This window comes from Phalangium opilio, unplaced genomic scaffold (genome assembly GCF_054372755.1).
Source record: "Phalangium opilio isolate 3A_F unplaced genomic scaffold, DU_Popi_V2 ptg000009l_1, whole genome shotgun sequence".
Classification (NCBI taxonomy): domain Eukaryota; kingdom Metazoa; phylum Arthropoda; class Arachnida; order Opiliones; family Phalangiidae; genus Phalangium; species Phalangium opilio.
The window spans coordinates 3968002-4108826 of NW_028324146.1; the positions used below are offsets into that span (position 1 = coordinate 3968002).

Consider the following 140825-nt stretch of genomic DNA (forward strand, 5'->3'; position numbering starts at 1 on the left):
GGAAAAAGAAAGCAAGGTCTAACACCTCAGGAAAAAGAATACGCGACGTATTACAGCAACGTCATGAAACTGAACCAAACTGAACTCAAAATCGTTGGCCACAAACCTAGGAACCTCATTAGGACCGCAAACTATTACTTTCAGGAAGTCAACATAGAGTAATTTGCCCAATAATTAATAATAATATTATCATACTTACAATAATTTTACCACTAAAGTTTTAAAAATTAGTTCAAGTATGAACTTTGAAACATTAAAGAGGTCGAAATAATTTTTTACATCTTGAACACAGTGAGCTCTCTCATTCACCTTTTATGCAATTTTCGAATGACATTGATATAACAGAAAAGACATAGGTCTTCCCTCGCGCTTAGCTTTAAACAGTCAGTGAGTGCTTTAAGAATGGCTTAAACGTCAAGTAACGCACTTGTTGGTAATACAGTATCTGTAGAACGAATAGCGTCATTAGGCGAAAATTACGTCAAAGCCCTATTTTTGGGGAAAAAATGGGAAACGCCTCATGTTTCCGCTTATTGGCAATAGATGGTGCTTTTTTAAACGGTTTATGTTCCCATATTCATCTTTTTCATAGAACCAGGGAGAAAAGAGATAAGATAGAGTGGGAATGATGATAGGCGACCTGAGAAACTGAAACTCTCCCAATGTACCTCGCGCACTCCCCTACCCTTCGGTAAGCGATTGTTGCCGCGTAGCGCCATTTTATTTGTATGAGAACTAGCCTCTATTTTTAAGACAGAGGGAAGTTCTTTATGATTTCGTACTGTACGACCCTAACTAAACGCCGAGGATGCTGGGAGGAGTTCGGTGAAGAAGGTGGGGGTAACAGAGGCAACGTTATAGGTATGGGGTTACAACTCCATTCCTTTCTCCTTCAAGTTAGAACCTGATTCATGGCTGAGTTGGAGATACTATTAGCGCTACCTATGGACAATAAGCGGAAATATAATGCGTTTCACATTTCTTTCACAAAACAAATAGGACCTTGACGTCATCTTTGGCCTGTTGACGCTTCTCGGTCAGTTGGTAAAATTTATGTCTAAAAATACATAAAAACTTCGATGTGGATCTTGGATTTCGGTTGCTATTTTTTAGAAAATTCGTACTAATGAACAGCGTAGAAACGGGAAATTGCTACAAGTTTAAACCTGATAAATCAATCAAACCGTCTAGTGGATTAAATTCAGGTATTAATTCAAATAATTAAACAAATTAATTTATGATTCCACGAGCTGTTCCAAAAAATGTTGTGGGACCGAAGTACTGTACGTTCTTTGTGCGATTTTTAATTAAAAAATGCTGTATGTTGATTTGCCCTAAAGACCTCCCTTATGATTGGAGTGTTTTAAGGATGTTATTCATAAAATACTCTACTCATACGGAAAAGTGTCATAGAACATTTTCGACTCAAAATCGCCTATGGACTTCACTGTACTTCGGTCCTACCTTATCTTTTAAACACTCTGTATATTTAACTTCTTTCAGGTCTAACAATCTTATTTGAATTGGAAAAAGACAAATATTTCCTGACAAGCTATATCAACAACGCTTATGGGATTCGCGTCTCACTGGGACCAAGCCACGATGAATTAGACATTGAAAAAGAGAACAGTTTCTTCCTGTCAGAAAAAATATATAGTATTATAGCCATTAAACAAGTAAGTCTAATAAAAATTGTTCCATATTTTTATCGTCATGTCGTTTGATTTGTTATTGACAGGTGACAATTAAAAGGTTGAAGGCTCCTTACGCCGACAACTGCAAAGATTACTTTGGTTCAACAAGAACGGTAAGAATTATCTTAATGGCACCAGAACGGAACGAAATAATAAAATAATTAAAGCAACTCGTGGCTCCAGTGGATCCGTGACTTCCTCCTTAACTCCGGGTTTAGGTTTCCGAAGGGTAGTGGGCGGGATTTGTAAGTGTACTTATAAATCCCACCCACAAATGCCTCCTGCCTTTGCCTAGGCAAAACTATTCTTCGTATAGTGTAGGAGCTCCACAGGATTCGCGCTTTGGTTTAAGCAGGGCGGTAACGTGAGTCCTACAAACCTAATAAATATCCTGAAAAAGCACGCAATTAAACACAGCGTAAAGACTGGTTTAGCGAAAAAAAGTCCCTAGATTAAGCCACTTTCACATGACATAATGAATGAATTGTGAACATCTAGATTCCGTTTCACATTAACGCTAACGCAAACTTCCACAATTTTCATTTCAAAAAGGCAGATTACACTTTGAACTATTATTTTATCTAGGGAGCCTTGATTTTATTCTCAACGCGCCCCCTTACGCCATTAAGCGTAGCTATGACGCCAGAAACTCGTTAGCCAATCAGGGAAGGGAAAGAAATGTAAGGCCTGTAAGAGTCTGGTTACAGCCGCAAAGCAATGGATATATCAAGTGCCATCCCTTCTGAGATCAATTACCAAGAGAGTGAATAACGTTGAATTTCAATTCTTTAGAACTGCACTAATCTGTGTGTTCAACGTTCCGCCACTCGTCTTTGTTCGTGTTACAATCCAATAATCGGTGAATTCCCGGGATATCCCGCCTGTGACTTTACTAATCTAACACAAAGCAAGTACCAGAACTTTATTGATTTTTTTTCAAGTAGTAAATAGAATTATTAAAACGAATTATTTCAGTTTGTTGTTTAAGAAAAGCCGAATCTGACTTGGTTAATAATGCTAAAAGCTGTTTCTGTCCTTTGCCCTGTTTGTAAGCGCATTAACTATTTGCCGACAGTTAGAAAAACAATAAAAAAATTTAATATAATTTTTTAGAGAAATTAAACACGAAACATCAATTTCCTACAATACAGCGCCTAGTTTTGTTTTGGTAAGTGTTAAATTTCGCTTCATTATCACATAATATCAACAAGTATGACACGCAAAAAATATAAGTTAGTGAAGTCAATTAAAGTGTCGTGGCGTAGCGGTTATCGTTTTCGTCTCATAGCAACGGTTTCTCCTTTCCACCAAATAGTTGTTGAGGTAAAAACCGTTCTGGGAAAATAACCGTTCTAGTGAAATTTGGCATTAAAGCAAAAGAAAGTGTCATAATTGTTTTCATTACGTTACATTTTGCACTAGTAAACATATTATTAAGCCTTGTTTCAATGTTAAAACCCAAAGGTCGAAGGTCAAGGAAAGTACGTGAGAATACTAGCAAACAATGAATTTTAAACTTTATTTTAAATTTTGTATAATTTAATACAGATTTAAAATATATTTTTCAAATTTGGAGCAAGTTGTATACTCAACTCACGGAAAATACACGGTAAATGCGTGTAACTCAAATCTAGTGGTTTTTGTTATTTGATAAAATATATTTTAATGGTTGCAGATGCAAGATTTGTTGGGAGGAATCGGAGGTCATTTGGGTTTATGGCTCGGATTATCGTTGCTATCATCGCTCGAAAGCTTTCAAATCATGTTACTCAAATATTTTAGCGGATAAACGAATTTAAAATCAACCAGACCAGTTAAAGTCAAAAGTGTAAAATAATGCTGTTGCGCAATATTTTGGGGGAATATACAGTTCATGGGCTTGCAAATACTAAAGTGGACCAGCAAGGTCGTAATTTTTGCTGGCCGAGGACTGTGAGCTAAGGGGAATGCATTTCATTTTCTTCCTCCTCCCACGCGCCTACTTTAATACAGTATTTTCAAATTTGGACTAAATTCAAAACACCGGGAAAATACAGATCCTCATTTACAGTTCCACCGCGACTAGCTTTAAACAGCGAGTTCTGTGAAATTAAGAATGACCGTTGAGTTACTAGAATTTTAATTTCTAAATGTACGTGCATGAGTATATATTGCTTAATCTCGACATAGAACAAAATAAATATTTAACACCTATTTCACATTTGGTTTAGTAATGTGACATACGTGGTGCAATTTAACTAAGTAGTAATATTAAAATTATAACAAATTGGCTTAAAAAGATGTTAAAAAGCAATTTAAATGGTACATAAAAGCCTAATACTTCCTTAATACTTGCGAATAATATTGTAAATGCCGTGAATTGACAATAAAAATGGTGCACGCCATTTTTCGCAACGAAATAATACTAATAATAATAATACACATACGCATATGTATGGGAAATTCGATTAAGATCATAAGTACCCGATCATTTCCTTTAAGAACACCAATTACCGTGATTTAACCAATACGTATATCCAGTTCCATAATATCTCTGCGAGCTTGCTTAACTTTTATATTCTTCGAAGCGTACCATATTTCGGCGACCAAGACCAAACTGCACAGCATGGTCGACCCAGCGAATAGTAGAAATGAGATGCCTACGTCACTGAAGGTCGTTTTCGAGAATGCCATACTTTGTTTTTTGTGCAGATAGTGCGAACATGATTTCATATGGTACTGGCTCCGGATTTGATGTCCAGTTTCCCAAAAATGCATAAGTCTGAAAATAAAATAAATCTTAGACTCAAAAACAACAGTAAAATTTTGACCAAAATAAGACAAAGCCTCAGAAACCCGACTTAACCACAAGATATTATCAGGGATAGATTTAATTTTAGATGTAGGAATGGAGAACAGAGTAATCTGGGCGCGCGTCAAAGTCCCGGACCCCTTCCACGGGACGGAGGGGTGTGAAAGAAGAGGTGGGTCATGGCGACAGAGGTAAAATGGAATTGCGTATTTTTCGCCATCCCCGTCAGTAACGTCATCAAAACGTAGTTTAAGTGAGCCAATGAGATAATTTAATCTCTTCGTTACTTGTTAGAGGGAGGGGCTCTATACTGGGCTTTGAGTCGGACTGAAGTAAATACTAACCGTTCCCCATTCCTACTTCTAAACTTAAATCTATCCCTGATAATATCAATGATTTGGCTTTGCTTTCCATAATTAAGTTTTACAGAGATATAATATTGTCGCGCCTAACGATATTCAAATATCGAACGCTATCTCACGAAGGAAGACCCGAAAAGGGCAACTGGAAACCGAGGGATATAAAAAACCTGTAAGAGAAATCAACATTTTAAGTAGAACTGCAAAGCTTATCCCGTTGGGTTGGCGAACCTGCGATGGAATTAACTGTCAAAGCTTTTTAAGGAAAGCTAAGACCTCCACGGCGAACCTTTTCACCAAGTGGCTTCTGTAAAACTGTATTAAAGACCCGGAATAAAAATTTAACCTGGTTACACACGTATGTAGTATTATAGGGCGCCGTTCGAGACAAAATTCGTAATTAAAGTTTTTCATATAATTCTAAAAGGTTTTCATATAATTCTAAAAGGTTTTCATATACGAAAAAAAACAACTTTTTTTTATATTTCGGCTTAAAGCGTACAACCAATTTTGGAGATAGTAACAGCCTAAAGAAACTAAAATACACAATGCCTGCTCTAGATGTTCCTTTTTAACAAGTCACCTTATGTTGATGACGTCTTTCACAACGGTTGATGCGTTATTTGACATTTCCATAATATTAAAATACGGTAACAAGGGATCCTTCCCGTAGTGTAATGCTTTTTCAGCACTGTAATCGTAGTGACAAAAATATTCCAAATGACTGACGCTTCCAAAGTACACGGCTTTTCCTTTGTTGAAAATATTGTCCGGATTATATCCTTTCTTGATCTGGAATTTCTTCAATCGTCTCTGGTATTCTTTGAAGATATCCTGATGCATTTCCTGTTGACGAAGACTATAGTCAGCAAACGAATCTTTTCCCTACCTTTAGCCCAAATAATTAACTAGGATAACAGTCACTACTTTCATTCTTGTTTTGGGTAATTTTACGTTTTAACGCAACCCTCAAGCCAAAATAATAATAAAGAACTAAACTACTTTATACCTTAATATCATATAGAAAAGCATTATTTCTCTGAAAAACAATACGCAAGTCGGGGTATTTGAAAATATCATGAAAGTAATTTATGTTGCGATCTATGTCCACCGTCAATTTGGTCGACAGGTTGGCTTTGAAGACTTCTACCAAAAGGAAACTACCGACGAGATAGGTGGCCAATATAATCTTCTTGACAGTGTCGTATTTGTTACGATAGACACCCAGAGAAACCTGGCGTAGTTTCGGCACGAATCGTTTCGTAATCGCGAACAAGAGGTTCCAAAGTTTGAAACTAAACAAGATGAGGAACAGGCTAAGAATAATCCACACCTTAAAAATTAAAAAATAACCTCTTAAAACAAATGTTTCGCTTTTCCCCATTGTTAGGTGAAATTTTTAATCATGGAGATGTACCGAGGGGTCGGTCATTCATGAAATCCCGTACGCTACCCGTGAAATCCAACTTAAGAAATCCGAAATCAATACTGATTTCGAAATCAAATAAAAAATCCGAAATCAGCAACGAAATCACAAAATCAGGAAAGAAATCATAAAATTGGTAAAGAAATCATAAAATTAGTAAAGAAATCATAAAATCAGTAAAAAAAATCCCAAAATCAACAAAGAAATCACGAAATCAACATATAAATCACGAAATCAGCAGCGAAATCACAAAATCAGTAATGAAATCGTGAAATCCATTACAAAATTCATGAAATCCAAAATCCAAAGAAATCACAAAATCCGACGAAATCACGCGATAAACCTCAAAATCCAACGAAATGAAGGGAAATATCGCAAAATCCGTCGAAATCACGATAAAAATAGAAAAATCCGACGGAATCACGGGAAAAATCTCAAAGTTCGATGAAATCCATTCGATTTTATCGAATTCTGAAATCAAACAAAATCCGACGAAATCCATTGGATTTTATCGAATTCTGAAATCAAAAAAATCCGACGAAATCCATTGGATTTTATCGAATTCTGAAATCAAACGAAATCCGACGAAATCAAACGAAATCCGAAGAAATCACATTGGATTTCGAAATCACGTACACTTTTTCCAAAACGTCCGACCCCTCGAGATGCACGCATTAGGCACATTCATCGATCTGCTGATCAACAAATGAAAATCATTGAAGAGACATGCCTGAGGATGAAAAACTTGAAGGATTCCCGTCAATGATAATTGGTAGTCTGAATCGTGGAAATATGAAAGCATGTTATGTGCGTAGTGCAAAAACGGGTGCGAGCAAGTTCGGTTGTACTTCAGAAAATAGTCCCAAGTTGAAATCTCAAGAGGCCAATGACGGAGTACTAGATCGCCGTACTAAAACAAAATATAAGTCAGTTATAATTTTCCATAAGTATATGATGTAGACAAACAATACTTGCCACTTTGAACATATCAGAATCGGTGACAGGAACGTACGTTACATGAACTCTGAAAAACCAAAAATATTAAAATTTGTCTGTAGGTATAAAATTATTTATTAAAACACTGGCAAACTTTACCGGCCTGTCGGATACAACAGGAAGTTAAAGTTAAGCATATCAGTAGCAAAGCTGTTGCTATAATCGTAGCTGTCCGTAATAGGGTTGTAACGGTCCTAGGTAAACAAAACCGAAAGACACGTGTTAAATATGTTTTTGCTAGCACTTTGCCATTGACAACATGAGAGGCCGGTGTCAACAAGAAGCGAAATATTTTGGCAAGAAAGTTTTGTACTCGTCGTCCCTACTCTATGGGATACAACAATAACCTACGGGGCAATGCAATACAATACAGGCAAGCTTTAACTTCGATTTTTTATTCACAAAGTGTAATTGCGCATCATTTATATCTGCTTCAAAGGTACAAATTTATCTACATATTTTCCAGAAATATTTGAAGTATACCGATATATCACCTCAGCAAGTTCTCATTGACAAACTAGATAACTAGAATAATCTTTAGAGTACTTACCTTGGTCATTACGACTTTCATTATAGTTCTATTATCCATGATACTGACTATTATATTGATGCCTCTAAACCAACTTTAGAACACGCTAAATCTAGACAAGTAAAGAGAAAAAGGGGACAAACAGAATTAAATGGTTTTGAAAACAATAGCTTTTTAAGAAGGAATCCCTTTAGAAGATTCAAAGTTCGCGATTATTGACTCTTAATGTTTTAAAAGATGGATCATCAAAGCGGTTATGTATTAAGTGGTTAAAGACAAGCCGACCATTCTGCGCATTTCAGAAGAAATTTGCTAAAACTCATTTAGGAGAACCATGGATATACCTAACTACTACGTATTTATGGATTCCCAAATAGACTAAATAGCTGGCCACCAAACATGCGATTTGACGTGGCTCTAAATTGAGTCGGAATAGGAGAAAGAAAACTATAGCTCACCCTCACTCACGACATTGCAGGGTGAGTCTTATTTTTAGCCACATCGTATGATGGTTTATAGCTAAAGCAAAAAAGTTAAATAATACCGTGTACTAGTGCAATTTTCTTAAGAGAGTGTGGATAAACGAGCACATAAAATAAAGAAGAAAGAACGTGAAAAGTGTATCATTGAATGCTTTTCCCAATGGCTCACCTAAACAGTTGTGGACAACAGGGTACACGTTGTAAATTGGAAGAAAAAGCCATGCATAACCCGTCAAACGTTTTGAGCAAAATTACTTTTTTATTTTTGAAAAAAAAAACATACGTTTTTAAACAGCTAACGGTATTTCAATGCTTTAGTTGATGCTTGGTGTATAATCCCGGCCAAGGATGCTTGGTGTGACTCATTTTTAACTTGAAATTCTTGATACTTATACCAAAAATGGGGACTTTATCGAATTTTCCAATTTTGACGCCAGTTCGGTCTTTGTTTTTGAATTAATAATATCCGTGCACCAGATTTCAATATCTCACGGTAGAAAATCCACAAATTTCCAATTGATGAAGTCTTCCAGAATACATAAAGCTAGGCGAACTTCTTCTCAAGTAGCTGCGTACTACAAAGCGGTAACCGCGTAATATTTATTGACCCGTTGCTTTTTTCTCGCGTTATTCGAATAAACAAGTGAAAAATATGAAGGGCAGGTCGAAATAAAACTATACGTATTTTTGAGTTTTTCTCATTCGATTGTTGCTTTCAATTGTCAGCGTGACAGAATTATTATTTCTGAAATTAGACAGGTGGTTTTGGGCCTGATCAATACCATAATCACCAAGCCCACATGAAAATATGAAACGTTACCATGTTCTCCCATGATATTTTCTCAGCATACCATTCATTAACTTTGAGTTATTCTCTTGGCGTAAGTGGTCCTTATTTTTATATATAGAAACTGACTTTTCCAAAGCTAATAAAAATTATAACAAACAAAGCCTCAGCGTTTGACTTTACATTTCCTTCGTTTATTTTGACGGAGTCCAATATCGAAAGAATCAACAGATTAACTTTTCCTGTAGCGATCATAAATTATGAACATTTTTTCCACGTTTAACTCGCGAATTGGTCAGTGTACTTTAAAATAATATATAAATTCACGAGATCGAATGTTAGTGAAAACGTTTTAAAAGCTTGAGCCCAAGCGGTGATATCTCAATGTGTTATAAAACAAAACTATTATTTTTTTGTCTTTATCTCGTAAAGAATTAATAATATTAATCAAATCAATCTTTAAAACTTTTCCATAACACCCGAAGGCTTTTCATAATGGGCCATGAGGACTTAAATTAAAAATTAGGGATGAACCGGTACCGATACCATATCGGTATCGGCTAAATGATAAAATAAAAATAATTGATATTTATTTTTTTATCGTCATTAAATAGTTTTGAGAAACTTTATTCCTAAAATAATTTTTAACATAGCTATTGTTGACGTTTGAATTCAATGGAAAATTAGGGTATATAAGGCGATTGATTCACAATAAATGAAAACCAAACCCGCAATTGCGTGAACCTCTGGTGGAAGCCCTGACATTAGGAAGCTAGAAGTTTCTCGTAACCCTAGCCGATCGCCGCTTACTTCTTAATCATAACGATGCGAGTAAAAGCCAAAATTGCTTTCTGCGAACACGTTTGCTGCGATTTGCCAACTGCGAACGCGGTGACAGACACACTTACACAGACAAGTCCAGCGTAATACCTCTCCGTATTATACCTCTCTCGTCACTCGGAGAGGTAAAAACAGAGTTTCATTAAATTTTGCATCGCCAACACTAGTAATATGACTCACAGTAACTCCTAAATAATAAACACCTGATTCAACTGATTCCTTATAAATCCCCAAGGTTTTTTTTTTATAATCCCTTGAGCCAATAACTATATATATATTTCTCTTTTAGCTGAAATAAAATACCGAATCAAAGTAAGAAAGATAACTTTGCTTCAAAAGTAAGGCCTTGTTATAAAATATTTTACGACACGTTCTAAATAAAATATTTATTCAAAACAATTACGTGATATATGGAATCGCAATCATTTACTTAAGTAAGAAATACTAAAAATGTATGACTATCGATTTAAAAAAGAATAATAGTATTAGTCCATGCACTTAGACCATAACCAAAGAGCCGCTTCTTCCAGATTCTTTGCGCGTTGTTCATGTCCCAGATTCAGAAATTCCCAGGCATTATCTGGTTTCAATTGTCGAATAAGATTTTCTTCGCTTAAGGATTTTAACTCTTCCAATTCTAGCACAGCAGCCACTACTAACAAGACTCTACATGTATTGACCAAATTACTTGCCACTCCAAAGTACAAGTACTCCATTAAGTCTTGCAGTTCATCTTCATTCATATCCTTGCTGAAATCGATGACAGTAAGGCCACTGTCAAATATATCACGAAAATATTCGCATCTGAGTGAAAGAACCCATTTGTGACCTTTGAACTCTCCATCTCGAGCTTTGATAACAACGTCAGACCCAGTTCCATCCACGAAGAGTTTCTTGACAATGTCGACTACAACATTTGCATTGGCAGTTGGCTTGGGTACAGTCGAGACTTGGCTGATTGCAGAATCTATTAAAACTCTGGTTTTACCCTCGAATTGAAGAGTCAAATCTCCGTTCGGCAATAGTTCCTGTTGGCGTTCCTCCAACCGATTCAGTTTTACAAAACATGGAAACCCAAAATCCCACGAATAGGTGCAAGTTCCCATTACATTGGCCACTTCCATAGTTAATGATTTTCCAGCCGGGGTTATTATCGACAAACTTAGATTTGCCGAAATTCTTTTGGCTGCTTTATAAGGTTTCACGATTATGGTCAAATAAACAGACATATGGCCTTTGCTGTCTTCATCATAACCCTTGGGAAATAATAGACCATTGATTTTCCATTTAACTCCGACATAAGAGGTTGGTACGCCAAAATCTTTACTTTTAAGCATTTCTCGATTTTCACAAGGGACATTAAAGAAGTCTTCTATTTTCCACTGGAACTTAAAACTGTAACTTTCAGATTTTGTGAACTCACAAGGAATCAAACTTTCATCATCATTAGGCGCCATATCCTTTCGAACCTCAACAGTGTAGTACACTTTTATAGTGAAGGGAAGCGGTAATTGTAAATTGCTTGTCTTGAAAGATTGTGAGTTTTGACAAATGAAATTTATCTATGTGATAAACCTCTTCAGTCGCAAGGAAAAATTGCGAAGATTACGGATAACAAACGAAAAGTAGATTAAATATAAGAGTGGGGGGAAAAATCGAATAGATCGGTTCCTAGTCGAAGGAGTTCCACCCACACAGCTTTTCAGGATGAAATGAACCTCTCCCATCATGAAGATTTAAAAAAAACTGAAAAACTATTTGACTATTTTATTCAATTACCTGATTCTCAACGGTGTTTATGGAAAATAATATTTAGTAGTAGTTAAGCTGTTCAGTCTGCAAAGCAAGTATTTTAAATGTATATGGTTCAGAACTATGAAAAAATGTTGAAAATATTGAAAGGTCTCTATTTTATAATTTTTAGTTCATTATTTAGGTTTACGCCTGCATTTTTATCAATAAATAGGAATAGTTGCATGTTTAGGTAAATAAGTGAATGATAGTCCTGTTTTTGCCTCGGTTGGGTAATATTTTGGTTTTTCAACTTGATTTTTATATTTACAAGTCTTGTTACTAAATATTCTACAACTCATTCTAACCCTAAAAATTATTGAAACAATATGGTTTAGTTATAGGGAGCTCACAGTTCTGACCCTGAAACGTCACACCCTTCTATCCCTTACTGGAGTTTCATCCCACTAACGGTTGGAAACAGTATTCTACGCAATGGGAAGATACCAAAAAGGTTAACCAGAGGGGGGCTGCGTGACGTCAGACTATCTCTTCCCCCTTTAGCCAGTTGTTAGCTCCCCATTACTTGCTTTTAAAAAACACAGCAAGTGTTTTGCGATTGAAATTTTAATGAAAAATACAGGGACAAAATGAATGCGACGTGACTCTATTTAATGATATGTAGCCTTATTACGATTGATTTCATTTAGCAATAAAAAAACAGCTTTTTTTTCCAAATTCTTAGCATTTTGTTTGTGGCCAAGATTCAGCAATTCCCACGCATTATCTGGCTCTAATTGTTCAATCAACATTTCTTCGCATAGAGATTTCAATTCTTGAAGCCCTAAGTTTTCAGCCATTACTAACAAGACCCTTGATGTCCTGGCCAAATTACTGGCCACTCCCAAGTACAAGAACTCCATTAAGTCTTTGAGTTCCTCTTTATTCATATCCTCGCTAAAATCTACCACTCCTTCTTGACCCTCTGTAAGGACACAATCGAATATACCGCGAAAATATTTGCATCTGTATGAAAGAACCCATTTGTGACCTTTGAACTCTCCATCTCGTGCTTTTATAACAACGTCTGATCCAATTCCATCCACGAAGAGTTTCTTCACAATGTCGACTACTCCTTTCTGTTCGGCAGTTGGCTCCTTGGAAATCCAAACTTGGCTAAATGCTGGATCAATTAAAGCTCTCGCTTTACCTTCGAATTGAATAGTCAAATCTCCATTAGGCAAGAGTTCCAAGTAGCGGTTCTCTAATTCTATTAGCTTTTTAAATTTGATCTTTCCCCAATCCCACTTAGCAGCGGAACTTCCCAGTCTATTCGTCACTTCAAGACTAAATTTTTTCTCATCGCCGCTCATTATGGAAAAGATGCAGTTGGCCGATATTCTAGTGACAGCTTCAGGGGGCTTCACCTCTATTACCAAGAAAACAGATACGCAGTCTCTGCTGTCATCATTTACTCCTTTGGGGTTTATTTCAGCATTGATTTTCCAGTTAACTCCGGGCTGCGAGGTTGGTCCGCCAAAATCCTTACTTTGTAGCCATTCACCATTTTCACAAATACTGTTCAAGAAGTCTTCTATTTTCCACTGGAATTTAAAGACGCAACTTTCAGATTTTGTCAACTCTCGAGGAATATCACTGTCATTGATGTTATCCGCCATATTCTTTCGACCTTCTACGACAAGGTGCAGCCGCATAGTAATTGCTGTTGTGTTATCTTAGTATAGACTGAAGGCTTTGATAGCGGAAAATTATTAATATAACAAACCTCTTCACTCGATTTCTGTAGATTATAAACCAAGAAACGTAGATAAACCATTCTGATTGAAAACAGCAAATACTCGCGATATAATGGTTGTGTGATTTGAGTTTGTTAAGATAAGGCTAGGCTAAATTTATTTTTTCTGTTATATCTCTTTAAAAAATACTTATTTCTGGCAAAGTTTTACAATTGGAATGATAAAATATTATTGTTTGTGTTCTAGTCTGTACGTGGAGATTTTCTCCTTAAACCACGGCTCTATCTCGTGGATCATGAATAAACCGATTTCTTCAATATGAAATCTTTAACAGGTTATTTTCTGGGCCTTTCTGCTTTAATTTGAAGGGGAGAAGGGTTAGAAACCGACACCCCTGACGTCATGCTTAATGTATTTGAACTTAAAAATCACTTGAAATTGAAGAAGCTATGGCGATCTGTGCCGAGGCTCCCGCGACTTCTGAGCATAAACATGTTCGAAACGCTAGTAAGGACAAAGTTTTAAGGCCTTCCCCTTTCCTTCGATCAGATATAAGTAGGAGGTCGATGGCCTCTTAAAGATTCCAAGAAGAAGAAATTTATGTATTCCTTCGTGGATTTATAGACACATAATTTAAATAAAATTATCTTACCTTTCATTCTCCGGTAAACCATGTTGTAAAAACAGACATTCTGTGATATTGGTCGGGAAAATTTGTGTTACAATCCAAGGTATCTGTCTTCATTCGTCGGAAGAGAGTCCCTGGTCAGAAGCTTTACATATAAAGACTTGTGCATGAATGACGTTTAGCAAGGGATTGATCCTTTTTTTCTATTTTCAAGCTAAATCAATATCAATTATCAAACCAATTTCTGTTTTATTTATTCCCTCTTTAAGGTGACGACATCGTCTGCTGTTCGAAGAAATACCTGCCTCGATAAAAAAAAGTGTTTTATAAATCTTTCAAAACAAAATATTGAAATCAATTGCTTTTCAAAAATTATATACGATTACAATAACGTTTTATCAGGTTTTATATTTCCCATTTTAATTAAAGATCGAAAATTACAAATGTATAGCTACAGAATTTTTCTTTAAACCGTAGTCGTTTAAGCACTGCTTTCGGCCACCCATGATTTAGCCGCTTTTTCCAAATTTTTGGCTTTTTGAAGGCAGCTGAGAACCAACAATTCCATGGCATTATCTTTCGTCAGTTGTCGAATAAGATTATCTTCGCTTAGGGATTTTAACTCTTCCAATTCTAGCATACCAGCCATTACTAACAAGACTTTACATGTCTTTTCCAAATTACTGGCCATTCCCAAGTACAAGAACTCCATTAGGTCTTTGAGTTCCTCAACATTCATATCCTCGCTAAAATCTACCACTCCTTCTCGACTCTCTCTAAGGCCACTGTCGAACATGGCGCGAAAGTACTCGCATCTGAGTGAAAGAACCCATTTGTGACCTTTGAACTCTCCATCTCGAGCTTTGATAACAACGTCAGACCCAGTTCCATCCAGGAAGAGTTTCTTGACAATGTCGACTACAACATTTGGATCGGTAGTTGGCTTCTGGTCAGTCGAGGCTTGAATGAATGCGGAATCTATTTTAACTTTGGTTTTACCCTCGAATTGAAGAGTCAAATCTCCGTTCGGCAATAGTTCCACGTGGCGTTCCTGCAAGTCTTTCAGCTGAATAAATTTGTTCAACTCCCATTCCCATGAAGCTGGGGAAGATCCCGTACCTTTTTTTACTTCCAAATAGAACTTTTTTCTATTGCTCATTATGAACAAGCTAAAATTTGCAAAAATTCTATTGGCGGCTTCAGGCGGTTCCAAGTTAACCTTCAATATAACAGAGAGGTAGTCTTTGCTGTCTTCATCTTGTCCTTTGGGGAATATTTGAGCAACGACTTTCCATTGAACTCCAGAATAGCAAGATGGTCCGCCAAAATCTTTACTTTCTAACCATTCCCCGTTTTCATAAAGATTGTTCAAGAAGTCTTCTATTTTCCACTGGAACTTGAAGTTGTAACTTTTCGATTTTGTAAAATCACATGGAATCGCATCCACTTGGTTTTGTTGCGCCATGGTCTTTTGACCTTCTTCAGTGGAATACAATCGTATAATGGCAGCACGGTAATTGACAATGAGTTATCTGAGTAGATGGGTTTGGCAGCAGAAAAAATATCTTAATGTGATAAACCTCTTCAGTTGATTGCTGATTAGAAACTAAGAGAAGTAGATGATCCATGGATATGTATAAATACTACGTAATATGGATTACCAACTAGACCGAAAAGCTAGCCAATAAATATGCGATACACATGCGAATGTGAGGTGGCTCTAAATTGAGTCGGAAGTACCAAGCTTTCGTGGGGAACAGGAACTATAGCTCTCCGTACAATCCAAAGTGGTGAGTTTGAAATTTAGCCCATGCGCAAAGGGAGAAAATAGGAATTCCCCTCTCACTCAGAAGTTTAGGGGGATTTTGGAAGTCCAATTTTTCCCTCCTGAACGAAGCTGAAAGATCGAAATCCATAATACATATCCATGGATGAACTACCTATCTTTGTTCAAAGCCAGAAAGTGCTCGAACTGCCTTTCATTGTGATTCATGAACTTGGTTTCATCTAATTCTTATCACATTCATATCTTCATTCCCTTCTTAAAAAGTGAAATAGTTTTGCTTCTACTCCGTCGATCTCTCTCTCTCTCTCCACAACTTCTGCTTTTTCCCCTGGAACTATAGACACGGGTTATTAAGTTATGTTTAATAACTCTTTTCATAAGGAGGTTTTTCAATTAAATATGTAAATTTAAATGTTTCCATATTAAGGGATTATTTCAAATATTTCAAAGTATCAGTTTTCAAAATTGATAATTCACGTGTTGTTTGATACACATTAGGTACCTTTAGTTGGTTTTTAAACTCATTTACATTACTTCTTGTTAGCAAGTAATTGTGGAGCTTCTATTCCTTGTCTTAAAGGAGGAACATTTTCACGCGTCCATCGTGTGATTTCCTGACTCCAAAAATGGTAGACTTGTTCGACTGTTACGCGTGAAGCTGTTGGTAAAAAGGGAGTTAGTACACTGGGATATCTACCATTATCGTTCCGCATTTGAAATAACGGCTGCCTCTAATAGACTGAAATATTTTATGCTAAAGTCTTTTATCTTCATTAGCTCAAAAAAAATCCAATAAGGGGGGGGGTCGTCATTTTCGTGAGAGCCAGAGAGAGAGAGTAAAGAGTATGGGCGAGAAATCCTTGTGTGAAAAAAATATAGGCAGAGGCTGGTGAAAGTTTTTGAAACCGAAATTTTATTGATGATAGTTATTATGTCATCAACACCTTTTAGAAAATTATTTCACCCCTCTAATCAAATGATGCCTAAACCGGCCTAAACTTTAGAAGGGGAATCAATTCCTTCCATGTGCACTTAAAAGGGGGCTTTCGGAAAATGTTCATCGCCTAAACAAATCATTGCTCATGGTAACTTCCATATATAATAAACCCTTCGTATTTACTTATTGAAGCCTTGAAATAAGTGTACTTGCTGAATTGGCTCGAAAATTAGATAAGTGTATTATTTCACTTTATCTATAAAGTATTTAATATCATTCTTTAAAGATACGAGAATCTATTAAAAACAAACTACCAAGCTTCCATCCATATAAATTTTATAACAAATTCGCGTTACTGACCAAACATATAAGACTGCTTTAAAAGAGCTGTACTTAATATTATTGACATGATGAATTGCTCACTTTTGAACGCGTATTGATGGAGATAACATTTTCGGGCTGTGTTTCTTGCTTAATTGCGGGAATTATTGCGTTTCTCATCATTAAGTTTTTGAAAAATTTCCAAAAACATGAAACCATATTCGAAACTGTGCCCAGCTTGGATTCGCGCCTCACATCAACTTACGATATTGTAGCTCCGTTGATTCTCACGAAAAGCAAGATACCGCTGACTGTTAGTAAGTAGTCTGCGATTATTACTATTGCTATTCTACGTCATATGACATATCACGCACTTTCACTCCTTGCTAATTTTTTCTTGACGTGCGGGTGTTTTGAGATAAAGGAAGGGAACCTTGACCAGTTTCGGGTCTATGTGTACTCTTAACAATAAATAGTCTTTGGATTCACCCTTATGGAATATCTGTATGATGTTTCAGAATGTTTTTCCATCGAACTTTCATATTCCAATATCTTTTTATTCATAAAGCTATAATTTATCGGTTTAGAATAGCCAGCCTTTAAGCTTGCAATGAATTTGCAGGCTAAAGCATGGTTTTCACTTGGCGTAAATCACGACTTTTCGCCCGAAGTCAAGCGACAACCGAAAAAAAAAACATAGTTGCGCTGGACAGAAATTACGTTCAGTGTGGCGATATTAGCTTTCTATTTTTTCGCTCGCGTTCAACGTTAACGCTCTGCGCGAGCCAATCAGCAATAAGCTAGAGTCGTGACGTCATTTTCGACCACGCGTGTTCGGAAGAGGCCGTCCGCGGTCCGCCATTTTTTTATTTATTTCGTTCCTAATCGAGTCAGTTACTAGTACAAATCTCTGAAAATGCCTAAGTTCAATGCTGAAAGGTTTATTGAAGAGGTTTGGAACAATACAAATCTGTATGATATTAGAAACAAAGATTGCAAAAAAGAAAAGCAATAGATTGACCGCAATTTGCGGCAATTAGTGCAGTGTTCAGTTTATCTGTTAAGCCTTGGTTCCTTTATTTGCGGGAACTACGCTAAGTGAAAACGCTATTACGTTGGGCGACAACGTGAAAAGCAAATCTGACGTTTGACGTCCAGCTGCAAAGTAGTTTTTTTCGGTCAGGTGAAAACCATGCTTTAAACTAACATTGAGGAACTGAATCAAACCATTTCAAAAACCTCTACTGTGACTGATATCGACGGTAAAATTAAACTGCGTCTTTCTTATACGCGTATAACCGGTGCATTCGCAGGTCCATTTTTGACTAATTATATTCAAAAATATAATTAATAAAACCCACCAAAACCTTTGTGTCACTTTTATGTAAATTTTCAAAAGTATGTATAAATATTGAAAATATAAAAATAAGGGAAGTTCTTCTCTAGAATTTTGACGGTCTTATCTTATTCTAAATTGATCTAAGAGTGGTGGGTTAAAAAATATTACAAGCGCAATAGTATTTTTTTGTAAAGTTCCTCGCAACAAACTGCGCATGTGCCTCGCGAGTCTCTTTTGCAGCGAGAGGTTTTGTTATGTGGAATGCCGATAAAGTTCTGAAATTGTAATAAATAGCAGGTTTCGAAAAGTAAAAAAATAATTGTAATGGAAGCCCATATATGTATTATAAACATATATTATAGCCTTAACTTACAGTTTGGCGCCAGAATATTAAAAATGAAACCTTTTGGGGATCTATTTTTCAGTATGAAGGGATACTGATTTACCTCAGTTGTGAGTACTGAGTAGGCTAATTTTGGTACCCTCTAAGACTATAAACGACTATAGTTTCGCCTTTTCATTCTCTCCTTGAACTGATTTGTGTACAGGAATACTTGAAAGACTGGCGGCGATTGATCCAATGGGAAATGGGGCGCCGATGGTACATATCACTTTCGGTTTCGAAAAATACTTTATCGCACTCAAGGCGTCTACCGCCAAGGTATCAGTTTTACCAGAAGTAAGATAAGGGACTAGAAGTATAGAGGTAACAAAATTCTTCACTTGGCGAAAGTGAATATTCTTGTTAAAACACCAACGGTTGGCCCTCTGGTAGCGGTTTCAGAATTTCCCCTCCAAAACGTAAGCTGCTCGCGGTGGTAGACGGCCGAACTAGATTCAAGCACTCGCGTCCGTGTTCCGCAGCTTTAAGATGAGGGGAAGGGGTAGGAACTTTTTTTGGAACTCGACCAATTTTTCTTCTCTCTAGTGTAGGCGCGATCGAAGCGGCATAAAATCCTCAAATTTGTTCACTAGTGCCAGGATCTGGTACCAATGCTTGAGCTCTTTACTTCTAGTCCCTTATCCTACTTCTGGTTTTACCAAGAAGAAATAAACCTATATTAGCATATTTCTTCTTGGGTTTACTCATCTAATCGAGAAGAAAGTTTTTTCAATTATCCCATGAAAAATAGGATCTTTTGAAGAGCAAGAAAAATGTACAAAAAGCTCCACAAATGTATTACTTCATCAAAGGATGGTTACGCAGTGGCTTATTAACAAGGTAAGAACGCAATTTAATAAGACCTTTACTTTGTGCGACGAAAGTGAAACCTTAGACTGTACTATTTTTAAAGGCGGAGATGGTAATTGTTAATTACAGTTCATGTTCAATTTCTTTTTTTTGTTTTTACAATATACAGGTATTTTCTGATAAATCTGCCATAATTTGGTTCAGACTGAGTAAAAAGTGTCAAAGAACATGACCACTAAAACAAGGAAATTGCCTCACATGTAGAGTAAGACATATCAGCTTGCTCATCTTGTTTAGACAATTTCAATAGCCCCACTCGACTAAGAAAGTAAATGAGCCTTTATCCAACAAAGTGTAATTTTTAAAGTAGTGCAAATTGTTATAGCACAATAGTGGACATTTTGAAAAATGCCTCTAATACACCCTAAAAGAAAATCGTTCAAATTTCCTAACCGTCTTTTGAGGATTGACAGAGCATTCTGGGTAATCAGTATATTAATCTGATTGGTTTAGACGGCTATGGGCCGATTTTGCGCAGTAGTGGCTAGGAGTATTTAATGGCGGAAGTCGGGATCTGAAGTTTCGAGTTAAAATAATTTAGGAACTGGTTTAGAGCTTTACCACAAGCTCACAACTTAATTACCTTGTTGTTTTTGAAATGGAGTCTGAAATCGTAGAAAGGTAAGGAGATTTCCTAAGCTTGTCATTGAAAATTTTGAAATTACACAGTTTTAGATTTTGGCAAAGGCTTAGTAAAGTTTTTATAATTTCAGACCTGCTTTGGCAAACCTTTCAAATGAAGTTTACGCCATTCCAAAAGGAAACTGGACGAAACTTCTCAAGAATATCCCTAATACTTTCAATGATCAAACTATTCATAGGCACCATTTTTCAAGAAAGAGCGGGAAGCATAAACTAAAAGGCTATCGAATGTTCAAAGCGCAAAAAGTAACCAACGTTTTAATATCTCACGAGAAGAGTAGATCAATCTCTCATGTCAAATCTAAAGTCCACGCTTCATATACTGCTAAATCCATTTATTCTGTTCATATTGTAATGGATTCTGTTAGTGGCAATATAAAGAAAGGGGCTTGTGAATGTAAATCAGGTCAAGGAGGGGTTTGTTCTCATGTGGCTGCAACATTGTGGTTTCTCTGGGACTGTATCATGCAAGGTTTGACATTCATTCCGAATGATGTTTCACGAACTGACATTGCCCAAAAATGGGGGAAGCTGAACGTGAAGAATAATTTGTCCACAACGAACTTCAGTATTTTAAATTTTACAAAGCATACTCCTGGGAAAGAAGTTAGTAAAAGAAGCTCAAGGAAGGTGTGTGTGTCAAATTACGTTTCTTTGCCTGTTAACCCTTCTTTCGAAGAAAACAAGTCTCAACTAGAGAAGTTGGAAGTGGATTTTAAATCTCAAAACAAAAGGAGAATGTGGCAGGTGATCTTAAGACAGGAAAATCATATGCCATCAGAATTCATTCCAATCACCTATGGTCATATTGTTAACCAAAATGATATTTGTATTGACGAGTCTTTGAACAGCGAAATAGAGAGGCTAAAACTACCTACGCAGCTTATACATAGAAGTTCAGAATTGGATTTTCCAGAATCAGTTAAAGTGACTGTAGAAGAATCAAGGAAAATAGAAGAATACACAAGAGAGCAGTCTTCATGCCAATTATGGAAAACTGAAAAGAAATCTAGGGTGACTACATCACATTTTGGGTCAATCATTAAAAGAAAAGCGAAAGTGACCCCACAATTTGTTGCGACAGTTCGTGGCGGTGTAGATATAAGCAAATTAAAGTATGTAAGAGAAGGCTTAGACAATGAAGCAACTGCTCTTCAAAAATATTGTGCAATGAAAAACAACAAGGTTAAAACCTTCAAAGTTGGGTTAATTATTAATCCAGGTATGCCTGCGTTAGGTACGTCTCCAGATGGGCTCATTTATGATGAAGATATTAAAGAGTTTGGCCTCATAGAAATTAAGACCCTAGCAAAGGCTAAAGAACTCGGACTCAGTATTGACGAAGCTATTGCTGGAAACAATCTGAAAACCAAAATATGTTTGAAAAGAGACGTAACAGGAAAAGTCATTTTGAACCGCACTCATAATTATTTTTATCAAGTGCAAGGCCAGTTAGGCATAACTGGTTTGTCATGGTGCGATTTCTTTGTCGACACAGGAGTGGACTGTTTTTGTGAAAGAATCCAGTTTAACCAAGAATTATTTTTTGAATCAATGTTGCCAAAACTTGAATCCTTTTACTTTGATCATTTTTTAATTAATGTTTAGCTAAATTGTGATTAACATTTGTGATAAAGGTACAAAGCTTTAAAGAAACTGTTCCTATTTACATTTAACAAAGCTAGTTGTGATAAAAACACAAAGTACAAATTCCTTCGTTGCTCAATAAAAACTTTTAAAATTCCATATCCACTTGAATTGGGCATTCTTTTCTGTCTAAAAGTGGTTCATTTATAAAATTTTGCAGGTAGCAACAAATGTACCAAATTTTTTCTAAACTTGCATGCATTGAATTGGGAAACGTAAATTTAAGAATACGGAAACTTTTAATCTCTTTGATAACTCTTTCTATGTGAATTCTTACATTCGCAATTTCTCGAGTTCTAACTTCATCTGATAATGATAATTGTTTCCTACCACCTAAGAATGGGGGAATGTTTAGATCTACTCCTTTGGCAGCTAATAGATCATGTATTAAAAATCCTCGGTCCGCAAGAACCATGTCACCTTTTTCCAATTTTTCCAGAAGACCACTTTTGGCAGTTATTTCCACATCACTTTCTCTACCTGGAGCTAAGGGGGAGATAAATGATATAAAACCATTTGGCGTAGCTCCTATAAGAGCTTTTGCTGTCGTATGCCGCTTGTAATTTGAGTAGGTATCGCACTGAGTACCATAGTCAGAGGGCCTTTCAATAAAAAACTCAGTGCAATCAATGATAACCCTGGTTGTTGGAAATTTTTCCTTAAATTCATTTGGCATGTACTCGTTTATAACTTGTCTTGATGGCCAGATAGGGATGATGGTTAGCTTTCTGTATAATAAATCTAACCATGTAGTTATGTAATTACTAACACTAGTCAGAGATATTTGAAAGCGGTAAGCCAAGTCTTGGTTTAGAAGCCCAACTCTCAGTTTACATAATGTTAAAAATAACTGGTCCTTAAATTCTATAACCATAGGCCTTCCTCGAGAAGATTCATTCCTTTCCGTTGACCTTATATAGCCACCTCCTTTACTATAGAGTGAAACATTAGGTAACGCTGGTTCAATTTGTCGGTATAGAATATTCAGATCTTCAAGGCAAGAAAATCCGGTATAAAATCTTAACATCTTATCGCTTTTCGAGACATTTTCCAAACGAAATTTATTATTTTGACTTTCGGACTCTTTTTTCTTAACATCCTCTTGTAATCGCTGAAGTTGTATTTTCAACTGGGCGTTCTCTGTTCTTAAACAAACAATGGATTTTTCTGATTCCATCAAATCCTGCTGCAACTTTTTCTCGTTGATCCTAATCAAATCCAACTGTTTTCGAAGTTCATTAACTTGGATATTAATACCAGAAGAATATGGGTGTTCTGTAATGAAATTACAAATGTAATAACCACTTATGTATTTTACTATTCTTGCCTTAATAAGCGGAAGATATCAATGTCGCAGCTGAGGAAAGCTATACTTCTCAAGCTCTAACAGTGGCATCTTTGCTCATGGCTAGAGGAATACCTAAATGAAACATTTGCAGATTATTTTTATTCTTTACAATGGTTTTGACAGGGCTTGTTTCTTGCATGGACACTTTCGAACCCAGCTCTACTTCCGCTCCTATCTCCATAAGAATTCCTTTCGGATCGCTATCCAACACAACTATGTCCGAGATGAAAATGTTTTTTGGCAGTACATAATTGCCGATATATATTGGAACTTTGTCTTCATACTTCCGTTTTCCATCGTGATTAAAATGAAGGCCACAAACAGCACTATATTTTTTTGGTTGCCATCTTAGTTTTTTCGACGATCTAGGTTGATTATCACCATCCATATCAAAACTAAGCTGAATTCTGGCGATCCATTCTTCCTTAAGGGCAACATCATTAGGAAAAACAGAAAAACTTATCTTTTTATCAACTAGGTCACGGTGAACACGTGAATAACTCTTGCAGTTGTGTACACAACATGCTGTACCACGGTGACTAGTCATTGTTAATAATTTGTTTGTAACCACTTAAGTTCTAATACACTAACAGTTCACTAAGCCTTGAACTTTTTTGAAATTGAAAGAGCAGACGAATAAATTTATTCAACGAAACCTTTCGCCACTAGATGGCGTTGGTACTCTATTCGAAAAAATCCCGACTCGGCGATATAAGGTGTCCAGCTTGTTTATTTTCTTTAAGGGTCTATTAACGATGTTAACTAGGCTAGATACGAATATAAGTAACATTAACTGAAAACCCCTGCCCTAATACACTTTGAACTACTTTTACATTACCACTTACCAGCTTAGGCACACTTCTACCTTTAAAAGTACAATTTTGCTAGATAAAGCCTCATTAATGTCCTAAGATTGGGATTTATTGAAATGGTTTAAATAAGATGGAAAATCTGCTATGTCTTACTCCACATGTGTGCCAATTTCCTTGTTTTAGGGGCCAATGTTTGGGGGCCTGCACCTCCGAAACCCCATGTTCTATGACACTTTTCACTTAGTCTGACCCAAAGAAGACACCCTTTAATTTACGGTAGACTTATCAGAAACACGCTGTATTTATAGTTGCAATAGTTTTTTTTAGCTACGAGTGTGACTCTTACAATTATGATGAGTTACTGTGTGTTGTGGGTTTGTAGTTTATGGTTTATGTGTGTCCCAATTCAAACGTTTTATGGGACTGGAAATCTTTGGTTTTTTGGAAGTAAAACAAGCTTTGGAAATTTTTGGTTAACCATTGTAAATTGAACTCTATCGTGGTAAGGCTAAGTCGCGTTGTGAATGAGTACCGAAAAATTTAAATTATACCTCAACCTCTGGACCCCCTCCCCACCCCAAACACGCGTAGCTAATACGAAATTATTTTCGTGAGTTGTAATAGTTAGTCATCATGTGCTTCGAGTACTCGATCGAGCTTCGAGCTTAAGATAAATCAGCTTTAGTTTTGGCAACCATTAACAGTCAAGCTGACAAGCTAAGAACATTGTTGATTTAGAACGAGAGGATGGTGTTTTCACGGCAACCTTGTTGTGAATAAAGCTTCAAATAATGCTTGATTAATTCAATAATTTTAGTTTCTGCAGTTGCAAAGAGCAATAATTACATATTTAGGAAAATAGGTTTTTAGGTAGTTCTTTCCTCGACTCGGAGTGGTAATATTTTGGTTTTCCAACTTGTTTCAACCAGTTTACGTTTTTCGTGTAACCGGGGTACACCCACATTAGCACACACAAAAGATAATCGATAAGTTAGGTGTGTTAATTTTCACGAAACTTAAATTAACTGTGAAAATAATTTGTAGGATTGATTTGATGAGTATTATGGGCTGAATTAACCGTATTGTTTTCCATTGACAGTGATGAAAAGATATGGAGAGAAAGGCGTAAAGTACTAGCTCCAACTCTGCACCAAAAGGTGGTCGAATCGTACTTTGACATATTTTACGAGAATTCCCTGATTTTGGTATCGAATTTGAATGCCCTTGTATATAAGGCAATTGACATAGTTCCTCTGATGGGATTTTGTACACTCGACATCATTTTGGGTACATTAAATGAAAGGTAATAAAGCCTACATTTAATATTAATTAAAAAATTTCCTAGAAACCTCAACTGGTGTTAAAATGGGAATACAGAAACGTCAGGACTCGAAATATTTGCACTGCATAGACACGTAAGTATTATTACACCAATTAAACGACTCTGGCAATAGGCAAATAAACTACGCAGTTTTATGATTTGTGTTTAATACATTTATACATCTAACCTTACATTTCCGAGGGTCTTTAATGGTTTAGTTTAAATAATTGAGCGTAACCTTTTAGATTATGATTAAATCTCTAACATATTTGAAAAGGAAAGATGATTACAAAAAATAAATTTTTTTCAAATACACGAATAATGATACCTATGCTAAAGCCCTGGTAACCAGACTGGTACATCTGGGCTCCCAAGGAGCCTGTGCCTTTTTATTAATGTTTTTTAAATGACTGGTAGTGAAGAAAATTCATTACATGTTAGAGGAATGACAGACAACGATTGAAACGCAGTTGCAAATCAACTGTATTGATATTTCTACCTTTAACCGCTACCATAGATTCTTGTTTTACCGCTTGGGGCTTACCGAAACGATTACATGAACAAAGAATATCAATCTGATTGGCTTCAATGATTTCAAAACGATTTGCGCTCCAAAAAGCATGTCAGATGCTAGAAAAGGCTGATAAAAATGTCTAGACGCTGTGTTTTTCTATGTACTTTTGATGATACCACTGAAATTAAAATTTTCTTAAATGCAGATTGGTTTCTAGCGTTATGCTTCGCATAGTTAAACCTTGGTATTGGTTAGACTGTACTTTCAAATATTTTGACGAAGGGAAGCGTTACTTCGAAGCCCTCAAATACGCAAGAAAGTTCACGATGGAAGTAAGATACAACAATGGATATAAGATGAATTATCCAACATGAAATTTTCATAAATTGTGTTCCAAAAAGGGTGATAGTGCCGAAGTATGTACAGTGATTTTAAGTGAAAACATTTCTATGACATTTTGTCCTAATGGACACCCAGAACCAGATGATTGCAGTGTTATAAGGATGATCCTATAAATAAATTAGCATTGTGTTTCAGTTGCTTAGATTTAAGAGGTGATCCGGCAAATAGTCCAATCAGGGCCGGATTAACCACTAGGCAAGTTAGGCAATTGCCTAGGGCCCGGATATCTGAGGGGCCCGTAATCAGCTAGTTTTCCAAAATTGAGAAAATGAAAAACCAAAAAATATATTCCCCCTCTTTCTCTACCAAAACATAACGTCACTGACACCATGGAAAAGCCAGGTGAGATGTAACGGCAGCGTAATGTTGGAAAAACCGTTACCCAAAAACATTATGGCAATTTATAAAGGAAGAAAGAAAAAGACGAAAAGAAACTTAAAAATTCAATGGAAATGTATTTTGAGAAGTCGTAATCCTCCGAGAAAGAAATTTCATTTTGAATCATGTTGTTACTGACCGTCATTAAACACTGGGGTTGCATTGTATGATTCCTTGAGAAGCTTTATTCGGGGTGGTCGTGATAATTTGAAATATTTTAAATAATTGCTCAGCTCACAAAAGAAATAATTTACAAAAGTAACGAAGAAAGGGGAAAAAATACGTAAATATGTTAAAGGCGCAGGAAAGAACAAGGCGACCCAAGGGTTGGGCTCGTAATAGTAGCCACATCGTACAGTACTTGACAGGCGTACAGAAAATTTAAGTGAATAGCCCTCGATGCGCTACCTGAACTGTTTTAAAATGATTACTTCATTTTTTACTTCTGTTATAATTATAATAGTGTGACACGAACGAAAAACGTGAGTACCCCCACGATGAGCATCCTTTAACAGTGTTTAAACGAAATACCCGTAAATGCCCATTAAAAGAAGTACAGAAAATGAGAGTGAATAACCCCTCGTTGCCCTAACAAAAATAATAACCCTTAATCCTTACTTCAATAAATTTACTTACATTATAATTGTAATATTTAGGGCCACAAGTTAGTGCTTTTTTTAAATTCTTCTCGATTTGTGGAGAAATACACGTAACTTCTAATAATTAACATCTCCTTAAGGCCATTCTAAATTTAACGTCGGAATATACTTCTTTTTGCTTTTGAAAATTCTCTCGATTTCTTTGAATTTTGATATAGGGGAGCGGGATTGAAAGCGTGAAACCCTTATTGTCAACTGGTGACAGGAATTTTAAAGGGAGTATTAAACCTTCCATTTTAATTAAGGTAACACCATAATCCTTTATCTCGCTTTAAATATGTCGAGCAATCGTAAAACACAATTCAAAATGCTAACCCTTACTGATACAATTAAATGCAGGGGCGTCGGAAGTGTTTTGAAGTTGGGGGGCTCGGGCTCCGATGAAGACCAGGGAGGATGTATGGGATAACGCCCCAAACCTGCTCCGGAGCGTCTTTTGAAAGCTTTTGTCGTAATTTACACAAGTATTATTTTAAATAGTATAATTATAGATATACACCGGGGATGTGGCATGAGACTGTAAGACGATATTAACCTGGAATGAGACTATGCATAAGGTATTCAGGGGTGATACTCACTCATACGCTCAATTTTAGTTGAATAAGTGACTAATTAATTTAGAAATAGAAAGCAAAAAGGGACTAAATAGGGGTAAATCAAGCTATAAAAAGGGCCACTTGAAATGAAATGTTTTCAGAGATGACCGATTTAAAAGATATTTTAAAGGTCGGAGTCGTAATTAAGCCCAATCTATGGTCTTAGATATTTCCAGTCAAAAGAAAGGTCACCTCATAAAAGGTATACGGCGAAATTCAATTACAGAATGCAAAGCATTCAAAAATAAAACAAACACTCATTTGAATTGGATTAATTTTAAATAATAAGTTAAAAATTTGCTGAGCGAGCGAAGCGAGCTCCACGATTTTGGACTTTGATCAACTGTGATCTCGCTATTTTTTCGTTTAAACCGTCATAAGACAAATATATTACGTTTAACTTTGTGGTCGAGAAGATAAATAACACCGAAAGACTCAAAAATCCAAAAAAAAATGGCAAATAGTAACTAATTTTTGGAAAAGTGACTTTTAGTAACCGAATTTGAAAAAAGTGACTTAGTATCAGCCCTGGACCGTATTTCTCAAGGGGTGAGACTACTATTAAAGAAATTCAGAAAGTATAGCTAAAATATGCTTTACAATTTTTTGTAATGCAGTAGGTCTTAAAATATAGCAATTTTTTATTTTTAATCTAAAATTTAATACCTAAATGAATACAAAGTAAGAAAATTAAAAACCAAATGTGAGGGGGCTGCGCCCCCTCACATTTCGTTAGAGCAGGGGCTTGAGCCCTCCCTGCCCCCCGGTTCCGACGCCACTGATTAAATGCAATGCTTAAAGTTACTATTAAAATGCCCATCCTCTTAAAATACACGAACCAAACGAGGCCAAACTAAGAGCCTCATCGTAGATGTACATCATACGATGTGGCTAAAAACCGACTGAGTGGACGGGGTGCTTTCAAAATAAAAGTGTTTTACGTCGTATCTAATGACAAATACTAAAAAACAATCTGAAGTTAACAAGGACACTGATGAAAAGTTCAAACCTATTTTTAACATTCATGCCCCCGATGAATCTTTCTCTGGAGCTTTCCAAGAATTGGCAGAAACGTATTGCAATGATTTAAATTTTGAAGAGCTTGAAAACGAACTGCTACATTTCAAGCATTTCGTGAAGAATGAAGAAAGCAAAAACCCAGAATTCTTTCATTCCTTCATTCGTACCAATAATATAATTTCAGCTTTTCCAAACTTAGAAATTGTTTTGAGAATTTAGTTGTGTTTGCAATGCAAGTGGCGAAAGATCCTTTTCAGCTTTAAAAAGAGTGAAAAACTACCTAAGAACCACATTAGCCCAGTAAAAATTAAATTCTTTATCTTATATATATTGAAAAGGATTTACTAAACGACTTCATAGACTATGAAGAGATAATTGATAAATTTCTTGAGTTAGAATGAAAGAAATTTAACTATTGAGTTCAAAAAGAAATTTAAATATGCAGTTAAGTGTTAAGTCAATTAAAGGTATAGAAAATAGTATGTCTCTTAGATTCTCTTAAACTGTGGTCTGTTGGGGGGCTGGGGGCCCGGGTCTAAGGCCTTGCCTAGGGCCCAAAATATTGTTAATCCGGCCCTGAGTCCAATCATAACCTAGGGCAAACTGTCATACAAAATTTCGATTCAGAATCGCTCATAGAACACTGTTCTTCGGTCCAACCACCATTTTTGGAACACACAAGCAAACATTTACAGAAAAAGCGCTCTTGAACATTAATGTACGGTTGTTTTGTGGCAAGCTTGAAACCACCTAAAGTAGAATATGGCAATCAGTATCCCTTTTCACGAAAATTGTAGTCCGCACAACACATATCTTGATAGATAATTAAAATTTGAGCACCATCTTCATGACAGAAAAATAGGGCAACGAGCGAGGATTAAATTCATACTCCGCTGCTCCACTTAATAAGATATAATGCTATTTTTACATCTCCGAAGTTTTGCATTGACCGTATCAGGAATGTATGGAGGGGTTGGAATGGCTAAGGTCAAATCCAAATCGGCGTGAAATGATCTTGGAAACAACTGGCGTGTCTTAATTAACGCTAGTGACGTCATAGCCTGACGTAAAAATCGTATTTACCACTTAAATTATTTTCATTCATTCTTTGGCTGCCAAAAAATCTTGTTTGCTATAATTCTCCACCTTCTACCCTAGGTCCTCTGACTAGGCTGAGAGAATCGAATATGAAAGCGAACGGCGGCGAATCAGCGCATTTAACTTCAAAAAAACTAAAAGGTCACTTCTGTCATGCCATTTTAACGAGTCATGACATTTTTCGCCTTCGGTAGACAACTAAACAGACGTAGGGGGAGGAGCTACACTTCTAAAAAAAGGACTCTCCTTATGTTTCCACCATCAAGGGTACATCGAGAGCCCCCTTAGCCATTCCAGCCCCTCCATACATTCCTGACCATATATATAGACGTGTTCCCAGGTTCCCCTGTAACGTTGCTTTAGTAGATTAAGTAATATCAGAAGTTAATGACTTCTTATCCTGGAAAAGAAGTCATTAACTTCTGGTATTATGTACTATGGTTCACATAACAAAACTAAAATCAATCGGTTCTACGGATTCGCGAAGAAAAGTTAGTAATAGATCGGACGAATATTGCAACCTCTATGTTCATTTCATCCTATGACGCAATAACGTTTTTTATATGAAGCGCTAGCTATAAATGATTAACATGTTTTCCCAGATAATTGAAAAACGCAAAAAGGATTTAATGGAAGCTAGACAAAATAACCCTACAAGAAACGAGACCGATATTCCTGAATCAAAATTGGTCGGAAAATCATTTCTGGATATGGTACTGGAAATGCATATGCGGGACAAGAGTCTAACGCTTGAAGATGTGCAAGATGAATTAGAAACATTGTTACTAGGGGTATGAGAGATACATTCTCTTGTAAAATTACCAAAAACACCACTTAGTCAAAAAGGGAAAATTCAGTACTATTCTGATATTTTGTGCTATTCTACATAGGGGCATGACACGTCGTCCTTGAACATGAGTTTCGCATTGTACCTATTGGGTTTGGACAAAGATTCCCTTGGCAAGGCTCACGCGGAAATGGATGCTGTGTTTGGTACTGACCCTGACACACCTATCGAACTAGACCACATCAAGAAACTAACGTATCTCGAATGTGTCATAAAGGAAAGGTTTCTGCAGACGAAATAAGTCACCTATTCCAAGTAGTAGAAATCTTTGACTAAACTTACGATTAAAATTGTATTACAGGAAGCGGCCCGGCTCTACCCACCAGTTAGTGCAATTTCCAGAACTCTGCTGAGCGATTTACGTGTTGGTTAGTGTCTCCGAATAATAATAATGATCAGCGGTAAATAAACTGCGTTGCTTTGAGCAATGATACAATAAAGACAGCGCAGAATGGGGATCGAGGTTTTTAGCTTTCGTAGTACCATTTAAGTGCAAGCCAGGCAAATATAAATTAGTTTATTTGAGCTATTAGTCGAGGTTTTCCGTAGTATCCCGTTTGAATAGTAAATATCTATTCGTTGGTTGAACGGTAATGTGATAAGCATTAGGTTGTGGTCTCATTATTACCTCACTTTCTGTTACTTAGATTTATTGTTGTAAAAAGTTTGATGAAAGATCACTTTCCATTTCCCTGTTTTAAATGTTGTTTAGCGCCATTTCTTCTCTTAACTTCTTTCAGACGACAATTTGGTAATTCCTAAAGGAAACAGCATCTCAATACTCATTGGCAATGTCCATAAGGATCCAGATATGTATCCCGATCCGGAGAAATTCATTCCAGAACGATTTCTACCGAACGCCGAGAAACCGATTGATCCGTACGCTTTTCTCACTTTCTCGGCTGGACCACGTGGCTGTCCCGGTTTCAAATTTGCTATGTTAGAGATGAAGATTATCCTTAGCTCCATATTGAGGCGTTTTAGTGTCCATTCTCTCTACCATCGAGACAAAATATTGATGTGCTCCGGAATGATACAGAAACCGCTAAGGGGTCTGCCACTCGTATTCTCTTTACGTAATTAGTTCTGAAAGTTAATCTATATATACTTTAGTGTTAAAAATAATAAATTTGAATCACAGTTCTAAATCGTGCTTAAAAGTTATTTACATGTGCTATGAAAACTAAATCCGCAGTTCCGAATACGGACACGCTTAATCTTCAGTCAGAAGACTAAGAGCTATTCGAAACCATCTATGTTAGCCAGTTTGTTTATCACTTCCCATCACGGTGCCTCCTACAGCGCACTCCATGTTTGGAGTTCAAACTAGTTTATGAATAAATTGGACACAACGCTGGAGACGACTACAGGAAAAGTAGTTTACTGATTACTGGACCTTAGAGAGAGAAACTTACTAATGTATCGACCGAGGCTTGGGAAATAGACTTATTTACAACTTATCTGCTTAATCCTCACTTTGTCGTTATTTGTATTAAATTTCGATAAACATTTGGTTTCAAAAATTATTAATATCAGACCTAATTACAGTTTACTATCTTCATAAATGGGGCTTTGAGCGGGCAGTTGTGGACTATGTTAGCGTCATTATTCGTGCCGAGTCGGGCGGCTCCCAGAAATGTGGGATTAATCGTAAGAAAAATGGCTTATGGTGTCCACGTCAGTCGAAGGCTCATTTAGCGCCATGTGACATTGATATAGTGTGACGTAAGATGTGTTCACACTAGGTACGGGAAACACTTGTAAATTGGTTTGCCCCGCATGTTTGAAATTTCCTCACCGCTTCGAAGCGATTACAACAGCCTCAGCTCACAATAGAACCATGCCATTGGGCTTCAATATATTTTCAGTGTTTTCAATGGCGTTTAAAAAAAGCATCCAGAGTTTTCGCTCTCTACCTTGCAATCGTTTTGAATTGTTTAGAACCGGTTTCCCTCGAAAGTGTGAACATGGCGGTAGTTTGTGCTATCTCACGCTGATTCCGTAAATATATGGTAATACATTTGAAATTGTCAGTACCATTTTTGTTAGAAAATTGTCTTTATTGTTAATCGCAAATGCTCTTGGTCTATTAAATAAGTTTTCTGGTAATCCTTGTAAGGAAATACCTTTCAGTAGATATATACAGTTAAAAACTTATAAACGGTTGGATTTTTTTTTATAAAGCTAAATGTTAAAATGTTATTCTTCCTCAAAAACGAACGAAGACATCTGAGATCTATTTACAACTTTACATAAAATATATGAAAATTATTTCCAGATTAGAAATATGACAAATAACGCGACAAACATTGGACTGTTTAATGTTGTTGCTCCACCGTTGCCATCTCCCTTTTGTTCGCTATTCTCTTCAACAGCGTTACAACTGTCGTCACAGTCATTATCCTCGCATATATCACATAACGTTGCCACATGTGGGTGATAAAACATCCTGGTGCTCTTTTCTAAAATAGAGAACGAAATACTTATTTTTAGAAATCAAGCACGTATTCAGGATAGCGTAAGAATGTTCAAACAAGGTATTGCTGGTCTCGTTAAGTTATACCAGGAATGTATGTTTATACTTTTCATAATTTGAAGAAGGTTTCTATTTTGGAAATTAACTAGCGCTCTTAATTAACCATCTTAGTTTGTAAATGTTGCAAAAAGGTCGACATTTAAAATTATAACCCCGTGATGGTGCTAGATCTCATAGTGTTACCTAGAAGGGAAGTGGTAACAGTTTTAAACTGAGGTACGACTTGGTGGATACAGGAACCAATTTTAGAATTATGGTAAGCCCTGAAACGTTCCAGTAGTTTAACCCTTTCTAAAACTAAGTTTTGGAAACCCTTATCTGCTGCTATGTCACTGCTCGTAAACAATGCACTCCGTTATGTACCAAGTAAATTCTTAGGACATTAGATGTGTTAACAAACAATCTATCCTCTGAACAACTTTTCGCCCTTACAGTTTGGACGTCAGGTTTGCAACGGAATTGTAATGTAGCCGCAAAAGCGAGAAATTATTGCCCAGATAGATAGAAGGAAGTTAATTTGAGGAAATATTTCACGAATGTTTATGAAATCGGCTATGTATCGCAGAAGAGTATCATGGAATTATTTCTGTTATATTTTCTGTTAAATTCAGACACTAGTAACTATGAAAATTCGGAGCGGGGAAATAAGAACGAATGGCAGAAATATAGTTAGTGCATACATTACTTGCTAGTCATTTCTGTGGCATAATAGGCAATTGGGATTAGAAGCGTTTTGTAGACGTAGATCGAATAGTTTTTTAGAAAAATGTAAAGATAGGCATATTTACCAAGATTGTAGTAATCGTATAATTTGACGGGCACTGGTTTTTGATGAGCTACTTTAAAACTTCGGTGAGCTGGAACGGTGACGCATAATTCATCTTTGTCAATCTTGTCGAAGTATATGTTGACAGTTGTGTCTCCATCGGATGCTTCGACCCTTTTCGCTTTAGGGATTTGTAGTATACTAGGCAAGGCATCAACGTCGGCAACATAGCCCGAAGGAAGATTTACCTCCATTACAGCCATGTTCGTGGCTCCTTCTTCCCGGTAACTAGAATAGAGACTAAGTCATTCAAAAACCAAAACGATACGTCTGCAAAACATTAATAGCAATTGAAAAAATATCACACTAGAATTTTAAACACAGATATAGATGAAATTTCGGATAGATTATTGCTACCGGTTCAAGACTAAAATCGGTGAGTATAATGGTTCGACTGTTTAATTAGCGCCGTTCCCAAGAAATTGGTTCTAACCAGTTAATCAAATACAATGACGCTACGCAGGCCACGGCCGCACTTAACAATAGCAACCGAAAGGTAGAGGCGTACGCAAGGTACACTGGGAGACTTTAATTGCCGCAGAACATGGCTCACCCCCTTTTCGATTCCATCCCGCAGCTATCACAGAATAGTGTATGATTTTTCGTTCTCTATTCGAGCTGTCTGTGATGCAGTCAAAAACTGAGCAACTGCGCAAAAAACTCATGTGAAAGCTATATTAGGCTTAGTTGTTGCTTGATCAGGTTGTTCGAATGTACCCGAAACGTCGCTGCACACGTCAATGGGTAGAGCGACGTCGTCAGGATTCGCGAAACGAATATCAAGTGACGCAAAACTTCACAGATGCTGCGCGTCTAATGCATTTTCTTTAGAAGCACCTCCCCCTTTTATCCAAACACCTATGGAATCAATTCTTTTCAAATACGAACTCCGAACTGGCAGTGGATCTTTTCGCGTATCCGATCTCCACAAGCAAATCCACAAAACCCACACACCCGAGGTCAAGCAACATATACTTACTGAGTGCAAACACTGAGTTGCAGGTAACTCTCGGTTGATGTTTTGTCCAAAAGAGGATTTAAGAAAAATGGAGGATCTTCCCCAGAGACTGCGAGGTTAAAGGTCCAAGAAACCTTAAAAATGCAAATGAAATTACTACACGCCAAGTAAACCTTAAATTATTATTACATACTTGAATAACAGCAACACCATTTCCAGTGGCCTCAATTTCAACATACTTCGTGTCGGAAGGAAGTTGCTGTTTCTGCAAAACTATAGCGTTATCGCCACCAATCCTGATGTTTTTACTCCTTTGTTCGCCATAATTTAATTTAACGTCAATTGAAATTGTGGAAGACACTAAACGAGTAGCCATTTTGCCCAATGCCTGAATACCAACAACTGTGTCCTGAAATGACAATATGGAATTAATTCCATGACACATGATTGCACTCTTAGCTCGTCTTATAGATGGCCACTAAATAGATTAAGTAAGATATTCGTAGTCATATTAACCCAACATAAGCGAGTAAGACCTACTAGAATTTAATTTTTTTTGAATAATGTAAAGTATCGATGAGATCTCGTGTATTCAACGTATTTTCATATACCAGAGCTCCACACTAACGAGCGATCGACTCAAGCAAAAAGCTAAGCTTTTGTTATATAGCGACGTAATAGAAAACACGCAGCAAAAAATTACCTGTGTTGACGTGAATCCACCATTTTCATTCTGTCGAGAAATTAGCCACCTCATGATTGGTAAGGCTGCCGCAATATCACCTTTAAGAGCTTGAGTCAATAGAGCGTACGCGGTCATTTCGACATCCTGAGACTGCGGCAAAAAGAAATAATCCGATCGTTTATCCGTTGTATTTAGTGGTTTTTCCGTTCTTGTCCAGTAAACCATGTCTCCTGTAAGCCGCGAAAAAAATTGAGTTCCGCTTATCACTAAGATCAAAAGTACATGTACTCTTGCCAAGGTCATAAATTTATAACACAGATCTGCGAAATATAAGACTTCAAAGTTATCTTTAATATACATCGCTTTTAGGCTAATTTGTCTATAGTACTAAGCTCCTGAAAGAAACCCGCAGAAACAGCTCCAGTAATACTTTGTATTTCAAAGCAAATCAGGGCTTCTGCACAAAACGCAAAAGGTTGCGCTGGGAGCACTGGGATCGAAACTAACAGTGAAGGTTTCAAATACGCTCTGAGAACCGAGTCTTATACTTCACGAGATAGAAGCTAAACATTAACTTCTGCCAAGATTGAAAGAAATCATACCATCTCTCTTGGCTAAACTATTCAGTTTTTGTAACATCGCGTCTTTGTTGGAGTCGTCTGCCAAATGAAGAGCGTAGGTTCCAATTGATATAATATAGGGGTCGTCAGTGCTTATCATTTGGTTGACTAAATAGCTCTTGGCCAAATTGATCTCGTTAGTGATACTTCTTTGCTTCGGATTTTCCAACAGTCCGATCAATACGAACGCGGTTAAAGCGATTCCGCTTCCGGAACCTCCTTGCATGGCTTTAAAATGAACTTCGCCATTTTCTTCGAAAGAACCGTCTGGCTTTTGTTTGCTCAGCAACCATTTTTGCGCGACTTCCAACACGTTCTCGTCAATATCTATTAGTTGTTGAGCTTGAAGGAATGATTTAACAACGAACGCCGTCAGCCAAGTACTGCCTTCCTTGTCACTGTTTCCGAAAGCGCTAAATGACCCGTCAGTTCTTTTGTAAGTGAGTTCCCTCTGGTAACCTGGAAAAATGATCAAATGTAGCTTCCAGTTTCCAAATATAAGAGATATTTTATAAGTATGATATTTCCTACACTTCATGATGATATAGCTACACTGAAAGCTAGTTTGAGACCGATGCAACAATTAACTATTTAGTCACTACTAAGCCATTGACAGTCTCACCAATCATCGCTTTACCACCTCTCAGTAATCAGAGTCAAACTTATGTTACATTTCTCATGGAATTATTGTTACATTAAAACTAGATTCGGCGGGCCACGTAATTATTGGTTCAATTTCGTCGCTGGCTGTACAATATAAAAACAAATTTACACTTACCACTTTCAGTAAATGCTCTCGTTTTAGCTCTGACTGATTCAGAAAGTCTGTTAGCACGTTCCAAGTACTGGCTTATGACAATATTCGGTACAAAGTTTAGAAGATTCTGTTCGCCACAACCAGTTGGCATTCTGATTAGTTTGTCAATGTTGTTAACACTGCTTCCCAGTAAATCGCCTATAGTATAATGGTAAAAAAAGCTGTTTTAACATAACCCCCATTTCACCTCTATATTCTGAAATTCACATATAAAAAAAAAGGATTAAGAAGTATTTCTCAATTTTCATTGTCAAAAGGAGAAAGACTAGACAACCATTATATGCCTATAATCACACATACCAATTGCCGAGACTGTAATTCTTGTAGAACCATTTACAGCGTTTTTGGGAATAGGTATGGTGACGTTTTCAGTCACAGGTCGCCCATTGGGATTTCTTAGATCAACCAATATGGCCTTGTTAAAATATTGTGGCGTTCCCTCCGGCTGAAATATAAATCAGCTAGTGTTAAACTGAGATACTATCAATGCTGGTATGAAGAACATATTAAAGAAACCATAAGAACGTCTTCTCATTCATAAAATTGACCCTTGGTATCATCCTGTCCCTCATATTATGAATTGTCCAACTTCATCAATTGAATTTTTCCGAAGTTCTTATGGTATCTTAAGTACGTTCTTAATATCATTTAAACTATACCTTAACCAGTAGATTTTTAGATACACCATCTCCGGCCAATGATGAAGAAGCTGTGACTCTTATCTCAATATTTCCCAGTTTCAATGGAGTAATTAAAAATGATACTGGCGTTCCATCTTGAGGGGATATCTATGTAGAAAAACAGAAAAAAATTCAGAAAGGTACTATAAAAAATTTAGTTTAAAATCTTACAGAAACTTGTTTCGTTTTCGATTGTTCCGTGGAACGTTCACCTTTGATGTCATTCTTGGCAACCGTGAATTCAAATTCTCCTTTCTTATTTTCCATAGTTACTTCAGCCTTTAAATTTGAATATTGCCGTTTAATCTATATATCTATGTAAGTCGAAGTCCCAACTGGCAGACTGACTGATAATCAAGGCCCAGCCCAAACCGTTTTAATTAGAACGCGCTGATATTTTGGACGAAAACATGTTTTGCGAGTCCGGTGACCAGTAACTTTGGTTCATTTCGTTTCTCGAATTAAAAAAATATCGGGACTTCTCGTTTAGTTTCTCAATTATAGCTTGCAAATGAACTCGCATACTAATTATCAGCTGTTATCTAAACTGGTCACCAGCGAGTGTTTCGACCATTATACCCATTTTAGCACACGCCGAGTGGCTTTTCATTTCAATTAACTAAACTGCGCGCTTTCCCTTTGGTCTGTCCTTATAGAACTATATTACCCCAAATACGTTAGCAGTTATCCTCACAACTTACTTTAATTGCCTTATTTAAATAATTGAAAACCACAATTTGGATCGCCACCGATTCTCCTCGTATAACAGCATATGGAAGACTTAATTTTACGAAAAACGGTCTAAATACTGTAACCTAAATATGAAAATTAAAATTTTATATTTTATTTCATATGAATTGAGATTCACGTTCAGCTGTCGAGGAACTACCTTAGCGGGCTGAGGTGCTATGCCTAAACCTGTGATAGAATCCATGGCGAATGCGCTTATAACCCAAGACGTTATGGTGTCTGGTATGTTGTTTGAAACTGAAGCTATTCCATCTTCACTAAAATATTATAAAAGAAAAAATAAATATATTTCCAATGATAAAGATACTAGTTGCTGTGGCCGCTTTTAACAAATGCTAATAACATAATTCGAGATCTTAATTGGTATTTCTCAAGAGGTTATTCTACCGACCCAGATGTGGTGTTAACCCAAAGAAAGGTGTCTGGGAATCTTTTGCGTAAAATAATTCTTTGTTTTCCCGGAGGTGGAGCGTCAGGAAGACCAGTCGGTGGTTGAATCGAATCGTCCAAAGGTTTGTCATCCAAATATATAGCGCTATCTCTAAATCGAACTTTACATAACGCGAATACGACAAAACGTTTAAATTAGATAGAAGAAAAAAGCTCAAAATTGATTGTGGAGAGTAGAATCTTCAGTCGCGAATCAGGCTCAATGGCAATTAGCAAATTTTATTTCCATTAAAGCTTGATTATAATAATTGTTAATTATTAGCATTTGTTAGTTTAGCTAGCGCTAAGCAATCGTGGCAATTGCAAAACATTGTGCAAGTTTATGAAACCAGGAAATTACAGATGTGACCAGGGGAATAATAGCTTCCATTGCAATGTTTTTGAGTACTTTGGTAAGCTCGCAACGTTTGGACCACGTTTAAGTGTATTAAATTATACGATACAACCTCCTCCGAAATCTAAAAATATCATCGCAGGGGAAATAAATTCCCTATGTCAGCTATATAATTTCCTGATAAACCAATAAGACAGCTCTAACGAGTTGGGTTCAGTAGGAAAACTCAAATGTTCGTATCGATTCATAAAATTTGGATTATCCATTATTGTATCTGGACTTTTCAAGAAAATTATAAAATTAGTTTTCTGCCATAAAAAAGCATAGCGAAAAAACGAAAAGACTTTCAATGGCAACCCAACCTTCATCTCTCTAGTATTTGAAAAGCAATTATGCAGCGCTAAACTTATTGCAAAGTAAAAGCGCAACGTGGGACAAGCCTTAATGCTTTCCGTGGTAAGTGTTCTTGGTAATGTAAGATAGCACAGCTTATGGATCGATTATGTCAGATTTTTCACGATAAATTGAGAATGAAATGACCATATAACCATTTTTAATCGGTTGAGTATCGGTATCATTAATTTTATGTTAATTGATTTCAAAGTCTCGGGAGTTAACATGCCAAGTCAAATTGTAATTGGTTAGAGGTTCAAGGCATAAACATACTTGCTTTTTTAATGAAAAAAGTTAAAAGCTATTTCTTAGTAAGTTATTATGATTTGACGATCTTTTTTATACTAAACCGGTTAAAAATAGTTATACCTAACTACTTCATTGTAATATATTGGTGGTATATTCGCGATTGAATTAATGATAAATAATTTAGTAATGATTAATAGTCCATGAGTGTTCAGATAATTGCGCAGTGACCCGCCCCATTGAGCTTAGTATTTTTAGAGCATACCCAGCATTTATTGCCTCCCAAAGCCAGGTCTCTGAAAAGTCCTTTCGAATTCGAATAGAAGCCTGCTTCTGCAACGGACTGGTTGCAGATTTATCATCAGTCTCAGCTTCTTGGTCGGGAGAATCGTAATAGACGTTACCCTCGGGGTGATGATTCATTCGATAGAAAACTTTTACAGTAAAAACATGAATTCGTCTCCACAATCTTTGAAGGAAAGCTTATAAATGCTATTTATTCTTACTCATTTGTTCAAATTTGTAGACTAGTCCATTTGATAGAATCACAGTTCCAGAATCCTAATTTAGAGAAGAAAAACTTTCGTCATTAAGAATGTGCAATTTCATGGAATCACCACAATTTAGCTAGTATCAGTAACATGGCCTCGTGCAGAGTAACAGTGAAACAAAATTAATAAATTGGAAACAATGGCAAATAGGCATAACAGATGGGGAGCCTCCAGTACGAGAAGTATCATTTCCCTCTCTCCGACGAAAATATTTTACATTTTAAAGTACTCCGGAAGTTATAATACTCTTGGTTTTAAGTGATACCACATTTCGAATTGCAAACCTGCTAGCTGTAAAGCACTTTGACTATGTACCAAATCGCAAATTTCCGATACTTAGCCACTCCATCCATACCAATTAATTCTCATCGTAACATCAAGAACCGAGCACTAAATTTTCTACAGTAAACACTATTTGATGATTCAAATTCATGGGTACATTTGACGAACGTACTCGGATGCATATCGATATCGTATCAAGAGGTTAATAGGCGTGCTCAAGTCGGTCTCGGGTCGCCGACCGGAAGTTGACACGACGTGAGAACTACTTACTTCGAGTGTAAATTTTAAGGATTTATATATTGCTTGTAACGGATAATTCAAGGGCTTGCGATTTTTCTAACAAAGTCAGTATGCACCTAACTTAATTGAACCCAGCCAAGGTAAATAATAATCAAAATTTATATTAACGTCAAATATCTCGGCTGCTGAACTTGAACCAGTCCACCACAGGGATCGTTTCCTTCTTCGGTACCATGGTGGAAGAGTTTTATGGTCTTTCCCGCCATCGTACGTGTCCATTTCGTCCAACACTTGCTGTTGCGTAACGTCATTTCCAGATTTCAGAAGTAATACACTTTGATCGATTCCCATAACGCAAACGAAGGCGTTGGGTTTAGTATTTACTCGCACACCAACTCTGGCACCAGGTTTAGTCTCTGTCGCATCTGCTCTGATGGACACCTAAATATAATTTATTAAGTTAATTAATGTTCATTACTCTTAATGGAATATGAAATGACTTGGTAAACATTTTTAAATCGATTTAGGCTTTCAAATTATTTCAAAATCATTAATGAAAATTACCGAAACGTTTCCTTTAACTTTTATAAATTTACAAACGTTGAAAAGTTAAGTTTAACACTCTTTTATTAAAAGAAAACTGCCTCACGGTATCTCTGTAAGCAAGTTACAACCGGAACACCACGTGAGCTTTCAGCAGAGAACACGAGCTATCTATTTCAGAAAAAGCTTTGTACTGTAATTGGTTGGAGGTGATATCAAAAGCTCATAGATGAAAACAAAAAGTATGCTTCACCGAAGCTTGCTTTCTTCTCGTTTCACTTGGCGTCTATAGTCAAAGGCTGGGAATTTTGAACTTTTGCTAATACACGCTGTGTTTATCAAAAATTTTTATGAAGCTTAACACGCTAACTTTTCAAACTTTCGAAACGTGTGTTTGATAAATATTTTAAATGATCTTGATGTTTTTCTGTTAGTTTTAATCGATTAAAAAATGTTTGTTTTATCATATTATTCTCCCTTTAAAAATAATCCTTATTTTAGTTGAAAATTATTACTTACCGGTGTTCTGAACACTCCATCTAAATCAAAATTTACAGAATCAGCCACGACTTCTCCGTTGGATGGCTTCACGTAATAGGCAATGACCCTCGCTCTTGGAGCCATGCGGTAGTTGATCGGAACGCTGAATTTATGAAAATTTCTATTCGGTACTAAAACTGTTTGCGCAAAGGCGATGTCACCTCTGCCCATGACCTGAGAAAAAGTATCGTGAATGAATTCCTTGAAACTCTCCAACAAGTACATTTTAAGATTTTAGAAGTAGTCTATTTTGATCATTTCCAGCAAGGTTATAAGTTGAATTACGAAACATTCAAATTTTAAAAATCATTCTTCCTTTGAAAACAAAATTCAAATGTTTACCAACAGAATGTTCCCAAAAAAGTGCTAGAACGGGTCTACACTGGGTAACGAGCTAATTTGAGTCTAAAACGTTGTGTCAATTTTTCATCCGGGCCACCGTTTTCAAGTTATGATTGAATTATGAATGATCCCTTAAAATTAAGTAAGAAACTTGGAGACAATGCTAATTAAATTGCCAGGTTTTGAATAGCACACGATATTTCACCAAAATCGGTTAAAGGTTTTAACTTTTTAGAGTTTCACTAAAGCACTTAGCTACTAACATCCCTATCTTTATTTTTTGTTGAGTTTAGACCACTCATAATTCACGCGGTAGAAAATAACTTCGTGGGGGACTTAGAATATATGTTCAATAATTCAAGGGCTACAAAATTAATTTTCTCGTATTGAAACGATCTGACACCAATTCAAGTTTAAATACAAAATTAATTTGACTATTGGGATGAAACTTAACATATTTAAATATTTGCAAAGGAAGAATTATTAGATTGGAATTTTAACGTTTTTGTAGTTTTCATTGAAAAAATAACGAAGGTTTTGAATTACCTCATAAACTAGGTGATCAATTGGTTCAGTGGCATTTACGCTGAATTCCGCTACTTGCCCAATTCTAGGTTCCTTGGTTTCCATTACAACTTGTAAGAAACTATTAGAAGGGGATATGGCAGCGTCAATTCCTTCGATATAATGGATTTGATTCTTGTAAATTGCTCTTAAAGTGATAATCGAGGCATTTATCGGAGGATTGAAATTTAGCTCCAATTGTCCATTGTTGGGAATCGTGTAGTAACTATCCAGCCATTCGTCTTCATTGTACGAGAAACCGTATTTCAATTGCAGCTTACCGTCGGCATCGTTAACGGGAGTGTCATCTTGATAGGCGATTTTTAGCTAAGGAATTTTTAAGCACAATTAAATTACAAATATTGAAACAATTTTCAACCAGCCCCAAAATTGATAGTACGAATTAAAAGCCAAGTTATTCTTGCAGTTTAGCAAGAAAAAAAATATAGTGGAAGCGGGTATAATTTCCTCAGAAGTAGAATAAATAAATGAATAGTCGCAGTACCTTTGATTGAAGAAACGAAATGATCGGACTTACAAAGCAAGTGTTAAATATTTAAAAGTGAAACATTAACAAAAGCGTTCGTTGTACGTACATTGCCGAGAGCGGTAATTAATAACTTTGGTTCATTTGGTTTCTTTAACTAAAGTTATTACCACGAATATTCGTTTCATTTCTCTAGGAGCGCCTGAAAAATCGCGTACAAATTTTCTTTGCAAAATTAACGCGTCAAGAGATGAATCTAGACTAGCCGCCAGCGAAGGTTTCGAATCTGTTTATTAATTAGCTTAATAATCCTTGACTAATTAGTTTCACGCTTAAAATTGTGTTCACATAGACGTAGGCTATACTTTTACATGTTCAAAAGTCTATAGGTCTCATTTTTATACCAGATTATATTTAACTGACAGTTCCAACTTAACATGCATCGTTATTTTTGCTTCTTCGTAACCCCACACCAGGGCTATACTTCTTTGTAGTAATTTAGTTGAAGCACGAGTTTATTATATGGGAATTACTAAGCGCAATGCTTTATACTGTGACCGGCAGTGTTGGCGATGAAAATTTTACGAAAGCAGCCTTATTTAGTACACATGGGGATGAAATATTCGCCCATTCTGAAGTCGAGAATTAAAGAGATCAGAGAGTGGAACATTTTTTAAAAGGTATTGATGCCACCATAACTTTGTCCCATCAAAATTCGATTTTCTTAATTTCGGCGGACAAGACTTAAAAATTCCGCATGAGCGCGCAATGAAAAAATTCATTGCCAACGCCGAACTGGGAGAAGCTTCTGATGTGAACTTCGGTGGGAGTTATAAGCTTCTGATGAAAGTATATGACACATTTAAAGTGACTTACGAACGCTGTATATTTTAAACCCGGTTTAAAAGTCTCGGACGTTTTTATGAGTTGAACTTTGATATCTTTATCGTAGATTTTCATTGTATTCGTCGTATTGTACTTTCGGCCAGTAATCTCCTCTTCCACTAGGGCAAAAAATTCAATTTCTCGTTCGAAGAAATCGGTTTTCAAATTTAAATCCGTCGATAACGTCATGTATATGTCTACTTTCCCTTCCTCTAACTATATTAGAAAAGCGAAATAACAATTATATCTTGAATAATTTGGATTTGAAATTTTTAAAGGTAAGTTTCAGACTAGAAATTTCTACACTTTATAAAGAAAGAGCGTATAAACTGGAGGCATTGTATAAATTTATAATATTAAGGAAGATACGAGTAATTGCGTTTTCTGACTGGACCGTTACCCTATAAGACGAATCGATCAGGTGGTATTGGCCGTCCAATAGGGCTATCTTAGTTGTGACTTCAGTGCCTAGGTAAAACGTCACGTGCTCGGTTTTTGGGCGGCCATGTTTGGTAGCGCTTTGGTTCTATGGGCAAATAGCACAGGTGACGTCACACTAAGGCTTCTGAGATAGCTCTCTATCGTCATCTTAGCCAAAAACCCAACTCATTTTCTTCTATTAGAAAACCTCAAAACCGAAATGCTCGTTTTGTCTTTAATATTATTATTAGAAGGATACATAGTTTTAATTTGAACTATTCATTATTTAATACGTTCTTTAGGATAAATTAGAAAATAATGTAGTCTGATACTATCCTTTTTAAGACAGAGTAAACTACCCACTTTAGTTTTCTTTTGGAACGACTCGTAAGGTCTAACAGTTAAATAATTGTATCGAGTCAAAGGTGCAACGGTTAATGTAACTTCGCCTTTCACTGGCTTACCATATGTGTAGCTATAATACAATATTTCATTAAAGTAAATCATACAGGGTAGAACAGATCAGACGAACACTTATTAAGAGTAATATTTCACTGCACTGTATGCTGATGGAAAATAAGCAATATGATAAAAAATCAGCCCGTGAATATGTACAACTTATGGGAATCATTGTGCCCTCGTATCTCCCATGTTAATTTCTAAGCGGGGTTTGTGGGTATTCCGTAAGGCCACATAGTTCTGACCGCTTTCTAACCTTGACCGGTAGAAACACTAAGTCCTACACGCAACGCGCAGCATTATAGATTGTGTTAAAATTCGTCACACTTTATCATTAGTCTAGTTCTTCCCAAAAAATCCGCCTAGATACGTTGAGAAAATGGTTACACAATGTTTTCTATTAGTTGTATCTATTCCTGGTCAGACCTATAATACACAGTATGACCCTGCTTTTAAAGCTGGCAAGAACGAACGATTTCACTGCTCAATATAAGTGTTCGTATGTTCTTAATGTTTAATCATGTTTCCCGAAGAAGACTTTAAAAACTTACAATGCTTTAACAGTAACTACAACCTCAGATTTGTTGTAGGTAGCATATGACGGTAATTCTATTTTAACCTCATAAGTCGGTAAAACTATAAATTAGATTCAAATTATTATTAAAATAATTAGTTTATGTAAGTAAATGATCTCGATATTTACCATATTCTGCAACAGTAAAGGTTTTTGAGAACGTTTGATTCTGAAATGAAACAAGTTAAATTATAAAATGTTAGTTACATCTATACGAAACTACAAATAATCTTCTTCTATTGAAAGATATTGAAGAAGAAAAACAAGGCAAATAAAAATAAAAGTAACTGAATTAACAAGAAAAAAATGGTGAACTAAAATTTCAATGTAAAAACTGTGCGCAAATGGGCCATGAGAATTGTGCCGAATTGGGCTATGATTCTCGAAAATTGTGAGGAATTGGGATATGATTCTCGAAAATTGTGCAAAAATGGGCATCGTCGATATTTTTGACAGTAGATATATTATTTTATAATTACCAAAACTTTAGTATTAATTGTCCAGTCTCCTAGTACAGGATTGTCCGATAACTGCAAGGATTCGGCCATTATACCTGGAAAATCAAAACAATAGGGTAGATTTTAATATAATAATTTTTCCCGACGGATCTTTTCTTTTTGATCTTTAACAGATCATCTTGTAAAAAACCACAAATTAATTTGTTTAATTTACCTTTGTTGGTAAATATTCTTTCCCATTGCTTTATTCGATTCTGCTTTGCATCCTAAAAATAAACTCAAAAGTTATTATAATTTTTTAGAAAGGTGATAATTAACTTACGGATATAAAGACTGAAATCGCTCCAGTGACAAAAGGTTGCAAATAAGGACTAACAATGATTACTCTAAAACGAACTAAGAAAAAGTATTTTCAGTTAGAACTATTATTACCATTACCTGCATAAAGTAAATTTCTGATTTACCCAAATGTCCTGGTTTATAGACGGCTTTGTCCGTTTGAACGAAAACCGAGAAACTTTTCTGTTCGAACTCTAAACTGGTCGAGTTTGTGAAAGTCAAACCGCCTTGACCAGTTACAGTCAAATTATACTTTCCGGAACCCCAGCCACCAATTTCAAAACTCATGATCTGAGTCTCCCCTTAAAAAATAATTAAGCTGTACTTAAAACGTTTATGGCTACGTAATAAATGGCTAATGCAGTAACAATATTTTTTATTTAGTTATACCACAAGTTTATAAGTGATATGTTCTACAAGTTTGACAGTACCTATACTTCGTAATGCTAGACAATACTGAGAGCTAGTTTGAGAACGACAAACGAGAATTGACTACACTCTGTTTTGCACTCTCACTTCCTATTTAGCCTACTGAGCCTTTGACAGCGCCTCACCAGGTGTCGCTTTACGAGAATCTACGGCGTTTCTTCCTGACAAACTCTCAGTAACTTGTAACAAACTTATGGAACATATCTTATGAACTAGTGGTTATGCAAAACTGACAGTGCCGTTGAAATAGTTTGAGGGCCTTGGAGTAAATGACGAAATCGCGGGCCCCAATCAAGACAACCCTACAGGCGTCCCAGACCCCCTCGGGCCCCGGGAAAACTGACCGAATTGACCCCTTCTCTCTAAGGCCCTGTCAGAGTATGGGTCCCTTGTTACATCAGAAACAAACGCCTCGGGTCATCTGCTCCAGCATTAACTTGTGAGAAGTATACAACTTACGAGCATTGAGGGATGTTGTTTTGGATATTCGGTTATACGCGCCGTCGTCAGCCGGACCCGCGATGACAACTGTCATTTCAACGGGAGATGATACTTGATGAACTGATACACTAACATGATATTCTAAATTCGGTCGCAGTTTCTTAGGAGCTACTACCGTATACGTTGACACTGGTCTCGATACTGAAGACTCTACAGACTCAAAACTGGAAACATAACATTTTAGTCAGAAAAAATTCGTTAATTTTAATGGGAGAATGAAATTGTCTGGCAATCATTTTTCAATCGATTTAGATCAAGAACGAATTCAGGATACCATATGGTATTAATTTATATTAATAAAATAACATTAAAATTGTTAAAGAAACTCGCCAGAAATTATCAGTTTTTCAAAGTTTCAAAAGTTCGCGTGATAACCTAAACGACGATTTTTGGAAAGCAACGCCGGTATCTTTATTCTAATTAAATTTAACCAATTACAGCACGATTTTATGAAGAAAAAAAACTGACTTGTCTGAACAAAACTTGGCATGGAAGTTGGCTTACCACGTGCACTTTTGAAATTTGAAAATTGATATGGTTTTTTCTATCTATATCGATTATAAAATATTTTGCGTAATCTTTCCATTAGTCTCGCTTTATTTAGTTTACCTTATTTGAGCATTGGTTTGCGTTAAATACGTAGAATGAAGGACGACAGATATGGCAAAAAGTAATATTCGAGACATAACCAAATTGTGGAGAACCTACGGAAAGATTAGAGTTTAAAATTAATACATTAATACTAATTAATACTAATTAATAACAGTATTTAATTGGCGTTTGTTTATATAATCTTCCCCAAAAATATTGTGACTTTTTCATAAAGCAAATTTTAAAATTTGTAAACATTCGAGATCTTTCTATACGCGGTGAACATTCAAACTATGAAATTCTACAAGAAATTCTGTCATTTTCCAAAATTCACCTAGGACAAATTTTCCCGCCTTTTTCAGAGGATTTTCAGTTGGCCCGTAGAAACGTCTTTCAGTTTTACAATATATATTCATAAGTTCATAAGATAGGTTCCGTAAGTTTGTCATGAAGTGACGTAGGTCATAGATTCTCGTAAAGCGACACCAGGTTAGGCGCTGTCAAAGGCTAATTAGTACAGACTAAACAGGAAGATGGACTGCAAAACCGAGTGTTGTCAATTCTCGCTTGTCGTTCTCGACCTAGCTCGAGCTTTAAGTCTAGCAGCACGAAATATAGGAACATATCTTATAAACTTATGATATAATATATTCAGATATAGGAAAATTGAGAGAGACATTAAATTTAATGACTAGCAATAATTTACTATACGCGATCTCTTAATTGATAGACTTGCGAGGGTCTAAAGTATATTTTTGCCATTGGCTCTAAATAACAAAAGTATTTGCTCAACCGTACTTTTAATTATGTACTCCTAGTTACGTACTTCTAGTAATAAAGAGAAACGCTGTGAATTAAGATTTATTTTTTCCGCTAAATTCTCCTTAAAACTATCAGTGACAAGGTCATGGTCATAAACCCGAGGGGCAAACCACTTCCTTATTTAACAACACGGCCCTCGATTAAATTCGATTCAATCATTATTGGAATGAATGATTGATTTTTTGAATATTATGAATGAATGAAAACTTGCATGCGCGCATATAACAAAAAAGGGGGGGATAAAACTGGTTTCCTTACAGTTCAGAGTTATTTAACTTCGTTTTAAAAACACTCATAGGAAGTTATTCGCCCCTCGTTATATCGAAAATTACAACAATAACACCCACCAACAGGCTGTTGTGATACGATGTGACTAATAATAATAAATATTTTATAACTAGCCTCAAAGGGAGGAAGCGTCGGGATATTTTTGCCACTTTTCGGGATTACATTTTATAAGACGGGTTCAGGTTCAACCCCAAACGCCATAAAGCCCATCTAGAGGATATAGTGAGCGCTTTCTCAATTTTTCCAATTGATAGATCTTTTGGTTTCTTCTTAGCTTCAAGGTATCGATGGGACTAATAGTTTTACCTGAGTAGTAGTGGTAGTGGTAGTAGTGGTAGTGGTAGTGGTGGTAGTAGTAGTAGTAGTAGTAGTAGTAGTAGTAGTAGTAGTAGTAATTAATTTAGTAACGGGCGTCAAAGAGGGTATTGGCGTTGGCGACATGCGATTCACGTTGCCAAGCAGCCATTGAAAAATTATTCCCCCAAACGGGTAAATTAGGGGATATTTCACTAGAAGTACATTTATTGTAGTAGTGATAGCGAGAGTACGTAAACGATGTGGCTTAATTATGGGCTAGACCATCTTGTTTTAAGATTTACCTACTACTTAAGAGCAAGGTCTCTGCATAACTTCAGCTTCCTAGGTGAAGCGGTTTGAACTGGGTTTTAATTATAAGTCAGTCAGGACTTATATAGTTACTTAAATGTAGACTCAAAACTCGGTGTCAATTATTTGCAAAAATTATATCCAGATATTAAATACGGAATAACAAACAATCTAGAAAGTAAGTTAGAAACACTGTCTATACCCTCAACGGCATTAAGTCGGAAAACTAAAAAGAAATTCCATCCCCGTTTCACACACATCCCATATCTTCTTTCTCGATTTTTAGAAATTCCTTGTACACGTACTACAGACAGTTTTAAAAAAGGCGACAAATCGTCACATGTATCATAGCAACCAATAGGACGCAAAACATATTACGCAATTATATTCGTGGATCTCAGCCGCTAGTCTACGTTCAACCACGTTGGGAAGGCGAATAGAATGGAATCTAGTTAATTAGTTTCGGGATCTAATAGGTTCACCATAGTTTCTCATTCGCTTCCTCTCCTGGACTTGATCGTACCTCGAGGCTCGAGGTTTCTCTTCCTCTCTCCGCTTCCACTTTCACGTTCAATACATTAGCGCGCTGGCTACTATGCAGCTATACTAAACTAGTTCTTGTACAGTCTCCGCAGCACTCCAGGGCAAGGAATATTTTTGGAAATCTCTGCGACTTGGAACCGTTTCCGCGTACCGAGTGAAGCTCAATAACTTTAATATGAAAGGTAAATTGAGTCTTAGCATATCAACAGATTCTTCTTATCAGTATAGTTGATTTTCTGTAGTATCGCAAAGGCTTCACGCATAAAGGTACCGGGAAGAAGTAAATGTACGTTCAATCGATATAAAGAGCTAGATAAGCGGGGTAAGCCAGTCAGATCTAAACAGTCTAAGCCTTACCAAGAACCGACATGGCGGCGGCCGTTCAAATCGAGGTGATACGCAAAACGCAAGAGACATTAGGGACAGTTATCAAAAAACCTCCGTTAAGTGAGAAATTGCTACACAAGCCCCCTTTCAGATTTCTACATGATATTATTACGGAAGTGATTAGAAAAACTGGTTTCATGAAAGGTCTCTATAACGAAACCGAAATGGTCTCTGAAAACGTGAAAGACAAGGAAAGTAAAATCGCTTTTTTGCAAAAGGCTTTAGACGTAACGTCTATGGTAACGGGTGAAATTTTAACGGCAAAACCGACAAAAATCGTGGCCGGACACGAACCGGAAAAAACTAACCAATTCCTACAAGCCTTAGCGAAAGGAGTTCTAAGTAAGAAGGACACTACTCAAGCCGTCAAAAGGGTTCTGGCTGGGGAAAAACCGTCCAAAAAAGAGATAAAAACGTCCAACAATCAACAAAAATCTAAGGAGAGTTCGTCAAACAAGAACGTAAAGTCAAAAACGGACAAGGAAATTAAAGTAACCAAGAGTAAAACCGAAGTAAAGGAAGTACCTATTCCAGTAGACACTGAAGAAAAACTAGAAAGTTTCACGGAAGAAAACGGCATTAAAGAACCCGAGCCTGTCATCGAAGACCCACCCCCTCGTCCAAGTCCGAAGAACGAAGTCCTTTCCGAACCGATACCGGTGCCAGTACCGGCGAGCCCCGAGAAGGTTCCGGATACGCAACCAGAAATTCAAGAGCCTATAGTTTCCGAAAAAGAATTAGAAAGACCGCCAACAAGTAGCAGACCCTCGGCTTCTAGTCGTAAATCAACGGCCCGTCCGACCAGAGACTCTTCAGCCAGGAGGACACCGTCAGTTGCGTCAGTTCCTCAACCGGAGCCCAAGGAAAGCCCGAAAGTCGCTTCACCACCCAGATCAGTCCGTCCAACAACAACAAGACCAACCACGGCACGACCAATGACTTCAAGGCCAATAACAGCCAGACCAACAACAGCCCGTCCAGCACCGCCCAGGGTGCTAAACAAAAATATCGTGACACTTGAAGAGACTCGAGCTCCTAGCGCTAGGGTAGTTGCGAGCGTCATCCTAGATGACGGAAATGATGACGAAGACGAAGGATTCGTTGTAGAAGACAATGTTGACAGTAACGACTTGATAGCCGAAATCACGGCAACCACTGTTCCTAAGTCAATTAACGAGAACATCAGCGAGGAAGAACAAAAAGGGAGTCTAGTCAAGCAGATGCTAGTCACGAAGAAGGATTTGGAAGGCGGAAGTCAAAAGAAAAAGACGGAAATCGACAAATCACAAATGAACGACGCGGGAAAAAGAAAGGATAGGGAAACTAGTGGCAAGGAACTGGAGCAATTAAGACAGTTCATCCAGACAGTTAGCCGTAGCGCTAACCCTTTGGGGAAAATGCTCGATTATTTGCAAGAAGACATTGACGCCATGAATCAAGAACTACGAACATGGCACGAAGAACACCAACAAAATCTAGTCGCTTTAAAACGGGAGGAGAGTGTGACGGAATCCATTCTTGATCCGTTGGGGAGGCAACTAGAAGAGTTAGAACTAACAGTCACCGATCAACTAGACAAAATTAGCGTTTTAAAGGCAACTATATTCCACAACGACGAAAGGATTCAGAGAATGTTATCTAGAGCACATAATGCAGTGTAAAAAATACCAACCTAATCCATCGCGCTAATAACTAGAAGTAGAACGAATAATGAAAATTTAATGTTAGACTATTATTTTTAATCCTAAACCCTATGGAAACAACCACGTTTACATTCATTACTCTAGGCACTTTGAAACCGTTCTGGAAGGTTTTTTTTTGCAAATGTCTAATACATATTAATCAAAACGCGTCTTGGATTTAACCAAGACCTACAAAGTATCGATAAGAACAAGGTTAATCACTTGACTGAATGCGCAGATATTGAAACTTTTTTTTTAATTAAAACTTACATGCTTAAGAAAGTATGTTCCATCACCCTATTCCATTGAATAAACTTACTTTACTGGTAGTAAATTTTTTCCCTCTCAATAATTTGAAAAATTTACTTATCTCGGGTTTTCGAGCACAATTCCATTCCCCGAAAACATTTTATAACTACATTTATTATCACTTTTAAGAGAGTACGTGTATGACATTGTGTCGTTAATAGGTTGCTAACATATCCCCGTTTATGCCCTGAACGCTCCATAGTGAAACCTTTTGTTAATTTTAGTGCAAATTTCAACAATGGCAGCACATTCAACATGGACGTTATGATTTTTACTCTTGGTTAAACTGACTTATGTTAATAGACCACTTCGACATGGGAAGACACGGGGGTAAAACTTTGCCTTCCATCTCGCTCGAGTGAGTCGAGTCGATGGAAAGATCATAAATAGAGCAGAGACGGCGAGGGGTCAAACCCCCCCCCCTCCCATATGTCCCGATACTAAGGATTGACATCTCTTTTTTACGTAAAAAGGGTCTATAGCAACGGTACGACAGACAATGTTCAAACGGTTCTGCCATGGCGTTTCTATGGTTCGCAAGCAGTAGGGGCGTGCATGATATTCGTAATTTTTTGATTTTCTTTGTTGTAATTGTTAACTTAAGCGTGGTCGTAGCCTGAAATTTATGACTTGGTTATTTTGAAAAATAGCCTGCGTTCACCAAGTCGCGTGATCTACGACGCTGTGGCTCGACTCTGCTACTTAGTCTGTATATCTTCAGGAACAAGGATAATGCATTAACGGTTTTTAAAGGAATATGGGATTTTTAAACTTGTCGCTGCGAATCTTCCTATAGTAAATGTTGTATTTCTAGTAGCCCCAGAGACTTCTGGTAGCACTCTTTATGCATTTGGTAGAACAGTTTTATAGAAATTGAAATGGTAGAAGATATTTATAAAATAAGATTTGTTCGAATATTTAAACTTCAATTTGGTCGAATTATTTCGTAGTTGTCCTATTTCAAGGCGAGGAATGCTCTCAAAAACAATTACTATTTGCTGACGAATACCTTAAAAAGTGATTCACACAGAATTCTCGAGCAGCTTAACGCGTAATTGAGTGGGCTATTGCCTTGGTGACGAGGCCAGCGAAAGACAAGGCATGAGAATGGCACAAGGCGTACTTCTATCAAGGGGGGTATACAACTATACATCCTCCTTGTTCGTATCGGGCGCAGCAGAAGCTAAAGCAGACTACCCCCTAATCGTTTTTTCATTGTTACGTGTAGTTACTAGTTATGAGGTATTTTTCCACACGAAAACTCTTAAAAGTGATAATAAATGTAGTTATAAAATGTTTTCGGGGAATGGAATTGTGCTCGAAAACCCGAGATAAGTAAATTTTTCAAATTATTGAGAGGGAAAAAATTTACTACCAGTAAAGTAAGTTTATTCAATGGAATAGGGTGATGGAACATACTTTCTTAAGCATGTAAGTTTTAATTAAAAAAAAAGTTTCAATATCTGCGCATTCAGTCAAGTGATTAACCTTGTTCTTATCGATACTTTGTAGGTCTTGGTTAAATCCAAGACGCGTTTTGATTAATATCTGTTACTTCGGTCTTAATTTTTATTAATTTTGCGTACATGCGGTGGTGATTAATTTATTTCAGTGCTCATTCCCGCTAGCTGCAGAAAAGGAAATAGTTTGTCATTCAATAGACTGAGAGTTATTAGCTAAGGGGACGTCACATCAATATTTTTAGTCTTAATTTAAGCTGATGAAATTCGTAGATATACGAGGGTGTGATGTCATGACAAAGATTTTAGTTCGACTATTTCTGATGAACCCAGACCAGAATATACCAGTTGCTTTCACGTTAATTTTGAACCCCATTTCCAATGTCATTGTGTCAACAAGATCTTATTCAGAACGGATATTTCTCTTAACCTTTACACGAGATTCAACATATAGATTACCATCTTTTGTGATTAACTTTAACCTAATTTAAGAAACTAAAATAGTAATTTTTTTTGTTAAAAGTGGCATTAAATAAGACAACTAGCAATAATTTGGCAATATTTCAGGGGAAAAGAAATACAATTTTGTAGTGTTTTGGAAAAGCTGGCAATATCATAATAATTATAATATAATATAAATATAACGCGTCTTAAAAAGATTTTCTCTTCCGTATAGTGTGGTAGTTTGGCATATTTTATTTTTCGCTCTGTCCTTAAGTACAATTTTAATTGGATTTAGCCATTGGGATAGATGATAAATGATTAGCCAGCGTACTACGGGAGTCTGGCAATGGAACTGTGCTTAGATTTATCATTGAATATAGGAAATAATAGGATCAACAAATTATTTAGTAGTATTTATGAAACTAATGGTAACTATTTTACCTTTGATAAATAAAGTGAAATGAGAGTTACAGTAGTTTATTGATGACAAAAGTTAGGGTTAATAGTATTATTTATTTTATATAATAGTTAAAATATAAATTGTAATTTTTTAAAGTTATGGCTGTTCAGTAATTACTTAAAAGTCATTAAAACAATAAATTGCTTTAAGAATATTTTTGTTAAACTTTTTTTTCAAAGTTAAAACACGTATGATTATTATTTTATTGGCATGTGCTAAAGATTTATTTTAAAAACACATTTGGTTTGATAATTGCTACATTTATTTATAGGACGCAATTTGGAATTGAATTTCCCTGGTTGTTATTTGTATTCATTATAATTATTTTCCAGTAAATAAAAATTTTATTTTTCACGTTTAAAGCTAATAGTTGCGTATTTTTTAAAGGGTTTCATTCGTAACTTTATAAGGAAAATTATTTTGGACACCAGAAAGGCTTTTGAGAATAATTAGTGATAGCGTCCTAACTGTCAAAAAATAGACCTTAACAGGGAAAAGCTAGGAATAACTATAATTAATTTTAACTGAATCTAAAATGTAAGTTTCACTATGAATACATGAGAGGGATTAAAAAAATGTTCAAAGAGAGTCATACGTGAAGGTTGGATTTAAAAAGTGTGAAAAGTTCAACATTAACGTTAGAGCACCAATAATCATTTTGTTAATCTCTCAAGTGAATAATTCAATGATGAAAAAATATTTATACACATGTAATCCTAGGACTGTAAAATTGAGAATATATAATAGCCAGAAAAATAGTAAGCATGGGTTTTAATGTTAAATTATTTTAGGTATAAAAAAGGGAAGGGGGAGTTTGTTAAAATACTGCTAATATACTTAAAGATGCTTTTTAAAAAGGGTAGTGATTTGTTGGTGTAGAATCTGCAGTTTAGCTCAGAGAGTTAATGAAGCGCCTTGTATTTCGTTAGTGACATCTTCAATCCAGTTGATTTATTTTTTTTTCTATATTTAATACTATTGAACTAAGATGGCGTTAGTGGTTAATGTCATTAATTGGTAGCTTTTTTTACTGGTTCCATCGCGCTTGGTTTTGTTTCATTGATGTAGAGTCTGCAGTTTAGTTCACAGTTAATGAGGAGCCTTGTGTTTCACTATTGAACTAAGATGGCGTTAATGGTTAATTTCAGTAATCGGTAGCTTTTTTACTAGCTCCATCGCGCGTGATTTTGTTATGTTAATGTAGAATCTGCAATTTAGTTCAGAGAGTTAATGATGTGCCTTGTGTTTGGTAGCGACATCTCCAGTCCATTTTATTTTGTTTTGATATTTATTACTTTTGAACTCAAATAGCATTACTGCTTAACGTCATTAATTGGCAGCTTTATTTTACTAATTCCATCGAGCTTGTTTTGTTTGGCAAACGTCCGTAAAATAACGTTCATAAGGCGTTTCGATGGAAATTTAAATTGAAGTCCAAGGTGATTAGGCGGTTAATCACAGTTGGGTTTTTTAGAGTTACGAGTGAAGTACTTGAGGTTTAATCGGGTGGTGAAGGAGGGGGGATTTGGGGTATTTCACCACCCGCGGACACGGGGTAGTCAGTTCCTGTAGGGTAGGCATGCTGACAAGTCCCTTATTCCCTCAAAACTTTGTCGCCCAGAAGCTTGGCTTACAGGAGTGCGCCCAAACTCCCAACATAGTAAAGTACATAATTTTAGTAACAAACCATTGCTGTTCTAAATTTTAATAACGTTGAAGCAACTTTTGTTCAAAAAAGTTTTTTTAGCAAAATCATATCTGTTATGAACTTCTATTGTGTTGATGAACTTGAAGGCAAGGCTTGCCAAGCCGTTATATAACTATGCAGGGAAATTAAATAATTGACACGTATTATTTGGCCTTGGTACAGTTTGACGTTCTATAGACACTCACTCAACAAACTGTCAAAAAATATAAATTTAATAAACCAAAACTTTTTAAAATGTATTAAACCAAAAATATTTAAAAATGTAATAAAACAAAAAATATTTAAAATGTAACAAAATAAACATTAATAAAACTTGTTAAAAGTGTTTGAGATAAATTATAAATCTGGGGTCCATTAGTTAACAAAATAAGGTGTGCTGTCATTACTTTCCTTGGAAAATCACTGTTAACGACAGTGCTTTTTCTTATGTTTAATAGTTTGCAAGATAAACAAAGATGTTACGTTGGCGAGAAATATGTGGATATCTTCTGTAGAAAGCGTGGTTTTTCATAAAGCCTTACCTAATTTAAGATTTTAATCATTTGGGTAGAATTATTAGTTCAAAATATTCCTAAAGCCAATTACAGTCAAAGCTTCCTGACATTTAAAATGTAGTTTGGTCTAAAAGCTATAAGGAGCTAACAACTGGCTAGGGGGAACAGATAGTCTGACGTCACACAGCCCCTCTCTGGTTGGAATTTTTGCGAGTAGAATACTGTTTCCAACCGTTAGGGGGGATGAAACTCCAGTAAGAGATAGAAGGGTGTGACGTTTCAGGGTCAGAACTGTTAGCTCCCTATTGTCTCCGTCATGAGTTCCCATATCAGAAGGGGAAAAGAAGTATTATATTCTTCCCCATAATATTTATCAAATTATTATTAATTTATTAATTTCTTTATCAACTTGCGTTAATCATTTCCTTCCTAACATAACTAATTAAAAGATTATTAATTTCTTTATCAACTTGCGTTAATCATTTCCTTCCTAACATAACTAATTAAAAGATTATTAATTTCTTTATCAACTTGCGTTAATCATTTCCTTCCTAACATAACTAATTAAAAGATTATTAATTTCTTTATCAACTTGCGTTAATCATTTCCTTCCTAACATAACTAATTAAAAGATTATTAATTTCTTTATCAACTTGCGTTAATCATTTCCTTCCTAACATAACTAATTAAAAGATTATTAATTTCTTTATCAACTTGCGTTTATCATTTCCTTCCTAACATAATTAATCAAAAGATTATTAATTTCTTTATCAACTTGCGTAAATCATTTCCTTCCTAACATAATTAATCAAAAGATTATTAATTTCTTTATCAACTTGCGTAAATCATTTCCTTTCTAACATAATTAATCAAAAGATTATTAATTTCTTTATCAACTTGCGTTAATCATTTCCATCTATTATTATTATTATTAGTTCCAAACCATTGTTTGTTGGATGGCTCACTAATAGTGGTTTTGTTCGAAACTGAGCTTCATTCATGAAATATTACATATAACCACAATTAATATAACTTGTTAAAAGTGTGTTTGAGTTAAATTATAAATATGTAAACTATTAATTAAGAAAATAAGGTTTGCTGTCAATACTTTCCAGAAAATCACCGTTAATGGCAATAGTATTTATTGTATTTAATAGTTTACAAGGTAAACAAACGTGTTACGTTGGTGAGGAATATGTGTATAAATCTTCTGTAGTGAGCGTTGTTTTTCATAAAGCATTACCAAATGAAACATTTTAATCATTTAGGTAGAATACAAGGTTTTAATTAATACAATGGAACCCTGATTTGAGTAAATAAATAACGGCATTTTTAACTATCACTACTGTTACCTATGCTTACGAAATAAATAAAGCATAAATTCATAGCATAATACAAAGCAGACTTCGAAGACAGAGCATATATGAGGAAACCAGGATGGGAAATAAGATTGACGGGCCTGGTGCACTATGGATATTGTTTTGACCAAGGCTTAGAGAAATTAATTCACCATGGCTGCGCACCACGATTAGAAGCATTAAAGGGGCTGAAGCGACCAAGGCTTAGCGCAATTTCACGGGTTTCACCGCCTTAAAAAAAGTGGCAAGTTTAGAAACAGATTGTGGGACAATAGAAAGGTGGAAAATTATGAAATTAGGCTTATATTAAAACTTGAAACCTACTTTATATTATATTTAAAATCTATCCATCAGCAAATCCTCAAAAAATATGAAAATGACAACGATAAAGGACCCACTCTCAAATTTTTTCCCCTTAAAAAAATGGCGACCACAAACGGGGTATTTGTCACGGCGGCAATATTAAAGCAGTCTTATCTCACTACCGATAGGGCATTTCAACCAAAAGGCATTAAGAAATAACAATCGGATTAATATGACGCAACTAAACGCAAAAAAAGGCCAATTTTGGTCGCGCTGCAATTTTCTAGTAAATCAGTCTATCCATGCTTAAATAACGCAGATTGGGGTAATTTTGAAAATTTAAAATTAAACATACTTAAACTTAAAATTAATCAATGAAAGCTGGAAAGCACAAATACTAAATATGAGGCTTTCATTTGAAACCGTTTTCAAATCAAACAAACGTATAGTTATTTCATGACGGCTTCCACAAAAAGGCTAACTGTTAAATTTTTCCCATGTTATTTCTATGGAAAATTTCATGATTTTCATCAAAATATCGTAAAATTTTTGGTAAAATAGTAGTATAACGCCTCCACGGATTTTTAAAAGTTTATAGTCGTTTCCTATAGTAAACGAGGTGGGGAACACGATGCCGTCAAAATTTTTCACCGCAAATGATTATGAAGTTTTTTTTTTTTATGAAAATTGCAATATTTTGGAAAAGGACAAATCTAATAGAAACTGAACCTAACCTAACCTAACCTAACCTAACCTAACCTAACCTAACCTAACCTAACCTAACCTAACCTAACCTAACCTAACCTAACCTAACCTAACCTAACCTAACCTAACCTAACCTAACCTAACCTAACCTAACCTAACCTAACCTAACCTAACCTAACCTAACCTAACCTAACCTAACCTAACCTAACCTAACCTAACCTAACCTAACCTAACCTAACCTAACCTAACCTAACCTAACCTAACCTAACCTAACCTAACCTAACCTAACCTAACCTAACCTAACCTAACCTAACCTAACCTAACCTAACCTAACCTAACCTAACCTAACCTAACCTAACCTAACCTAACTTAACCTAACCTAACTGAACCTAACCTAACTGAACCTAACCTAACCTAACCTAACCTAACCTAACCTAACCTAACCTAACCTAACCTAACCTAACCTAACCTAACCTGAACCTAACCTAACCTAACCTAACCTGAACCTAAAATATCCCAAACATAATCTAAACAAGTGTATGCGCCCCAAATATCAAATATAAAAACAACCATAAGTAATATGTGCTACCTTTTTTTTTTTTTTTCTTTTTTAAAAAAAATCATTTGCGGTGAAAAATTTTGACGGCATCGTGTTCCCCACCTCGTTTACTATAGGAATCGACTATAAACTTTTAAAAATCCGTGGAGGCGTTATACTACCATTTGGCCAAATTTTTATGGAAATGAAAACCACCCTTAGCAACTTTATTTTTTATAAGAAAAACTAATGGATGGATCTTTTTGAAATTTTAACCACATATTTAGGTCCCGAATTGTAGTTCTGTGGAATTTTTTCAAAGCAGTTAATACGATACAAAAAAAGTTATAACCAATCAAAAAACCATCCTTATACATTAAAGTCGGTATGAGGTCTTATCTAAGAGAGCTATCGCTCTCCTAGAATTTCAAATAATAATTTTATTATTTGAAACATTTTGACCTTTCCAAAACCGTTGAAAAGGGTTTCAACGTGTCTGGTGTAAACTCCGACGTAGATGTAGAAAAACTTCAGTTGGGTCTAAAACTAAATCATTATGCAATACCCAATTTGAAAACTTAAACAGAGGGACACCTTAAGCTGAAGAATGACTAATAATGACACCACAAATGTAATCTGTGATGAGTTAAACGCCATTTAAATGCAACGTATGTAGATTAAAAGCATAATTTTCAAAGAACAAACTAAATAAGGTGCCTCCCATAATGACAAATGATTTCAACACGGAAATTGACTACCTTGCCTCAGATATTAAAATATGAAATACAAGTTGGAACCGACGCATACCTACAAACTGCAATTGTAAGGATAATTTTATCTACAATTTTTTTGCCGTTTTAATCACAAAGTTAGTACAGTAATTAGAAAAATTATTTAACATCTTCAGTTGTTCTCATAAAAAATATATTTCATGCAAGGCAATTAAACGAAAAATGGTTTCTTAGATGATAGACTAGATTATTTATTGTTGGTGAAAAGTGAACAATGAAATGGGAAATTTAACGATAAGCAAGTTTTCATTGCTATTCCGAGTCCATCGCAAAATTTTTCACAAGTGATATAAAATTGACCAAAAAATAAGGTTTGTCCGTCCACGAAATAAATTCAGCAAACCTATAACCAAATTTCTTTATAATGAAAAAAATGTCACGATGCAAAACCTAATGATAAGAGCTCCAATTCTAGTGTTCAGGCGCACTTGATAAAAAAATGTGACCGATATTCGGTTGTAACATCTCGGGAAATCAAAATAGGGTCAAGATCATCAAGATTAACACTTAATTTCATCTCATAGACATACGATAAACTTAAGTTTGACAAATTAAATCATATCCCTCAAAAGCGTATAAAGAAAACCAAATCCTGTTTTAAACTGACACCACTTATAGCTGGTACCCAATATTAACCCAAGAACGCTTTTCATAATAGAGACTAATTAACTAGGTGTTTCGGGTGCCCTTGGGCGTATGTGGGGGTGTCTGTTGGTGATCGGTTACACGAAAAACCAATTTGGGAGGAGCTGGTTAAGAAAAGATCCGCTACCAGTTTCGAGCTGGTACTCTTAAGAGATGGCAGATTTTGTGATGTCGTTCAATTTTTTTCTAATCATGCACCACCACTTTCAGTTTGAATAGAGATTTATCCCAAAATCTCCCACTAATCCTGAACAACCTTTTCCAGCACTAACTGAAGCCCTTTTAGGCTTTTATACGATTAAATACCTCATCGAATTTCAGTTACTTAAAAAACGACCAAAATGGATTTTTATAATTTTATTTTTACATTGAATCCAAAATTTCATCAAAATCTCTGAAATTTTGCATTATGAAGCACGATTTTTTAGAGTTATAGTTATCCTTAAGCATGTACCAATTAATATTACCATGAGTTTATAAGATATTTTCCATAAATATGACACTACATATACTGAGAGCAAGTTCGAAAAAGACGCGAGGATTGACTACATTCGGTTTTGTTGTACTTCTTCGTATTTAGTCAGTAATTATCCTTTGACAGCGCAACACCAGGCGTCCCTGGAACGAAATTGATCTGGGACGTTTCACCTACGTCACTTCATGACAAGCTCCAGTTTGTAACCAGTGACAAACTTATGGAACATATCTTATGAACTTACGATATTACTTAACATTTCTCGTCTCTCTTCTATTCAATACTTTACCAGGGTCATGACAGATGTCGATACAGCTTCATTTAACAGAAAACTATTAGTAACATTGTCAAGCGCGCCTGTACACTAGTATTTAGCAGCTCATCACAATTTCAGAATAACCCTTAAAAATAAACTGAACCGTATTCAACCGCAAAAACACTTCTGTGATAATATTTATAGCACGTGGATTATTTCCTTTATAAAAACAAACATACGTAAACATATTTTAATGAACATGTTAATAGATTAGAAATATTATAAAATAAATAAGTAAATAAACGGGCAACTTTTTATTTCTTAAATATAATAAAACCAAAAATATATATTTTTAAAAATAGACATGTAATAAAAGTCAAGGAATAAATAGTTACAAGAATGAACCGATGTATTTTTTTGTGAATAGGAATTTTTCTATAGAAAATATTCGTCAGAAATGACTGCCTTCTCATTCAATATAATAAGCCATGCGAAAACCAAAAGATATTTTTTACTTTTTTGACGTTTTATTAACGTAAAGGGATGTGACGTCACGCCCTTGGAATTAAGGTGGGGATCTTTTATATATTTCTTAACGTAAATGTGTTTTAATAAAAAGAAAATATCATTTTATGAAGAGACAAGCAATTATGTCTGTCAGTCTGCCCGTCTGATAGTAACGCTTTATTTGTGTTAGCCGCACGAATTTCGCGTAAATGCTGAAATAAACGTGAAAAAATTAGAAAAAGATCGTCATGGCCTGGTGGTATCAGGTCACTCGCCGACCACGGTTGAGACGTCATGGTATTAGTTACAATAGACACGTATCTTATAACGCGGCGTGTTGAAAGTAACAAAAATTGCTGTAGATAATTCATAGTAGCGTTTAGTGGGCATGTAATGTTTTAAATATTGTTACGAACCTGGTCGTATAGAGTGGTACTGAGAGGGAAGGAGCTACGGGGACGTGACGTCAACATTACTAGTCTAAATTGTATGGTCTGAGCTGACGACATCCAATATGGTCGCCAAAACCGAGATAAGAGATAGGAGAGTGTGACATTACGACAAAGTTCGTGGTAGCAAACTGGAGTGGGAATATACCATTTTCGAAAGTCGGGGTAAAATTGAATCAGGTGTTTTCCTTATGACTGGACAGGTAATTCTGAAGCCACATTTAAATTCTTTGGATCCACATCCCGGATGTTCCGCCTTAAACCTACAAGCAGACGATGCGACCCATTTGAAAAGGATTTACTATAACCCAGGGGATTGCATATAAGGTTAAGATGTAAAGATATGAAAAAATAGCAGTCATAGGTAGGGCTAATTCACTAATTATTGGACAAATTAGGCTTAAGATCGATTTAAGCGGAGGAGAGAGATCAGATGAGGATCGAAACCCAAACTCAGCAAATAACAATTTGAAGCAATCAAGGTTGACAAATAGTAGCAGTACTCATTTTAATTTTGAAAAAATAATTATACCTGAATCATGGATCAATATTTCAATATATTTTTGATAATGTGAAAAAATAGAACTACCGTGGTAGGAGTTTTTTTTAGTAATTATATTTTTCTTTTAATTTGTTTTCAAAAAGCGTTTTAAGGAAATACTGAAGACTAAACAAGGCGAAACCAGTGATGATCTCAAAAGATTCTCATTTTGGGAAGATCGAGTGGGCGCAGAAAAAAGAATAACCTCCACACGCCTAGTTTTTCAACACCCCCTAAATGGTTACGGAAATATTGTACCAGTTTCGGTACTTGGCAAAAACATAGATTGGGTCTATATTAAGACCCATGAAATAATAATGAGAAAAAAAAATCAATAAATCAAGTTAGAAATTATGCTCGGTAGCTGCATTCATTGTCAAGGTTAATAGACCTCGAGTTTTTCGCACGGTTTGCGAAGCGAATGGCCTATATTTAGCGCTACATTGTGGTTCCATTATAGGCCTAAAGGTTGTCTAGCAATTTTCTGAATTTGTCGGAAGCCATGGGAAACGGAGTAACATTTTTATCGTAACACTAACCTTTGGCTGATGGAAATAATAGATTTTAAACGCAGTAACATAAGCAAATAATCCCCTTTAAGTATCCATCAGTAGGTCTTTAGTGTAACGTCTACTGCTTCATTCCTTTACACCAGCGCCTAAGTGCCAGAAAATATCACTTCGTAAGCATGCTTTAGTGCATGCGCGGGTTATAGTCACTGATAAACATATAATATAAACCGTTTTATTAAGGATTATTTAGTATAGAGTGGAAATCTTTAATGTATTTCAAAAAGTGATTTAATTGTATATTTGTCCTTTATGCACAGTTACAATTCGTTATCGAATATGACCAAACTGCATAATTGATAGCACTTAGGGTAGGTTTTAGAAGTAGATTGAGTTTACCCTTGCGAAGGAGGTAAACGCCTATAGCCATTAAACCATTAAAAAACGTCCTATTCTTGACCTGTAACATGTTAGCTTCAATAATTAACCCAAAATTAAGTTAGTTTTTATTGTATTTGAAGTTGTTTAAAAAATGGTTTCTAATAAACCAAATGGAGGTATTTCATTTGGGTGGGCCCAGACACAATTTATCGTGTAGTGTCTACATTGACAGGAAATGATTACATAACATTATACCTCAAAAGAACGGCCTTTTTCTAAATGTGAAAGGAAATAAGTATTAAAAAATAAATTATCTTTGTTACAAAGTAATTAGCATTTAATTAGTCTTGAAAACCTGGACTACTGCGCCTCCATTGGTTTAGTGGCATCTACTAAATCAAACCCCTTAGCCCTACCTTACCCTTCCCTCTGTTAGCCCGTGAGAATTCAACCTATAACGTAGGGGTAAGAGGTTCGATTTAGCAGACGCCACTATACCAAGGGTGGCGCTGTAGTCGTTGTTTCAAAGACTAATTAAATGCTAATTATTTTGTAATGAGAAATCACTTATTTTAATATTTTTTCTTTTATATTTAGAAAAGGGGAGTTCTTTTAAGGTGTAATGTTATGTTACCCTTTTTCCTTTAGTATCAATCAGGGAAAAATAAGACTACTGTGGAAATCAGACCTCCGCGGTACATACAAAAAGAAAGATACTTCGTTTGACATGCAATTTTACTAGTCTTTTTGTTATTTTAAAGTGTCTTTCCATCATATTACAATATGAATTTCAAAAAATTTTAGTTGACATAAACAAAAATTGCGGAGTGCCACAAAACACTAGAAAAAAATGTTCATTCTATATTTTTCTACTCGAATGATCGGGGATCACAAAACCCTCTTGTAAACTTGAAAGGTCAACAACCGAAAGATTTTAAGGAGAAAAAATACCTCGCACGCTCCCTAGACTACCAAATGTTTTGCACTGGTAAATTCGCCACGCTTTTTTTTGTAATGTCAACCATTTCATTTATTTTATAAGACCGAGAAGTCAGTCTACTCCCAAAAAACGGGGACTACTTCCGATTTCAACAGGGTTGGAATTAACTTTAAAGCGATAATTGTGATTTGTGAGACTTAAACAAAACAAAACTTTAGTTTGAAAATTTGTTCAGTTACTGAATGAAAACTGGTCAAAAAATATGGTTAGATTAGTGTTCGGAATTATCTCTCCATTATCTAAATTACTTCTTAAATTCAATCATTTTAGAGATCGGTTAAAAATCCACAACTCCGTGAACGTAATAAGTTCAACATTCAACTGTTGTGGGTAATTTTGCAGTATGGATAGTAGTAAAATATCATGGATAGGAACATGAGCGAATCTTTAATTCTAAAGCAGACACATATTTCATCACAAATTTTTAAATTACAATTAGATAATAGATTTGTACTTACATAAACTATAATTTTATCTATACCCTTATAATTTTTAAATTATGTTTGATTGAATTACAGTATATGTAATAAAAATCATAAAACACCGTCAAGAATAGTTTAAACAAGTAGCCATATACACGGTATTTCTGATAATTATGTCTTCTTTGGGTTAGGCTGTGGGAAAGTGTTAAAGAACATGTGCCTAAAACATTTAGTTAAGTAGGTACGGGTTCTATACGTGGAGTAAAACAGCCTTGCCCATCTTGTTTGGACATTTCAATATACTCCAATCTAAGAACATTAATGAGCTTTTACCTTGCAGAATTGCACTTTTAAAGGTAGAAGTGTGCCTAAGCTGGTATTATAAAAGTAGTTCAAAGAGTAATAGCAAATTAGTTTCCAGTTAATGTTTCTTTTATTCGTATCTAGTTAACATCGTTATTTGGAGATAACGTTCAATATGTCCACTCTTGCGCTATTACACTTTGAACTACCTTTAAAAGTACACTTCTGTTTGATTAAGACTAATTAACGTTCTTCGATAGGAGGCTATTGAAATTTTTAGCGGCCAATGTTTGGGACCCGAACCTCCTAAACTAATTGTTTTAGGCTCCATGTTCTTTGAGTGCACTTTTCACCGAGTTTGACACAAATAATACACCCTTTATTTTATGACATATTTATCAGAAACACCCTGTATGTAAAATGGAAACCAGTCTAGATACTTCTCCAAAGGCGTTAATTTTACATACAGATAGCGTGTAGGTGATTTACAGGCGGTATCAAAGAAATTTAATGAGTTGTCTTAATACCTCTAATTCATAAACCTTTAATGTACCTCGTGAAGCTATGGGTTACAAACACACGCTGTGCGAGTCAGGTGACCAATGACTTCGGTTTGTTAAGTTGCGATAACCCATTTTATTTCTCTACTAGCACCTGTAAATCCACCTAAGTTTATCTCCGCATAACACCAACGCTTCAGTAAAGTTGTCTAGATTGGTCACCGGCAAACCTTCCCACCCTGTATAGTGGGAGTAATATGCAGATTGAATTTGATTATTTGAGGTCAGAGAGAAAATAATTTTAGAAGTCTGCGAGTTATCAGTTACCGCTTCCGAATAGTACCAAATTTAAATTAGTTACTCCTTATTTTAGTTCCTCCTGTGACGCATAATATTCTAGTGGCTCATATGTTAAAATATAAGCAGGCACATTTAAACCAATAAGAGTAATCACTCATAAGCCAAAAACTATTTATTCTTGTCAAAGACTAACTTTCCTTTTGTCTTGCTATATTTTCTCATATAGCTATTTAGTTAACAGACATATTCTTTCACTATTAATTCTGAATAAAATCCTCAAAAAATTAAGTCACAAAACCTTATAAAAATTTCACGCTTATTTTTGGATTATTTGTACCCCAAAAATGTTCGATAGTAAAATTTTAAGAAATGGACTATATAACTGAAGGATATCCAATTAATTCTACACAAAAAAGTTTCAATTTAAATATCAAATGTAAAAGAGCCAAGTTCTCCATGCGAGTTTTCTTTTCGACAACGACGAAAAATTTACATAACCTGACTTATGACTCAAAATCAAATAAACAAGAAAGTTCTGAGGTTAAAATTGAGCAGAACATAAAAATAGAAATACATTTTTTAAGCATCCGGTCGATTTTGCATTTGAAGACCAAATTCAATATTGAATCTTACATATTTTTACCTCTCCGTGTGACGTAGTCCAGGAGAGGTTCTGTAACGGCCGTGTCTGTGTGTGTGTCTGTGTGTCTGTGTGTCTGTCCGTTGTTACACCCACGTGACCGCGTTCGCAGTTTGCGTATCGGAGCAAACGTGTTCCCAATTTCCGGACCGCATTGACAGGTCACAGAAATTTAGAAAATTGTATTTTTCTCCGTTGGCTACTCTGTACTTGAGTTCTCACACCACCATGTTTGGTCTTCGTCCATCCCACACGGACACCAGTCTGTACATACTGGCTTCTAATCACCACCATCTTCTGGTCTTCGTCCATTCCACTTGGACACCAGTCTGTACATATTGGCTTCTAATCACCACCATCTTCTGGTCTTCGTCCATTCCACTTGGACACCAGTCTGTACATACTGGCTTCTAATCACCACCATCTTCTGGTCTTCGTCCATTCCACTTGGACACCAGTCTGTACATACTGGCTTCTAATCACCACCATCTTCTGGTCTTCGTCCATTCCACTTGGACACCAGTCTGTACATACTGGCTTCTAATCACCACCATCTTCTGGTCTTTGTCCATCCCACTTGGACACCAGTCTGTGCATACTGGCTTCTAATCACCACCATCTTCTGTTCTTTGTCAATCCCACATTGACACCAGTCTGCACTTACACTGGCTTCTAACACCACCATCCACTGGTCTTCCGTCTATTCCACATAGACACCAATCTGTCTCATTGGCTTCTACTCCATTATCATCGTTTGGTTTTAGGATATACGCGGCGATCAGCTAGGGTTACGAAAAACGTCTAGCCTCCCTAAGGTGGGATCGCCACCAAAGGTTTTCGCAATTGCGCTTTTTCCTTACTATTATAATGGAAACGAATCGCATATATACCCCAAAATTTGAAGAAAGCGGGCAAGAGGGGTGCCCTTCACTTTAAACGTCAATATTAGCAAAGTTTGAGATGATAATAGGTATAACTTTATTTTAAACGATTTAACTATTATTAATGTTAATTATTGAAGATTAAAATAATTAAAAATAATTATATTTATTTAAATATTAAAGATAAACCTCTCGTGCAAAGAGAGAGATTATCATCGCCTCCTATATCTGCCAAGGCCCGTGCATGCGATATATTTCATTCATTGCCTCCTATGTATCAAGGCCCGTGCATTGCGATATATTTTTCAAAACAACAACCAAAATGGGAAGCTCCTTTCAGAAACATAATAATTTCTTTTCTCTGTATATGAAATGAAAATATGGATAATATTGCGCTCCTTCTTTAATGGCATGAATCCTTGCCTGTCTATTAATATTTTACGTAGTAGTAATACGTTTTTAGCGAAGTCTAGAGAGGATAAACATAAGCGAGATTGTTTCGGAAAAAAAATACTGCGTCCACTAATGGGTTTATACTCCTTGTTACTCTTGTTGTCTGTGTGTGTCCGTCCATTGTTACACTAGTGCGTCGCGTTAGCAGTTAGCCTTGTGTTGATGTGTTAAGAAATCATACAGAACCTTAATATTCCCTTTTTCCATAATATATTATGGAAAAAGGGAATATGTGGAAGTATTTTTCGTAATTATGATGCATTTAGTACTTTTGTAGCTTTAAAGCTCTGTTTCATTTTGATATTCCAAAGATTTTTTTTAATATTGTTATTTGAAATGGCTGTTTATATATTGCTTAAGCTATACTACATCTGTATATAGAATAATCCTTGGTTTAGTGATTTCATGAAGAAAACTAAGACCTAGACTCCGGCGCGTATAACAAGTATTATCCGCAATAGGCTGAGTGAAACAAAGAGTAAATAATTGAGGCCTGAGGTGAAGTAAACTTTGGGCTTTGATTTTCGTGTCTGAAATGAACAGACATCAACGGTTCAGAGTGAGCCGAAAGTTAAATACACTCTTAAATAATAATTATAAGGTTAGTAAAAGGGCTAATGGTAAATGGGTAGTAACTACAGACTTATTATTCTCTTTATGGTGCGCATTGACTATTAGTGCGTCTAGCTACAATTTAGCTTTGGTGTTATTTAACGTTAACCTTCATGTTGGCAAACTAATATTATTGTTGAGGTGAGACGAGACGATAGTGTTTACACTGCTAACCACTTGTGAATGTAGCTTTCAGAATATAGGGTAAACAGCTGAAGCGTAGACTTCATTTCCTGTTCTTTTCCCCATTGACTGATTTCCATGTGTCCAAGATTTATCCTTATTGGATGTAAAATGTCGTCTGCTTTACTGTACATTCGCTATGTTTGGAATACTGCTTCAATATTTCGTAAATTTTTACTTCAAAAAAGTGAAATAATTCCATATCTAGGTAAATACGTTTGTAGTAGTAGACCTCTTGACACGGAGAGGTAATATTTTGGTTTTCCCAACTTGTTTAAAGTAAGATGCTCTAATAATTTCGAGTATTTTTGTTCAACGGGTAGCAGTTACCTTAACCTAAGCATTCAATATATAGACAATTTATTCACGATATTTGAGTATTGTTAATTGAGGTAGCGGGCCACATCCTAATGCCCAGGGGCCGCTTAAAGGGGCTGGCCGGAGCTGTTGGGGTGAAGGGGGGGTCAAACTGTCGGTTAGCATATTGCTTACCCGCCCACCGCGACGGTGGCGCCATTCCTTATGCCCAAAGAGCTGGGTGTTTTCCCCCTGAACTAAGGGCGGACTTCACCCCAACAGCGCCGGTTAGCCCCTTTAAGGCCAGCGGGCCATATCTAGTGAAAGAATGTTAAATCTACCATTTTCCTTCCGTTATTCTCTGGTGCCATTAAAACAGACAGGCAATATAATTAGGAACCATTATGAAGCCATTTTCTCGACGTATCTAGGCAGATTTTGTGGGAAGAATTAGACTATCATATGTTACGAACTTATGCTGTTCGTATATATTTGTGTGGTTGCCCAACAAATTTTCCTGTTTATTCGCAATCACTGCAGGCGTTGTCATAAATTGTTCGTAAAACCCACATAATTCACCAAAATGTTTCTGTTTAATTCGTGAAGAGGACCGACTGAAATACCATTTAGTTAAGCCACAACATAAAAATATGTACGACGTTCAATAAAATATTATAATAACATAAGTTCATAAGATACGTTCCATAAGTTTGTCACTAGTCACTGAGAGCCTGTAATGAAGTGACGTAGGTGAAACGTCATAGATTCTCTTAAATAGACGCCTGGTGAGGAGCTATCAAAGACTAAATAGGAAGATAGACCCCAAAACCGAGTGTGTAAATTCTGGCGTCGTTCTTGAACTAGCTCTCAGTAAGTCTCATACTTTTGGAACACATCTTATATACTTGTGTAATAATCAATAAGTATTTTCGAGTAAACCACGATTTCTGCCAACCAATTGATAATTTTCAAATATTTCGTAGTTACAAGCTCTGTTGAGACAGAAACAGTCAATATCTATTATGGTTTTTCAGTTATCTGGAACCAGGCCATCTTGTTTTAAAGTATTCGTTGGAACCTTACAACATTTTGCGCAGTGACGTATATTACATATGGCAAAGAAGATTGTAAGTTAAGGGTCCTAAAGAATTAACTTTAATTTGAAGTAACATTTTCTTCGACAATCTCTTTAAAGCTGGGACTTTCCCAGGGCGGGCGAGTACCACAATGAATTCTTCGACAAAAAGCGAACATTCGGTACTTGGCAAATACGTGGCGCTAGCTTTACAATGAATATTGACAAGGCTATCCCGGCAATAACCTTAATTTTTGCTTACAAATGAGTTTCTACCTCTAGGATATACGTATAAATACGCGTATGTATTATTACAAGGTTAACCTCATCCAGTCTTCCTACACGTTTAATCAGTAAGTGGGTGAAGTTTCAAATATCCTGAGTTGAAAGCTAAAGAGGAAAAAGTGTATTTCTTGTGGGAGGGTAACCTATAACTGAATCACTTGACGAAAAAAAAAGTCCTTATTTCAACGTTCCATTTAAAATTTTATTTCGTAACTGTTTATGGAATTTCATCTTAATCAACAATGGAACGCACTCCCTAAGAAGATGGTTTCTTAACGAGCCGAAGGCAACTTCAAGAGTTAAAACCCATTTCAACATATAAAATTCAATTAACTAACCTTTATTAAGCAAAGTCATATAATTTCACCTTATTATACTAAGTGCACTAACAGAAAGGTATAGCAAAAATGTATAGATATAAAATAAAAAGTACACTTCACTAACAATTCCCTGGACTACATGTAAACTAAGAAGCCTACAGGAACTAACCAATGGGGGAGAGCTTCTTGAAGTCAAACGTTTAGTGAAAGTAGTACATGATGCTGGCGATCCAAACGTTAATTTTTGGTACTACTTTATGAATTTATTCATGGCTTGTTCCCTGTGCCACGGCCGGGAAGGTAACTATACGCAGAAGGGGGGTGACACTATTCTGGGATAAAGGAGGGCTTATCATATTACACGGTGCGAGCAAGTTTCAACGATGTGTACTTTTTGTTTTTATTCTATATACTTTTGAGTATAGTAATGTCATCACCTAGTGTAAAGTCATGACTGTTTATTCATATCCAGCCTAAAGAACTTTACCTAAAAGATGAAATTTTGCATTGACCCTTCAGTTATAGGTACATCTTAAGAATGATTAATCGAATCAGGAGCCATCTTGTAAAATGGCGACTAGAAATGTATTTGAAGTAAAACAGATTCATTAATAATAATTTTGTACCCTGGTTTTGCTATATAAACAAATGGGCTTTATAACTTTGTGAATTTTGAAAATTATCTTTTCCTGTAAGTATTTAATCATTTTACTGTACATGTAACGTTACACCTCAGAATTCCAATTTAATTGTACCAAGAAGTGATATCCAGTTTATTAGGAGAAGGTAGAAGAAGGTAGATTGGCGCGCCATAGTCCCAGTCCCCCTTTCAAAATACAAGGGGGGCGTAAAAGAAGGCTGGGCTATTTCGCCTCTCCTCAGTCGGAAAATACGTATTTTTCGTCATTCGCGTCGCGCTGACGTGAGTTTTCAAGAACCAATGAGATGCTGGTTGTAATTTAGAGGCGGGGATTAACTCTGGATATACGTTTGGACTGGAGATAAAGCTGGAAATGTGGCGAAGTTATACCTTCTCCCTAATTAACTAGAAATCACTTCTTGATTATACAGTTGTATGGATCTCGACAAAATAACAAGAAGAAAACCATCTTTTAAAACTTTAACTTTTTTAAAACATATTTTACAAATGAGTAAAATTCTCAACACTCCCAAAAATTTTATATCCATAATTCATATTTATCAGCCATTACTACACGCGAGATTTTACGGTACGCACCTGCCATTAAAACCAACGGAACTCTAAAACGATTTTGGACGGTTGGTAACCAACAATGACAATGTTGCGCCCGACTGCTTCAACACAGAACAGCAGCTGAGTTGATTTATCATTCACGCAACGGTTTTAAATAAAGAAATGATGTTCAGCTATGGTTCCAACTTATTCCTTCCAAACAGTTAAGAATAATTTTATTTGCACATGGTGGGTTTTTCCATCGTTAGCTACCTAGTTTTTCCTATCCATTATTAGATTTAATTAGTAACATAAGAATATTAAGTATGACACTTTCCATTCCTAAACGAAGGTTTCTTCCCACGTTACAGATAGCATACCCATGGGAAAACAAGCTACGAAGGTGCCCAACAATTTTAAGAATCACAATTTGAAATCTTATATTAAATTCTACTTATGAAATTTACGAAAACTTTGAACAATATGGAAGTTTCGTGCCAAAGGTCAATGAACAATTCAGAATGAAGACTATCAAGGAGATACGTATTTAACGAAACGAGTTTAAAATAAGGATCCTTGTTTACTCACTTAAAATAACGGAACTAATAAACGTCGATGAGTCAGTGACTCTACAATTTTGATAATTATTTTGCAATCCTGTTATTAACAGTACCTTTCACTGGATAAAAAACTGAATAAATGAATTTTGATAAGACCAAGACTTTATCAAATAGCTCACTAATATTAAAACTTTTCTACTCAGAATTATTGCCTGATTTGATCAAACTACAAAGCTCGTTTTCAATATTTCGATCAAGGTAAAGCCTACCCATAGGGGTTTGCAACTACCTGTTGGAAATCTTCAAATGAAACCAAGGGCGAAACCATATCAAAGTCTTCAACGTGATAAGAGCTTTGGGCTACAAAGGAAGGCGGTGGGATTATTTCAAGTGCTTCGCTGTAACGTCATAAGAATTAGATTGAGGTCACACTGACGCCTTCTTTTGTGTCCCTTACTTCCGTATTTCGTAGACAACTTTTAGGTCATTTTGCCATTAACGACAAAAACAATAACAAAATCAAAATAATCAATATCAACGTTAAAAAGTCCCGACTGACTGACTGATTGATTGATTGATTGATAAACAAGGCCGGTTGCAAAACTGCTTTATCAATAAAGTTAAAACTAGTTTGAAAGGACATGACTATTAAGTACTAGGTATAAGTTTTCCAATCCGCGGCCATCTTCAAAAATGGCGGCCGGAAACGTAAAACAAATATCGTAGGTTTCAATCAATTTCACTGACATTAAGTATACATGGTTACTATGCATGGCGTTTAAGCAAAGTCCACCAAATTAAGGGGTATATTGAGAATTGACTACTCGCGGTTTTGCAGTCCATCTTATTATTTAGTCTGTCCTAAGCCTTTGACAGCGCCTCATCAGGCGTCACTTTATGAGAATCTACAACGTTTCACCGATGTCACTTTATGACAAGCTCAATATGGAACATATCTTCTAAACTTATGTTACGGAGATATGGACCAAAAATATTATCAGACCTTCAATATTTTTTTAAACTTTCGACGTAATTTGACACGAAGAGCACACCCTTTCATTTATGGCATACTTATCAAATACACCCTGTATATAAAACCCTGCTTTCCTCATGTCCGACAGCATTCACTAAAAATGCGACAATAATCTATTAATTGTTAAAGCGAACGGAATTCAAAAAGTTAAAATAAAAGCTTAAGGAATTTTCATATTTATATTCTTCAAAACACATTTAAGCATGTTTCAAAATACTTGTTGGCCGGCATGTGCTTTTTTCCCCATGCATAAAAAATCAAGGGCAACCTATTCTTATAGGCCTAACAATTAACGTTTAATATTAAATCACTTTAGATTTTATATTTTAAAACAGTTCAAATCTAGACTCATATTGAAGGCCTATTCAGTTACAGAAATAGCACGTATTCAGTTACAGAAATAGCACGTATTTAGTTACAGCTCAGGTTACAGATAACCAAATCAAGAACTCCAATAAGTTAGAACACATCTGGTTAATAACTCAATTGAATTAGTGGACTTTGGATACCGGTTGTCAAAATGTTAAATTTACATCTGCATAAAATTCCATAATTACGATAGTTTGTATAAAAACGACCTCTTTGAAAATATTTTTGTCTTTATTAGGCATTTGACTTTGAAAGCGCGTCAACTCACGAGAATCTATGACGTTTCAATTACGTCACTATCCAAACAAGCTCCCCGTTACCAGTGTCAAACTTATAGAATATTTACAATTACTTCAAATATTGAAAATAATAACAGGTACGTGCTTGAACAACGAAATGGAGAATTGTTTATCGCAAAATGCCTATTTATTTCAATAAAATTCTAATGACCAAGGTTGCGTAAAAATTAACTTTTGAGGAGCGTAATACATACAGCTGAACGTGTTCCGGTTTGTAGCAATAACGGACAAATTAAGTATTTCTTGATTTTTATCTAAACCTAACAGATATTGTTGATGAAACTATTTCGTGGTGTTTGGTTAATAATTTAAACTTATGGTTATGTTACACTATAATATTTTCATGGCACTTGAATTATTCATATCATAAAATAATGCCCAAATTTATCTTCAAAAATAATTAAATAGGATTAGAAATTTCGTAGGTCATTGTAAATCATTCAAGTATCGCTTTAGAAACCAATTTTTTGGTATATACTTTTATAATGAAGAGTTACACTTGGAATTGTAAGCTGATTAAAAACTTTGTTTTGCAAAGTTTAAAAGCTTTTGAAAGTAAAGTTTTTAAACCGCCTAAAGTTTCGGCGCTTAATTATTAATTACAAAAAATTATTTACTCGGATTTTTATTTGATTTCTTCAAACTTTTAAGCTATTTATGAAGTAAAATAATCTATAAATTCGCAGTTAAAACATAACCGTCATAATTTAAAGGGCTGCAACAAATTTATATTCAGAATCAAATTCCCTACCGACTACTACAGGTTCTCACTATTTCCCGCGCTTTACCCGGACCTTTTATGGAGGCACATTAAAACGCTATATTTTTCCCCAATATACTATTATCAAACTCCCAAACTTAATTCTTAAATTTCCCTTACTCTCTTTTAAACTCCCTGACTTTCCCATGTTTTCCCTACCCTATGTCAACTCTATAAAAGTAAAAAAATCTTTCATACCCTGTCTGTCGCGTTACTACGCAACACCATAAACTACTCGTAAAAAGGTTTTAGGCGTACTTACCAGCCTCCAAACTGGATACGAATTCAACCAGAATTATCAAGTTTCCCCAAACACTTAAATTCCACAAATTGTATCCACCATGAGACAATTTTAACTTCTTAATATCGCTTATTACACACCACTATTTTGATAATCCTTGATTAACAGCGAAAGAACTAATTATTAACAGTACTAACGTTCAACACCAGGAAGAAATTCCAACGCCACTCACGCGGTTACCGTATAGAATCAACTGAAAATGTTTTTCGAGAATCCAGTTGTTTCAGCCGCTCGGCTGTCTCAAGAAAAATAAAAAAAAAAAATCCACCACCCGTCTTGGGTGCAGCAACAGGTTTTAGCTTCGGTTTCTTAAAAAATATAAGAAAATAACTTAGTCACGTGACAAGTCTGGCACTTGGCGCGAATTTAAAAGCCCTGAAACGTAAAGACTAGGCTATATAGACAAATTCGTTTATTACAAACAGAGAAAATAAGTTAACTATCACACAGGGGCGAGACCACCATTGGGGTATTCTCCCTCGCATCTAGAAGCAACGGCAGACGGAGCCCGGGTTCACTATACGCGGGAGGCTAACCAACTCGGCGCTGCTTCTTGGCAAGGGGGAGAATATCCCCCCCCCCATGGATGGCGGTCTCGGCCCCTGTGTGTTGGATTCTCTGTTTGTAATTTCCGAACTTGTCTATAGAAATTCAAATTTCCAGCCCGTGTTCACTATACGCGGGAGGGTAACCAACTCGCGGTGCTTCTTAACGAGGGGGAGAATACCCCCATTGCGGTCTCGCCCTTGTGTGTTCGTTTCTCTGTTTGTAATTTCCGAACTTGTCTATAGAAATTCAAATTCCCATAATTACCAATGGTAAAGAGATTAGCAGATGTTGTAAAAGAACAACAAGTGTGTCGATTGCGTTGATTCAAATGTTACCATTAGTAGCGTATTAACATTAAGTATGACACATTGACGTAACTACGTGAAATGCGCCTTACTAAGAAAAATTTATTTACGCCCCCCAGGGTTGCCACAAAATTTTCCCTTACTTTTCCATTTTGTCCCTGTACTTTTTTACGTCTTCCCTTGAGTTTCTAGGCATAAACTTAGCATCGTCTTTCAGTTTGTTACTTAAATTAAACATTCCATTCATAACTTATAAACAGTGGCCATTAGAGCAAAATGTCATAAAACATTTTAGACTTAAAAGTGTCCATATTGTAATTCGGTCCTTCCACCCTTTCTGAAACGGGCTGTATTACAAACCATGATGTAGCTAAACATTTTCGCATATCATTATTCTACGTCATGTTCAAACAAATGAAAAATTGTTGTTTTGGCAAATTGTTTTATTGCTTCTCACAATTTGTACAGAAAAAATGTTAAGTATAAAAAATTATAAGCAAAAAAGAAGAAGAAAAAAAAAGTTTCAATACACTTTAATAGGTAAAAAAGATATAAAATTTTTTTAACATGGAAACATTTTCAAATTTCAATACTCTTTATTGAAATTGTAACATTCTGTTTTTCAAAGGGTTCTTATATAAATTTTTAGATATGAAAGTAATACATAGGGTCGTTATTTCCTCAAAATACTGCTATTTCAAGGGACAATTAATAATTAGTAACAAAGAAGGAACATTATAAATGAATGTTTCCATGCATGAGAATGGTTACAGGCAATTTAAGAGTTTCGCTATCACAACAATTTTCTTTTTTAAATTTTCAAGCAACTCTTTGAACATTTTTAAATGGAGTAATGAAATGTTAAAGAAAAACGATACAAGTTCAAAAAAAAAATTACCAAATTTATTAAATCAACTCTGGAGAACTTAACAACTTTTACCGGGTGTTCAATGTTTTTTTTTACGCACACCTGGCTGGTGCATACTGATTAACGATTATTAAACCTTCCAGTGTTCAACATTTTTTTTATATCATAAAGTGTTAAAACACTGTTATCTTTCTTATATGTAATACTAATTAAATCTGAAATTTTTAATTTCGACGCTGGTTCGAAACAAACATCTTTAAAGGGAGGGTGAAGTGGAAAATCAAGGGACTTTTTTTTATCGATTCTTCTTCTAATTACAAGACCAGTGTGCGTAGTGAAACATCCAGGAGAAAACACCGAATGATTTTAAAATTACCATTGGTGTGAAATTTCACGAATAATTTGAAATTAGCACCTCCGACCAATCGCGTAACGCCCTACCCCTGCCTTCTTGTTAACAAAATTATCGTGGCACGCTCCATGTCTCGCGCCACGATTGTCACATCGCGCGCAAATTTTATCGAATCTCGCGATAAATTTCATACGACACGGAGCATGCGTCCCACGAGAAGTTTGTTAATAAAAAGGCAGGGCGTTACGCGATTGGTCGGAGGTGCTAATTTCAAATTATTCATGAAATTTCAAACTAATGGTAATTTAAAAATAATTCGATGTTTTCTCCTGGATGTTTCACTACGCACACTGGTCTTATAATTAGAAGAAGAAACGATAAAAAATCACTTGATTTGCCACTTCACCCTCCCTTTAATAAAAAAGTTGATTAAATATGGTAATTTCCATTATTTAATATAACTTTAAAACCTTTTAAGGCAGATATATATCAAATCGAAAGTTTCTAAAATGAAAAGGAACTATAGGCTATGTCACTTGCAATCTCTAGTAAAATGGACGGAAATATTTTAATAGGAAGCCAATTTTAAGTCTGTTCCGACGTTTTTAGAACTAGTTAAGAAATATGTTTTCAAAACTATGCAATACTGGTTTTGTATTAATAAAATTCAAAGATTGTATGATTAAAATAACGTATCATAAAATGACAAAACGTCTTGTATCAAATTGTGATAAAATTTTATGTCATACATTATTAAAAACATTTTTAAGATTAACAAAAATAATGACCTAACATTTTGATAGATCTTTAATATAAACTTTAAGACAAATGAAATAAAAAAGAATGGTATCAAAACTTCAAACCTGACCAATTAAGTCTTTTGGTAAGTTCTTTGGCATTACAGACAGTGTCACGTTTCTCTATGGAGAGGAAAAACTCCCTGACATTTCAAATGTTGGCGTATTAAGAGTACGGCATGATAACGCTTCGTTTTTCTCGGGAGTTCTCATCAATTGGTTCAGATTGTTGACGGAATTGAATAACTCTTCCTCTGAAAAATTAAGTACTCCGCTTTCCAGGAAATCATCGATGAAATAATTTTTTTCACTATCTCCAAGTAATTCGGTTTTATCTTGATTGGCTACAGATGTAAATGAGAGCTGTGAGGAACTAAAGCAACTTTGTTCGGTACCAATTGAATTCGACATACCTGAATAGGTGAAGTCGATCCAGTTCACATTTTCAGCTAATTGAGTCTCCTGAACTTCAGCCGAAACAGAAGATTGAGTTTCATCAGCTATTTGAGTCCCCTGAACTTCAGAAGGAGCTGAAGATTGAGTTTCATCAATTATTTGAGTTAACTGAACTGCATAAGGAGCTGAAGATTGAGTTTCATCAGCTATTTGAGTCCCCTGAACTACAGAAGGAGCTGAAGATTGAGTTTCATCAGCTATTTGAGTCCCCTGAACTACAGAAGGAGCTGAAGATTGAGTTCCATCAATTATTTGAGTCCCCTGAACTTCAGAAGGAGCTGAAGTATTAGTTTCATCAATTATTTGAGTCCCCTGAACTTCAGAAGGAGCTGAAGATTGAGTTTCATCAGCTATTTGAGTCCCCTGAACTACAGAAGGAGCTGAAGATTGAGTTTCATCAGCTATTTGAGTCCCCTGAACTTCAGAAGGAGCTGAAGATTGCGTTCCATCAATTATTTGAATCTCCTGTACTACAGAAGGAGCTGAAGATTGAGTTTCATCAGCTATTTGAGTCTCCTGAACTACAGAAGGAGCTGAAGATTGAGTTTCATCAACTATTTGAGTCCACTGAACTGCATAAGGAGGTGAAGATTGAGTTTCATCAATTATTTCAGTCCAATGAACTGCATAAGGAGGTGAAGATTGAGTTTCATCAATTATTTGAGTCTCCTGAACTTCATAAGAAGCTGAAGATTGAGTTTCATCAATTATTAGAGTCTCCTGAACTTCAGAAAGAGCTGAAGATTGAGTTCCATCAATTATTTGAGTCCCCTGAACTTCAGAAGGAGCTGAAGATTGAGTTTCATCAATTATTTGAGTCTCCTGAACTTCAGAAGGAGCTGAAGATTGAGTTTCATCAGCTGAAGATGTAGTGTTTTCAGCAAAGCGTTCAAATTCCTCCATCAATTGCGGAATTGTGGACGCTCTCATTGAGACATTTCTAGTACATTCTTGATCATAAATTGTGGCAAAATCTTCGCGTTGAAAATTAGTAGGTGTTGAAGGACTCAAATTAACTGATCCTCCAGACAATAATGAAAATGACGAATCAGAGGAGTGAATTGAAGAAGCGGAAGCGGCACGTTGGATAGCGCTAGAAAGCTGTTCCTTAGCGCCTTCGATGATCGGTACACCGTATTTAAAATGCTTTACATTTGGATTAACTTTAAAAACTTCTTCGAGTTTGTTAGTAACTGGTTGCTGTTGACTGGGAGGTAGGTTGATTGGCAGCTCGTCCACTACCGCGCCAATAATCTTTCTGGTTTTAGACTCCATTTGTTTGTGATTATGACTGTTCATGTGGTTATCGTAATTTCTTTTGGACATAAAATAGCTTTCGCAAATGAAGCACTCGTGCAATTGACCCGTGTGCATTGTGTACCTATGCCGAGTTAAGTCTTTCTGCAAAAAGAAGAACGAGGAACGAAATTATTGCAAATTATGATAGTGTTCAGTGTCCTAATTTACTTAAGACTTACTCCATTGTCAAATACAGTTTTACACGTTGTACATTTATAAGGGTGGCTTTGAGAAACGTGATTTTGTACATCCCACGTAGTACTTCCAACAATACATTTACAATAGGGACATTTTCCATTGACATAGAGTTCCTTACGGTTTGCTTCAATAACTTGAAATCTATACTTTGTGCTTTGGTTTTCCAGAGTTATACTTAACACCTGGTTTGAAGTAGCTCTTAAAGTGCTGTTTTGCTTTGAAATATTACAGACGGCTGGAGTTTGTGCCGGATTTTCATGGACGGTTGTATCTGGCGCTGGATTTCCATGGACGGTTGTATCTGGCGCTGAATTTTCATGGACGGTTGTATCTGGCGCTGGATTTTCATGGACGGATGCATTCTGAGCTGAAATCTCATGAAGGGATGCATTCTGAGTTGAAATTTCATGGACGCAAGTATTTTGTTCTGAGACTTCAGGGAAAGATGCATTATGTTTTGAACTATTTGGGACCGTTTTTGACTTGATTTTCTGCCCCTTTTGGTTTTTCAATCTGCTGCAGGGTTTCAGTGCAGCATTGATGGCATTTTGAACTAATATTTCTTCATCAAGCTCGAAACAATTTGTTGAAGTTTGATTCCGTCTGTGCTGATTTTTTGGTATACTTATCTTCTGAGTCGAAGTTGATGGCACATTTTTCTCTTGAGTCGAAGTGGTTGGTAAGATTTTCTTTGGTTTCGAAGTTTTTACATTTTTCTTCCCTTTCGAAGATTTTGTAATAGTTTTCTTCCCTTTCGAAGACTTTGTAAACAATTTCTTTGGTGTGGAAGCTCTTGATACTGACTGAGTATTTCTGGAAGGAGTTTGAGGTAGCTCAGGATCGTTTGCGGAGATTTGACTTGAGCTAATACTTTTTGGTAATTTTTGACTAGATTCACTAATGAGCTTTGTAATTTGACTAGAGCTTATGTTATTAACTAGACATATTGTAAATTTGTCTATTTCTTCATCACAAACAGGAGTGTCTGGTCGTAATGATTCAACAGATTCCTTGACCAGCAAAGCATCGTTAGATTCGTGTTGAGGAAGGACTCGGGGTACTTCTTCATCGCTGGGAGGAGTTTCTGGTCTTAACGAGTGATAAGATTCCTCGACCAGTATAGTAGTACTATCATCTTTGGAAGTAGGCGCACTGTGGTGGTCTTTGTTAGATTCGTGTTGGAGAAGGACTTTGGTCACTTCTTCATCGCCAGGAGGAGTTTCTGGTCTTAACGAGTGATAAGATTCCTCGACCACGACAGCCAGTATAGAATTGCAATCATTTTTGGAAGTAGGCACATTGTGGTGGTCTTTGTTGGATTTGTCTAAGTTTTGGCGAAGACCTTGTAGAGTTTGTGGTCCTAATGAGTGACGAGATTCCTTGACCAATATAGTATTGCAATCCTCATCGGAACTAAGCGCATTGAGGTGATCTCGGTTAGATTCGTCTAAGTTTTTGAGATGCACATGGGTTATTTCTTCATCAGAGCTGGAGGTGAGCGACCTCCTTGAGTCCTTAGATTCCTCCTGTACTTTATCACAATCGTCATTAGAATTTGGCAAACGTTTCGGATATTTGATAGTTTTGTCTTGCTCCTGGGCAACGTCTTTAAGTATATCTTCACCGCTAGCGGCTGTATCACAGAAACCTTTGGAATTTGGCACAGTTTTAGGATCATGGTTAGATTTCTCAAGGTTTAGGAACGAGTGCGTTACGTTAGTGTTCTGAGAAAAAACCCTTTTCACTTTGCACTTCTTCAAGATCAATGACGCATTCTGACTTTTCATTACATCTTCCACAATAATTTCTACACTTGATTGGAGAAACTTTTCAGATGTTTCAACGGAAAAACTCGACACGTCTCGTTGCGTTTCCGATTCTGGTGTCAGTTCTATAGGCCTTCTTTTAAATGATATACAACTATCATCATTACAACATGAATTCCGTTTGCGTCCATTTCTTAATAGATTAGGCTGATCATTTTGAGCGCTTCTTTTATCAGCGCTTACATTTGTAACAGGAACTATGGTACAAGATAAATTTGAGACTACTTTAGTCAAGGAGGAGTCCTTGTCAGCTTCGATGAAAGGCATTTTATTAACTGTACAGCTTGACTCAGTAGCTTTATTTTCGTTCGAGGTTAAGGCACAAGTCGAACGTTTTCCTAATAACATCCGAGATGATTTTCCTCGCGATGATTGGCTTTGAGTTTCAGTTATTTTTTGACAAGACTGTTGACTATTTTTGGTTTGATTATTATTATTAGCGATATTCTGACTAGAGGATACAACAGTAGCATCGTTATTTTCTGAATTCACGCGACGTGACTTTTCTCCTTTACATTTTGTATTCGCCGTCATTTTGTGAACGCCAACTTTGTGCGAATCCAGCAATAGTTCACTCGATAATGTGGCGTTACACTTGAAACAAGTCAGTCTTGAACGGGTACTCCTTGCGGGAGATTCTTCGGGAACGCTTTGACGCGAAATAGGAACTGATTTTTTCGATTTCATTTTTTGTTTCGACCCTTTAGATTCAGAAACAACTTCCGTTTGATTGATATTATTAACGATATTCTGACTAAAGGAAACAACAGTAGCATCGTTATTTTCTGAATTCACGCGATGTGACTTTTCTCCTTCACATTTTGTATTCGCCGTCATTTTGTGAACGCTGACTTTGTGCGAATCCAGCAATAGTTCACTCGATAATGTGGCGTTACACTTGAAACAAGTCAGTCTTGAACGGGTACTCCTTGCGGGAGATTCTTCTGGAATGCTTTGACGCGAAATAGGAACTGATTTATTCGATTTCATTTCTTGTTTCGACCCTTTAGATTCAGAAACAACTTCCGTTTGATTATTATTATTAACGATGTTCTGACTCGAGGATACATCAGTAGCATCGTTATTTTCTGAATTCACGCGACGTGACTTTTCTCCTTTACATTTTGTATTCGCCGTCATTTTGTGAACGCCAACTTTGTGCGAATCCAGCAATAGTTCACTCGATAATGTGGCGTTACACTTGAAACAAGTCAGTCTTGAACGGGTACTCCTTGCGGGAGATTCTTCGGGAACGCTTTGACGCGAAATAGGAACTGATTTTTTCGATTTCATTTTTTGTTTCGACCCTTTAGATTCAGAAACAACTTCCGTTTGATTGATATTATTAACGATATTCTGACTAAAGGAAACAACAGTAGCATCGTTATTTTCTGAATTCACGCGACGTGACTTTTCTCCTTCACATTTTGTATTCGCCGTCATTTTGTGAACGCTGACTTTGTGCGAATCCAGCATTAGTTCACTCGATAATGTGGCGTTACACTTGAAACAAGTCAGTCTTGAACGGGTACTCCTTGCGGGAGATTCTTCGGGAATGCTTTGATGCGAAATAGGAACTGATTTTTTCGATTTAACTTTTTGTTTCGACCCTTTAGATTCAGAAACGACTTCCGGAGCTGCCATCAGGTTTGGTTCTTCCCGAGCACTCTGAGCCGATGTTGTTTGACAGCCAACGTCGGTGGAAGACGGCAGTTCATTTTCATCATCGCTTATGTCTTCTCTACTATGACCCGCGAGTGATTTGAATCCTTTGACAGTTTTATTTTTGTATTTTTCGGGCAATACGTAAGTAGGATATGATTTCGCTGGGAAAAAGGCTCCAAAATATTCTCCAGGTTTTTCTGGATTTTCCGTTACTCTTAAGATATCAAATTCTTCCTCAGTCGAGATCTCACTATCGGAAGGATTAGTGTCTGTACAAACACCAATTTTAAGCGTTTCGTTATCCTCTTTGGACGTTTCTTTGTCATTATCATTGTAATCAACACGAGGGTCGCTACTTTCGGTATCAAGTTGATTAGCATTTTCATTGTTACGTTTATCATCGAGTTTCTTGTCTTTATTATAGTTTTTCGCGAAGCTATCTCGTTTTTTCGCCTTGTTTCTTTTACCGATGACATCGTACTTAGCGTTACTTTCATTATTCTCCACAGTATTCTTAGCTTTTCTCAGTCTAGCCCTAGTAACAACGCCATCTACAAATATCATATTAATGTTAGAAACTAAAATGAATACATTTTTTAAAGTAGGATTTGGTAAAGCTTTGTTAGGCGATGACAATTTTATAAGACTAGAAATTTGGTTCTATAGGATAATAAATGGCTTGATTTTTCATATACAGCAGGGAGCCAAAAATTTAAATTACTTATTTGAAAAACAGGGTTCATACAACTTTTGGAAAACGAATTTCCCTGAGATTTCCAGGTTTTTCCACATATACTTCCCTGAATTTTCCAGGTTTTACCCGTATATGGAGTATTCTAGGGAGCAAATGTTAACGAAGGAGGGGGGGGGCAAACATCTCCGTATCTCTAATATAACCAGAGTTATGAGCCTCCAAAGTATAGTGTAATGTTAATCCTACGGAGGGGATGTTTATGAACATTTTGCTTATTTACTCGACCCCCGTTTGACGCAAATTTCCCTGATTTCCCTGAATTTTACTAAAAATTATAAATTTCCCTGAGGTTTTTGTCAACTATTTATTTCCCTGATTATTCCAGGTTTTCCCTGTTTTCCAAGTTTGTATGAACCCTGAAAAATAGGATTTTTTCCCGAAATAATATAGGATTTTATGGGAGAAAAAATGGATTTTTATAGGAAAATAAAGGACTAAAAATTATGATCATAAATATAAAACTATTCTGTAGAAAAATCTAATAAGAATAACGTATTGGGTTTTACTTTGAAAAATGAAACATAATTAAAATTGTAATGTCTTTACTAATAATACATAAAAAATTCTGAGCGGTCTCCGTAATTTCGGTGTCTAGTCAAATGTGATCTACATAATATAGCTAAATTTGATTCTAAACTATACGAAAACTTTGACTAAGTCAAAAATATAGGATATTACAGGACCTTTCATGAAATTATAGGTGAATATAGGATAGGTCCAAAAATGTAGGATTTTATTGGAATTACCGAACCTACATGAGTCTAGCTAATTGCCTTTTGAAACCAATAGGGAGCTAACAACTGGCTTAGCTGGCTATGGGGAAGAGATAGTCTGACGTCACGCAGCACCCCCCCCCCCTTGGTTGGCATTTTTGCGCGTAGAATGTTGTTAGGGGGGATGAAACTCCAGTAAGAGATAGAAGGGTGTGACGTTTCAGGGTCAGAACTGTTAGCTCCCTATATAGTTCTGAAGATATATAAATAAAAAATGAATAGGGGTGAGTGACAAGGGCAAGTATACTTTCATCAACTAACTAACATCAACTTCCAGTAGCTCGAAATTTTGAAGCATTCATTTTGAGGGGGCAAAATTTCTTTTTGGTACTAAATACCATAAGTTCATATGATATGTTCCATAAGTTTGTCACTGGTTACAAACTGGAGCTTGTCTGAAGTGACGTAGATCATAGATTATCGTAAAATTAAGCCACGCCTGATGAGGCGCTGCTGTCAAAGGCTTAGTAATGCAGACTAAATAGGAAGATGGACTGCAAAACTAACCGAGTGTATAATCAAGTCTCGCTTGCCGTTCTCTAACTAGCTCGAGCTGTAAGTCTCTAGCATTACGAAGTATAGGAACTGTCATACTCATGGAACACGTCTTACAAATTTATGACATACTAAGTAACCGACATGTTTAACAGCGTTTCTAAAACTTTACGATTAAAATGAGACTTTCCGTTTAAAGTTAAAATGGCAAGGTGTCGCCTGACTGGACCACATTAAAGGGACTGTAAAGAAGGCATCAGCAGGTGGTTCAAAATTATTTAAAATACGTCACAGGCACGTGACCAAGGAGAGGCGTGGTTCGTTTTATTTCGAAAAAGTACCACTTCAGGGAATTGGCGCTGTAATCTCGCAAAAAACAAGGACTAGATATAAAATCCTTCTCCATGATTAGGAGTCTTTGTATCTTGGGATCACGTGACCTTTTTTCAAATAATTTTTACCCACAAGTCGATGCCTTATTTCAGTTAAATTAAGTGTATTACTTTAAACTTTAACATTATTAGGGGGTTACAGAGAGTTTTTCCCAAAGGGTCTTCCCATTACCATTAAACCAAGTCTTAGCATTGGTTTAATTTAAACAAATGTCATTAGATGCTCCCATAGTCAACTTTTCCCCACTACAATATCAAATTCCCTGACGTTTTTGGCGCATTTTAATATCCCCCCCCCCATCCTGAAAGCAAATGTTGGTTTCTGTGGCGCTCTAAAGGAAAAGTTCAGATAACATAACATTATACTAAAAAATGCCTTCTTCTAAAAATACAAGGAAATATATTAAAAAATAAATAAGTGAACTCTTATTACAAAATAATTAGCATTTAATTAGTCTTAAAAACAATCAAGGACTACTGCGCCATCCGTCATTGGTTTAGTGGCGTCTGCTAGCCAGAACCTCATACCCCTCCCGGATTGGTTGAATTCTCATAGGCTGAGAGAGGTAATAGGTTCGATTTAACAGACGCCATTTAACCATTGGCGGATGGCGCAGTAGTTCTCGTTTGCTAATTATTTTATAATAAGAGAGAATTTATTTTTTAAATATTTTTCCTTTTACATAGAAAAAGGCCTTTCTTTTAAGGTATAATGTTATGTTAGCTCAATTTTTTCTTTAACATACAAGCTAACTCAAAGCTTTCTTAACTCTAATGTCAATGATTAGAAAATGTCTTTTTGTTTCTTACCGTTGCTATTGCAGGCTTGCTGGTGTTTTGGTGTAGAACGCCCATTTCCCTCTTTCAATTTCGGATGGGATGAAAATTCCAATGAATGACAGTCTTTGTCCATTGTTTCACTGAATTACGTTACATCAAATAAGTTATTGATATTTGTATTCATTGTGTATTCATATTTACTTACCATTGTTCGAACTACGAAAAATTCACTAACTTTACGAAGCCATAACAATAAGCACATTGACAAATCACAACAAAGACAGTTCCAACTTCCACACAACGGCGCCAAAACCATAGCACACTCAATCACTCGCTCCACGTGATCGAGTGGATAACCTGCTCAGCGAAACTTACCGTAGGGTTTTGTTGCCGGTTCTCGGGCTCTGCTGGTGGCTCTGAAAATATGATAAGACCAGTTTTTCTTGCACCTAGCACTACACGCGGCTACGCGCCCACTGTGACCTATCCCATTAGGCCACCAGGCAAACACGTGATGCAGCGAATAATTGTGATTTCTAGCCTTTGGCGACGTGCTGGACCAGTGAGCAAATACGGGCGAATAAAAACACAATGTATAACCACAGAGAAATCAGGAAAATACCATAACTTTTGGATTTTTATTTCTAAATATTAAAAGCCCGCCAATTATGGTGCCTTAGCCCACTGCTTCACCACTGCAGCACCTGACCTGAAATTAGAAATTACGCAGTTAGCTACAAAGCTTGCGGCTTGCGACCGAGGGTGCTGATCGAGTGGGCTATGGCCTGACTGAGATGGGTAATCACTAGGAAATAAGTACATTTTTAAACTAGTCCTTAGGACTTGTGACCACTGCTCTCAGCATGGAGAAAGCAAAGAGAGTATAAGGGAGGAGTGGAAGGAATTCCTCAACTTGTGGCCCCTTTTCCTGGTACAGGACGACTTCCGCTAAGCAAAATTAAACGGGCCGGAAGCTCTCATGTACCAATTTAGGAGCAACATTATTATTTGAGCTTGTGGAGCGGGGAAGCTTCCACTCCTCCCCTTTGCTCTCTTTGGAGAAAGGTACTGGTGGTCCTCCTTAGATTTCCATAGATTTTCAAGCTTCCACTCCTCCCCTTTGCTCTCTTTGGAAAAAGGTACTGGTGACAGGTCCTCCTTAGATTTCCGATAGATTTGCAATTAATAAACTGGTCCTGAGGAGCAATTACCTCACTTCTTGAATTTAAAAACTGATTTTGGACCAGAGGAAGTGTCTTATTTCCCTGACTGGTAATGGTGTTCAATCACGAATAGTAATATAGAAAATAATATAGAAATTTAAATATATTTTATATATATTCAAATTTATGTATTTAAAAGATATAAAATCGTATTAACCGTAAACTTTGCTTGAAATGACATTATTTCAAATTTCCCGCCTAAAATTTAACATTTCCAGCCCAAAAATTCACATTTCACGCCCAAAATTTCAAATTTCCCACCCAAAATAGTGCGTACCGGAACTTTAACGAAAAAACCATAATTTTTGAGTCTCGGTACTATAATTCCGGTTTCAAAATCTGGCAACGCTGGTTGGAATTAGAAATTAGGTTACGCAATATTTAGCTCTCCTTGGTCCTTGACTCTTTGCCAAAATTGGACCGTCCGCCATTAACGAAAACGATAAAACAAGAAATTTTAAAAGGCCCGTAACTGTAATAACGCGATGGAGGCCCAAAGCCTGAGAACTGAATTAAATTTCTTATCAAGTAAGGAACAAACTCTATTATTAATTAAAGTAAAATTTTATTTATTTATCAATTAATCACTGTAATATTTTAATAGATTTAATTAAAAATCACAAGAATAATAGAAGACAAACCTTTGGAGCGGCGTATAAACCTATTCAGTACAAGGCCCCTCAACCTAAATTGAAATATTCAGTTCATGTGAAACGTTATTCAAATACATTTCAACCTCGAAATAATAACTTCACGACCATCAAAAGAACTTCTTTTCCCGATGTTAAGTCATTAAAGTTATTTCCTAAGCCTAACCCATCTGAAATGGTGAAATCGCCCGTGATTAGTGCAAAGGACACTGCTCATTGGCCGCGTAGAAGCGGCTCAGTGATCCCTACCGCGACCTCGACACCTGTGATATCTCGTAACACAAAACCGAACAAATTAAACAATCATAAAGTTCCAATTAACCCAAAAAATAAGTACAAGTTAGTTAAAAATTTAAAGAACGTTATTTCAAGCCGTGCGGCCATTTCATCATCGAGAACAATAAGTCGCTGCAATAAGTTTAAGTTTGTGAGTAAGGCAGCCGCATTCCCCGTTTCGTCAAATTTAAAGACTTATAGGAACGTTCATATTGGTGGACTTTTAAAACCAAAATGGGTTGGATTTGGAGTGAACAGTGTTTTAAAGTACCAAAAGTTTTCGTACCTAAAATCCAAATCACCGAGATTGATGTACCACCAATACCATAATAAGGCCAATACGCAGTTGCGTATGGGAAAAATGTAAGGTTCTATTTTTACCTTGAAAATAAGTTAGTGCCCTTTAATTTAGAGGTGTGAGCTTAACAAGGTGGGGTGGCGTAGCGGTTAGCGCTTTCGCCTCGCAGCAAGAGGATCCCGGGTGGTATCCCGGACTGTGGCAGTGCCGGGTGAAAATCTGGGAACAAATCCTTCTGCGTAGAGTTTGCAAGTTCTCTCCCCTCTTGTTAAAAGCAGTTTTCCTCCGCGGTCTAACCCGGTTTCTCCTTTCCATCAAAACTTGCAGAGGTTAACGGTAATAGTATAGGGCGCTGTAGGTTAGCTGTGGCATAGGGGCTAGCCCCCTGCACCCCTCTATGCAATCTAAAGGGACCCACCTGTAAATAAGCCACAGGCTTAGTGTGGACATCCCTTCATAGGCAAAGCTTAGATTATTATTATTATTATTATTATTATTATTATTATTATTATTATTATTATTATTATTATTATTATTATTATTATTATTATTATTATTATAGTCCAATAAGTTTAAATACTCACTATTCGATATGAGTATCGAATACCGAATTTTGACTACCATAAATACTAGGTTTAAATACTCGCGAATCGCGAATACTAGGTTTAAATACTCGCGAATCGCGAATACTAGGTTTAAATACTCGCGAATCGCGAATACTAGGTTTAAATACTCGCGAATCGCGAATACTAGGTTTAAATACTCGCGAATACTAGGTTTAAATACTCGCGAATACTAGGCTTGAATACTCGCGAATACTAGGTTTAAATACTCGCGAATACTAGGTTTAAATACTCGCGAATACTAGGTTTAAATACTCGCGAATACTAGGCTTGAATACTCGCGAATACTAGGTTTAAATACTCGCGAATACTAGGTTTAAATACTCGCGAATACTAGGTTTAAATACTCGCGAATACTAGGTTTAAATACTCGCGAATACTAGGTTTAAATACTCGCGAATACTAGGTTTAAATACTCGCGAATACTAGGTTTAAATACTCGCGAATACTAGGTTTAAATACTCGCGAATACTATGCTTAACTATTCGCGATAATAGGGTTTAAATACTCGCGAATACTAGGGTTTAAATACTCGCGAATACTAGGGTTTAAATACTCGCAAATATACTAGGTTTAAATACTCGCAAACATGCTAGGTTTAAATACTCGCAAATATGCTAGGTTTAAATACTCGCGAATACTAGGTTTAAATACTCGCGAGTACTAGGTTTAAATACTCGCGAATACTAGGTTTAAATACTCGCGAATACTAGGTTTAAATACTCGCGAGTACTACGCTTAACTATTCGCGAGTACTACGCTTAACTATTCGCGAGTACTACGCTTAACTATTCGCGAGTACTACGCTTAACTATTCGCGAGTACTACGCTTAACTATTCGCGAGTACTACGCTTAACTATTCGCGAGTACTACGCTTAACTATTCGCGAGTACTACGCTTAACTATTCGCGAGTACTACGCTTAACTATTCGCGAGTACTACGCTTAACTATTCGCGAGTACTACGCTTAACTATTCGCGAGTACTACGCTTAACTGTTCGCGAGTACTACGCTTAACTATTCGCGAGTACTACGCTTAACTGTTCGCGAGTACTACGCTTAACTGTTCGCGAGTACTACGCTTAACTATTCGCGAGTACTACGCTTAACTATTCGCGAGTACTACGCTTAACTGTTCGCGAGTACTACGCTTAACTGTTCGCGAGTACTACGCTTAACTGTTCGCGAGTACTACGCTTAACTGTTCGCGAGTACTACGCTTAACTGTTCGCGAGTACTACGCTTAACTGTTCGCGAGTACTACGCTTAACTATTCGCGAGTACTACGCTTAACTATTCGCGAGTACTACGCTTAACTATTCGCGAATACTAGGCTTAACTATTCGCGAATACTAGGTTTAACTATTCGCGAGTACTAGGTTTAAATACTCGCGAGTACTAGGTTTAAATACTCGCGAGTACTAGGTTTAAATACTCGCGAGTACTAGGTTTAAATACTCGCGAGTACTAGCTTTAAATACTCGCGAGTACTAGCTTTAAATACTCGCGAGTACTAGGTTTAAATACTCGCGAGTACTAGGTTTAAAAACTCGCGAGTACTAGCTTTAAATACTCGCGAGTACTAGCTTTAAATACTCGCGAGTACTAGCTTTAAATACTCGCGAGTACTAGGTTTAAATGCTCGCGAGTACTAGGTTTAAATACTCGCGAGTACTAGCTTTAAATACTCGCGAGTACTAGCTTTAAATACTCGCGAGTACTAGCTTTAAATACTCGCGAGTACTAGCTTTAAATACTCGCGAGTACTAGCTTTAAATACTCGCGAGTACTAGCTTTAAATACTCGCGAGTACTAGCTTTAAATACTCGCGAGTACTAGCTTTAAATACTCGCGAGTACTAGCTTTAAATACTCGCGATTAATTGGGTAGTAAGAAAAATTTCCAATTTCTAACTATTCTGTATTCGATTATTTTAATAAACTCCTCTTTTTCGGTATTTGATATGGTACATTTTCGGTATTCGGTAAATAGTTATATACCCAAAAAGTGGTATTCGCACATCTCTAATTTTAATGAATGTTATGTGGAACTAGTATCGGGATTTATGAGGTTTGACGGGGTTTTTTTCTTATTATTATTATTATTGTCTTAGCGCTAGAAATCAAAAGTGTCAGAAAAACATGAAGCTAGTCTCAATAGGAGGATTGATGTATCGCGCGACTAGTACGAAACTTTCAAGGGCTAAACCGCTATCAAAACCTGAAAAAGTGGCCAAATTAGCGAGTGCTTCGTCAAAACTAAAGTACCTTAATGTAAGGGGAGTTCGATACAAAGTCAACAAGGCTGGAAACACGCTTACCAGAGTTAACAAAAATTGGAGTAAGTCAGAAACGAGTTTAGACGCGTCAAATCTATAAGGGATATCCATTTTTTATACTGTTATACCAAGAAGTGATATCTAGTTTATTAGGGAGAAGGTATAAATTCGCCTCCACATTTCTAACTTTATCTCCAGTCCAAACGTATAGTAGGTCCGGAGTTAATCCCCGCCTCTAAATTACAACCAGCATCTCATTGGTTCTTGAAAACTCACGTCAGAGTGACGCGAATGACGAAAATTACAGTCATATTTTCCGACTGAGAAGAGGCGAAATAGCCCGGCCTCCTTTTACGTCCCTCCTTGTATTTTGAAAGGGGGACTGGGACTATGGCGCGCGAATACTTGGGCACCTTATACCTTCTCCCTGATAAACTAGATATCACTTCTTGGTTATATCAAGAATGTATTCAGTATACCACAAGAACAATTCAAGGTTACCATAGGTCAGGGAATACATGGAATAGTCGGGGTATTTAAAAATGAGCCAAAATAGGTCAGGGAATTTTAAGAATTTCAACAAATACAGGGAATTTGTTTATAGTTTCTAAAATATTGGTTCCGAGTGCTGATGTTACAGTTTGACATTCTTGCGGTATCCTGAATACGCTTTTAATATATCCCCTTGGTAACTAGGCAGATAAATAATATTTTAGCAGGAACAAGTTTCAACGTCTCGAATGCGTCAAGAATTGATTTAGGAGGCAAAACCTTTGTTAGGAATAAAAACGGAGTTTTTGTCGTATCCCAAGCGAACCAAGCTCGCTCATTTGCCAAGTAAATAAAATTCTATCCTTTAAAAGGGAGAATGAAATGGGCCAATTAGTCAACAACAGTTTTTTTAAGCCTTTTAGCCTAATATAAAAACAAAGGGATCATTAAAGGGAATGAGAAGCTTCGTTTGAAAAACCTCTGATTTATATAACAAAAGATAGAATTAATTTCTGTGAATTCAAAAATATCAAGCTTTTAATTCTACCATTTCTGCAAGTTATTTGGCCGCGCAATATGCATTTGAAAATGCTTCGTATGAAATTATTTGGAATCCTCTTTTTATGAAAGGCTATAACGTTTCCCGTTGGGTGACGTCACAGATATATTTTTAACGCGAGATGGTGCCACTCTCTACGCTATCAGACCCAGCAGAGTTGAGACTGGCGAGAAGCTCGAGACGCGTATAGGATTTCCGCGCTTTTTTTCCTCAACGTCATAGTGATGTCACCAAACGTGCAAACAAGCTCGACAAGACAAAATCATTGATATATCGAAACTGAGTTTTCGTGATTTTTCAATGGATTTTAAAAATAGAAACTTTGGTTCAATTATATTAAAAACTTGATATTTTGAAAGTAGAGACTCGAAAGTGTAACATAATACCACTTTCGTGGTAAAATATGATATGAAATTGTAAATTCGCATTCCCTTTAATGATTTTAACATTAAAAATTCTTACCATTTCATTATCGCTTTAATACACATTTATTTTAATATAGCGATTAAAAAGTTTAATGTATTTCTAGTCGTGCCATTCACAAAAGCATCAATCATGTTCTTAATCGCTCAAAAAAGGTTTTAAAGAAAAACAATCAACATTGCATCTTTTATATCAGATTTGGAAAATGTGTCAAAGGGTCGAGTTGTAATTACGTTCATGATCCCGACAAAATTGCCGTCTGCACCAGGTAAACAATCATTTTATCAACCAGGTTTTCGTATAAGGAAATGAAATTGTCAGCATTTGGTTCTCTTTGACGCCTTGATTGCACTTGCCTTAAAATTATTTCTTGCAGATACCTAAGAGGAACGTGTAAAATCTCAAAGTGCCCATTTTCACATAAAATCGCGCCAGAAAAAATGCCCGTGTGCTCCTATTTTCTCCAAGGTAGATGCGGGAATGAAAATTGCGCCTACAGGCACGTAAAAGTTAGCTCAACCGCTCTTATCTGCGCTGATTTCCTAAAGGGATATTGTCCAGCCGGTGATAAGGTACGTATTACATTTTAAATAGCCAGGAAACAATTTGTAATCGAGTTTAAATTCATAAACATAAAGTCATTAACGAAACTTTTGTTAATTCGATGTAAATTTTCACTTAGTTACAGTACACTTAGGACCAAAAGTGTCCTGAGAAGCAAACATTAATTTTCACGTTTGAACCATGTTTGAAAAAACTGTAATTAGAACTTGTTTTATTGTGTTTTGTACGATAATTTCAGTGCAAGAAGTTACACACGTTAGATTGCCAAGCATTTAAAAAAGATGGAGTTTGTCCTAAAGGGAAAGATTGTCCTTTGAGACACGAAAAACGCTCACGTAAAAGGAAGATATCCGTTCATTTGGAAAAGGAAGCTAAAACAAAAAAGTATATTGCACAGAGTTATAAATATAAACCTAAAAAGCACCGCTCTCCTAATTTTATTTCATTTTAGGCCAAAAAACGCTTCCGTGATTTCTATGGATAAATTTCCGTCCTTCATATCAATCAACTCCTCAACAAGTAGCGAGAAGAGTTTTTCAGGTTTGTAACTTAAGCGTCATGTGAAATTAAAGTGGGTGGGGTGGCGTAGCAGTTAGCGCTTGCGCCTCGCAGCAAAAGGATCCCGGGTGGAATCCCGGACTGTGGCACCGGGTGAAAATCCGGGAACAAATCCTTCTGCATGCGTAGAGTTTGCAAGTTCTGTCCCCGCTTGTTAAAACGAGTTTTCCTCCGCGGTCTAACCCGGTTTCTCCTTTCCATCGAAACTTGCAGAGGTTAACGGTAATAGTTAGTATAGGGCGCTGTAGGTTAGCTGTGGCATAGGGGCTAGCCCCCTGCACCCCTCTATGCATTGTAAAGGGACCACCTGTAAACAAGCCACAGGCTTAGTGTGGAAATCCCTTCGTAGACAAAAGCCTAGATTATTATTATCTCTTATTACAAAATAATTAGCATTTAATTAGTCTTAAAAATGAGGACTACTGGTTTAGTGTCGTCTGCTTTTTCACCCTTCGTTTAATATAGATAAATACTATATCAGCTTTAAATTTAATAAGTTTGTTTAAAAAAATGGTTCTTAATTTGCAGAGGAGAAGGATAGTCCTTTTAAGATTAAACCACGTTTTCTGAAGAAGATTGGGTAAGTATGGAAGGAGGGTTACGATAGTGGGCGCATGCTTTCTTTTTGATTAAACCAAAAAACATTTGTCGTAAAGATGAAACATGTATTTGAAAAAAAAAAAAAATATTTTATTTATAAATGAAGTTGAATAAAATACAAATTCAAAGTTTTAAAGTTGCATTGATTGTTCTTTCTCTTCAATTTCACGTTCCTACGTACAAAAAGGGTTTCAATGTAAGGTTATAAAGAGTAGAAACCAGAAACCTTCACTAGCGACAAGTCTCGATACATTCATGGATTAAAGGGGCTCGCCGGAGCTGTTGGAGTGAAGGTGGGGGGGGGGGGGGGGGTCAAACTGTTTGTTAGCATATTGCTTACCCGCCCACCGCGACCGTGGCGCCATTTCTTATGGCCAAAGAGCTGGGTGTTTTCCCCCTGAACTAAGGGCGGACTTCACCCCAACAGCGCCTCTTAGCCCCTTTAACTACCGCTAGGGATTGTTCGTTCCCCCTAAAAGATAAAGTATACATGTTCCCAACGCCCCCTAGCCGCAGCTACATTCCCTAACAGGAAGTTATATGAAAATTGGACCAAATGTCACGTGTCCTATGACGGCAAAATTAAAATCCCGCCTAAAAATGGGCGCCGCCATCTTTAAAATCCGCAAAACCGATTTATTTTGCCTAGAGATGGCGCTATATCTACATCCGTTTTGGTCCAATAAATTGGGGGAATGAAGAGGGGAATCAGGGAATAATTCGGAACACATAGCTGGCGATATTAATACATGGGAAACACTGTTAGTGAACAATCCTTAGCGTTAGTTAATCCACGATACATCTCTTACCAAGCTGGTGTTATAAAGGACAATTAACAGGCACTGGCTGAGAAATGATTGGGGTGTACAATGCAGTGGGTCGCGTAGGGGCGTGTCAAGAATTATATCTTAAAGTAGTAGAGTTACTATTTTATGGAGTAGTGATTAGGCAATGTCACGTGACTATAATCGAGGAAAGATTTGGCGGATAGTTTTAACTATAATGCCGATGCCCATTCCCAATGCACTGCAACGCTTCGAAATTCAAGCATGCTCAGAGAAGAGTCTAGACTCGTCGCCTGTCAAGGTTTCCACCATGGGTTGTTCTTTGTTATAAATAATTACTTACAGTTCCAAATTGATAATAATGTGGCGCTAGTTCGTAAAGCCACTTTGCATCTATAACAGTAATGTCTCGCATAAATTCTCTACTTGTGTAGAGGACCTCGTTAAAAATTACCCTATAAAATAAGTATAGACTTGAGAATCGATAATACCATAAATGTGTCTACAATAATTAAACGTAAGCGCTTAGCTTTCGAAATTTAAAGGGACTGTAACACGGGTGGGTAAAAACAATTTGAAATATGCCAGAGTCACCTGACCCAGGAGAGGCGTGGTTCAAAGAAATTTGGTTCGTTTTATATCGAAAACTAGCACTTCAGGGAGTTGGCATATAATCTAACGAAAAACCAGGACTAGGCGTCCAGTCCCACTCCATGTGGAGTCTGGAGTCTTTTGTCTTGGCGGCACGTGGTGCCTGTGACGTATTTCAAATAATTTTCACCCAGCCGGCGATGCCTTCTTTACAGTGACTTGAAGCTAATATTAACTTTTATAAACAGGAATGCATAGATTTTTCTACTCGGAATCTTTAAGAAGTCATAGACTCCATACTACCAAGAAGTGATATCTAGTTTATTAGGGAGAAGGTAAAAGGTGCCTTTGTATTCGCGCGCCATAGTCCCAGTCCCCCTTTCAAAATACAAGGGGGGACGTAAAAGGAGGCCGGGCTATTTCGCCTCTCCTCAGTCGGAAAATACGTAATTTTCGTCATTCGCATAGCGCTGACGTGAGTTTTCAAGAACCAATGAGATGCTGGTTGTAATTTAGAGGCGGGGATTAACTCCGGACCTACGTTTGGATTGGAGATAAGGCTGGAAATTCGGAGAATTTATACCTTCTCCCTAATAATCTAGATATCACTTCTTGATACTACTATCTGATTAAATGTAAGGGGAAGGGCTTAAAACTTTGTTAAACCGCCAGCTCCTCCTTCCTCGCGTTTCATTGGCTATTCAACCTATATTTACTGGTACAGAAAAATAACTTGTTAACAATAGGGTTCTTCGTGGATAGGTCGATAGCTACGTCAATGTCACTTGGCTTCTAAGTTTAAATGTATACGTTAGTTTGTGACGTCAGGAGTGACGGCTTGAACAACCTTTTTGAACATTATGAAGGCCTTATTCTAGCTACAGTCCCTTACTTATGTTTAGATATGGTACTCATACTTATTTTGAAATAATTTACCATTCGGGTTGTCTTTTTAGTGTATACAGCACAGAACTAGGGTGAATGTGTAATGTATGATCTCCTTTAACTGTTTTGTAAACCCCAGAGTAATGTAACTTGGCTGCATTAGCGAAAAATCCCGCAACAATACACCTGCATATCGTATCTGTATCGCCTATTAGATAAAAAATGCCAAAGTGCTTTTAAGTAACTGTATTAAAATTATGCAGACGAATATTTGAGTATAAATTCTTTAGGTAGCAAGAAACCCAGCCTGTAATTCTAATTCCTTAAAACAAGAAAGGACTAAAATATCTCATGTAGAGGACACTATTTTTCGATTACCGTCGTGGTAACTTACCAATGTAAATTACGACGGTAATGACCAGGGTAATTACCATTTTCGTAATTTACCCGAGAAAATCGTAAATTACAGTTACCGATTTAGAACCCTAGGCACGCTCCATATCTCGCACCATGATTGTCACTAGTGTTCGTACAGGGACCCCGACCCCGACCCCGAAAACCGGGGATCCCCGACTTTTTCCCCCGACCCCGACCCCGGTACCTAACATGTAAAATGTAGTCGGGGTTTTTTTCGGGGTTAGATTTTGGTTAGGTTATTTTTAGCAAATTATTTTTTGTCCTGCGCCAAAAACAATCATCTCATTCATCTCAAATAAGTGCTCCGCTTCTCCTTTATGAAAAAAAGGGCAAGGGGGTAACTAACAACAAACAAAATACACTAAAAACAGTCACCAAAATTCCAAAGTTCACCGTCCTCCCTCTCGTGGATCGGCGGCCCTCCCCCGTCTTTCGTAATGGCAGTGGTCTTTCATGGGAATCGTAGCTGCGTAGCTCGGAAAGTCGGAATTTATTGGGCTTTTTTACAGTTTCTTGCCTACTAGGCTGATGTCTTACCCCGACCCCGACCCCGACTTGTTTTTTTCGGGGATAACCTGCCCCCGACCCCGATTACATTTTTACCCCGTACGAACACTAATTGTCACATTGCGCACAATATATGTATCAAATCTCGCGCTAAATTTCATTCCACATGGAATGCACCACTGGAATTTTGTTAACAAGAAGGCAGGGCCTTAAGCTATTGGTTGGAGGTGCTAATTTCAAATTATCTATAAAATATCAAACTAATTTGAACTTTAAAATCATTCAGAGACTGTATTTCCTGGATGTTTCACCAAGAAGCGATATCTAGTTTACTAGGGAGAAGGTATAAATTCGCCGCATTTCCAGCTTTATCTCCAGTCCAAACGTAGGTCCGGAGTTAATGCCCGCCTCTAAATTACAACTAGCATCTCATTGGTTCTTGAAAACTGACGTCAGCGCGACGCGAATGACGAAAATTACGTATTTTCCGACTGAGGAGAGGCGTTCGAAATAGCCCGGCCTCCTTTTACCTCCCCCCTTGTATTTTGAAAGGGGGTTCTGGGACTATGGCGCGCGAATACTTAGGCATCTTATACCTTCTCCCTAATAAACTAGATATCACTTCTTGGTTTCACTATGCAAAGAGTTTTTATAATTAGTGAAAGAATCGTTAAAAACACTTTATTTCCCTTTTCACCCTCCCTTCAAAAGCAAATTGGCTCCTTTGGCGCCCCTAACACGCTGGCTAATCCTTTACACACCAATTTTAAATCGCCTAAGACTTGAACCAATCAGAACTCTTTAACGATAAGGGCGGAGCTAAAACTAGCCTTTGCTAAGCTCAGAGGGCCAGTTAACTCCACCCCTCGACTATGGGGACCTCTAGTGGCATAACTTTAAACTAAAACACAGCTGCGACTTCCTTTAACAACAGAATCAAAAATAAGGGATTATACACCATATTTTATGAAATTAAAATTTAATATAGGATATGTTCAAAATGATAGGATTTTATAGGAATTGGCCATATGTCTAATCAGCGCCACTAGCGGATGGTCTGAAAACTACTCCCATAGAGTCTAGGTATATTTAAGCGGGTTTGCAGAATTTCCGCCAGGTGGCTCGAACGCCGCGCCATCTGACGGAAATTCTGCAAACCCGCTTAAATATACCTAGACTCTATGGGAGTAGTTTTCAGACCATCCGCTAGTGGCGCTGATTAGACATATGGCCAATTAGGGTCACTGGGCTTCGTGCAAGATTTGAAATCACATCATATTACCTTCGCAAGACACAATTTTAATCTTGAATTTCTTCAACATATTTGTCAACTGGGATTTTATTTCAAAGGCTCGACACAAACCCTTATAATTCAAGAAATTTGCGTCGCACCATTTACGGCTTCTATTTGATTTGATAAAACTTAAAAATACGTTCAGCATGGTAATGTGGTCGCCTTCGGATACGGAAAACTCGTATTTAGCTTTCCTCTGAAATTAAAGTTTATTTGAGGTCAGACAATTACCCTAATCCTATGTTCCCCTTTCATACTATTAGAAAAACCAGAAGTGAGATGAGACTAGAAGTGAAGGGCTCTAGCATTGATAGTAGATCCTGGCACTAGTGAACAAATTTGAGGATTTTATACCGCTTCCATCGCGCCTACACTAGAGAGAGAAAAATTGGTCGAGTTCCAAAAACGTTTCCTACCCCCTTCCCCTCAACCTAAAGCCGCGGAACACGGACGCGGGTGCTTGAATCTAGTTCGGCCGTCTACCGCCACGAGCGTCTCACGTTTTGGAGGGGAAATTCTGAAACCGCCACCAGAGGGCCAACCGTTGGTGTCTTATCAAGAATATTCACTTCCGCCAAGTGAAGAATTTGGTTAGCTCAGTACTTCAAGTCTCATCTCACTTCTGGAAAAACATAAAGGGATCGAAATTGATATAATTACCGCTTGAGGACCTTTTCCAGCTGGAGAAAAGAAAATATTTTGGACCTGCAGCATGGCTACAATCGCTAAGGCTTCATCAGAGCAACCAAAATCGCCTGAAAAGAAAGATACCCGAAATATTTTTTAGGACTCAGTCCCAATTTTAAGCCTTTGCCAATAACCGCCGAGTCTGAAAAAATCCCCACCCCACGGGTCCAGTTCCTGACGTTACCGCGCATGTTTCAATACTTCTGCCTTTCATCTATATTTATATAAATCAAAGTCCTGACGACTGACAGACAGACTGACTGATAATCAACGCCCAGCCCGAACCGCTTGCTCTAGAAGGCTGAAAATTTGCAGGAACGTTACTCATAAGTAGTAGGCGCGTACTAAGAAAGATTTTTCCCCCAATCCGCCGCCATCTTAAAAAATGGCGCCCAGAAATGTAAAAAATCTTCTCTATGCAACAAAGACCGCGCGTTTCAACCGATTTCAAAAATATTAAGTACACTAGTTTCCTTTAACCTATTGATGGGCTGAATGGTCTTTTGGGTTCGATTTGTCGCCATCTTTTTAAATGGCGGCCAAAAACCCTTCTTTATGGAATAATGTGATAAGTAATAAAAAATGTCTCGACGGGCTGACGGGCGACGCCGAGTGCCTTCGCTCCTACGGTGCTACAAAAATATTAGTCATCAGTAAAATACCCATTCTTTATATCATTTTGATAGAAGTTCTTATTACACGCGAGCGACGCCGCGGGTAACAGCTAGTAATCAAATAAGTAACAAGTTATTAATTAATATTGTTTAATGAATCACGCTATGGGATAATGGCTCGGCTTTGAAATCTAGCTTTTAATTGAACTGTAAGCAAAAACTAAGACCTGAATTGAACCAGAAAGCTAATTTTGGGGATTTTGCAGGACCCGAGGACCCGTCGAGTAATTGAAAATTGGATCCGACACCCGCGGGTAAAATTTTTTACTACCCGAAGTTTACCCGACACCCAAAAATCTTGACCCGCACAATATAAATCGATTAAGAAAATAGTTGTCATTCTCCAATTAACAGGGATAATTTTGGTTTCCGTGGTCTATACCTATTTTCCCGCGAATCTACTATTAATTAAACTTACCAGAAACGAGGAGCATTTTTGCATACATGGGATCTAGTGGAAACTCCGCCATTTGTATTCCCAATGGATTTGTTAAACATCCTTTTATATCCAAAGCTCCAAGAGCATAGAGCAATTCTAAAGCATCCACAACGTGTTTGGATGGTGGAGCCTTAAAATTAATAAGAATAATCATTAATATAGAGAGCTTTCACTTGGAGGAGGAGCTGAGTCTCGTGACATAATTTACGCTACCATATTGGTGGGTTTAAAGCAGGAATGAACCTGAGACCACCCAATATGGCTACCAGAACAGCGGTAAGACTTAGGAGGGTGTGACGTTCTACAACAGGGTTCGTACGAAATTTTTACATTAAAAATCCCTGACTTTTCCAGGTTATCCCTGACCAAATTTTGGCAATATCCCTGACCATTTTAAGGTGTTTTTTTCTTTAAATAAGTTCAGCTAGCTAATTGGACCAAGTCATCTTGCGACTTATTGCCACTTATCTAACGCCTTTACAATGCATAGAGGGGTGGTGGCTAGCCCCTAAGCCACAGCTAACCTACAGCGCCCTATTCTAACTATTACCATTAGCATCAGCAAGTTTTAATGGAATGGAGAAACCGGGTTAGACCGCGGAGGAAAACTGCTTTAACAAGCGGGGAGAGAACTTGCAAACTCTACGCAGAAGGATTTCTTCCCAGATTTTCACCCGGCGCCACAGTTCGGGATTCCACCCGGGATCCTCTTGCTGCGAGGCGAAAGCGCTAACCGCTACGCCACCCCACTTCCCCACACCAGGACCATATTTATCATTGCTCGAAGCATTGTTTGATATACCAAACGAAATCCCTGACATATCCCTGACTTTTTAGGAAAAACGTTTAAATCCCTGACTTATTCCCCTAATTTTCATATCCCTGACTTATCCAGGTTATCCAGGTTCCGTACGAACCCTGTACAATCGCGTTCTTAATTATACCTCTGCCGTGGTAGATAGTGGGGGCTCTATACTACTAACATGATGGCTAATCTTCTACACACCAATTTTACCTTGTCAAAGGCAGGAACCAATCGGAACTTCTCGAAAAGATAGGAGCTAAAAGTATCCTTTGCTAAGATAAGCACTAAGCAGGCAAGTTAACTCCACCCCTCAACTATGGGAGCATCTAGTGGCATTTGTTTAAACTAAACCACACCAAGAGGCTTGGCTACTGAACTATGTATTCTTCTTTTAACTTACAGAGGGAAAGTCAAATCTCAAAACATTATCAATCCCCATTGCTTTTAGTTGCAAAATGACAGGCGCCATGTTACTTCGAAGCATCTCCGGAGGCGTTTCTTTCTCCAATTTATGAAAGTCTTCTTCCGTATATATTCTATAAGCTTTTCCCGACACAGATCGCCCAGCTCTTCCCGCTCTTTGTTCCGCCGATGCTTGAGAAACCGGAACTACAACGAGGGTATCCGTTGAAGTTGACGGGTTGTAATACCTCAGCTTAACAAATCCACAGTCAATAACTGAAAGTTTAATTTACTAGGTTAGTCAGAGGCATGCGCAATAATGTTCTAGATTGGGTAACGTAAAATGAATATTTCAAATTGGAAACATATATGTATTCATATATAATTTTAAAGAAAATATATTAGCAAGAAGTGATATCTAGTTTATTAGGGAGAAGGTTTAAGATGCCTAAGTATTCGCGCGCCATAGTCCCAGTCCCCCTTTCAAAATAGAAGGGGGGGACGTAAAAGGAGGCCGGGCTATTTCGCTACACTCTCCTCAGTCGGAGAATTCGTAATTTTAAATTTTCGTCATTCGCGTCGCGCTGACGTGAGTTTTCAAGAACCAATGAGATGCTGGTTGTAATTTAGAGGCGGGGATTAACTCCGGACCTACTATACGTTTGGACTGGAGATAAAGCTGGAAATGTGGAGAATTTATACCCTCTACCTAATAAACTAGATATCACTTCTTGATATTAGCAATTAAGTTTTCATTCTGAACCCTAGCCAAGTTCCAGTATCAAAAAATTTCATATCGAGTATCAAACCGAGTAGCAAAAAATCTTTTGAGTATCGAGTATTTAGATTATGTAATTTTTTTTTGAGTATTAGTCGAGTTCCAAGTATTTACTTGTCGAGTATTAATAGAGTAAATTTCTAGAAAATAATGAAGATGTTCAAATATCTAATATTACAACAAGTTTAAAAAAATTGTTAGTAAACAATTAAACTGGTTAATTTTAAAATAAAATGCTCAGGAGCACAGATCGTCTGCTAAAGTAATAAGCCTTGGATTCGAGTATTTAAGAAGTTAAAAAAGCTACGCGAACCTTTCTCGAGTATTTCAATATGTTGTTGTTGAGTACTCGGCTCGATACTCTTAAAATGCTCATAAGCTCATCGTCTGCTAAAATAATAAGCCTTGGATTCGAGTATTTAGGAGGTTAAAAAAGGTACGCGAACCTTTCTCGAGTATTTCAATATGTTGTTATCGAGTACTCGGCTCGATACTCTTTAAAATAAAATGATCATGAGCACATCGTCTGCTAAAGTAATAAGCCTCAACTTGGATTCGAGTATTTAATTAGATAAAAAAGCTACTCGAACCTTTCTCGAGTATTTCAATATGTTGTTGTTGAGTACTCGGCTCGATACTCTTTAAAATAAAATACTCATGAGCATAGATCGTCTGGTAAAGTTATAGGCCTTGGAATCGAGTATTTAAGAAGTTAAAAAAGCTACGCGAACCTTTCTCGAGTATTTCAATATGTTGTTATCGAGTACTCGGCTCGATACTCTAACCTTGCTCTAACTTAACGAGTACTCGCACACCACTGGTTAGGACTCTCACCAAACATGACGACAGAGGGATATAAAATTCTATTGGACGACTAGGACCTTTCATTTTGGGGATAATTTACAAGGCCATATTGTTGGGTTCAATGCAGAAGGAAAGCAGAAACCCACCAATAGACCTAAAAATAAAATAAACAAGCTGGCCGTGGTGTGAAGTACTACGTGGCCAACTGAATTCTCTATATCGTTATGTTCTAACAGGCCTAACATATAGACTTTTCTAATTAAAGTTAATTGCTGAAATTTTCTTTAATATTATAGATGGGCATATAATTCCAATATTCATTATTTCATATGTTATTTCAATTAAATTCAGGCCTTTTCTTTAATTAATATTTTATTTTACTAACCATTAACTATTCCATGAATAGTAACGGAAGCTTCTGCTATATTTGTGGCTACGACAACCTTTCTGGTATTTCGAGCCAATGGTTGAAAAACTTTCATCTTCAGACGGAATAAAAGGACTATTAGGTTACAAGTACTTAACCCAAGGGATAGATTTAATTTTAGAAGTAGGAACGGAGAACAGAGTAATCTGGGAGCGCGTCAAAGTCCCGGACCCCCTTCCACGGGACGGAGGGGTATGAAAGAAGAGGCGGGCCATAGCGACAGAGGTAAAAAGGAATTACGTATTTTTCGCCGTCCCCGTCAGCAACGCCATCAAAACGTATTTTAAGTGAGCCAATAAGATAATTTTGACTTTTCGTTACGTGTTGGAGGGAGGGGCTCTATACTGGGCTCTGAGTTGGACTGACGTAAATACTAACCGTTCTCCATTCCTACTTCTAAAATTAAATCTATCCCTGGTGGTATCAAAAATAGATAAAATCAAAAATAGATAAAAACAAAAAGTGAACTTCATTGAAGCTTGCTCACGCCGTGTAATACGAGAAACCCTCCTTTACCTCTCTGTATAGTGTCAACCCCTCTGCCTTATATTCACGATCGTAGCACACGGAACACATGTGATAGCGCTCAAATATAGTATCCAAACAAGAATAAACGTTTCGATCGCCATTATATAGTACTATTTTCTATAAAACTTTGAACCCCGAGAACCCTCTTCTCTGATTGGTTGGTAAGTTCGTGTAGATGTTGAGAAGAGGGTCGTTTGATTCTCATTTTACATGGCGTCTACAGTTTAAGTCTGGGAACTGTGAACGAAGCATACTTTTTGATTTTATCTATCAACTTATGACGGTATTGATCTCAAAGTTATCTTTATTCTAGAATTATAAGGTGGCTATTCAAATACCTGTTCCGATGAAGGTAGCGCTCCATACATGGGCAAAACAAACATCTTCATTAATTCTTCCCTAGCTCTCAGACCTCGTGCATAGTCTCTGAATGAAATATGACCATTTAACAGATTAAGAAATGCGTACTTCTGTCTGTTAGTAACACAACTAATAGAGTAGTGTCGGTAGAGAGGGGAGTAGACGGTGTATCCCTACCTCTAGGCGCGCTTTTGTAAGAGGGGACACTGTACGCGCCTAGTTGGGGGGAAGACACTGAGCTAAGAGATAGAAGGGTGTGACGTTTGCATATGTAGTACTGCCATTACTCTATATATATACATGTATGTATGTATGCAATCAACTCGTATGTTTTTAAAATTTTAATTTGATTGCTTTAAGAAGGAATTATAATTGCTATTTTAATTTGGAACTGTTCTTCTTAAAAATGTTGGCCTATTTATTTTCATAAAAAATATCTGTCTTCAATAGACATTACGTTTTTGCCGTGGCCATTTGTTGAAGTATGGGCGTAACATTTAAACCTATAGATTTAGCCGTAATCATTGGAAACATATAAATGCAACCATATCTTGGATATTCATTAAAGATTGTGAAGCATATAACATTATACTACATGGTGGGATCTGCGCGACTACCCAACGGTTTTGGGCGATTGCAAGGCGGCGTTTGGGCGACTACCCGGCGACGTTTGCGCGAGTACCCAGCGACGTTAATAATAATAATAATAATCTAGGCTTTGTCTATGAAGGGATTTCCGCACTAAGCCTGTGGCTTGTTTACAGGTGGGTTCCTTTAAAATGCATAGAGGGGTGCAGGGGGCTAGCCCCTATGCCACAGCTAATCTACAGCGCCCTATACTAACTATTACCGTTAACCTCTGCAAGTTTTGGTGGAAAGGAGAAACCGGGTTAAACCGCGGAGGAAAACTCCTTTAACAAGCGGGGAGAGAACTTGCAAACTCTACGCAGAAGGATTTCTTCCCAGATTTTCACCCTGTGCCACAGTCCGGGATCCCACCCGGGATCCTCTTGCTGCGAGGCGAAAGCGCTAACCGCTACGCCACCCCACTCCCCTTGCACGAGTACCCGGCGACGTTTGCGCGCGTTTCTTATTCTAAGCATATACATACATTAAAGATGAGACAGCATCTTCAACTTCTTCCTGTCCAGTTAAAAACACGAGAATGTCTCCTTTCTCATTTTTTTCGTGTATTTTTATCACAGTATTAACGCATTCTTTTAAATAATTCGGTACGGGTTCGTTCAAATAATAGATATCAACTGGGAAAGTTCGACCTTCAACCGTCAGAATAACAGCCGTGTCTTTGCTTTTATCAGAGCTTTGGTTCTTATTGAAAAAATCCCGCAACACTTCAGCTTCAAATGTGGCAGAAGCGACAATAAGTTTCAGGTCCTTTCTTTTACGTAGAATTTTTTTTAAAAGGCCCAAAATAATATCGGTGTATAATGTCCTTTCGTGAACTTCATCCAGCATTAAAACGCAATAAGATTTTAGGAGAGGGTCCGCCATCATTTCACGGAGTAGTATTCCTTCAGTCATATACTGTGATCACAAACCATTATAGTTTAATTCAAGACAGTTATAGACTATATTTTTCCAGAATGTGTAATAAGCTTAAAGGGAATGCGAATTTACAATTTCATATCACATTTTACCACGAAAGTGGTATTATGTTACACTTTCGATTCTCTACTTTCAAAATATCAAGTTCTTAATAAAATTGAACCAAAGTTTCTATTTTTAAAATCCATTGGAAAAATCACGAAAACTCAGTTTCGATATATCAATAATTTTGTCTTGTCGAGCTTGTTCGCACGTTTTATGACATCACTATGACGTGAGGGGGAAAAAAGCGCGGGAATCCTATAGGCGTCACTCTCGAGCTTCTCGCCAGTCTAAACTCTGGGTCTGATAGCTGAGAGAGTGGGGCAGAAAAATATATCTGTGACGTCACCCAACGGGAAACGTTTTAGCCTTTCATAAAAAGTGGATTTCAAATAATTTCATATGAAGGATTTTCAAGTGCATATTGCGGCCAAATAAGCGGCAGAAATGGGAGAATTGCAAGCTTGATATTTTTGAATTGACAGAAATTAATTCTATCTTTTGTTATATAAATCAGAGGTTTTTCAAACGAAGCTTCTCATTCCCTTTAAAAGGCAGCAAAGTTTAATTTGAAATGTACTTTTTAAATCCAATTGAATGGAAAAATTCAGCTAACTTAACCTTATACCTTAAAAGAACTGCCTTTTCCTAAATATAAAAGTAAAAACGTACATGATCTTTTATTAAAAAATAATTTGAATTTAAACAAGGACTATTGCGCCATCCGCCACTGTTTTAGTGGAGTCTGATAAATCGAACCTCTTACCCCTACAGGATTGGTTGAATTCTTACAGGTAGGTAAGGGTAAGGTAAGGAGGGAGGGAGCATTCAGTTCTCAGAACCATAATACACTGAGGCATTTTTAACTGTCTAAGCTACAATATTAAGGAAACCATCCCCATTTTATGATACTTTTTAGACAAGAGTCCTGGTTTAACTGATGGTTTGCTTAAAATTCGCAAAAATTTCAAAATTATAGGATTTTTGACCAGTTTTACCAAAATTATAGGATTTTATAGTTTCGCTAAAATTACAAGATTTTAATCATTTTATAGAACAGTTTTGCCTAAATTATAGGATTTTATAGGACAGTTTTGCCAAAATTATAGGATTTTATAGAACAGTTTTGCCAAAATTATAGGATTTTATAGGACAGTTTTGCCAAAATTATAGGATTTTATAGGACAGTTTTGCCTAAATTATAGGATTTTATAGGACAGTTTTGCCGAAATTATAGGATTTTATAGGACAGTTTTGCCAAAATTATAGGATTTTATAGGACAGTTTTGCCAAAATTATAGGATTTTATAGGACAGTTTTGCCAAAATTATAGGATTTTATAGGACAGTTTTGCCTAAATTATAGGATTTTATAGGACAGTTTTGCCTAAATTATAGGATTTTATAGGACTGTTTCGCCAAAATTATAGGATTTTATAGGATAGCTTTAAAAATATAGGATTTTATGGGATTTATAGGATCTTGGGGGCCCTGCCCACCCACGTGGAGTCTTTGTAAGAAAAGGATTAGTATTTAGACTGGTTGCTTTCAGAACAAATAATAAGCATAGTAGGCTACTTTAATTTTAGTCGCAGTTGTATCGTAGCAGTCATCAAATCTAATACTATAACCAACATCTTGCCCGAGTAAGCAGCATTTTTCATCGGCTACTCTTGTTGCTAACTGAAATAAAATGATAAGGAATTAATCCCATTCCCAAGATATAAAAATAAATAAAAAGCTAACCGATGTAGCGGCCACTCTTCTTGGTTCCGTAATCCCAACCATTGTATTGTCAAGAGTCCATCCCGCTTCCATTAGGTACTAGATTGAAATAGTTAAGATAATTAAGAATAAAATTAGATATGTTTTAAAACTTACTTGTGGAATTTGAGTACTCTTTCCACATCCAGTTTCTCCAACAATAACTAGGGTTTGATGATTTTCAAGAAGATACAAGATGTGGTTTCGAACCTTCAATAATAAAAACAGAAAGAAAATTTCATTTAAAGAAAAGTTTTTTGTCAAAAAACTAAACTGCAATGTTTCTTTACTTTAAAAATCGGGAGTCTCTGCCTTTGCGACTCAATTGACACCGAGGAATGAGGATTATAAATGGCTGAAATAAACTCCGTTTCGCCTTTATTTGGTCTCTCTTGCTTCCATCCCACTGAATCATCTTCTGAAGAATTACCAACAGATAAACATTTAACAACCGTTTTACTATGTGTAATTCGAAAGCAAGCATTTCGTGATTTTCACACATTCCATTACTGATGGACAGGGGAACCACACACATTCTTAAAAATAGCCGAAAATTAAAGCAAGATTACCTGGTTTGAGGAACTTGGGTTTATAACTGTGACTCATATTTTTTAGGTTCAACTCTCACATGAGCCTAAGCTGTATGCCAGTTTTAATTACGCCGATAAATGTCAACACTCAACTGTAGGTAAGCACTTTACAAGAAGGCAGACACGACACGGCAGTTTAAACTTCGAGACTAAAATCGTAGCAGACAGACTTCTAGAAGATCTTTTTTCTTTTCTGTTTTTGGCTAGGAACTAGGGCTTGTTAACAGTCCGGGAAATAGCACACTTCCTCTGGTCCAAAACCAGTTTATTAATTGCTAGGACTAGTTTTTTAATTCAAAAAGTGAGGGTTACTAGTCCTGGGGACCAGTTTATTAACTGCAAATTTATAGGAGAACAAAGGCTGGGACCAGTCCTGAGACCAGTTTATTATTTAGCACACTAGGGGGGTCACTGGTCCCAAGGACTAGTTTAAAAATTATGCTTATTTCCCAGCCTGCTTGTTAAGCCATTACAGCTCCGTTTGATAGGGTGGAATATTAAAAATTATTTGTTTTAAGGGAGAATATGATGGACAATGTCCTTTAGGTTTGTTTATCGAAAAGAAAGTAAAGGATTTTAAATTTACGTGGATATTAAATGAGTTTTAAGTTTAGTTTTAAAAATATTGATGTTTGGAGATTCTACTATTTCTGGGGGCAAGGAGTTCCATAGGGGAACTACCCGATAAAAAAATGAGTTTTTGACTACATTGAGACGAGGGCGCCTAACAAACAATTTTCGTGAGTGGCCGCGCGTGGAGGAAGGATTAGCGGTAAAATAGGTCTGAGAGGGATTTGACAAAATATTGTAAAGAAGTAATAGGTCCACCACGTCCCAGCGGCACGTTAAGGTGGGCCAACCTAAATCTTCCAGGCGCAAGGCACGAGAAACCCCCCTCAAGGACGGGATAATCTTGGTAGCTCGAGATTGTAAAGCCACTAAGCTAGAAGAGTCCTTAACTTGATACGGACGCCATATAGGCGAGCAATACTCTAGGATGGGCCTGACAAATTGATTGTATAATAGAGTGAGTGTGGCGTGGTCCAAAAAAGAGAAATTTCTTCGAAGAGCCCCGACGACACTACTGGCGCGGGAAGCAATAGTGGCGCAAGATGAGAACCAGTCTGGAAAATAGCACACCAGGGTGGGAAATAAGGATTTTTTTTTAAAGTGGCCATTGAGCCAGCGACCCCTCTAGCCTGGAATAAATAAACTGGTCCATGACCACTGACCAGGGCGCGTCGTCTGCCAAATTGAAGAAGTGGATAATTACAATATATTAGCTAATTTCTGGACTCTGAAAACCCTTGAATTTTCTTAGTGGTAATGTGGACCACTGACCCCCCTCCGATTTCATTTTTAAACTGGTCCAGGCAATTTTTAAACTGGTCATTTGCCCTGTGCCACCGCCTTATTTCCCACACTTCCTCTGGTCCAAAACCAGTTTATTAATTTCTTGGACTAGTTTTTTAATTCAAAAAGTGGGGGTTACTGGTCCTCGGGACCAGTTTATTAATTGCAAATCTATAGGAGAACGAAGGCTGGGACCACTCCGGAGACCAGTTTATTATTTAGGACACTAGAGGGTCACTGGTCCCAAGGACTAGTTTAAAAATTATCCTAACTGGACATGTTGCCAGTCAGGGCCGGAAATAAAAAAGAAACTTATAGGACATGTGTCCAGTGATACCCCCTTGCAGTGGATGAACAAACATCATTGAGAGTTTGGGACTGGATCACTGGGTTGGTGCAAGTGAATAATCTCAACTAAATAACATAAAATATATCGCGGCAGTTAATGAAATCTTGGAAGGGGTTTCCGAGGTTTCCATAATTAACATTTACATACCAAAAAATCTTTTTCTTACTCATAACAACTCACCTTAATAGAAAAATGTCTCAATGAAAAATAATAATGCATTTCAAATTAGAAAGAGCAATGGTGCCTTAACCTCTAGGAATTTTGGTTTCAAAGTCTTATCCCTTCTATAGTATCACTGTTGGCACATTGCGGAAACCGTACCTTCACCCAGAAAGTGACGCTTTAGCGGCAGCCATTTTCATTCTTTGCGATTTTAAGTAGAGGAAGGACGATCATTTAAATTTGAGGTTATAATAAGTTCCGAGAGAAGTGCGGACTTCTCTGAGAAGCCTTAATGCGCTCTCGGAACGTAAATAATTATATAATCGAAGTGAGAACCGTATAATACTGTTGTTGGGTATGGAACTTCAAGCAATAAATTTCGATTCTAGAACTCGCCTCAGTTAACTTCTGTCTTGCGAGAGGGCTGAAATCCATTGAGGTTTGAGACCTTAAACATTGTATCACATTGAGGTTTTAAAATTAACCGTTGGAGTAGAAATTTTTTGAGATTTGATGCCGTACCATAAGATTTGTTACACACTGAGGCTTGAAACCTCATTTAGGGTTGTTACGTTTTGCAGGGTTGAAACCTTGCAGTGGGTGCTGTAACGTTTTGCAGGGTTGAAAACCTTGCAGTGGGGGATGTAGCGTTTTGCAGGGTTGAAAACGTTGCAGTGGGGGCTGTAACGTTTTGCAGGGTTGAAAACCTTGCAGTGGGGGCTGTAACGTTTTGCAGGGTTGAAAACCTTGCAGTGGGGGCTGTAACGTTTTGCAGGGTTGAAAACCTTGCAGTGGGGGACTGTAACGTTTTGCAGGGTTGAAAACCTTGCAGTGGGGGATGTAGCGTTTTGCAGGGTTGAAAACCTTGCAGTGGGGGCTGTAACGTTTTGCAGGGTTGAAAACCTTGCAGTGGGGGACTGTAACGTTTTGCAGGGTTGAAAACCTTGCAGTGGGGGACTGTAACGTTTTGCAGGGTTGAAAACCTTGCAGTGGGGGACTGTAACGTTTTGCAGGGTTGAAAACCTTGCAGTGGGGGACTGTAACGTTTTGCAGGGTTGAAAACCTTGCAGTGGGGGATTGTAACGTTTTGCAGGGTTGAAAACCTTGCAGTGGGGGACTGTAACGTTTTGCAGGGTTGAAAACCTTGCAGTGGGGGACTGTAACGTTTTGCAGGGTTGAAAACCTTGCAGTGGGGGACTGTAACGTTTTGCAGGGTTGAAAACCTTGCAGTGGGGGACTGTAACGTTTTGCAGGGTTGAAAACCTTGCAGTGGGGGACTGTAACGTTTTGCAGGGTTGAAAACCTTGCAGTGGGGGACTGTAACGTTTTGCAGGGTTGAAAACCTTGCAGTGGGGGACTGTAACGTTTTGCAGGGTTGAAAACCTTGCAGTGGGGGACTGTAACGTTTTGCAGGGTTGAAAACCTTGCAGTGGGGGACTGTAACGTTTTGCAGGGTTGAAAACCTTGCAGTGGGGGACTGTAACGTTTTGCAGGGTTGAAAACCTTGCAGTGGGGGACTGTAACGTTTTGCAGGGTTGAAAACCTTGCAGTGGGGGACTGTAACGTTTTGCAGGGTTGAAAACCTTGCAGTGGGGGACTGTAACGTTTTGCAGGGTCGAAAACCTTGCAGTGGGGGACTGTAACGTTTTGCAGGGTCGAAAACCTTGCAGTGGGGGACTGTAACGTTTTGCAGGGTCGAAAACCTTGCAGTGGGGGACTGTAACGTTTTGCAGGGTCGAAAACCTTGCAGTGGGGGACTGTAACGTTTTGCAGGGTCGAAAACCTTGCAGTGGGGGACTGTAACGTTTTGCAGGGTCGAAAACCTTGCAGTGGGGGACTGTAACGTTTTGCAGGGTCGAAAACCTTGCAGTGGGGGACTGTAACGTTTTGCAGGGTCGAAAACCTTGCAGTGGGGGACTGTAACGTTTTGCAGGGTCGTAAACCTTGCAGTGGGGGACTGTAACGTTTTGCAGGGTCGTAAACCTTGCAGTGGGGGACTGTAACGTTTTGCAGGGTCGAAAACCTTACAGTGGGGGACTGTAACGTTTTGCAGGGTCGAAAACCTTACAGTGGGGGACTGTAACGTTTTGCAGGGTCGAAAACCTTGCAGTGGGGGACTGTAACGTTTTGCAGGGTCGAAAACCTTGCAGTGGGGGACTGTAACGTTTTGCAGGGTCGAAAACCTTGCAGTGGGGGACTGCAACGTTTTGCAGGGTCGAAAACCTTGCAGTGGGGGACTGTAACGTTTTGCAGGGTCGAAAACCTTGCAGTGGGGGACTGTAACGTTTTGCAGGGTCGAAAACCTTGCAGTGGGGGACTGTAACGTTTTGCAGGGTCGAAAACCTTGCAGTGGGGGACTGTAACGTTTTGCAGGGTCGAAAACCTTGCAGTGGGGGACTGTAACGTTTTGCAGGGTCGAAAACCTTGCAGTGGGGGACTGTAACGTTTTGCAGGGTCGAAAACCTTGCAGTGGGGGACTGTAACGTTTTGCAGGGTCGAAAACCTTGCAGTGGGGGACTGTAACGTTTTGCAGGGTCGAAAACCTTGCAGTGGGGGACTGTAACGTTTTGCAGGGTCGAAAACCTTGCAGTGGGGGACTGTAACGTTTTGCAGGGTCGAAAACCTTGCAGTGGGGGACTGTAACGTTTTGCAGGGTCGAAAACCTTGCAGTGGGGGACTGTAACGTTTTGCAGGGTCGAAAACCTTGCAGTGGGGGACTGTAACGTTTTGCAGGGTCGAAAACCTTGCAGTGGGGGACTGTAACGTTTTGCAGGGTCGAAAACCTTGCAGTGGGGGACTGTAACGTTTTGCAGGGTCGAAAACCTTGCAGTGGGGGACTGTAACGTTTTGCAGGGTCGAAAACCTTGCAGTGGGGGACTGTAACGTTTTGCAGGGTCGAAAACCTTGCAGTGGGGGACTGTAACGTTTTGCAGGGTCGAAAACCTTGCAGTGGGGGACTGTAACGTTTTGCAGGGTTGAAAACCTTGCAGTGGGGCCTGTAACGTTTTGCAGGGTTGAAAAACCTTGCAGTGGGGCCTGTAACGTTTTTTCATTTAAATAAAACCCGACCCGAAATTGGCATAGGACATGAAAAATCCGACCCGACCCGAAGATCCGATTGCTTTTTCAAAAGAGATAACACCAAATAAGAAGTAAAAATACTTTATTATTTTACTTGTTCAAAAAGTTCTTATGGACAAACGTAAGGCTCGAGAGGGTTGAGTCTTTTAAATTGGTTCTTCGTGCCAAGAGTGTTTCCAGTGCTAGAAAAGACACGTTCATCACTAGTTTGGGATGAAGGAATTCCGAGAATTCTTTGAGCGATACGTGCCAATCCAGGGAACTCCGAAATGTTAATGGAAGACCAAAATTCGAGTACTGAAAATGAATTTCCTAGAGAAAAAAGAGGATACATCTTATGAAACTACTGTATACTTAATTATTCTTTAGAATTTAAACAGTACAAGTAAAACAATATGCTCACCTTGACCACAAACAGGTTACAATTTCAGTTTCATATAACGTTCAAACTCTTCTTCAGCTCTTTCTTCTTCAGATGAATCTTCAAATTCGGCCAACTTCGGTACCTAACTTTTAGGAGAGTTAACAGCCATGCTTGAAGTTGAACTTCTTGAAGATTTTGTTGACATATGACTTAGAGGGCGAATACTATCACTGCTCTCTTGGCGTTGGTACTCCATGACTAGTTGAGATTTCAATTTCAAAAAGGCCAGCTCTTTAATTTCATTACCGGCAAGCTTTCGATACCTGGTGAAAAAAACCAAACTCGAAATTTGAGTATTATGCAATATGCATCGCAAATCGCGACCATAATCAGGCGAACATACTTAGGGTTATGCAGAGTGGCAATATAGTGAAACGTGTCTAAACAGCATTATTCTTTATAGCATTCTCTGGCTTGTTGTTTCAAAGATTTCAACTCCAATAAGTCCTTTTCCCATCTTGAATATGGTTAAAAATTATATGCCACCATGGAGCAATTTCATGAATGGTTGGCTTCTTTTCTTTGCTAAACACTTCAGTTGCTTCGTGAAAAGGCTTTGAGAAATTAATGATCGTTTCCAATACTTGATCGTCAATTTGGGACATGCGATAAAGCTGTTTTTTTTTTTTCAATAACATTTTCTTAATCTGCTTGGAAGACTTCATGTACGATTCTAACATAATTAGTGTACTGTTCCATCGGGTTGGAACCTCTTGTTTTAAAGAGTATTCCAACTCTGCATTTAACCCCGACCTTTTGAAATAGGAAACTACAGCTTTAACTCCTTGAATGGTTGAGTCAATTTTCGGGCATTGCTCCTTTAACGCAAAAAGCTTTTTTTTTGTAGCGTTTCAGGATCTTTATATTTCTTTGGGTCCACGGCAGTATTATTTAACATCCACATTACAAAAAGATTCAACTTGTGGCACTGGCAGTTAAGATGATTTTTTGATGGGAATAATTTCGTCATATTTGAGCCTCCATCCGTTACAAGATATGATGATTCCAAGACTTTGGTAGCCAATTCGTTGAAATAGATCTGTAGAATTTCGGTTAACTGCATTCGTATATTATCAGTCGTTTTCTTTTCAAACTCGAATTCTTCAACGGCAAGCATTCTACATACTAATTTCCAATGAGAGTCTATGTAGTGAATAGACAACGAGATGAAACTTCTCTGTTTAAACTGTCAGACCACATGTCTCTGTGGTAAAAGTAAATACTGGTGATTGGGGTGCAAGACTTAATTCAGATATTATTTCTTGTTGTTCTGACGATACTAATGATGGCAGAATCTGTCGCTTTAAAGTAGTACGGTGGAATATTACTTTTGAGGCATTTTTATGCCCGTGCTTGGCTCCAAAGTCAATTAATGATTGACTTAAATGCCTGAAACCTTCACCCTCCACTGCACCCAAGGGCCGTAAATCCTTAGCCAGGCCAAGTACGATACTATTGTTCAAAGATAAAATTTCTCCCTGCGGTACCTTTAACTAGAGATATAGGGTTAGTTTTGTAACTTTTCATTTGAAGTTTAGGAAACATTTGGACGAATTTCAGAAACTTCGGATATAACTCTTGAATGATGTTTGGCACTTTTGGTAGCACAGCAGTAATTGTTTTGGTTGTGGTTTAAGCTCGATGTTCCAGTTTTGGCTTGATACGAAATAATACTTTTACATTTTTCACATCTAGCAAAGGGCTGTTCATTATTGTCTACAAAAACAATTTCAAACGTCTTCCATATACTTGACGTTTTACGTGTCGAAGAGTTTTCAAATTTAATTCGAGAACTGTTTTTGATAATCAGACCTTCTATCACGCTTTTGCTTAAGTTTTCTGTAAAAAAAATAAATATATGTTCAAATGGCAGCTAAAATATAAATTAAAACTTGTAAACGATTTGCTTTAAAAGCTGAGGTATACAGAGTCAGAAATAATGAGACAAAATTAGTTGACAAAATTCTATCTCGTTTATTACCAGGTTCTGGTTCGGTTAGTATTTTACATTGAAACAGAATAAATAATTTTATGGGTTAGTTAACTTAGTAATAATTATGATAATGGGTTATATACAATGCAGTACTTAATCGGGGAAGCGCCAGTAGGGAATGTCCGTTAAAGAAACATAACACTTACAGTAATTAGCAGAGCCATGTGAACAATGTCTGTTGGTCTTGTTGAAACGGTAGGCGACTAGACTGAGAAGCGCGCGGGATTCACTAATTTGGAAACTAAACCGTTAGAGGGTCGGAAAGGCGACCGTCTATTGCTGCCGGTGACAGATGTCAGACACTCGGGTGTTAAATAGGAGATCCCACTGACTAACTTGCTAACCGAAGTACCACGGATGAACTAACCAACTAACCACTGCTCCCGAGGCTGTTCAGGCTATATATACTTTTCCCTTATATCTAGTTTAGGCCTATCTAGACTAGGGGGCGCTCAAGTAGTGCAATAGTGCTCCCTTCTAGCTAGAGACTCCATCTGATTAGGATGGATGTAGGCTTAGGGTTCAGTGAGATATAATTTGGTGCCTGAATGGGTAAGTCTAAATGTTTGGATGTTGTTTGTGAAGGCCCAAATGTAGCGTTCCGCTACATCCCCCCACAGATTGAAAAAGGACATTCTATCCTACTGGCGCTTTTGGACTTAATAAGGATGGAAAAAGTGTTTTGCCGAGGGAAGGAAGACATGCTTCCTATCCACCCTCCTCCTATACGGGCAATCCCGTACATGATGCGGGCATCCACAACGATAGCAAACCAACCCACCCGAAGTGGTTCGGGGGGTGAGATGCGCCGTCAAATTCATAGGCATAGCCGGGGTAGGCAATAAGGCCTGAACTTGGCGTGACGGAGGAGTGGGCAATAAGGCTGAAGAGGCTTGAGGTGGAGGCGACGGTGTCGCCAGCCGTCGCAGGAGTACCCCCCGAGAAATACCCCGGGGAGGCACCCCAGCAAGGGCTGGAGCGACATCCAAACGAGCTGGTACTAAGCTGGACTGATACGCCGGGCCCGTGGCCGAACCTCTCCCCGCCAACAGGCGTCCACTGATAAGCAATTGATCCGGGTAGGACCGTTCGCGTCTAGGTCGCTCCTGCCTGGCAGGTGGTATGACTGGAGCGGGAACGACGGCCGGTGCAGGATCGACGGCTGGTACAGGATCGACGATCGGTACAGGCTTGATGACCACGGTCTCGCTAGAAGCGGAGAGAAGAGGCAGCGGCGGCGAAATGGATTGATTCCTATTCCTAGGATGGCGGTTGGCCGAAAAACTTCGTCGAACTTGGACGGCTGCTACGCCAGGCTCACTTGAGGTCGTAACCGCAACTTCTCTTGATGACCTTGGGGGTCGTGCATCGACCGGGAGAACTTCCGCTGTGACGGATACGGGTCCAACGTCTAGGTCATCATCATCCTGTAGTTGTAATACATCCTAGAATGCATTAAAGACAAATTAAAAGTACGAAGAGCAATCAACGAGCCATGCGGGTGATTTCCCAGGGCGGAGAGTAGATCACTCGTTTAGAATAATCAAAATCCTCAACGGCTAGGTGAGGGTTCGGGTGGAGACGCAAATACTTCGCCACGTCGTTCCGTGATCGTAGCTTGATCTGGTGAGGCTGAGGGGCGTAGTAATATGTATCACGCTCCGGGCCACCAGGCTGAACTATCCGCCGCTGCACTACTTCTCTGATGAAACCATGCCGAAATGGTCGTATGGTTCGAGCAGTAAGGTGAGGATATTGGAGAAGAAGCTGAGGGGGTGACGCTGTGACAGGTACCGAGACGTCTTCCTCAGGTGCAGGATCTCCGTTACCAATATCCAAGGCAGTAGCTTCCGATACGTCAGAAACGCTACCCACTCGAGCCCAGTGGTGGGCACTATCCTATCATTTGATAGTTTTTACACTTGATACGATAGAGAATTTTCTTGAACACTATCAAACTATCAATTTTGATAGTTATTTTAAGAGAAATTTATTTTATAATGATCGATTGAGTTTGAAAGGTCAGAAACAACACTCTAATTTGAAATGATCGATTGATTTGTTAAGATCGCTCCGAAAAAAATATTGATTCTTTAATATGATTTAGCTAACTCCATCTTTTGGGTATCTAGAAAAAAAATGATACGAAGTATTTTTCATAAAAAGTTTTGAGTTTTTGAGTGATATTATGTGCAGCCATCTAGCGACGAAAAGTTAAAAAATCATTGCTATGTAGTAAATAATGAAATGAGTTATAGAATTATTTCGTCTTATTTTTTACTAAATGATTTTGAGTTGATTTTTAGTAATAATGGCAAGTAACTATGATAGGTGATATATCTATCCATTTTTTCCCTAATAATTTTTAGCTGATTTTGAGTTGATTGTTACTAAGTAACTTTGATAGTGATTGTATAGTTTTTGAATTATGATATTATAGGTCAAAAGACTCAAAAATCCCATTATTGTAGTTTTGAAAAACTACCAGACAACTTCGATTGCCTTGGTTTTAGTTGCATATCTAGTTAGACGTTAGTTCTATGAATATCAAAGCACGTTATTTGGATTGTTAATAATTCAGCACGCTAGGCAATGTTCAATTTTTTTATTAATTAATATATATTAGTGCCGATAACGAAAATATTTAATAAAACCTATTCTTATAATTTTAAGCTTTAATTTAAATAAATTTAAGTTTTTAATTATGTTAAAATATATTATTTTTCTATGGTTCACATTTGATGCGTATTTTCCTCTCCTTTATAAGTTGATTGGCGCATTTTTTCAAAATTTGGTTTAATTAAATAATTAATCCAATAACTAAGTTAATTAGGGACATAAATTGGTAGATAGTTGAAACTCTTAAAAATATGCATTTAAAAAAACCACTGACAGGAACAAAGGGGCCAGTTTTATATTAATTTATTTATTTTATTAATGAGAGTTTCTTACTATATTTCGGAATATGATTGAAATATTTATCTACCGCGGAATTTTGTTTCGTAAGTGATTTAAAAATTGATTTGTAGCGATATTTCATTTATAAAAATGAGAGAAAAATTGATTTGTAGCGATATTTCATTTATAAAAATGAGAGAAAAATTGATCTGTAGCGATATTTTAATTAAAAAAATTAGAGAAAAATTGATATGTAGCGATATTTTCATTATAAAAATGAGAGAAAATTGATCTGTAGCCATATTTTATATATAAAATGAGAGAAAAATTTATAGTTCGTCAAACTATGAATACTTTGAAAGGAGAAAAATGATCTGAAGTAGCAAGCGCTTACCCTTTTATTTTTTTATTGAAAGTGTATCGCCATCTGGCAGCAACTACGTGATTTAAAAATTTATCGATTGCTCAATATTATAAAATGAATCATCTTAAAATTGATAGTTTCGCCATGTATTGATATTTTGATAGGGAAAAAATTTATCTAAAGAGCCAACTTTGCTCGAGCCAACTTGGGAAACAGAACTTCCCATACCGGTGAAGTAGTTGGCGAAGAAGTGGCAGGACGCTTTCATTTCAGCCTGAGGGGCGTAATCCGGGCAGATCCTCCCAGATCCGGTGGTGGAACATACTGTGGTGCCGAACTCGGACCAGGCTGTGGTGAAACAGGACCGTGATCGTCGTAAGGACCAGTATGAGCCGTGACACGTGGACAAAGTGGTGCGGAAGGAGTCTTCGCTGGAGCAGTTGGACGAGGAGGGCTAGGACTGGCACAGGCCAAGTCTCTTAACGTGTAGCATCGTGGACTGGTATAAGGCGACTCTTGTGGAAGTGTGGGCTCATCAGGAACGCCTTCTGACGTTACATTTTTTTATCTTGTCAACCAGAGCTGTAACTTTAGCAACCAACAATACCTTCAGATCTTCCATATCATCATTTTTTTCTTGTAAAATTTTCATTATAAAATCTTGATCAACTACGTTTATTTGATCGAAACATTCAGGCTCTTCAATCTCTGGTATCGCTGTTGGGTTGTTTGGATTCATCTGAACTGCTTTGACGGGATCACCCTCGCTATTTTTTACAGAAAGTAATTCTTTATTGTAGCGAACCACCAAATGAATATGCTTGCATATATTAGTCCCCACCAACGCATCAGGGCAGTTACAAGTATACGAATGCAAGCAGACGTTGCAATCATTGCATCTAATTTTGCAATTCTCCTTGCAGATAGGTTGTTTTTTAACTTTGTAGAAAAGTCCGTCAGTGGATGTTGTTTCGGCATTTATTGACTTCTGCGTACCGACTTTCCATGTGATATCAGAAGTTGCTGTTACTAGAGTGTTGGGCAGCTTTACAGAAGCGTTGTGTCTCTTGGCTATTTCAGTTGATTTCCATGTGTGTTTGCCCTTTTCTAGTTTAATTAACCTCTTGATACCTAGGTCTCTAACAAACTTGTACAAAATATGAAGACACTTGTCCAGTCTCTTTCCTTGCTTGCCCTTGAGATATCCTTCCCCATACTTCAGCGACTTGTGAAATGACTCCACGTACATATTTGTATTTATGCCGGCACCCACACGAAAACACTTTGCCCACTCTTCTTTCGATTCTAGCCATTCTCTTCGAAAATACGATCCAAATTCTGTCGTATCTTCATTCTCGTCTATTTTTTCTAGGCATTTACTTAGAAGTATTTTAAATTTCTCCTCATCTGGCTCTTCTAACAGTAGGCATAACCCTTTATAAACAACAGAGGCAGTTTCTTTGACTTTAATTTTGTTCAGCTGCTTCTGCCAATCGTGGTGCACATGCCAATGGCAAAGTAATTTCTTAGAGTCACATTCAAAAACATTCATCCAGCTACTGAAGTACTGTGGCGCTTTGTCACTCATTATAACCTTGGGGTTAATGTTACCAATCTTGATTTTGATGAGTCTGAAGAATAGAGTCAAAGCGACACTTGTTTCACGGTTGCAAAATAGCCAAGCTACAGGGATTCCTTCTCTAAATTCATCAATAACGAGAACCGTGATTAAATTAAAATCATATCGGTTCGTGCCGTGAGTAGCGTCGAGGCAGATAATGTCATTTCCAAAGCTCAATAACATTCTCTTCTGAAATTCGGTCATCAAGGCAAGAGCGAAATCATCCTTTTCTAGGGTACAGATCTCATTTAGTGGAAAAGCTAAGGATTCTTCCCCTTGTCTTTTATAGAGAAATATGCTACGATCAGCTTCCAAATCTTCCATTACATACGCGTCTACGCTAATGTGATCTTGGGCGTGTTTTTCGATTTTCTCTATCCCATGAGCTTTAGATATATTTAGCAAATCGCGTTTCGTGCATAAATGTTGTCTTTCTACTCTTGTTTCACTACCAGTAAACGTATTTTCCAACACTCTGTGAGGTTCAATTCCCTGAACTAACTGACCAACCATTATAAGTTTGTCTGTTTTCGATATGGGAACGTGAGCTAGCTTTTGTTCGTGTCCATAATGTGTTTTGCAAATGGTAACAGTGACATTATCGCTCTGAACTTCCCTTTGTACTTTAAAACTAGCGGTACAATTAAACCCAATTTTTGATGGACCCTGTGACTTCTCAGAGCGCAGCCCGGTAGACTGGGACTCGTATTGCCCTGAACGATTGCAGTAAAAGTATTCTATCCTGCCGATTGCATTTTTCTTATTTTGATCTCTGATGAAAGAAGAAACCGTTTCCTTTTCGAATAAATGCTTCCAATCTTCAAATTCTATTAAATTGAGATGAAAGAAATGTTTTTCGATAACACTTCCTAGCCTCCATGGGAAATAGGGCTTTTAACATGTAAGGCTAAAAACGGCTACTTGACACCCCAATTCAATTTAACCTAACCTAATTTAAACCTAAAAAAGCTGACATAATCCACCATTCTGGGGATCCCTCAGCCACAAACCATGGACTTACAATGCCCTAACTATTATCTAACTCATTTAAGTCTGCGTGCAGAAAAGCAATTTACCTGAATACTGTTTGAATGTTTTGACTTCCTGATCAAATTTCCATTCATGTACTGATTCCAAATGCTGCCTTAAATCTCCACCATACTTAGAAGAAAATGAGCATTCTTTTTCTTTACAGCAGAAGTTACCAGGCTCAATTTTTTTACCTTGCCACAGTTTTTCTTATGTTCATAATACCACGATTTAGATTTAAAAGTTTTTTTACACTCGCAAACTTTATAAAACATGGCTTTTTTATCCGAACTCATCTTAACTTACTTAAATATAAAAGGTCTTACACAAGTAACACAAATCAACAAACAGGAACTTAACCCAAAATAACTCCCGCCCAAAGCTAGTCAAATTCCCGCCAAAACCTAGCAGACGAGAAGAACGGTTTTAACATAAAATTCGCGTCATTGGACCAAAACTAATAAATCCCGCCCCTCTAAAATATGGCCTTACTATAGGGCGAGAAGAGTCCGGAGTCGTCGGGAAATTATCCGCTCGTCTTTCATTATTTTCCATGGTTTCAAAAAGAAAATTACATCTGTCGTGACGACCCGCCCCTCTAAAATATGGCCTTACTATAGGGCGAGAAGAGTCCGGAGTCGTCGGGAAATTATCCGCTCGTCTTTCATTATTTTCCATGGTTTCAAAAAGAAAATTACGTCTGTCGTGACGACACTAAAAGGAAACGGAGCCTAAGGAAGTGTCGATTTGCCGTTGGAGGGGCCGGTGAAAAACTGAAAACCAACAACCATGCGCAGAGCCAACTATTTTTCTTCAAGGTTTCTCTATTCAGAACGATTCGACAGCCGAGGCCCGACGACACGTGTAGTACGTTCTGCCGCTCTTGCTCTGGCTCTGCTTCTGCGATTGCCTGGTTCATATGAAATCGGGTCGGGTCTCTTGTTTTCTAATAAAAAACCCGACCCGGCCCGACCCATTTCTTTTCTGAATATAAAAAATCCGACCCGACCCGTTTTTTTCCTGATAATAGAAAATCCGACCCGGCCCGGCCCGAATATTTTTAAATAATTTTGCACCCGACCCGGCCCTAAACGGGCCATTCAGTCATTTTTATAATTCATACCGATATTTTCAATGGGTTGGAAATTTGTCAGGTCTGTGATCCGTTGTTCCGTACCACGCCCATTTCCAGTGTTTATGACTGTTGGCTTGACAGTTCCGTCATAATTTTAAAATCCATAAAGGTAATTGAAAGGGTCGCGTTATAACGTAATTTTATTCAATTGTAAAAACGGTAGTTTATGATGAGCTTTAACTTTAGTATCGAAAATATCTTCTGGTGAGAGATTGTCCAATATACTGGAATAAGGAATTGACCAGCGTATATGTCTTGAAAGACGGTAAGGAGCATTCCAATTACTTTGGACGCTATTGGGCCACTTTCTTGGAAAAAGTCTGTTGCTACTTTTAGCGGTCGCAATAGTTCCAACAAGTCTTTGGAGTTTTCCAAGTCCTCGTGCTTTTTTGGAAATGGATAGTCAATTTTGACATCCTTTTTTGCTTTCTCGAAAACTTCGAGCATGCATTTCACCATGTTTTCCTACATAATTATTTGTTATATACTCTCCCTTAAAACTACGATCAACAATAAACTCACCTCAGTGAATCTCTCTAGTCCATAGAACAAAGCGTTCCACTGAACACCTCCTACCAGTTTAGTGTCGCGGCCATTAGTTTTGAACTTCAATTCTTCCGTCCATTTCGGTGACTTCCGAAAAAATTTATCCACTTTTGAAGATTTTCTAGCAAATATTTTGCCTTTTCGTCCGTTGCTATAGAGTTATTCACCACTAATTGCATCGTATGGGCGATGCAAGTTTTCCGTTCCCAAGTGTCGTCTTTGAGCTCAACAAGCCCTGGATCTTCGTCTGCGTCTGGCGAGTCTGGCTCGTTACTTCCGAGTATTACACTCATTGGATTCCACGCTAATAGCGATAAAAATTTTAAACAAATAGTACAAGATACGGAAAAATTGTTTATATATACGTATATATATGTATAATTGCCGCGAAACTTAACAAATTTCGAAAGTGTTGAGGCGTATGAACAAAAAGAAATAATAATAATAACCTGCCAACTATAGTAATTACTGTCAATTGTGCTTTTATTTAAAAATATTATAAAGAGATATAACATAAATTAATTTAATGTATAATGAACGAATATTCAAACTTTTGAATTATATTGTTTATAATGAATGCATGCAGTTGCTTGATGATGGCTCGGTCCAAGTTTGCCATCACTAAGTCAGCGTCAGAGAATAGCAAGCCTCGATATCCGACTTTCACTTTCTCTTTATTTTCTCCCAGCCTGATAACCGCGGAACCATTGTTAATGTACCCAAAGCCAGGAGTCCCCTTTGTATGAGTCAATGAAGAAACATTGAATTAATTTATAATTTATATTTTTTGGGGATTGTTTGTTGATGAACATCATGGATTACAGCTTTTAGGAAACGATGTTGTCTCCGCCGGTCATTCATTATGTCTGTTTGATGGTCTCGGGCTCTCTCACGATGGTGGACTGCTCTCTCCGGAAATATCGGTGCATCGTCACTGAGCCATACTTTCAGAGCTAGTTTCCTTTCTCCAAGAAACGATTTCAGCTCGGCCATTTGAAGATTGCCTTCCACGATGTGAGGTCCATTGTTTTTTTAAGCATCTAAGATTGGTGGTTACAGAAGGTAATGGCAAAAAGTCTCATAGGTCAAACGCCCTCGAATTAAATAAATGTAACTAGAAAACTGTTTAAGTTGTCCATCGTACCTTTTGGCAGAATTTCTCTGTCTGTATTTATTGCGGGTGAAGTCATAGTTGTTTCTCTTTGTTCTCCTCATGATATCTTACAAGAAATACTACGATAAGAATTAAAATTTCCAATCAATTTTCTGAAACAATTTTCTAACTCTTGGTTGCGGATTATCACATAGTTAATCTGATTTACTATAGGGAAATGAGATAATGGTTGATCTGTAGCAATGATATCAAACTGGCTCTTTCTTCTTTCCTGTCTACTATATTTCTCCGTTCTCCACTTTTTAATTTCATTTGTTGGAACTTAATGACTATGAATCACGACATTCATTTTGATGATGATTGTCATCATCCTCGACATTGATATCAACATCTTGCTTTCTTTTAGCTGGCCCGTACTTGACTAATACAAATATTATTTCGTACTACAGTCTAAAGCGTACACCTAATACACGAAGTGGTTTCCTCCTCGGAATACCGTATCCTCTATTACACAAAAAAGTCTGTAAAATTTCCCGGACGGTAGCGGGGTTTAGTTTGAGTAAGGTGCATAAATTAAAGAAAAAAGCGTAAATCTTCTTCAGGGCCCAGCTCCTCTATCTCGACCTTTCAAGTCGCTGTTGAAAAGAAACGTCCGGACCATTTTCTAAAAATTAGAACTGGAACTTTACCTAAAAGCGAAAATCATACTAGAACCAGTAGCGTGATTGGTGGGAGCTATTCGTCTCGGCTCTATGGCTATGAAGTAGAATTTCCTTTTTTCATTTTATCTGGAGAAGCATATTATGGGTTCATCTATAACGGTATTTTGTAACACGCAACTGTATTGGGGGTAGAATGTACTAAATTTTCGCGTGGTTTACGGAAATAACGGCGAATTCAGGTCACAACCCTCTACGCCTCATTTATTTACATTAGTAAACTGGTGTCTATTAATGTTACCTAATGGCCGTCGCATCCCACGATTGTTTATAATTTTATATAGAAGTAAATGAAGCTTACGAGCTGAACAGGACCTAATGGCCGTCGCATCAGTAGTATGTTACCCCACTCTAAGGCACGCGTAATAACCGAAAAGGATCAAAATTTGCATTTGTGTCATTAAAACCCAGAATTTGTATAAGAGTAATCAAAAATCGCATTTTCGCACATGTCAATCAAATGCGAGTCACGTGTGGTGTGACGTTGGTAAATTTTGTAAGATATATCCACAACAGTGATTGAAATTATATTAGTTCGGGAAAAACGTAAACCTATAATGAACTGGGAAAAACTACGGCGTGAAACTTTTAAAGATTACCCCGTTAGTAATATAAGTCCATCAGAGTTTGCGAAACATGGTTTTAATTGTTTGAGTGATGCAGTCAACGATGCTGTACGTTGTCATTTGTGTAAAATTACTTTATATAATTGGAAAGCCAATGATGATGTAAATGAGGAGCATCGAAAATATTCGCCCAAATGTCCGATAGTTGCGGGGATGGCAGCGGATAACAAGCCTATAAATCACGGAACGGATGTACCAGTAACGGAGAAATACGTTTCGGGTACTACCAAAACCCAGATAAAAGAATATTGTAATAATAGTTGTTGTATATTGCGGGTTTTGCAGGTTGCAATCGAATATAGCTGGAACATATATTATTCTACTTCCTGTAACTGTACCTGTAGGAATTATTTTTGGAATGTTGTCGATGAATCAAACAGTTGCACTTATCGGTTTCTTTCCTTTATTCTTACCATATGTACTATTTCCCGACACATATGTAATGACACGAATGTGTCAACATTGTAAAAAACAAATCAAATGGTGAAATAAAATTTTCAAAAAACAATGTTTATTTGTATTGATTTACAATATGATTAAATCCTCCGATAATGATTCCAAAAACTTGGAATTGAATTTGAGTCAGAAGTACGCGTTAATTGGTTTTTTACCTATATATGCGATTTGTTTCGCACACCGTGGAGATTCGAAGTGTAGATATTGTTTAAAGGAGATCGATCGTTCCAAATTATTCGTTGCAATATAAAATTTTGCAAATAAAAATTGCCCCAAAAAGATATGATTTTTAAAATATTTATTGTTAAAATAGAGGTTGGAAAATACTGATACCTTTAAATGGATGAGGGCGGTGTACGAGTAAAGAAAACTTATTTTTATACTTTACAAAAGTGAATGTTAACTCCATAAACGAAAAAATTAAATTGTTCAATTCTGTAATTGTAGAATATATTTACACAAATTTCAAAAATACTACTAAAAAAGTAGTAGGTGAAAATTTACCACTAAAAGGCATTTGGTTTTTACAATTAAAGGAGAGTTTAATTCATATAAAAGTTTGATTATAGCAGTGTTAATTACTTCTTGAACACTCTCACTGTCATGACACACGTACTGGAAAATATAGGCTGCTTCATTCGAATGCTGACAACGCCACCGTTTTTTCGGATCGAATTTACGAATTCGACCAAGTTTACATGCTGTCGTAACGACGTAACGACCATAATCTCTAGGATCTATGAGACACGACTCTTCCCATTCGTATGGCCAATGCAAACGCACGACCCTGCTTTCATATTCGTTTTTTAACATTTCGATAGCGTACTTGGAAATTCTCTTCTTTCCTGAAAATGTTTCGCGATTATCCTCAATTGTAGTTGAGAATAACGTACCCAGTCGCTGTACTGTGGGTACAACATCAACCTTGATACCAAGAGCTTGATTAAAAACGTAACTCGCAAATAGAGTCATAATTACCTATCCCACTCTTCACTGTCTTCACCTTCAAGTTCTAGGAAAGATTGATTGGCATTTTGACGATCTTCGTAAGATTTATTAGTGGCATTCTTTGAAAAAAATCACTTCAGACACGTTATTAAGTGCTTCACATCGTCATACCAGTGATCGGTTTGAAAAAAAAAGAGTATTGAACCTTAAAAAATTATTTCTAAATTTAGACAATTTATTTGATAAGGACGATTTAGAGTAATATTCCTAAATCTAGACAATTTATTTCATAAGGATGATTTAGAGTAATTTCCGAACCGTAAAGAATCGATTATAACACTTATATATAACAGCTTCAAGAAATTCGTGCTGAAGCTGTTAGATGTTGCGTAATTCTTGCGAAATGGGTTTTTATACGTCAGCGTAGAGTTGCATTCGTAAATGATTTTAACAATCGCCGTGTTAATCACTGCTTGAACAGCGTCACTGTCGTGGCAAACGTATTCCAGAACGTAGGCCGCCTCTTTCCGATGTTGACAACGCCATTTTTGTTTGTTATAGTACTTGTGAATCCAACCTAATTTACACTCCGTTGTAGGGACGTAAATACCACAATCAACCGTATCGATTTGACATAATGAGTCAGTTGCACAGAAATTGAACCAAGATGGGTCTACAACGTAGCACTCCCACTTGTTTTATAAAATTTCCTGGCAAACGAGTTTTCCAATCCTTCCGAGTCGCTGCCGCTCCGGTGGAAGGCGTTTAAGAGTTTGACGGCGTCCTTGTCCTTGCCGTCAATGACTCGCTTGAGTCGTTTATGGGTGCACTCCCAAAGCTTGTCAGCTTGGGCGTCCTTTATGTCCTTGAATTTGTAAACACTAATGTCTACGTAGAAATCCCCCTTTCGCGGGGGGACTTTCGTCTCGAAGTACTGGCCCTCACTGCGCAAGCGATATGAGCCCTCAATACCGTTAATTCCGACGACGTGTTTCTGGAGAACGTCTTGGACGAAATCCTCGTCGTCGGAATCGAGGAGCACCTCAACGGGTTCGGGCTTTAAGAATTGATGTATGGTGCGTTTACCGCTGCTGGTTTCTTGACGATTGCCCGGAGACGTTGGTGGCGAGTCGAATAAAGATTGGGATTCTTGGTACTTGTTCATTGCTAGTTAGATTGTGATAGTCTAATACCGATGCTCGAGCTTTTATACCAAAATCTCAGGGCCATTTTTTTTTTTAGAATACAGGCCCAGACATGGTTTTTTTAGAATACAGGCCCAGACATGGTTTTTTTATAACACAACCTCGTTTTACTTTTATTAAGAGTTTAAAAAATATAATTATGTACGATAATTATGCGATTTTTTAATTTAACCTAAAATACATTTTTTATTGTGAAGTTGATACTAAAGATTATAAAGGATATTAGTATACCTTGTCTTCAATTTCGATTAGACATAACTTAAACGTTTTCAATATTGGTGATTAACACTTTTCCGTATTGCTTGTATATAGCGCGTTTAAATTTAGCGCACTCGGTATTCACGCAGTAAAGGATCTGGCATCCGATAGAAGAAAAATTGGCGCTATCATCTTTTTCACAAAAATGACAGTTTATTTCTTGACCACTCTTTAAATTAGTCTTTCCTCTTGTTTTCAATTCTTATAATTGAGATTCGTTCCAGTCTGTGAAAAGTAATAATACCTTATAAGAAACACGCACGTTGCTATGCGAGGGTCTCTTTTAAAATTATGCACCCCATTATAGAGGTCACACTCAAAAAATGAGTTTTTTTGTTTTGTTTTCAAAAATGGCTCGGATTATTCAGACTGATAAATACTGGTCAGGTACAATAAGTGTCGTGTGAATCAATAAAAAAATTAGGTACTACTTGGCAATATTAAAGATCTACGAAAAAAATTACATGATTTGCAGAGGTAAAAAACAATGGGAAAAAATAACTTATTTACAAGTAACTAAAAAAACAAAACCCATACCCCTGGCGTTGATAGTTGAAAGACGTAACATGACTAAAAAAAGTAAACCATAAAAATAAAACAACAACCGACATTGTGACATTATTAAATTAAACTTGCGAGTCATTGGTGTCAGTACCAGATATGTCAGACGAAACTGCATGAATGCAACCTTTTGATCTCCTTCGCTATGTACGTGTATCGTGAACGGGCCCGATGTCGCCAATGAACGCTATTGTAGGATCGATGAATGCAAGGATAGTGATTTTCCTAGCAAGGGAGAAAGTGTCGTCACCTTTATTTGTTAGTTTCGTTTTATCAACGGCAGACCCACCTAGAGCCCTGGAAATAAAGTCTCGAAGTGAGGCAAGGTCAAGGAGTGGCGTGAGCATGCGTTCGTTTCAGCCTCATAGCGGAACTTATCGGCTGGTCGACAAGTAATTTTAGGAGGGGCCATAATTGGTACAACGAGAATTTTTTCGAGTCGGACCTTCTTGCGTTTTCGTTGCGTACAAAGGAGTCTAATTGAGAAGAGTTAGGTGTGATTGGGCCATCATCAACAATGGGGCTAGAATGAGCCAGTGTTGGCTTTGAACTATCCCGTCTGTTTAAATCCAGCTCTATTAATCCGGTTTAATCTACTTAAAAAATACGGATTTAAATATTGAAAATCATAATTTTTATCGTAAGAAAAAATTTTATTACACGGAAAATCTGAAATATTTAAAAAGACGGTTTTTCGACATTTTTGAGATTTGGAGGTGTATATTTTATGAATAATAATTTTCTTACGTAAATTACCATTGTTGAATATATTGGACCTTAGTCATTAGCAATTATCTGCATTTTGTTTTAAATCTATTAATATGTAGGAATACGCTTTTTGAGTACACCCTTCGTTCGTCTATTGTCTGTTAGAAAAAGCTGACGACTTAAATATCTAACCTGCTTATTGTCCCTAGAATTTTTAAACAAAACAATGTAAGAACAATTCAATTATATATTGCTATAATATTTACCGGGGTTAAGGACCTTTTGAGATAATAGTACCATATTTAAGGATAAGTGATGACTTCCGAACTCTTTCCAGGTCATATACGCTTTACAATGTTCAGTAGAGTTTTCATGTTCGCAAATTTGGGGATTTAAGTTTTTCCAGTTTTTCCTCCAAAGGGTTTGCTATGTTTTGTTAAGATTGTCGCGTTTGGCTACGAAATAGAAGGCAAGGAAAACAAAATACAGCACCTTTTTCTTGCTATACAAAAACCACTGTCTCTCTATTGCTTCGCCGTTAGTAAGAATTTTCTTGAACCATTCATTGCTAAAATGTCTTCCGTTATTGGAAGCTAATAGTAAATAATTGGCTTCTATATCATGCTTAGGACCATGTTCTACCAGTCTTGTTATGAAATTTTCTTGATAGCGGAGTTTCCACGTACCTTTATCGCTAAAATCGATTCTTTTTTGAATGGCAGATGCAGTATCACTGTCTTTCTCGAATATATCTTGCTTAAAATCATTCAATATTAAACTTGAAAAAATATTTGCCATTGGAGGTTTCTAAAACCCAACAACGGGATAAGTTTTTATTCATCGCGTCTAAGCCAAATGACCCAATTTCAGCACCACCATAACTATGGCACGGGGCGGCCATACAATAAAAGAGAGCGTTGAAAAAGTACGTTGTAAAAGTATCATCGAGGATGAAGCTAAAAATCTCGCGTATTGGTTTTCCATTTCGATTTCTTCCCTATTAGCTTCGTAATTTTTGGTTTTAAAAATTTTATAGTCCGCGTTGAAAGCGAACTGACGCTACGGCCTGGAAGGACGTTTTCCTTCGCCATTGCTTGAAACATTTTAGGTCCTGAAACGAATAACTGTTGGATGATGAAGTTAACGCATTAAAACAATAGCTTTCTTAATTAATTTAAAAATGTTTATTTAGGAACAACATTAATACTGTTAAGAAAGACTGTATTTTACATCACCGTTAGGGTTACCGGTACACGCGTGAGTGAGTAATACGGGGAGAGATGAAACATAGGCATGATAATGTGACGTCATTGACTTTGACGTATAAAACTATACCTCTGCCTAGATACGACCCTGGTGTCTAGGTTACACGAAACATTTATTTTGGTTTTATTAGAATGAGTCTATTGGGCGTAAATTAAAGCTTTTTTCAAAGGCGCAAGTCTTTTGGTGCTCACCGACAGGGTGCGGATATAAACGGCGCTCAGGAAGAGAAGCCGCTTCCGCGATGGTGGCTTTCGGACCTTTAAAGTCATTCAGATCGTAAACTGTTCTGTTCGGGGGATCCGAAAGAAAGACGACTTTTGAATCACCCTTCGAGAAGATCAAGTCTACCCCTTGAAGACCCGCTGCTAGGTATTCGTCGAACTTGCTGTACGATGTTAAGCCCGCGTTCCAATGCAGTTGGTGTAGATTGCACGTCACCCATTTGTTCTGGCGCTGCTTTGAAATGGCCACGAGGGATTTGTTGAAGGGTGGCGCGAATGTCCAGGAAACGGTGGCTGGTGTTGATTCGACGGTGGCTATGGCCAGTTCTTTAACGATTAGATACGTACTACCTTGACTACGAGTACGCCCGTTCAGATATTTGTCCACCATGTATTCATATTTCAGTAAATTCATTACCCACATCGTTTTTACGAGAAACTCGGACCCCCAATAAAAAAGTCATTGGGGTTTCTAGATGAAGACGATATTCTAGCCCGTTCTCAATTTTTAATACGTTCTCTAACAGAATCTGTGAAATCACACTTCAACAATATGGGAAAAAGTGACCCTGTGTTTAGTTGCCTGTTATTTCATTTGATGCAGCGCAGCAGCGAAGAGTCTTGATGCCTTAAATATCAGTAACAAATCCGCCCGAAACCTAGATAAGGCACCTGTTATTGGAACATTATATCTTAGAAGAATTTCATCAATGTTTAGAGAACCCTCTGATAAAAGACTGCGCCTTTTCAATACTAGCTAGTAAACGATCAAAAGTTAATTCCTTTATAGTCATGAGTTTTAAATTGATAGGGTTCTATAAGGCGTCAGAATTTAGGGCGAATCTTATTACATTATATTCTACACTATTTCACGTAACACGAGTTATAAGAGATTTCAAAATTTGGGAAATTTAATATTATATTCGGTTGTAACGCATTTGTATTTTCTAGATGTACGGTTTGGTGCTTTTATCTATCGTATAATATAAATATAATATAAAAATCTAATTATCTCTCCGAAAGGAATAGAGTACCTATCTTCCAATGAAAAAATATATAATCACTAATCTTAAATATCTCGCTTCAAGTTAACAGTGTAGTAATTTCGAAACAAATGAATCTCATCTGTTAATACTCCGCTTTTATACCAAAATTTGCGGGTTTTTTGCCGTTTGTCTGAATCTTCTATTGTAGGTTTTGGAACACTGTTATGATTTATGTCTTCCCCGTTAAAACCGTGTTCGAAGGGATATTTATTTGAACGGCTATGTCAAACACTAATTTGTTTGCAATCATTAGATATATTTAACGAGAATAATGGTTGCAATATGCAATTGGAACACCAGCTTTTATTATAGTTCCGGATATATTCGTGTAGTACGTCTTTACTATTGAGCTGATAATGATCAGTTAAAAGTTCATATTTTGTGTTTAAACAGTCGTTTGAACTATCATGAAAATAGCACAAAGGACATATTTGTCTATAGTTTTGCGGGTAACCGCAAAAGCAAAATTTTTTAAATTTTGTTAAATGATCTTTTTCTTTTTTAAGATAAACGGCGGCATCTGTTTACGATTACGATGCACGAGTTCAGTTTCTTCAAACGTAATCTCTATAAGCGATTTTGATATAGTTATATAAAAATCTTCGTACGTTCCAGCTGTCCTATGCTTCTCCATTTCGGCGGCTTAAAAAAACATTTGTCCCCAGAGACTTTAAGACGTGAAATTTTTAATATCATTGAAATTGAACGCTTTTCACTATTAAACTTATTTTTTAAAACATATAAAATATTTTATCACGATATCTTGCAAAGACGTTGCTTTTACGTGCTATTGTATTTATTTTTTCCTCGTGGACTCTTATTAGATTTTCTCCTCCTACATTGATCCTTGTCACAGGAACGTGTTTCTTCCTTCGATTCGACCTAATAGTAATTCCCACAATCTGAAAATTCTAATCTCATTGCAAAAAATATAAGTTCAGCTAGCTAATTGGACCAAGTCATCTTGCGACTTATTGCCACTTATCTAAGTTCTCACCTTTCTTATAAGTCCAAATATTGTTAGGGTAGTAATCTCGGCGATCTATTCTTTAATATATGTGTATGGGAGAGTGAAACAGTGGCATTTTCCCATTATACCTAAACGGAGTCATATTACTTATTTGTTTCATTATGTGTGGTTGCCAAATAAGAAACGGTGGTAGGTATTGACGGTTGCGAAGCTGGACTAAAAGCGGTTAGAGCTAGATCGTCTTCTTTCTTCAAAATCGTATATTAAAAACTTGGGTTAAGCCACCCAATGAAGGCATTAACTTTCAAATGCTTGGGTGGTAACAAAGTGATACTTTAATGGTGCATGATTCGGTAAGAGATTGAATGTTAACCAAAAAAACCCGTTATGATACTGCCGAGTCTCCGAAATATAACCTCGAAGGTTCGGAATGACAGTGCTGGCAGATCTGGGCTTTATCTTTCACCCATTCGCATTCCCACTTCGTTATTACTTTAAAGGCCGCTTTCACGATTCGTTACTTCTTTTTTAAAGTTCTGACGTAGAAGGTGTTCAAGGTTTGAGGTGGATCACCTTGAAAAGATTGGTTGCGGTTGACTTTGAAGCATTTGGGACAACCATGGAAATAACGCCCGTTAAACTCTAGGACATCTTTTTCACACAAGCCGTCCACTTTCATTTTCAAAACTTTGGCCTCCGTGGCATTAAAAAGAGACTGTATGTCGTGAGCATACCAGGATAAACATTCTATAGCCACCTACGACTGATTATCAATCATCCTATAGAGGTTATGCGGAATAATGCCTATAGAATCTTTATCCATAAAGTGTCTCCTGTATACCCAGCTACACAAACCGGCTATGGTACAGGTGACCTGGAAAGATTCTACCTGGGCAATATCCAAGAAACATTTTCTAAAAGCTAAACAACCTAACTTTAATTCCTCCAGAAAATTAAAGCCTTTTTTCTCCTCAATTTTCTTATCGTACCACGCCATAAACTCTGAGATTTTTGGAGGTTAAATTTTTCGAGCCATAAGCCTCGGGTGCATTTGGTCTTCTAAGGTATAATTTGTTTCTAATTGGTTATTAATATCGAAGACGTGATCCTTAACATTGCTAAATAAAAAACGGGGAAAATACCCCTATGAAGCATCTTGTAAGCCAAAAGTGTCGGCGAATTTAGAGAGTGGTACGGAGATAAAATTGAAAGAGTCAAGGAAATTTAAATTAAAGACAATTTAATTTATAATTTTAGTGCCATTAATTATTCAGTTATGTTTAAATTATTCACTCAGAGCCATAATCTCGCGTAATAGAAGTTAATTGTCATATCCCGAAGCATTGTGAGCTAGTAAAATGACCATTTTAACGGCAAAAAAGCTAGAAAATTCGAGACGGGCTTTGCGCCTTCAAAAATTCTTTGTCTTGGACCAAAGGATTTGCATTTTCCGCAAACGTAAGCCGCCTCTTGTACGTCAATACATTCCTCACAAACCATCTCTGATACGCAGAGATTAGGCTGATGGACCAAAGCCCCCTTTTTTCTTCGGATTCTAATATTTGAATCACCTCAAAATCGTAAAAAAATGTACAAAATTTCTGGGACAACTTTCTGTTTCTTCCGTTGACAAACTTTAGGTTTTTCTTTAATTACCTGAACGTAACAATAGTGTGGACTGGGAATGTATTTACTCCACACTGAGCAATAGGTTTCGCCGCAAGTGTGGGGTTGATTTTTACGTTTAAATTAATTTATTTGTGTGAAACAATGCTTTCAGTGAAATAGTAATCAAATCGACAGTCTAGAAAAGGTAAAGCATACGGATATTTATTCATGATTAGAGAGATTCCCATACACATTCAGCGTGCGTGTTGTGTAACAAAGAATTTCAAAGAAAGTTATGAAGCTTCTTGTCAATATTATTTTTATTTTTATTTTGTCATAAACTATGAGCCGTTTTTTTCTTTTGTTTTTGTTTATGTGGGGTGGGGTGTTTAAACATCTTACTAGGGGTTAGGATGCAAGAAAAACAGCTACATCTTTTCACTCCTGATTCAACCTCGAAAACGCTAGACTAGATGACTGAGTGCATACAGTTGTGGGGAGTTAAGGCCTCTTAGCGGTAACGAGGGGCTTATAAAATTTCTGAATCAAAAGTGATCGCGTTTAATGGTTTCTTTCAAAAGAGATTCCCAATCAATTTTTAATATTCAACATAATATTCAATCTTGTTAATAAAATTTCACAAACTTTAATAGGGTCAATACAAAAACGAAAATCAAACTTACATCTAAGTGAGGTTTGCAATTTATAACCTCTATGGAATGTCTCATCAATCGGAGCACCGCCTACACCCTTTAGGTTTTAAATCTGGGTAGAACATCCGCCCCAGCGTATTCTTCCAATGGTGTTTCCGCCGCCACGGCTAATTCCTCCACCAGGCTTCCTAAGCCTCTCCCGCCGATTTTTTTAGTTATATCGGGGCGGCATAGGGTTTTAAATTTGGCCTCGAGGCTTTTTCAAGGGGATGATATGCTACCTGTGTTCTCTAAAGCACGTGGAAGACAGTCGATCGTTGTTTTTGATCTGAATAATGCATTCTTTCTCGGACCTTTTGTCATTCGGAGAAAATATTGGTGGAACAGGTTGCGTTGGCGGAATGACTTCTTTCACCCACTGCTATTGAGGGACATATTGTAAGGTCTCCTTTTAAACCCCTTAAATACAGTAAGCCTTACCAATAGTTATAGATTCGAGCCAGAAGTAGTTAAAAAATAGTATTTAATGTTCGAAATAACATCTTACCAATTGACCATGTTTTCGGGTAAATAAGGACGTTGTCGTTATGTTACCAACTTCGTAGAGATAAGTCACAAAAATTACATTTAACAGCGTCTGTTCCAGAAACTTAAGTAGTAAAATCCATGACGAGCTAGTTCTGAATGTTTTACTAACGTACTCAGAAATCCAGCAAACGCTGCAAGACAAGTAATTTCTCCATTCATCTTGTCTTTGCGCGGTATTTCATTGAAATTTAAATTGAACCGTTTTTCTCGATTTTCGCTGCTATATTTTTCAAGCATGTATCCCGTATCTTTAAAATTCTCAAGTTCTTGCATACTTGGGAAGCATGCCCTATGATTTAGGTTAGCACTTGGCATTGTTACGAGTTTTTTTGAACTTCAATTATGTCTACTGAAACACATGATATCCTTAAATTTCATAGATCATATCGCGTTCAAAATTAAAAATGAGAAATCTGTCGACGATGTAAGGATATTTATAGGAGAGAAACAGAGATACCACGTCAAAATAATATCAAAATATACGTTTTAAAATACAATAATTACAATTAGCAAACATTACCAAAATAGTCCAAATTTACTTTATTCAGAATAAAATCTAAAATGGAATATTTTCTCTATGTAGGTGTGATGCAAAAATTACGCTTCTCTCAAAAGCGCAGGGGTTAAAGCGATTTTTAATAAAAACAATATGGACATTTAATAGGCGGGCGGTCATCAATATCTGAGGTCATTGAGCAATCAAATTCGTATAAATCAAAAACGTCTCCGATATGAAAAGTTTATTTCTATGAAAACTTGCATTTTTGTTGTCCTTTGGATGAAAATTTTATAAAGTTCCGCGTTGCATTTTCAAGGCATTCATTCTATAAAAAGGTACGTCACCATCTCTGAACGAAATTCCTTTTTATGTTTGTATATTATTAATGTGTCTTTCCGTTATAAAGCCACTTGAATATTCAGCCTATTGTAACCCTCAATAGATATTTAACAAAAAGGGAGCTTCTCCCGAGGGCCATAAAAGTAAAATTGAAGACAACTTACAGTTTTAATCCAAATTTACCAGAATAAACTTCTTCAATTTTATTGTAATATTGAAAAAAGGGATAAACCCGAAATACGCCCGTACACTTTACGGTTTCTTTAAATAACAAAAGCGCTCTCTCTGAGAGACGATTACCGACTGATTTTAGATCGTAGTAAAAAAACAGAATTAGAAAAAGGAGGAGGAGCATGTAACACGAAGGCATATATACCCTGCAAGATCCAAGGAGTAGAAACCCTTGAGAATCTGGCAGCCGTGTTACACTATGAAATAACGGAAGTTGATTCTACAGTTGCTATGGAAATGTTTTTTCAGAATTTCCTAATAGGTAGTCGAATTCTACAAACGGCTATTTTATTCATGTTCAAGTTCGAGCAAAAGCAATGGGACCTTTGTATAATTGCCGAGAAACTTAACAAATTTCGAAAGTGTTGAGGCGTTAGGAGCAAAAAGAAATAATAATAATAACCTGGCACCTATAGTAATTACTGTCAATTGTGCTTTTATTTAAAAATATTATAAAGAGATATAACATAAATTAATTTAATGTATAATGAACGAATGTTCAAACTTTTGAATTATATTGTTTATAATGAATGCATGCAGTTGCTTGATGATGGCTCGGTCCAAGTTTGCC

The 140825-nt window shown here is 37.0% G+C and overlaps 12 protein-coding genes across 17 annotated transcripts; 4 read left to right on the forward strand and 8 right to left on the reverse strand.

Moving 5' to 3' along the window:
* Positions 1-1093: 1093 nt before the first annotated feature.
* Positions 1094-3483, forward strand: LOC149713409 (epithelial sodium channel subunit alpha-like). The gene is made up of 9 exons (XM_089849533.1): positions 1094-1205; positions 1504-1676; positions 1739-1807; positions 2487-2601; positions 2670-2742; positions 2808-2862; positions 3159-3175; positions 3243-3303; positions 3370-3483. The coding sequence occupies exons 1-9, from the start codon at positions 1127-1129 to the stop codon at positions 3481-3483; spliced, it is 756 nt and encodes a 251-aa protein (XP_089705659.1). The 5' UTR covers positions 1094-1126.
* Positions 3484-10332: 6849 nt separating this feature from the next.
* Positions 10333-11431, reverse strand: LOC149713410 (speckle-type POZ protein-like). Its single transcript, XM_089843769.1, has 2 exons — positions 11232-11431; positions 10333-11160 (listed from the first exon to the last, which is right to left on the reverse strand). The coding sequence occupies exons 1-2, from the start codon at positions 11262-11264 to the stop codon at positions 10390-10392; spliced, it is 804 nt and encodes a 267-aa protein (XP_089699895.1). The 5' UTR covers positions 11265-11431; the 3' UTR covers positions 10333-10389.
* An 875-nt stretch (positions 11432-12306) lies between these two features.
* Positions 12307-13350, reverse strand: LOC149713411 (speckle-type POZ protein-like A). The gene is made up of 2 exons (XM_089849534.1): positions 12687-13350; positions 12307-12620 (listed from the first exon to the last, which is right to left on the reverse strand). The coding sequence occupies exons 1-2, from the start codon at positions 13348-13350 to the stop codon at positions 12307-12309; spliced, it is 978 nt and encodes a 325-aa protein (XP_089705660.1).
* Positions 13351-14501: 1151 nt separating this feature from the next.
* Positions 14502-15485, reverse strand: LOC149713412 (speckle-type POZ protein-like). Its single transcript, XM_089849535.1, has one exon. It carries the CDS (start codon positions 15483-15485, stop codon positions 14502-14504), a length of 984 nt encoding a protein of 327 aa, XP_089705661.1.
* Positions 15486-17145: 1660 nt separating this feature from the next.
* On the forward strand, positions 17146-32120 carry LOC149713413 (cytochrome P450 4C1-like). Of its 2 annotated transcripts, none has more exons than XM_089843778.1 (10): positions 17146-17381; positions 18952-19064; positions 19537-19625; positions 25204-25391; positions 25450-25519; positions 26145-26271; positions 30695-30883; positions 30983-31154; positions 31239-31307; positions 31680-32120. In XM_089843778.1, the coding sequence occupies exons 1-10, from the start codon at positions 17183-17185 to the stop codon at positions 32021-32023; spliced, it is 1560 nt and encodes a 519-aa protein (XP_089699904.1). In that variant the 5' UTR covers positions 17146-17182; the 3' UTR covers positions 32024-32120. The 2 variants fall into 2 exon arrangements, with proteins under 2 accessions (XP_089699904.1, XP_089699909.1); XM_089843783.1 differs by having other exon boundaries at positions 30983-31161; positions 31241-31307; positions 31680-31814.
* Positions 21806-24035, reverse strand: LOC149713414 (uncharacterized). Its single transcript, XM_089847682.1, has 2 exons — positions 23365-24035; positions 21806-23219 (listed from the first exon to the last, which is right to left on the reverse strand). Exons 1-2 carry the CDS (start codon positions 23837-23839, stop codon positions 22033-22035), a joined length of 1662 nt encoding a protein of 553 aa, XP_089703808.1. The 5' UTR covers positions 23840-24035; the 3' UTR covers positions 21806-22032.
* Positions 32121-32978: 858 nt separating the features above from the next.
* LOC149713415 (CD109 antigen-like) lies at positions 32979-77131 on the reverse strand. Its single transcript, XM_089847715.1, has 28 exons — positions 76847-77131; positions 48458-48552; positions 47807-48012; positions 47044-47220; positions 46902-46975; positions 46794-46845; positions 46601-46674; positions 46251-46290; positions 46099-46183; positions 45452-45563; positions 44660-44884; positions 43279-43623; positions 42370-42564; positions 41476-41748; positions 40741-40795; positions 40500-40668; positions 38951-39068; positions 38763-38876; positions 38233-38340; positions 38041-38169; positions 37682-37826; positions 37343-37519; positions 36547-37023; positions 35963-36174; positions 35453-35668; positions 35281-35393; positions 34264-34529; positions 32979-33401 (listed from the first exon to the last, which is right to left on the reverse strand). The coding sequence occupies exons 2-28, from the start codon at positions 48532-48534 to the stop codon at positions 33208-33210; spliced, it is 4428 nt and encodes a 1475-aa protein (XP_089703841.1). The 5' UTR covers positions 48535-48552; positions 76847-77131; the 3' UTR covers positions 32979-33207.
* On the forward strand, positions 51067-55807 carry LOC149713416 (intraflagellar transport protein 54-like). 4 transcript variants are annotated; one of them, XR_016371015.1, is made up of 2 exons: positions 51067-54507; positions 54689-55807. XR_016371015.1 is itself a non-coding variant. In XM_089847695.1 (1 exon), the coding sequence occupies exon 1, from the start codon at positions 51067-51069 to the stop codon at positions 52744-52746; it is 1680 nt and encodes a 559-aa protein (XP_089703821.1). In that variant the 3' UTR covers positions 52747-55807. The 4 variants fall into 4 exon arrangements, 1 of the variants encoding a protein (XP_089703821.1); XR_016371016.1 differs by having other exon boundaries at positions 51067-54458; XR_016371011.1 differs by having other exon boundaries at positions 51067-53957; positions 54027-55807.
* A 973-nt stretch (positions 77132-78104) lies between the features above and the next one.
* Positions 78105-88725, reverse strand: LOC149713417 (uncharacterized). The gene is made up of 5 exons (XM_089847726.1): positions 88600-88725; positions 88425-88534; positions 81691-85751; positions 80170-81613; positions 78105-80100 (listed from the first exon to the last, which is right to left on the reverse strand). The coding sequence occupies exons 2-5, from the start codon at positions 88525-88527 to the stop codon at positions 79880-79882; spliced, it is 5829 nt and encodes a 1942-aa protein (XP_089703852.1). The 5' UTR covers positions 88528-88534; positions 88600-88725; the 3' UTR covers positions 78105-79879.
* A 1242-nt stretch (positions 88726-89967) lies between these two features.
* Positions 89968-97079, forward strand: ZC3H3 (Zinc finger CCCH domain-containing protein 3). Of its 2 annotated transcripts, none has more exons than XM_089847757.1 (9): positions 89968-90145; positions 90222-90906; positions 93579-93805; positions 94463-94580; positions 95324-95485; positions 95594-95789; positions 96020-96165; positions 96233-96321; positions 96868-97079. In XM_089847757.1, the coding sequence occupies exons 1-9, from the start codon at positions 90103-90105 to the stop codon at positions 96921-96923; spliced, it is 1722 nt and encodes a 573-aa protein (XP_089703883.1). In that variant the 5' UTR covers positions 89968-90102; the 3' UTR covers positions 96924-97079. The 2 variants fall into 2 exon arrangements, with proteins under 2 accessions (XP_089703883.1, XP_089703878.1); XM_089847752.1 differs by having other exon boundaries at positions 89971-90145; positions 94460-94580.
* LOC149713419 (putative ATP-dependent RNA helicase DHX35) lies at positions 97012-112374 on the reverse strand. The gene is made up of 15 exons (XM_089847738.1): positions 111263-112374; positions 110984-111111; positions 110811-110903; positions 110676-110753; positions 110508-110612; positions 108434-108867; positions 107301-107388; positions 106393-106489; positions 104424-104701; positions 103198-103348; positions 102079-102173; positions 101407-101614; positions 99252-99408; positions 98068-98179; positions 97012-97112 (listed from the first exon to the last, which is right to left on the reverse strand). The coding sequence occupies exons 1-15, from the start codon at positions 111297-111299 to the stop codon at positions 97071-97073; spliced, it is 2103 nt and encodes a 700-aa protein (XP_089703864.1). The 5' UTR covers positions 111300-112374; the 3' UTR covers positions 97012-97070.
* A 9797-nt stretch (positions 112375-122171) lies between these two features.
* Positions 122172-124853, reverse strand: LOC149713420 (uncharacterized). Its single transcript, XM_089849536.1, has 4 exons — positions 124752-124853; positions 124605-124689; positions 122515-124355; positions 122172-122438 (listed from the first exon to the last, which is right to left on the reverse strand). Exons 1-4 carry the CDS (start codon positions 124851-124853, stop codon positions 122172-122174), a joined length of 2295 nt encoding a protein of 764 aa, XP_089705662.1.
* Between the last annotated feature and the right edge of the window lie 15972 nt (positions 124854-140825).

Bases quoted from the DNA above. Each gene is read 5' to 3' on its own strand.
- LOC149713409 (XM_089849533.1), top strand. From the start codon at position 1,127: ATGAACAGCGTAGAAACGGGAAATTGCTACAAGTTTAAACCTGATAAA. The intron at 1,206-1,503 runs GTATTAATTCAA...AACTTCTTTCAG, and splicing joins GTCTAGTGGATTAAATTCAG to GTCTAACAATCTTATTTGAA. The intron at 1,677-1,738 runs GTAAGTCTAATA...TGTTATTGACAG, and splicing joins GTATTATAGCCATTAAACAA to GTGACAATTAAAAGGTTGAA.
- LOC149713410 (XM_089843769.1), bottom strand. From the start codon at position 11,264: ATGTCCCTTGTGAAAATCGAGAAATGCTTAAAA. The intron at 11,161-11,231 runs GTAAAGATTTTG...TTATTTCCCAAG, and splicing joins AAATCGAGAAATGCTTAAAA to GGTTATGATGAAGACAGCAA.
- LOC149713411 (XM_089849534.1), bottom strand. From the start codon at position 13,350: ATGCGGCTGCACCTTGTCGTAGAAGGTCGAAAGAATATGGCGGATAAC. The intron at 12,621-12,686 runs GTCACAAATGGG...GTGTCCTTACAG, and splicing joins ACGAGATGGAGAGTTCAAAG to AGGGTCAAGAAGGAGTGGTA.
- LOC149713412 (XM_089849535.1), bottom strand. From the start codon at position 15,485: ATGGCGCAACAAAACCAAGTGGATGCGATTCCATGTGATTTTACAAAA.
- LOC149713413 (XM_089843778.1), top strand. From the start codon at position 17,183: ATGGAGATAACATTTTCGGGCTGTGTTTCTTGCTTAATTGCGGGAATT. The intron at 19,065-19,536 runs GTATCAGTTTTA...CATGAAAAATAG, and splicing joins TCAAGGCGTCTACCGCCAAG to GATCTTTTGAAGAGCAAGAA. The intron at 30,884-30,982 runs GTATGAGAGATA...TATTCTACATAG, and splicing joins TAGAAACATTGTTACTAGGG to GGGCATGACACGTCGTCCTT.
- LOC149713414 (XM_089847682.1), bottom strand. From the start codon at position 23,839: ATGACTAGTCACCGTGGTACAGCATGTTGTGTACACAACTGCAAGAGT. The intron at 23,220-23,364 runs GTATTCCTCTAG...ATTTCATTACAG, and splicing joins TCTGCAAATGTTTCATTTAG to AACACCCATATTCTTCTGGT.
- LOC149713415 (XM_089847715.1), bottom strand. From the start codon at position 48,534: ATGTCTCGAATATTACTTTTTGCCATATCTGTCGTCCTTCATTCTACG. The intron at 46,846-46,901 runs GTAAGTTAATTA...GTTTATTTTTAG, and splicing joins CGATTTCAGTCTTTATATCC to GATGCAAAGCAGAATCGAAT. The intron at 42,565-43,278 runs GTAATTCAAAAC...ACTTTTTCTCAG, and splicing joins TTGATCACCTAGTTTATGAG to GTCATGGGCAGAGGTGACAT.
- LOC149713416 (XM_089847695.1), top strand. From the start codon at position 51,067: ATGGCGGCGGCCGTTCAAATCGAGGTGATACGCAAAACGCAAGAGACA.
- LOC149713417 (XM_089847726.1), bottom strand. From the start codon at position 88,527: ATGGACAAAGACTGTCATTCATTGGAATTTTCATCCCATCCGAAATTG. The intron at 85,752-88,424 runs GTAAGAAACAAA...TGATATTTGTAG, and splicing joins GCAAGCCTGCAATAGCAACG to ATGGCGTTGTTACTAGGGCT. The intron at 81,614-81,690 runs GTAAGTCTTAAG...TTCTTTTTGCAG, and splicing joins AAACTGTATTTGACAATGGA to AAAGACTTAACTCGGCATAG.
- ZC3H3 (XM_089847752.1), top strand. From the start codon at position 90,103: ATGGAGGCCCAAAGCCTGAGAACTGAATTAAATTTCTTATCAA. The intron at 94,581-95,323 runs GTAAATAAAATT...ATGTATTTCTAG, and splicing joins CAAGCTCGCTCATTTGCCAA to TCGTGCCATTCACAAAAGCA. The intron at 95,486-95,593 runs GTAAACAATCAT...TATTTCTTGCAG, and splicing joins AAAATTGCCGTCTGCACCAG to ATACCTAAGAGGAACGTGTA.
- LOC149713419 (XM_089847738.1), bottom strand. From the start codon at position 111,299: ATGAGTCACAGTTATAAACCCAAGTTCCTCAAACCAG. The intron at 110,754-110,810 runs GTAAGTTTTAAA...ATTTCAATCTAG, and splicing joins AGAGTACTCAAATTCCACAA to TACCTAATGGAAGCGGGATG. The intron at 107,389-108,433 runs GTATGTATATGC...TATTTCATTCAG, and splicing joins GATGCTGTCTCATCTTTAAT to AGACTATGCACGAGGTCTGA.
- LOC149713420 (XM_089849536.1), bottom strand. From the start codon at position 124,853: ATGAGTTCGGATAAAAAAGCCATGTTTTATAAAGTTTGCGAGTGTAAA. The intron at 124,356-124,604 runs GTAAATTGCTTT...TCAATTTAATAG, and splicing joins AACATTCAAACAGTATTCAG to AATTTGAAGATTGGAAGCAT. The intron at 122,439-122,514 runs GTATTGTTGGTT...GTTCCTGATGAG, and splicing joins ATGATATGGAAGATCTGAAG to CCCACACTTCCACAAGAGTC.